The 144,179-nt window shown below is 38.4% G+C and overlaps 3 protein-coding genes across 27 annotated transcripts in view; 1 reads left to right on the plus strand and 2 right to left on the minus strand.

Annotated features, from left to right (window-relative positions):
• The window catches only part of CDC42SE2 (CDC42 small effector 2), a 103,615-nt gene extending 77,095 nt beyond the window's left edge, over positions 1-26,520 (minus strand). For 4 of the 20 annotated variants that reach the window (XM_070517480.1, XM_070517475.1, XM_014859505.3 and 1 more), the window contains exons 1-2: positions 24,601-24,737; positions 19,401-19,543 (exon numbers count right to left, since the gene is read on the minus strand). Coding sequence is in view for 7 of the 20 variants with exons in the window: in XM_070517468.1 (XP_070373569.1) it covers positions 7,159-7,164; positions 19,401-19,543; positions 24,601-25,177 (726 nt within the window). In the remaining 13 variants the exon portion in view is untranslated. Of the gene's footprint in view, positions 1-6,086; positions 7,165-19,400; positions 19,544-20,437; positions 20,527-24,270; positions 24,442-24,600 lie in introns of those variants that run through there. The other 16 variants (XM_070517482.1, XM_070517478.1, XM_070517479.1 and 13 more) reach the window with 10 other exon arrangements.
• Positions 26,521-52,536: 26,016 nt separating this feature from the next.
• LYRM7 (LYR motif containing 7) lies at positions 52,537-105,444 on the minus strand. Of its 6 annotated transcripts, none has more exons than XR_011505847.1 (7): positions 105,185-105,444; positions 99,216-99,288; positions 98,016-98,086; positions 93,274-93,355; positions 72,572-72,841; positions 67,235-67,391; positions 52,537-53,138 (listed from the first exon to the last, which is right to left on the minus strand). XR_011505847.1 is itself a non-coding variant. In XM_014859508.3 (5 exons), the coding sequence occupies exons 1-5, from the start codon at positions 105,200-105,202 to the stop codon at positions 72,771-72,773; spliced, it is 315 nt and encodes a 104-aa protein (XP_014714994.2). In that variant the 5' UTR covers positions 105,203-105,444; the 3' UTR covers positions 70,812-72,770. The 6 variants fall into 6 exon arrangements, 1 of the variants encoding a protein (XP_014714994.2); XR_011505848.1 differs by lacking the exon at positions 52,537-53,138 and adding an exon at positions 64,729-66,453; XR_011505846.1 differs by lacking the exon at positions 52,537-53,138 and having other exon boundaries at positions 66,899-67,391.
• A 3,420-nt stretch (positions 105,445-108,864) lies between these two features.
• Positions 108,865-113,719, plus strand: HINT1 (histidine triad nucleotide binding protein 1). Its single transcript, XM_014859509.3, has 3 exons — positions 108,865-109,996; positions 112,128-112,232; positions 113,395-113,719. Exons 1-3 carry the CDS (start codon positions 109,478-109,480, stop codon positions 113,557-113,559), a joined length of 789 nt encoding a protein of 262 aa, XP_014714995.2. The 5' UTR covers positions 108,865-109,477; the 3' UTR covers positions 113,560-113,719.
• Positions 113,720-144,179: the final 30,460 nt, after the last annotated feature.

Below are 144,179 nucleotides of genomic sequence, written 5' to 3' on the forward strand. Positions count from 1 at the left end.
TGATCCTTCTAAAACGAATGTCTGATAGCGTTTTTTTTCTAACTTAAACCTTCCTTTAATGACTCACTATAATCCTCAGGAACAGTTCAATTCCTTAACATGACTTCTAAGTGCCTTTATGATTTGGTCCCCACTTTTCTCCTCAACCTCATCTACCACCTCTTCCACTCAACATCCCATAACTGTGCCATCCAACCATTCTCAATTTCTTTCTGTTCCTCAAAAATAGCAGGTTTGAGGCCAGCCCCATGACTGAGTGGTTAAGTTCATGCACTCCGCTTCAGAGGCCCAGCGTTTCACTGGTTCAGATCCTGGGCACTGCTCATCAAGCCAGGCTGAGGTGGTGTCCCACATAGCAGAACTAGAAGGACCTGCAACTAGAATATACAACTATGTACTGGGGAGCTTTGAGGGGAAAAAAGGAAAAAAAAAAAACCATCAGGTTCACTCACTCTCTTGCCTACAGGACATCACACTTGCTGTTCACCACTGCCTGGTATATTGTTCAGAACTTAATATGGCCATCGCTTCCCTCAGGATGCCTTCCCCAACCCCCTAAACCTACGTTAGGCACTCTTCCAAAGTATCATGTGCCTTCCCTTCAGGGCACTTATATTGCAGAGGTTATCAATCCTGGCTGCACCTCCAAATCGTGGGGGGAAGTGAAGCCCAGAATTTCAGATTCAAAAGTTCAGGAATATGGCATCCTGTTTTGGGTGCCATATCTTAAGAGACATTAATAAACTAGAATGTATCCAGAGAAAACAGAATGGTGAGGAATCTGAAAATTATGTCACATAATCAAGACTTAAGGAAACTAGAGAGATTTAGCCTAGCAAAAAGCACAAGGGGAAGATATGACAGCCTTCAAATATGTGTAGGCCTTAGCATATGGCATGTGAAAGAAAGCAGACATTGTAGGTTGCCAAAGAGGGTGGAATCAAAGGCACTATGCAGAAGTTTCAGGAAGGTAATTTTTGGTTTAAAAAAAAGGAAGAACTACCTAAAAGTATAACTGTCCTCCAAAAGATACTGGGTTGTCTAGAAAAGTGGTGAATTCATAATCACTAGAATTTTTAAAGATCAGGGACACTAAAAAAATTCCAACGTTTGAGAGAATGTCAGCAGGCAATATCTACAGTCCCAATCAATTCTAAGAGTTTATGACACCTAAATTCATAAAATAGTTATGACTAGACAGCAGCTGATTAAAGCACACTACCCTGGCCTACCCTAAGAGGAAGCATACTTGCCCAAGATGTGAAATTTAACGGCCTGTTTCACAAAGAAATCAGAGAAATTACTCATTATAAAAATAGCTGAATACATTATATTTTCCTATATTAATGAAGTTTTTAAAGAAAAAAAGAGAAGCATTTTCAATAAGATTAAAAGTAGGCAGAGTCTATTTTTTTAAACTGACCCTGTGTGAAAACTTAGGAAAAAACCTAGATGCCAATTTTTCAATTTATTCAGATAGAATGCATATTTCTCAAAAGATAAAATGATATCAAAAAGGCTTCTTTAGGATGTTCTAACCTTTAAAAAGACTTTGTAGACTAACAAATGTTTGGCTTCTGATTTATATTAGAGGAAAGGGAAAGGCAAGGAAGAATTTTAAGAGGTTTCTTAATGTTTTACAGAATTATAATGGCCATGTGTACAGGAAGAAAAATTACTGAGAAGAATGAGACTCAATAAAGACTTTGTCCTCTCTGCTGTCCTATTTGATTTCATCTTGAGGTTAAATTGATCTGAAAAGAAGTCATTTTTGCATGAGTGAGAAATGCAGAATTAGAATACAGCCAGGCGTTGCTTAACGACAGATACGTTCTGAGAATTGCATCATTAGGCAATTTCGTCATTGTGTGAACATCATAGAGCGTACTTACACAAACCTAGGTGGCATAGCCTACTACACACCTAGGCTATAGGGTACTAATCTTATGGGACCACCGTCATATATGTGGTCTGCCATTGAAGGAAACATCATCATGCAGTGCGTGACTGTGTAAGGTATTTATCCTCATGGTTTGACTTTTTTAAAAAGCACATAAAAATGTCTAAATTAGTAACCCACTACCTTTAACTCACTACTACTTAGAACCTCTGTACTTCTATCTTACGACACATAAAGAAAAAAATTCTACTTTTATTAAAACATTAGCTTTAATAGATATGCTGTACTCTTAAGTTTGACTTTATTCAGGGAGATGGGATGGTCTTTCTTTTCCCTATAGGAAAAACTTTTATAATAGTCTTTAAAAATAAATTAAACTTGTAAAAGATTATGTACGCCATACAACTTTCCCAAAACACTTTTGCATATATGGAAGGCTATAATAGAGAAGCAACTTAACCAAACTGGAGCGTTTCCCTCTCCCACCTCCCAAAGAGATATGTTGAAGCCCTAACCCCCAGTACCACTGAATGTGACCTTTTCTGGAAACAGGGTCGTTGCAGATACAATCAGTTAAGATGAAGTCATACTGGAGTAGGGTGGGCCCCTAATCCAAGAAGATCAACATCCTTATAAGAGGCCGGCCATGTGAAGACAGACAAACGGGGAGAATGCCACGCAATGACAAGGCAGCAGCAAGCCTAGGAACACCAAAGATTGCCAGCAAGCCACCAGAAGCTAGGAAGAGGCAAGGAAGGATTCCCTTATAGGTTTCAGGTGGAGCATGGCCCTACTGACACCTTGCTTTTTGACTTCTAGCTTCTAGAACTGTGAGACAACAAATTTTTGTTTGTGGTACTCCACTGTGGCTGCCCTAGGAAATGAATACAGCTTCCATTTGACTAGAAGAGTGAAAAAAAAACATGTGAATCTAAATGTTAGGATCATGACCATTACAATCCATTACCCAATCAAAACAGGATTTTGGCCTTGCTTTGCAGCAGTCACTGTCAACAAGACCTCCAGCTCATCAGAAGTGAGTCCATGTTTCTATTAACTCTCCCATTTATTAACTATCTAGGCTAGACTGCTATCTAGGTCACCAGGTTTTAGAAATATCTGTGTTTTTCCATCATTTTCTTTTTTTTTTTTTTTTGAGGAAGATTAGCCCTGAGCTAACTGCTGCCCATCCTCCTCTTTTTGCTGAGGAAGACTGGCCCTGAACTAACATCATGCCCGTGTTCCTCCACTTTATATGTGGGATGCCTACCACAGCATGGCTTGCCACGTGGTGCCATGTCCGCACCTGGGATCTGAACCAGCGAACCCGGGCCGCCGAAGCGCACTTAACCACTGCACCACCGGTCCAGCCCCCCATCATTTTCTAATTGGGCAAACAGTCATCATGGTCTTACATTACATCTTACTTATTTACTTATTTTGACTCGGTAGTACATATACCTAGTAAAATGGGATATAAAGTATTTCACCCTCACTCTCCTGTCTACAAATCATCCTGTTCTCCACTCCAAGAACGACCGTTAACAAGTTTTTTATGTATCGTTCCACTGAGATTCCATGCATCTATAAAAACATATATTATATATATATATCATGTATGTGATAGACATAAACAGTAGGATAGTCTATCTACCATTCTGCACTTTGTTTTTATCACTTCACATATCTTGGCAGATCATTCTGCATATGTAAGATTTATGTTCTTATTTGCTGTATTCCATTATACAGATGCATCATTACACATTTAACCAATCCCCTATAGATGGGTATTTAAGTTGCTGCCAGTATTTATCTTTGTCACAAATGATGCTGTAATGACTATCTTTTTATTTTCTTTTCTTTGAGCCCTTTCTGTGCCATCCAATTTTAAACTGCAATCTCCTGTTCCCTACCCTGGCAGTCCCCCTTCTTGCTCCTATGCTTTATTTTTCCTCACAGCACTTTATCTGGAATTCTATGTATTTTACTCATTTACTCTTTGTCTTCACCAACTAGAATGTAGGCTCTAGGAAGACACGGATTTTTGTCTCTTTAGTTTGCAGATGAACCGCTAGGACCTGAGTGTCTGGCACATAGCTAGGGCTCAGTATTTACTGAATAACTGAGTACTTTTATTTAATCCCACAAAAGATAAACATACATGATAACTAAAACATACAACATATCTTCCATTCAAGGCAAAATAAATCACAGTTCCCAAAATGATCAGTAATTTGTCTTGCATTAATTTTCTACATTGTGTCAAATGAGACTGTTACATTTTAGTTCAATCAAGATTTGATATACTCTGTGAACCCAGGAGTGTCTCGATTTATTTATCAATTCAGTCTATTTGACCAAAGATAATGTGTCCTGGCCTTTCTAAATCTTCACCCAAACAGTGGCTTCTTTATTAAGTCTCTGCATCATTGTATGGAGTGGCCCTGCTGCACTGACAATATTACTAACACGCAATTTCTTCTACCAGCTGTGCATGTTCAATCACCAGAAAAGTGACTCAGTGTGGTATTATTTCTGGTAAATGCAAAGGGTCCTGAAATCTCAACTTATCTTGAGAAAGTCAATACATGTTTAATTTGTTCCAACTGCCTTCATAAGGAGTTAGGACATGGCAAGTTGCGTCATTCTCTTGCATACGGATCAGCCTGCATTTCAATCAGGCCTGGCACACTAGAGCTGAAAAGTAAAGTGGTCACTGACAAATTGCTGGGGGTGGGGGGGTACAACAGGGATGGGGCATGATACAACTTCATAGAAAAATAAAGAACAAGAGAAATAACTTCTTACTCATTTTTAGATTAAAATCTGACAAATATGCAAATTGTACTATAAAAATATCTCTGTTCAACCGCTCAAAATTCAAATTAACAAGTGTGTGTTTGTGTGTGCATATATTTATTCAGTATGAAGATCTCCATTTTAAATAAGCTTAGTAACCAATAGTTTATTCCAAAAGAGTACATAACAGACCGGTCCCCTAACAATTTTAATTCCACCCACTTCTGCATATGTACAATCACGTGTGTTACCAAGAGCTAAGTAATGCCTAAACTTAGCAAAGGAATCATTAGGAAGGCTCATGGGTACTGGGTCATGTTTGTTACAACAGCACTTTGAAGGATTCTTTGAGCTTAAGGCCTGCAGGGAAAAGATAATCGAGGAAATCTGCAAGATAACTTAGATGTAAATGACAATTGATCTTACATGTATTTTGAAAATTGTATTTCTGAAAAAGATAATTTGTATTAAAAAACAGTTATGGTCATAAAACAATAATTTGCAGATTTACTCTTTTAATGAGAAAAAGGAGTACACTGAAGTGCTTGTGAAGGCTTTCCCCACACCTAAGAGTTTTTATATTGATCCATGTTTCCTTCTAGTATTTTTTAGGTTTTCTTTTTTATAAACTCTGGAAAATCAAGAACTTATCTTGGTATAGAGTGTAAAGATCCAGTTGGGTTTTTTTTCTTATTTTTGTACTTTGGCAATCAATGCCATGAGGTTCTGATTACTATCTCCACTGGTCTGTAAAGTACTGTAAAAACCACACTGGTTTCATCATAAAGGTCAGTTATACGGATTGTCAAAACAAAGCTTTCAAGGCAAAATTAAAAAAGTAAGTGAGATAATTTACTTAAAAGGCTAAACACACATCACCAATTAAAGTAGAAGATAAGCTACCCTTAACATCAAGGGTCTTCAACCCAGTGTAAGGTTTGATACTTTCCAGGGGGTATACAAGTCTGGACAGTTTTAAGTAAATCAATTTCCAGATCTCCAACTTCCTTCTGTACTCTTTCCTAAAACTGATGTGCCCAGGCATCATTCATTCTTTTTCTACCTTCCCTTTCAAAATAGCTCTTCTATGTTATAGAAGAAAGTCATACTTACTCATCTCAAACCTTATTTTATCTGGTACTTTGCTTTGAGAAATTTCCAGTGCACCAAAGAGATAACTGGGAGAGACTGAGGAAGAGTCTCATGTGAGCAAAGCAAGAAATACTGAAAGAAACTCATGGCAAGACTTCTTGCCTAATCAATCAATCTATGTTAGAATTCGGAAGTGAAAGTAGGTGTCCAGTGGTTGTTCAGTGCAGGTGTTCCCATGTTTATAAGAATTGAAAAAGAAATCAGACCACTTCTGACAAGAAAACATACCAAATTTGGCTAGTTTGACAAGTTTTATAGCAACAGTTTCCATTAAAGTGAATAAGCAAAACCCACAGAGTCAAGGTTTTTGGCAATACATTCTTTAAAAACATATACAACATACAATACTTCAGAAATTACATCTTTTGCAACTTTTAAAACTTAAGATGAAAAATTTTTGATGTCAGTTCTAAAATGCATAAGAAAGTATAAAGTTTTTCAAAAAAATTTCAGAGGGTACATGTACAAAAAATATAAAGATTACATTAACTTGCTGACACAGAATAACAGCACTCCAGAATTAACTAGAATAGCAAGAGAATATTATCAGCTCTTTAAAAGGAATCAATTTGGAAAGTAGCGGGGGGGGGGGGGTGTCAAATTGGGAAACAACTATTCCATTTCAGTGCCGAAAAAATGCTTATACCAAAACCTAATTCCTTGCTCTTTGCAAGTAGTCAACAGGCATCTCTAAAGCAGAGTTACATTTCCAGGTCAATCTAACACTTTTTCTTGCAAATAACAGATGTCAACTGAAGCTATATCCCCAAAATGCTCTCAAATACTTAATAGTGAAGAACCCAGGCTATAGTATTTGGAAGTTATTTAGCATAAGCCTTTTGAAAAGAGATGTTCACCATACTGAAACTACTCAACAGTTTGATATCTCACAAAATATGTGAAGTATAAATATTTTCTGATAGAAAAACACATGAACTTGTAGTACTGTCAAAATTTTATAAGGAAATAAAATTTTTTTAGAAAGCGCAATATCAAAAAAAGCATACATCTTTTCAGTCTAGATTTTAAGGGGAAAAGCTACATTTACTAGCTCATACATTCTTTTTAAAGATTACCACAGATTCTCCTATGTTGACAAAATAATAAACTAAGGTAGCATAATTGAACTAAAAAAAAAGGAGACACTTAAATTACGCATTAGGGGCCAGCCCCGTGGCAGAGTGGTTAGGTTCGAGGGCTCCGCTCTGGTGGCCCAGGGTTTCGCCAGTTCCAATCTTGGGCATGCACATGGCACCACTCATCAGGCCATGCTGAGGCGGCATCCCACATGCCACAACTAGAAGGACCTACAACTAAAGAAAAAAAATACACAACTATGTACTGGGGGGCTTTGGGAGAAAAAGGAAAAGTAAAATCTTAAAAAAAAAAATTACCTACTAATTCTGTAGAAACTTCGAAATTAGGGAAAAAAGTAAGGAGATTTTACAGTTACAGCCTTTTGTAATATTTCACCTATTCCACCCAGAGAGAAACACACTGTAAAAGAGGTTTCTACAAACATGAGTTTGAGCTTATTCCCAATTGGAAATATTAGAATTGACATGCTGCTTTATGAAAATAACAGGAAAGCAATGGCTCACATTAAAGGAAAAGAAAAACTTCTAAACAAATCAAGTCTAAGTTGGATTTTTTAATTTCAACCACCCTCAAAATATTCTACACATAAAGCCTTATCACCTAATAAACAGAAGGCTTCTGCTGAATGTTAGATATGTTAGATATGTCAAGTAGCACTTGGCATTCTTCTTTCCCACCACTCCCTATACATGCCTTCTTGTACCTCAGGGGCAAGAAAACTAAAACAAAACAAAAAAACTACATTTCCCAGACTTTCCCTTATAGGTAGCATTCAGAACGTAAATCAGGTTCTGCCAGTAAGAAGGCCTCCTACAAGAATTGGAAAGCGAAAGTGACATGGAAGCTATCTTTCTACTGTTGATTTACCTGGTAAGCAATGACGCAAAGAAATGAATGATTAGAAGCAGTTATAGTAGCCAAATGCTAGCCACCAGATTTAAGGTATCTAGCAGCAGCCACGGCACCAGAGCCAGTATTCCTATGACTGGTTCCCAGTTTCAGCTTCCTGCCCTCTCGGTTATGGTCTGATACTCTTAAATACATTAATTAGGTGATAGTCCTCTGATCTGGCTCTTCCAGACCACCCAATGATTTTATAAGCACTGAATTCCCAGTATAAAATATCTTTCTGTCTAACAATCCTAGAGCAGTTTTTGCTTCTTGCAATGACTTGATATAGTATTGTTCAGTAAGTTTAAAATATGCATTGTCTATATTTATCTTCCCCTCCCCATTTTAGAATTCAAATACACAAGAATTAGTGTCATTCTATATTACAATTACAAATTAAAAATTTGAGGTCAATATGAAGAATTAAAAGTTCACTTACCAGTAGTCTGAAATGATTTTATTTATAATATTGGATAATTATTTGATCAACATCAAATAGTAACATTCCTAACACTGAATGATCTTGCTTTGCCTGGCTGAATAAATTTATATCAGCAACATACAAAGTTATAGCTATGGTCATTTTTAAAAATGTTTTACTCTGATTATAAAAGAAATATATGCTTGCTGTGAAAACTATGGAAAATATAGAAATGTTTCAAAAATTTGACAATCAGTGTCCCCCAAAACACACAGACACTGAATAACAGTTGTACACGTACAACTTTGTATCCTACTTTAGCACTCTGACAATCATTTCCCCTTGAAACTCTCCATAATAAATTACTAATGGATGGTACACACAGATGCACCTAATATAGTCACTCCTCTTTACTGAAAATTTAAGTAATTTTCAATTGTTCTGTAATAGAAAAAATGCTTCACTGAACATTTTTGGATAGAAAGCTTTTTTAAGGATAAACAAGGGGCTGGCCCTGTGGCTGAGTGGTTGAGTTTGCGCACTCCGCTTCAGCGGCCTAGGGTTTCACTGGTTCGGATCCTGGACGAGGACATGGCACCACTCATCAGGCCATGCTGAGGTGGCGTCCCACATGCCACAACTAGAAGGACCTACAACTAAAATATACAACCATGTACTGGGGGGTTTCAGGGAGGGAAAAAAAGATTGGCAACAGTTGTTAGCTCAGGTGCCAATCTTTCAAAAAAAAAAAAAGCATAAACAAAACATAGTAGTATATCCATACAACCAAACACGATTCAGTTATAAAAAGAAATGAGTATGGATACATGCTGCAACACGGATGAACCTTGAAAAACATGCTAAGTGAAAGAAGCCAGGTACAAAAGGCCATGTATTTCCTATACTGTTAGCGGAAATGTTAAATGATGCAGCCACTTTGGAAAACAGTCCAGCAGTTTCTCAAAGCGTTAAACAGAGAGTTACCAGATGACGCAGCAATACCATTCCTAGGTATATAAGCAAGAAAAATTAAAATATACATCCGCACAAAAAATTGTGCATGAATGTTCATTGCAGCATTATTCATAATAGACAAAATGTGAAAAATATACATTAACCAATGAATGAATAAAATGTGGTATATCCATACAATGGAATAATCTTCAACCATAACAAAGAATGAAGTGCAGATACATGCTACAACAAAGATGAACCTTGAAATATTATGCTAAGTGAAAAAAGCCACTCTCAAAAGGCCATATACTCTATCATTCCATTTATATAAAACGTCCAAAAGAGGCAAATCCAGAGACATAGAAAACAAAGTAGTGGTTGCCAGGGGCTGGGGGTAAGGGACAAATGGGGAATGACTGCTAATTTCTTTTTGGGGTGATGAAAATCTTCTAAAATTAGATAGTGCTGATGGTTGCACAATACTGACTTACGTACTTTAAAATGTGGCTTAAAAAGATGAATTACAAGGCTGGTCCCCATGGCCAAGTGGTTAAGTCACACATTCTGCTTTGGCGGCCAGGGATTTGCTGGTTTGGGTCCTGGGCATGGACATGGCACCACTCATATCAAGCCATGCTGAAGTAGCGTCCCACAGAGGAACTAGAAGAAGCTGCAACTAGGACATACAACAATGTACTGGAGGGCTTTGAGGAGAAAAACAAGAAGAGGAAGATTGGCAAGAGATGTTAGCTCAGGGCCAATCTTTCTCACACACACACACACACACACACACAAAAGATGAATTACAACTCTGACAGCAATTCCAATGTGCAGAACACACCAACACCAAGCAATTCTCTGACACCAACTGAGTGTCCTACAATTCAACTCATTTCTGACAGCATCAGGTCAAGGGCTCAGTCCAACAAGACTGCCCCTCCCCCTTCAGAGGCCAATCATAAGTCCAGGTTGTTACCTGTGCTTCTGAGGGCCCCATGATCCCCTCCTTGGGTTGACTAATTTGCCAGAGCAGCTCAGAGAACTCTGAGAAAGATTTTACTTACTAAATTATGGTTTCCTATAAAAGGAAACCATTCAGAACAGTCAGGTGGAAGACATGGGGAAAGAGGCGTAGAACTTCCAGGCTCTCTGAGCGCACTGCGCTTCCAGCATCTCCAAGTGTTCACTAAACCGGAAGCTCTCAGCACCCCATTCTTTTGGGTTTCTAGGGAGGCTTCATTACAGCCGTGATTGATTAAATCACTGGCAATTCAGCCTTCTGCCCCTAGCCCCTCCCCCCTCTTGAAGTCAGAGGGTGGGACTAAAAGTTCCAACCCTCCAATTGCAAGGTTGGTTCTCCTGGCAACCAGCCCCCATCCTTTAGTGCTTTCCAGAAGTCACCTCATTAACATAACAAAAGACATTTATGGCGCTCATCATTTAGGAAGTGCCACGGGTTTTAGGAGCTCTGTGCCAGAAACAGGGACAAAGACATAATATATATTTCTTATTACAAATCACATTATCACATGAATTATCTCAATAAAGCTGTCATAAAAAAGAAAATAACCTCCTCCCTCAAAAAAAGGGGAAAAAAAGGTTATTTCCTTCGGGTATACTCTCAAAGGCAGAAATACTACTCTTTGATATATGCCACGCTGTTTTTGAAAAGGGTTCGACAGATTTATACTCCCTCAAGCAATGTATTTATTACTTGTGTTACAGTATTCAAGTGAATTAGCACCATTTCTTAAATCTTAAATCTGATAAGAGAAACTTGTTATTGATTATTATAAAATTTCAACATTTTTCCATATTTTCATCATATTTTTCTCTTGCAGAGGGTCAGTTACCCTTTAAGACAGACATCTTTATGCATACAATTGTTCTACTACACACAAATACTTTGATTTCTCAGGAACCATAGAAATTAGTTACTTTCTTTCCATTTTGATGAGCAAAAATTAACTCACCCTAATTCAGTTCTACAAATCAGCTTTTAACTTTAAAACTTTCCTTGGAGTCAAAATATTTTTTTAAATAGCCCCAAGAAACACTCTCCTCCTTAGACAGGCAGATTAAAAGGACACGACAATATGAGTCCATCTGGGTTTCATATATTTCCAGTTTCCTGACTGCAATTCACTTTCTAGTGAAATGTCCAAGTGACCATGGACGTATTTTAAAACAATATGGAGTAGCAGAAAGGAAATGAAACATTTATTAACACTTTCTACAAGCCAAGTACTTAATGTGTACCTCACTTACTCCTAACAAACCTATTACCCGGACTTAATCAAAAAAGAAAATAAAAATCACCAAGGCTAAGAGTTTGCCATGGGGCAAAAATGTGGCAAAGTTAGGGATCAAACTGAGGTGTGCCTAATTCCAAAGTTCATATTCTTTCTGCCACTTTACAGCGCCCACTGAAAATCAGACAAGACTCTGAATACTAGTTTCTATCACTTATTATGTGACTAACTTCTAAGCTTCTTTAGTGTGTACGTACCATTTTTGCAAAAACAAGGTCATTATTCACTAAATAAATATAAAAAGGAGAGGCTAAAAATTTGCCATGAAATGAAACTTTTAAAAAACACCAAGTTTTTAAACAGCAAAATGTATGGAATAATTCTAAACACTTTTCTTGAATTTATATCAAGATTCACTTTATCTTCCAACAAGCAGTGGTACTTGCATATCCATTTACAAAAAAAAACATTTTTTTAGGGACTGACTGCCAGTCTCCACTTTTGACAACAAATGCATCATTTCTCAGTAGAAAAAGCCACATCAACTACACTGCTTTTTATTCTTTACCACATGAGAAGCATTTTCAGCATTATATGCACCATACAGGAAGCAGCAGTGAGGGTAAGAGAAATGTCTACTTTAGCTACTTACGAAGGGATAAAGACTGCAGGAGCTTCTGAGCAGGCAGTAACACAACACAGAAAAAGAGAAGGGCAAGAATAATAAAAATAAGGCAAGAAATCTGTGGTTACTCTACCCTAGGTAACGGACATCACACAGTAAAGGAAAAGTCATTTAAATACAACCCTTAAAAGACTTCTGATTAGCTTTAAAAACTGCTCCTGTAAGACCCAAACAACCACTTGACAAGACTGGGACTGACTTCCAAAGGATGCAGACACCAGTATATATCTCTGGTTCTTCACAAGGATCTTCACATTCAGAAAACAAAAATCAACTCAAATACTAATACAAGAATTCTTGTACTAAAATTTTCTTTTTCCAAGAACTCCCTCACTCCTCATTCTGACATATAAAAAGGGAAGCAATATCTAATAAAATTGTCCAACTTGGACAGACGAAGGCCTTCAATAAAACACATTTTCTTCTAAAATTATTTCAATATTAAGGCATCAATCAGACTTGGGGCAGACCAAAAAATATGAACTTATCTACAGCCCCATAATTTACCCTAGGGCTATTATTAAAATAATTCTACTGTACACAGAATCATGTACTGTTTTCCTTAGCTGGTATAATACAATCAGGCTATTGTGCAATGGTAAGAGGGCTCTTAAGAAAAAAATGACTGCTGAAGTAATTCTTGTCTTGAGGTGACTTACCACATTCTACTCACCATAAACATCATTGTTTTTAATCACAACCTTACTTAGAGCTTTACCTTATGTCAAAGACAATTTTCACTTCCCAATAAGATCCTTTCAAACTGAAGTAATGAGAAGTAGTGCCTTTATGATTGCTACATTTGCTAAAGCGAGAAGTTACAGAAGTTATAGAAGAGTACGTGCACTAAGATCTTACTTTGTGAAAAACATTTATTCATTGACTTGTCTGGAAGGACATTCATCACATCACCAGTGGTTATCCTTGGGTGGTAGGGTTACGAATGTGCTTTTCCTTTAGCTTATTATGTATATTCTGATTGTCTGCATTGAAAGCAAGTTATTTTTTAGTGCCTGTGCATACTCTTATGCACAGAACAACTGGAGTTAAAGGATAAGAAATCCAGGCGCCATATTTTAATTCAATATCACCAATTCAAATCCACTTATTCAGAGTTAATACAATACAAATGTCGCTCAAGAACTATTAGTGAAATCCCTGAGCCAACAAAGGTCAATTTTTAAACAATAAATTTCCTCAGATAGGAAAATGCTGCCTATAAGAAATCATATCTCTTTATAGAACTGTGGGGGGTAAGGGTGAGAAATGGCTTGGAATGTCCAGGTGTTCATCGCAAAGACAATAGCAAAAAACTATGAAAACTTGAGAAACAAGATAAAATCATTTCATTGATTTAGAGACACTGATTCATAGAAGAAACCACAGAGTAGCAGAAAGTAAATGATCAGAGACAGTAGGAAAGCACTTAGAGAGGATGATAATGGGCAAAAGAAAAAAGCCAGAAATAAAACCCAAAACTGAACTCAGGTGTATTTATGTAAGTCATTCTGAAAAGCAAGTGAAAAAAAATGTCATCTAATAATACATAACTCAAACCGAATCAGCTCTACCTCCTTCACCAGAAAAAGACACCTTTCAATAGGCTTAGCACTCAGTAGTCAAACCAAGAACATCCTCGGAGGCATCTCAAGATATTCTGTGCCTGCTTTGGAATGGACTAGCTAAACAATTAGGTATACAGTTAAGCAACTAACATACAAACACATAAATGGCCAACTTTTACACATTATATGAATCTAGAAGCAATCATCAGATGCGAAGGGAATGCAGCTTTGAAAAACAAAACAAGGTAAAGCACTGAGGTAATTTCACTGAATCCCATAAAGAAATTAATTTTAAAACCAAAATAAGAAGTCTACCTAGGTTAAACCATAAGAAATTTGCAATATTGATGCTTTTTTTTTTAATCTATAAAATAGCAATTTCAAGGTATTGTTCTGGGCATTGTGGACAACAAGGAACAAGACAAAGGAGGTCTCTGCTCCCATAAAGCTTATAATCTATTTGGGGACACAATAAAAAAAAATTAAAATATCTAATTCCAAGGACTGACAAATGTTATGAAGAAAGCAAAATTAGTGATGAGGGAGTTATTTTAAACTGAGTGGTGAGGAAATGAGGAGGTGATATTTAAGCTGAGATCTTAACGATAAGGGGTCAACCTTGCAAAGATCTAGGGAAGACCACTTCAGGTAGAGGAAACTAGTGTAAAAGCCCTAACGAAAGAACAAGCATGGTGTGTGTGAGAAACTGGACAGCTAACGTGGCTAGAAGGTAGTGAGCAAAGGTGAGATACTCCGCGAGGCTGTCAGCGCCATATCATATAGACACTGTGAGTGAGTGTGTATGTTCTAAGTGAGCAGTGTGTATTTTATTCTGAGTAGACTGGGAAGCAATTTCACATAGTAGTTTAATAAATGTGTTGAATGAATGAATACTTTAATCCATCAGTTTAATGACCCTTTTTGAGACTTAGGTCACAGCCAATTAACTGTATTCACTTTTCTGAAAACAATCATTTTGGTTACTACACAATCTACCTACAACATTATGAAGTTAAAGCAGTATGGTATGGTAGGCCTCAAACTACAAACATTGCTGAAATAAACTTAATGGTAGGACTACACGTCAGTTCAGAAATAAGGATCTTATCAATCCAAGATGGTTATTTCACATGTGAAATGCTAGCATATGAATTCAGGTAGGTCAATGTCAAATTCCAACGAAGATGACCTAATTAGTCTACAAAATAGAAAGATTAATTCAAAACTGTAGGCAAACACTTGCTAGTATATCATCCAAAATGACTTTACATGGCATGTAAATAAACTTTTAAAGAATTATATGGGGCCGGCCCGGTGGCACAGTGGTTAAGTGTGCACATTCCACTTCGGCGGCCTGGGGTTCGCTGGTTCAGATCCTGGGTGCGGACATGGCACCGCTTGGCAAAAGCCATGCTGTGGTAGGTGTCCCACATATAAAGTAGAGGAAGCTGGGCATGGATATTAGCTCAGGGCCAGCCGTCCTCAGCAAAAAAAAGAGGAGGACTGGTAGCAGATGTTAGCTCAGGGCTAATCTTCCTCAAAAAGAAAAAATTATAATGATCATATGTTTGTTTTTTGCTGAGGAAGATTCACCCTGAGCTAACATCTGTTGCCAATCTTCCTCTTTTTGCTTGAGGAAGATTTGCCCTGAGCTAACATCTGTGCCAATCTTCCTCTATTTCATATGTGGGTTGCTACCACAGCATGGCGAATGACAAATGGTATAAGTCTGCACCTAGGAACGAAATCTGGGCCACTGAAGTGGAGCATGCCAAATTTAACCATTAGGCCACGGGTCGGCCCCTGATCCTATGTTTTAATATGAAAATTTTTATATTTAATTTCATATTTTAATGTGAAATAAAAATATAATACCAAGTCTGGTTTACAGATAATATTGCTTAGAAGTTAAAGTAAAATATCAAACACATACAAGTTTAAATTATATTTGCATATTACAAAAAACTGTAAATATACAAACATACACACGTCCACAACTCTATAGCCATGAAAATTAAGTCCACATTATGTCCACATAAAAGACTACCAAACAAGTCAATTGAGACATAAATTATTGCATATTACACAAAAATACAGAAAGGTTTAGACTGGTTTATGGAGAATAATTTATGGTTATACATAAAAAATAATTTATCCAGGAGCTTCTAAGTGACCTATTTCAACAATTTATTTAAAGGATTTTTTTAAATCAACCAACAGGAAATGAGACCTGTAACTCAGAAAATAGAGTTAAAAAAAAAAATCTTGTCTCGGCAGAATGAAATACTGAAAGTTTGCATACCATCAACTTTGTTGCACTCTCATTTCCTACCTAAATATCAGTTAAACTGCAGTTTAAAAACTGATTTAACTATATTCAAGTACTTTTCACTTAAGAGCACAAATATGCATATGGTAAATATTACTTATAGAGCTGTGTACATTGATGTAACTAGCTGCTAACTTACCACAGAAATACAATTAAGTGTACTTACAAGCCCTCTCTTCTTTGAGGCAGTAGTAAACAGGCAGTGCAGTATTGAGAGGACAGGCATACTAATAAATTTTTGCATACTGAAAATCCTTCCCTAAAACTATGAGACTTCTGTTTGAGCTTTCTACAAAAAAATAAGAGGGGCTGGCCCCATGGCCTAGTGGTGAGTTCAGCATGCACTGCTTCAGCAGTCTGGGTTCAGTTCCTGGGCACAGACCTATACCACTCATTGGGAGCCATGCTGTGGCAGCAATCCACATACAAAACAGAGGAAGATTGGCACAGATGTTAGTTCATGGGGAATCTTCCTCAGCAAAAAAAAAAAAAAAAAGTAATGATAAGAATATTATCAGGTAAACTGCTTAGTAATAGTAACTGCTTTCCTTAATAAAAAGTTTGGCAACAGAAAAGCAACTAAGTTTTGGCTCCCAATCTCATTTGAGCCCATATCCTTGATAAAAGAAAGGTATAATATAGTCCAACTTGAAGTGTCTAAGTCCATGTAAGTCATCAACACTTGGAATTCAAGAAACAGAGCTTAAAAAAAACATGGGGCAAGCCAAAAATAGTTTTTTAAAAGTGTCACTCTACTTCCAAATCTTGCCTTTTCCTTTTCTTTATTCCATTTACCTTACCTTTCTTATTCCTTTCTTACCTCCTCTGCCCCTTTCCTGTGTATTTTCACTTTCCTAGACAAAAACTGATTTGAAACTTACCTTTTCCTCTTTTTTTCTATATTTTCATTTAATTCCCATGAGACTAAATGGTTTTAGATGAAACAGTTTCAGTCACAGAAACATACGTAAAAACTGTTACCAAAGACACGAATAAGAAGCAGCCATTCATTTAGCAGATGTGGGTGCTCACCATCTATCAGCCACTATTCTGAATATTGGGGACTCTGCAGTGAATAAAACAAATCTCTTTCCCTAAAGACACTAAAGCAAGACTGTGCCTGGCAGGTTCACAAAACTTCAAGGAGACCCATGTGCCTGGTGTGGAGTAAGCCACGGAGAACCTAGTAGGACACATAAGCAGAGAGGCTGGAGGGGCCCTGTAGGCACTGCTGTATTCTGGCTTTCACTCTAAACGACAGAAAGCCACCCAAGGGTTTCGAACGTAGGAGTAAAATAATCGGGCTTTCATTTCAAAAAGATTGCCCTGGTTGCTGTGTTGAGAATAGAAAAGAGCAGAAGCAGCAGGGAGATGAGAAAGGAGACTACTAAAATAACACAGGCAAGAGATGACGGTTGCTTAGAGAGGGCGGCAGCAGTGGAACGTAGCTAGTTATGGTTACATTTATTCTTAAGGTAGATTTTAAAGTAAATAAAGGACAATTCCATGATACATTATTTTGAATTAGATATGGGAGTGTGAGAAAAAGGAGTCAAGAATGTCTACAAAGTTACAGCCAGAGAAACTGAAAGATGGAGCTGACATTTAATAAGATGAGGAAGACTGGAATGGGATCATTGGGGTGGGGGAGGGAAGGAGGAGGAGGAGTTCAGTTTTGACACGTTAAATTTGGGACGTCTAATTGAAAATGTTGACTAGGCAGCTGGGTGTACAAGTCTGGAGGTTGGGAAAGAGATTCAGACTAAAGACAATATTTTTAGTTTGAAATATATGATAATTCTAGCTACAGGGTAGGGTGAGATCACAAGAGACTACGTATAAATATAGAAGAGGTCTAAACATAGAGCTCTGGGATGCTGTCTTATTTTTCATAAGTTGGGGCAACAAAAAGGAATAAGCAAAAGAAACTGAAAATAAGCAGCAGTGTCCCAGAAGCAAAGGGAAGAAAAGCTTCAATGAAGAGAAAATTATCAACCATGTCAAATGTTGCTGCTGCTACATCCAGTGAGATTAGAACTGAGAATTCACTAGGGAATTTATCACCAAGGAGGTCACTAGCAATCTCAATAGGAGCGGTTATGGTAGAGTGAAAGAGAAAAAACCCGGACTGTAGTGGATCCAAAAAAGATAGGGACTACTGATGACCACAAATAACAACTCTTTTGGAGAGCAGTACCTGAAGAAAGATGCGGTGTTGGGGGAGGTTTTGTTTTTTTAAAATATGGGAGATATTTCATCATATCTATATGCTGATAGGAATAATCCAGAAGAAATGGGAAACGCTGATGATGCAACTCACTGGTAGGCAGGAGAACAGGATGAACATGGCAGCAACGCGATGTCCTTGACAGGAGAATGGGGACAGAATCAAGGGCAAGGGTGGAGGTGACAGTCACAGCACAAGAGGAAATGCGCATCTATGGGTATAGATGCAGCGAGACATGCAAAAGTTTTCTTCTGATTGCTTTCATTTTTAACATACAGGAAACAAGATCATCAGCTGAAAATGAAGAAGAGAAAAGAGGAGCTAGAGGTTTGAGAGAGATGTAAAACAGTCACGTAGGGGAGTGGGAGAGCGATTCAACCAGGGAAATCACTAAAATAATAGGACTGTGGGCAGCAGAGGCCTCCTGAGGTCACCGGTCATAAATTTAAAAGGACACCAGGTCAGCGTGGATATGTTTTCCTTAAGATATGCTCAACTGCCAGGTACACGCTGGACTAGATGGAGAACTGGATAACGAGAGGGGCAGGGGGCAGAGGTCGCCAGGTGAGTACACTAAAGGAAGAAGTGCTACAAAGGAACTGAGGGTATACAAAAGGGAGAAATTACAATAGTGGACTATGGATTCAAAGTAGGGTAAATAGTCAAGTGAGGACGTGACGGAAGGGGGCTTGGAACAGAAAAAAGGTGGTAGCAGCAATGGATTGTAAGTCCCACACACAGAAGTATTGTTCAAGCAGGGGTACTTGACAGAAGGAGCCAGCAAGATAGGACACTCAGGCCCTGGTGGAATGCTTGAAATTGCGTCTTATGAAATAACTTTAATGAAGTACAGGCAGGCCTGGTTAAAATGTTATAGAACTACCTTAAAGACTAAAGCAACACCTTTCCCTGGACAGAGTGAGTCTGGAGATGAGGGAAACTGGAAGGCTAAGGGACTGGAACAGAAGAATTCTATCACAGGAATTGTAGCTGGAGGTTCCCAGCATGGAATCCCCAAGAAAACCATTTCCAGCACTCCAGGACAAAGACTCGGATTTGAACAACCTGCCCAACTCAGAGGGCACGAATGCCAGATCATGATAGCATGAGTCACAGTAAAACCATACCTTTCCCCCGAGTCCTCTTCCCCACTGGGCTGGACCCTGGACAGGTGAGGACAGCACACTGAAGAGAAGCTGGTCAAGTAAAAAGAGATGCCTACTAGGACTCTTCCTCCAAAGCAGGCTTCTAGGTCTGAAGCAGTTCTGAGCTAAGGAAGAAAAGTTTTAAACTGTGTTAAGTTTGAACACTGATTGTTATACTGAACTGTACCTTCTAATGACTAAAATAAGACTCTCATTGACAAGTGAACAGATGACTTTTTATTATCTAGAAGTAACTAGAGGGGCCAGCCCAGTGACGCAGCGGTTAAGCTCGCGCACTCCACTTTGGCAGCCCAGGGTTCGCCGGTTCAGATGCCAGGTGCGGACTTACACAGTGCTTGTCAAGCCATGCTGTGGCAGGCATCCCACATATAAAGTAGAGGAAAATGGGCACAGATGTTAGCTCAGGGCCAATCTTCCTCAGCAACAAAAAACAAAAAAGGGAAGATTGGCAGTGGATGTTAGCTCAGAGCTAATCTTCCTCAAAAAGAAAAAAAGTCTCACTGAGAGGCAGAGAAGCAATCTACAGGGAGGGCTTGAAGGTACAGCGAGAGAAAGAAAGTTGTTTTCTGCTTAGACCTTATCAAGTCCCAGCCATTAAAAATACCAGTTCCACAAATATCCATGGATTCCCACTATGTACAGGGTGCAAAATATACACAATGCTGAATATATGAAAAATTCATTTTTGTTTTATTAAGCAAAAAGTGAAAGTAGATTAAGTCAAATAAAACAAAATCATTTTATGTTTTAGTACAAGATGCTCACAAAAATTCAATATAATGATTTAATAAGAAAAATCTTAGCATGAATTTCTAAGTGGGTAAGCTACAAAACGAAATATCAGTGCTCATCGTTTAATCATTTTCAGACACCTAAATTTAACATGAAGTTATCTAATGCTTTCTAAGAAAAATAGGGAGTTTGTTTCACTAGAACCCATTCTGACTAAAATAAATTTACAGGTATTTTATAGTGTCATGATAAAGACAACTTATTACCAAGTCTTTGGGCTTCCAGTTCAGAAACTTCCTTTGCATGGGGTCCCAGAGCAGTTCCAGCTAAATCTTGCTTTGTTCACTTGTTGGTACTACAGAAAGGTTCAAGTATACTTAAGCTTTGAAGTGAGGTAGTAGGATGCATAAAGTTAATTATTAATAAGCTAAATGTCAAGTTTTTCCAGGTAGTATGAAAAAGATCAGAATAAATGCTCTCACCTTGTGAGTAAGTATTAAGGATAAGACATGTTTCACTCAGTTCCTCTCAAGAATGCAGAGGGAACCCATAATGGCCCCCTCAGAGACAGACCAAAACATTACTAACATTTAACATTCAATAAAATGTTAAAACATTTCTTTTATGAGAACTGAGATTAAGAATACTGTAACAGATCAAAACCAACATGCATTTGCAATTGTGAGAAAAATCTTAGAAAGCCTTAACAAAATATTCCAGACTCATCCTAAAGCAGATGAGAAACCTGAACACTTTCAATGATAAAAGATCAAAAGAAATAAATTAAAAAAAAAAAAAACAGGGACATAAAAACTTAACAGCAATCTATCCTAGAAAATAAATGTGACAAATTAGTTATAAAGCACTTTGGAAATGTTTCACACAAATGCTAACTGGTACTTTCTCACAATTTGTATAGGTAAATATGGGCACGGCTACAATATGCCATATCAGCATCATTCTTAATCACTTTATTAATTACATGTGATAAAGGAAACACTTTCTTTTTTTTTTTTTAAGATTTTATTTTTCCTTTTTCTCCCAAAGCCCCCCAGCACATGGTTATGCATTCTTAGTTGTGGGTCCTTCCAGCTGTGGCATGTGGGACGCCGCCTCAGCATGGCCTGACAAGCAGTGCCACATCTACACCCAGGACTCGAACCGGCGAAACCCCGGGCCGCCAAAGCAGAGCGCACGAACTTAACCACTCAGCCACACGCCGGCCCCAGGAAACACTTTCTGCATCATTCTAAAGGGTATAACAAAAAATGACACACACCCCTCAACACAGAAACATACCCAGATGAAAAGAATGATATTTCAAATATTCCAAAAATTACAAAATAGGATGATCCTGGAATTTACTTAGCCTCAAAACATTATGAACTACTCTAACACAGGAATAATAGTTTGACAACACACAGTCTTTTTTTTAAAGTACAAAAAAATAGGGGCTGGCCCCGTGGCCGAGTGGTTAGGGTCGCCCGCTCCGCTGCAGGCGGCCCAGTGCTTCGTTGGTTCGAGTCCTGGGCGCGGACATGGCACTGCTCATCGGACCACACTGGGGCAGCGCCCCACATGCCACAACTAGAATAACCCACAATGAAGAATACACAACTATGTACTGGGGGGCTTTGGGGAGAAAAAGGAAAAAATAAAAATAAATAAAAATAAAATAAAATAAAAAAAGTACAAAAAAATAGTCATTAGGCCCTGGGGCCTAATGGTTAAGTTTGGCACACTCCACTTTGGTGGCCCAGGTTCAGTTCCCAGGCATGGACCTACACCATTCATCGGCAGCCATGCTTTGGCAGTGACCCACATACAAAATACAGGAAGACTGGCAATAGGTGTTAGCTGGGCAAATCTTCCTTAGCAAAAAAAAAAAGTCATTACAGGTTCTTATTTCTTGGAAAAATTACTTTAACATCTCTCAATGCTGTTGACTGTCAAGAACTTTGATGAAACTCTTATCCAAATAAAATATGTGGAGAATTTTTTATTCAACATATCACAGCTTGCTTACATTGTTCTTTATCATCGCTATTATTATTTACTATTAGGTCTCTCATCAACACCAGGCTCTCAGGAGTATACTGTCAAATAACTCTCCCTACGAGAAATATACGTTTTAAGAAAAACTATCACAACTGTCTACCACCAAAATTTAAGGGATTACTTTTCTTCTTATTCCTAGGAAGAACCATAAAAAGCTAATAGCCAGTGAGTCTAAAAATATGAAAGTTCTATTTAAATATTCACATTATCTTCAACAATGTATGTTATAAACATCAGTAAGTCAAAAGGGTCCACCTAAATTCAAAAGCTATCTGTAAAAAGATTATTAATCTACATTATTTTGTAATGATCATCCAGACTTTGGAGCACATTAATTTGGACTTTTGAAGAAGCCAAACAAAATAACCAAGTACTGGGATTTTTTTAAATCAGATGTAAAGAAGATAAAAAGAGCCAATGAAACCTTATGTTCAGAATTAATAAACACAGTACTACAAGTACAGAACCACAAATTATTATTAAGTCCTTCCCTTTTCAGGACTGTCAAGTCAGCACTGTATTATTTGTAAACGGTGAACAAAAGGTAAAAATAAAATTTCTGAAAGGTGCTCTATTTAAAAACATTTCTTATAGAAAAGAAATCCACTGTTTCTCCTTGGAGATTTTTAAAAATAGAAAATCATGCACAGCAAAGACTATTTACAGAAAACAGAACCAGAAGTACATTACTCTTCAATAAATACACTATACCAAAATCATCTAATATGGAAGAGGGAGAGAACGAAAATACTGGTTTGTTAAACCTCTTCTTCCTTTCATTTTAAAACACAGATTTTATTAAACTGACAATATGAAAATGTAACCCAATAATCTTAGCCTTAAAAAGTTACTTATTAACCTTTATATAGACTGTTATGAAGCTACACTTCCTGCAGTTTCACCTGCCATCTTTCCCAACTGTAAGTAGACCCCGCCTACAACCACCATAACGAGGAAAGAACTTCACGCTCGTTTAAGAAAAGGATAATTGTGGGGGGTTTTCCCCCCTAGAAACTCGCATCCAACACAGGAGCCAACACACAATAGGCGCTTAATGAATATCTGTGGCGTAAATGGTGAGGTTTAACTATATTAGTGCAACATTAGTCTTCTTTTCTCTCTAAATTTAGAGCTCTCCTTGCTCAAAAGGCAACTCAAGTTCAGGCTACCCTCCCTCAAAAGCAGCTAAACTTCTTTATTCATAATGAAATAGAAACCTGCGTCTCAAAAGAACAAAACACAATCCAAGCGCCTCTTCTTCATCTTCTCCAGTCTTCGGAAAGAAAATTAGAATTAAGGCTTATTTTTAAGAGACAGAAGATGCCTACCAACTTTCCTCAAAATGAAAGCTTCCACATTTCAAGTATATTTTCTACGCTTGCAAAACTGATAACTGATTATTCATCAAGAGTAAGTATACGTTGGGTAAAAACAAACATATAAACAAAAACTACACGTTGTTCGCCAATTTTTTTCTTTAATTTGGGTCAAGAGGGTACGTGGCTAAATTTGACTAGATGTGAGATCGGCTTTGTCTGATGTTTCAGGATGCATTCATTCAACTATTTTATTGAGTATCTACTATATGCCAGGTCCTTTAACAAAACGTGTACATTTTGTAAACTGAACATCAGCACCCAATTCCCCTACAGAAGCTTATCATTTAAGATAACAGCAGCTCAAGAGGAATCCCGATGTTGATTCACAGATACACGAAGTCAGCCCATCGGGGTTCCTTTTCAGCTATTGATGCGGCAACAGGGAGCCGCTACCCACCACACCCGTTACCAGAAATCACAACTCAAGCAGCAAGCGCGGGGTGAACAACCTGTAAGAGTACATGAGCTCCTCCTCCGAGGTGTCCAGGGCTTTCTCTCCGGGGCCCAAAAGAACCGCGGCGACACCCGCGGGCGGAACGTGCCGGGCGCCTCAGGCTGGAGTCCGGGCTCCGGAGCCGGGGTCCCCGCCCCTCCGAACCCCTCACCTGGTCCACCCGGGCCCTCTCCGCCCGCCCCTCGCGCCACCCTCCCGACTTCCAGACCTGCAAACTTGGGGGGAAGGGGTCTTCATTTCCATCTTACACCAGGCGGCGGGCGGGTTGGCTCACTCAGCCGCCCCCCCGCCGTGAATTCTGAACTGAGCATGGAACCATTTCTCAGAGGCAGTGGAAGAAAAGCCAAAGGCAGGGTCCGCAGGAGGACCTCGCCCAGACCTGAAAATGGAGCCGCAGGCTCAGCCCACAGCCCGCAGCGCGCGGCGGGCAGGGCCGGGCCGCCCTCGCCCCGGAGCCCTCGGCAGCGGGGGTTCGGGGCTTCGGGTCCCCGCCCAGGGGGCAGCGAGGGCGAGGGGTGGGGGCCGGCGCTGCACTCACCGTCGCCTTTGTCTCGGCCGCCCGCTCCGGCCGCTGCCGCCCTCGGCGCCGGCTCCGCGGCTCCTGCCGCCCCCACTCCCGCAGCTGCGCTCCCCGGCGCGCTCGCCGCTTCCTGGCCCCGCCCTCCCCGCCCAGTCTCGCGCGCGGGCGGGGCGAGGGGCGGCGCGCTCTCCGGGAGCTGCGGGAGGGCAGCGCCGCCGCGCCGCCGCGCCGGCCCCGCCTCCGGGTGGGCTCTGCCCGGGAACCCCGCGCCGCGCCGCGCGCTAGAGCGGTGACGGCCGGGAAGCCCCTCCGAGGCGAGCGGAGAGCCTAGAGCCGGGGCAGGAGCCCGCGCGGGAAAGGACGCACCGGAAGATGGCGACCGGGGCTGAGGGGGAGCGCGCAGGAGCCCCTCCCCGCCTCCGCCGGGCAGCAGGCGGCGGCGGCTCGCGCCCCCTTCCCGGACCAAGCGGTGGGGTGGTGCCTGCGCTCGCAGTGGGGCCGCGGACCCTCCCGGGCGAGCGAGGGTGAGTGCCGAGCCGTCGGACCAGGCATCGCTCAGTTGGCTGCAGCTGAGAGACAGATGCGCTGAAATCATCGGACCACCGCTTTTTTTAAATGTGAACGTCAGAGTAGTTGAACCCTCATTAACTGGCTTACGGCCGAGAACATCCACCTGGCATTTGAAACGTGTGAAATGACTCGTCTACTGGATCTCTGAGACTCCTTTAGGTGTATGTTTTATATATCCCAGAAATCAGAAACATGTGAGTGCCCCTATCTAGCAGCCAGCACTCCACCAAAATCCCTACAATAAGTTTTCAAGCCTACAATACTTGGGATATACTAATATACGTCTTATATTAGTGCAACGTTATTAGTGCAACATTAGTTTTCTTTTTTCCCTAAGTTTAGAGTTCTCCCTTGCTTAAAAAGCAACTCAACACCATAACACAGTCTTTCTAATGAGTTGCTCAGGCCAAAAACTTTGGAGTCGTCCTTGCCTCCTCCCATTCTCTCATCTTCACCTCCAACCTGTCAAGCAAGCCTGTTGGTTGTACCTTCAAAATAAATCAGAATCAGACCACTTCTCACCTGCATTACTTCCATCTTCTCTGGGCTGGATTATACTTCAGTGGCCTACTAAATGGTCTCCGTGCTCACCGTTAACTCAGCCTACTGTCAAAACAACAGCAAGAATATCCTCTTACAAGAAAAGTCAGCTCCTGTCTCATCTGGTCAAAATCCTCCAGTGGGTTCCTATTTCATTCTTTATAAAAGCTAAGGTCTTCACAGTGACCTACGAAGCCCTGGAATTGCCCTGTCCCTTTACCTCTCTGACTTCAACTCCAACTGCCCGTTGTCGCTTCAATATTGCAGACTAGACTACTACTTAGGACATTTTCAAGAGCCATTCCTTCTGCCAGGAACATTCTTTCCCAGTGTTCACCTTCACCTCTTTTAACTCCTTGCTCAAATCTTACCTTAACAGTGATGCTTGGCCTGACCAATTGCCCCAATCCCAACTCTCAATTCTTCCTAATTCACTCTTTTTCTATTCTTCCCATGACGCTTCAAACTTTGCAACAATCTTTACAATTTGTTATTTGGTATGTTTATCTTTTTGTGTCTGTCTTCCCCAACAGAAGATGGATTTTTTGTCTGTTTTGTTCAACTGATCTATCCCAAGTACCTAGAATAACTGAAAAATTTTTTAAATCCCTGAGATAATAAAAAGTGTAAAGTTTTCTGACCAATGATATCCTGATATCCTATTTCACTGAATAGGAATAAGGTGATAACTAGAGGAAACTTTCTGGTGTGAAACTCAAAAGCATATTAATTCTAAAAATTTCCTAGAACAAAAAAACAGAAAATTCCTGAACTTGATATGTGTTTGTAATCCTTCCTTTGAAGTACAAATATAGTCATCTTGTGTGAATGCCTTAAATAGTAACATTTCCTATCATTTATTCAAATGTTACTATTCATTATGTAAACATTTATTTTCAGATTTTTCCTATTTTGTTCATAACACAACATGATATGTGATTGAATACCTTGGTAATATCTAATTTCAGTTGCTGTAGCTATTCATACACCCCTCTTGTTGGTAGAAAAAAGTCAATTAAGAAGACAATTCCAGGAGCCACCCCAGTGGCATAGTGGTTAAATTCGCACACTCCGCTTCTGGGCCTGGAGTTTGCAGGTTCACAGACCTACACACTGTTCATCAAGTCATGCTGTGGCAGCATCCCACATACAAAAAACAGAGGAAGATTGACACAGATGTTAGCTCAGGCACAATCTTCCTCAAGCAAAAAGAGGAGGATTGGCAACAGATGTTTGCTCAGGGATAATCCTCCTCACCAAAAAAAAAAAAAAAAAAGACAATTCCATTGAATCAAAGGATACTTTTTGTATGAAAGTCTGTGTATATAATTATTTGCCTAGTTTTGTGTTTATAGCATAGTCTCTTTACATATTTAATTTATTCTTTATGATTTAAAACAATTTAAGGCTACAGATTATCCCTTACAATTTTGATTATTTTTTATAAAATTAAATGGACTGCATTTGTTTAAAAAACCATTGACGATGTGGTTCATCAATGTCAAAATATGGTTTGTAATTACAATAATACCAAGCAATAATTTTTCTGGAGTCCAATATTATGATGTGTCTGTACCCACCTTAACATTGTTATCAAGTAAAATCTTCTTCCAAAAGGACAGGGTGAAAAATAGACACTGTTCATAATTTATTCACATAACGTACATTGAAAACACTGCTAAAAGTAAATGCAACTGTTACAGTACAAAAGAAACTCTTTTTCACACTTAATACTCCATAAACAAGAAATGATCTCAACAAGACTAACATGGTATATTTGTGCCAGGACAAATGGAAATGTAACAGCAAGCAATGTGTTCATCTAACCAACCACTGTCACTACCCGTGTGCTCACGTAGCTGCCACACCGGCCTGATTCTGCAATCTTTTACTTAGTTAAATAAATTTTCCTTTAAAGCAAATGAATTTTTTCTAAAAGTATGCTATTAACATTTTTTTAAACTGCTTTCCAAAATTTGATACCAGCTACTTCTCACATATAGGGGAGATGGTGTTAGAATCAGAGTCTGAAGTTCCAACTCTGCTGCATGATTAGCTGGTTGACCCTGAGCAAGGTTCTTAATCTTTCTAAACCTGTCTTTTCTTCTAATTTAATGGGACTGTAGTAATACTTACCTCCAAGAATTGTTGTGAGAAATCAAACAATTGTTGAGAGAACAGGCAAAGTTCTTAGCCCTGGGCCTGGTACATGCTAAGTGCTGGTAAATGCTAGCTATTACCATCGCACAAGCATATAATTAAGCTCATTGCACTATATTTGTAATACTGAGAAAATGGCTCATAATAGGCCCCAAATGGGATGGTTCGAGTTTTATGGTAAGATATGCAATGAAATGAACATTTTTAAAGCGGCACTAACATTTCTTCTACCACCACCATCTGCCAGGTACAGTTCTAGGCAACAAAGGAAGCTAAGAGAAATAAGGCCCAGACTTAGAATAGCTTTACAGTTGAATGACAAGAGACATGTAGTTAGTAAATAACTACTTTCAAAGTAGTATGACTATACCTCCTGGTTTGTCAGGGATGCCTCTTGTCCTGGCTTAATAGTTATGTGTGCCCCCTTTCATTCTCAATGTGTCCAGTTTTGGATGATAAATTACGTGGTCACTGCTAAGAAGAAGTATGCATAAATTGCTTGGGGTACAGAGAAGGAACCATCAGTTCTATGTAAATCTATAGAGACCTAAATTGCTTCTTGAAAGGAACAACTAAATTGACCAAGTGGACCAAAAAAGGAAGAAAGACAGAAGGAAGATTTCATTTTTATTATTCTGAGTCAAAACTACAAAAATTCTCTATACTTGTTAACAAGCTGAGTAAATCCCTTTGGCTGATGTTAGATGAATTCGTTTGGGGATTTCGTATTTTTTCCTGAAGATAAAATGGACACTCCAATACACAAACAATACGATATGTATTCATTTCTTTATACAACAAATATCTGTTGAGCATCCATTGTGTATACATGGTCTGTCTTTGGTGTGATAGAAGAGACACAAAAACTTTTACGAAACACAGTCAAGCAGAGTAAAATCTAGTGACAAACACCAGATATCTTAGCTAATTAGTCAGCAAGATAATGAGACACGTAGCATGTGAAGCGTGATTTGGGGAGATTGAGAAAAATCAAGAAACACATGGAACTTATTGAGAAAGGAGAAAACAACCAACTCAGAGGAGAATCATAGTCCACGGGCCGTTCTGTGACTGAAGCAGCCCAAGGCAGGAGGGGAACCTAAGTCAAACTTTGCTTTACACTTTTACCCAGAACTGACCCTTGCTGCTCATCAAACCACAAACATTCATTGAATGCCTGCTATTTGCCAGGTAACATACCAAGTACTCTGGGGAAACTTAAGATAAAGCATGGTCTTTGTCCTTAATGAAATGTCACACAGCAACATTTGAATAATTAGACACAGTAGCCTTATGAATGCAGTCGAGGGGATCGCTGAGGTCTGTGTTGGTCAGAAAAGTTTTCTTAGAGGGAGAGGAATTTGAGGTGGGTCTCTGGGAAGAAAGGAGTCAGACCAGTGTTTTCTAAACTATGCATTGCACACCTCTGATGTTGTAGGAGGTGATTTTAGGTGATGCATTTAAGAGGGGCAGTGGGGAGGGGCAAGGATGGGGAAAGGTAGTTTGGGGTACACGCAGTTTGCCTCGCCTCAACGCATAGCCTGTGATATAATTGCATTGTAGCCCCTCAGCTCAAAAAATCAACCCCAAAACAAAAAAAACACAAAAAGAGTTAGAAATTGTAATAAAAACTCCTCTGGGGACAACCAGAGAAGAAGAAAGGAGCCTTTTGAGAATCACTCCGCTATGTCAGGTTAGAAACCACCAGTGACTAAGAATTTTTTTTTACAGTTAGCACCTGTATATGGCAAGTAATTCAGATTTTTCCACATATGATAGTGATAAAAGTTTCCTTTATACATTTGTTAAAGTTAAAAATATGAGTCAGCTAAAAGAAACATCTCAAGTAAACAATAGTGCAATAAAGAGAAAGGGGATGTGGCACTCCAGGGGGCACAAAGCTTGGCGAGGAAAGGTTCAGTCACTGGCACCTTAAAGGTGTGTTCCCAGGGAGAGCAGGAGCCACAGTGGGTTTTGAGCAGAGTATTGGCAGATTGGTATACAAGAGTGGAGAAAGAAAGAGTCCAAAAGGCAGGTAACCAAAAGGGGCAGGGTGCTCCTCCCTGGCCCCAGTGGCTGTTAGGAAACCATGCAGCAGACACCAGCAGGACTCCCATCTCCGTGGTTTACCAAGGCCCCAGCAAGAGAGGGCATGGAGGCTCCAACATACCTCGAAGTGCCTGGACGTTGCTGCCCTTAAAACAGGTGGGACAGAACTGTTACACTCCCTCCTAGTACAGAGATCTACATATTGCTTTCACAAGGAAAGTTTATGATGAGTAAAATTTTAGGGTAAAGTTGGAAGAAAGGGAAGGTGGCAAACCTGGAACCTTCACATCCCATCCTCCACTCTTCTCCTAGTAAGTGCTACTACCTGCTAGTGATTCAGTGCCTGCTTTTGTCCTGACGCCTACCTAAGCTAAGTAGCTAGGAGGATTCTAATACCTTGCTCCCTGCGGCTGCCACTGTGGTCGTGTCCACGCCCTATATAATCCCCAGAATTGTAGCGGGTAGATTGCAGAAAATGCACCCCCCGCTCTTCCCAATATCCCACACCCTGATCCCTGGAACCTGTGACTAGGATGAGATATCATTCCCACGATTATGTTATGTTATGTATTATAGTTGACCTTAAAATAAGGCTGTCTGGGTGAGCCTGATCTCAGTACATGAGCCCTTAAAAGCAGGGAGTTTTCTGTGGCTGGTGGCAGAAGGAGAAGTCAGAGAGATTCAAAGCATGAAAATGATATGATGTGCCATTGCTGGCTCGAAGATGGGGGATGGGCACATGACAAGGAATACAATGACCTTTAGAAGCAAAGAGTGGCCCTTGGCTGATGGCCAGCAAGCAAACAGGGACCTAAGTCCTATTACCCACAAGGAACTGAATTCTGCCAACACCAAGAATGTGCTGGGAGGCAGATTCTTCCCTCTCAGACTTACAGGCACCTTGATTTCAGCCATGTGATACTGTGAGCAGAGAGTTCGGCAGCACCATGCTGGACTCTTGACCTATAGATAATATGAGCTAATAAAAGGGTGTTGTGTTTAAGCCACTAATGGTAATTTGTTACACAGCAATAGAAAACGAACACAGCCACAGTCACTGAATTAACCCTTCACTAGACAGGCTGTGAAGTGCCCCTCCAACTTAAGAGTGTATCTGAGTTTCTGCTCCATTGTCAATCCACAAAGACAAATGGCTCAATTCTTAGACATTAGTAAACAAGGCTGGGTCATTTACGATTATATGGGGAAGGGAACTATGGGAAAAGATTAGAACTCTTAATAATTTGGCATGTGAAGGGCGTATATGTTATTTTCATTTGAGTAAAAAAGGAAATAGGACCTTATTTTGAAGTAACAGGCTGGTGATACCTCACAGTTGTGGGTGGTATTAGAATTTCTGGTAGCATATAGCGCCAGTCTCTGAAAAGCAAAGACAAAGGAAAGGCAATGTTCTCTAGTAGAAAGAGGATGATCTCTAGGGTCAGATGGATATAGGTGTGTTTTGCAGATTGCTAGCTCTCTGATCATGAGCCTGTGGGAAATTTTCTTAACCTCTCTGAGCCCCAGTCTACTTATCTTAAAATACCTGTCTAATAAGATGTGGAGAGAATTAAATGAAATAGTTCACATAAAATCTCAGTGCCTGCAGCACAGTAGACTATAAATAGTTTGTCGCCATTATTAGAGTGGAATTTTTTCCACAACTTCTTTGCACTGTTTCTATAGTAAAAATAACTAAATTATAGCATATACTAGACCAATGCTATCTTACAGAAATATTATGCATGTCACATATGTAATTTTAAATTTTCTAGTAGCTGCATAAAAAAATAAAAGTAAACATATGAAATTAATTTTAATAATATATTTTATTTAACCCAATATATAAAAATATAATTTCAACATTCAGTCAACATAAAAATATATTAATGTTATATTTTACTTTTGTTTTAATAAGCCCTCAAAGTTCAGTTTATATTTTTTACATTTATAATACATCTCAATATAGCCATGTTTCAAGTACTTAATAGCAACATGTAGCTAGTGGGTATGGTATTGGACAGCTAAATAAATAGACCTCTAAGTAAATATTTCAATAAATTTTCCTTTACTCTTTATTAATTCTAAAATATACATAAATAGGTGATAAATAGATAATTATAGATCTATGAGAACACACATGCACACACGTCACACTCTGGCACATACCAAACCCAGATGGCTTTGTTTTGTTTTGGTTTTTTACCATCAGTTCTTAGTTACAATGAGTCACACTTCAATCAGAGGATCATGGCATAAGTGGTACACGGGTTTCTAATTTCAAATTCCAAAACATCCCACAAATCAGAGCTACATAGCCAGAGTAAAGGAATACTGAGCAACCATGATGGCCAGGTTAAAACAAAAACCTATCTTGCACAAAAGAAGACTCCGTCGGCTTTTAAAGTAACTTTAGCAGATGATTGAATATTTATTTCCTTTGTTTTTCCTTTGAAGATATTGGACTAGACTTTAGAATTCTACATAAGCTTGTTTTTTCTTTCTAAGTCAGTGTCTCCATTATTGAGAAAGAGGACTAAAGCCCATTGGAAATGGTGGGAAATAGGAGCACTGCACAGCAGCCACCTAAAGACTCACACAAAATCTGGGACACTTCTACTGGGATCTTCAAAGATGATTCAGACAGTGATCTTGCCCCTACAGTGGATACACTCAGAAAAAACATGACACAGCCAAACATATATAATACAAGATGGAATATTGAAAGAGACTGAAAGATAACAAAACATACCCTGAGTATGTGCAAGAACAGAAGCCTTTTCAGTGGAGATGAGGGAAGGTTTCCTAGGAAAATATCCTTTGTGAAAGATTTTAAAGGATGGTTAATAGGGCTCAATTCAATTTAACAGATATTTGCATCCTCCCTACTGTAGGGCAGGACGGTAACAGACAGTGGGGATATAGTGATGGAAGTCTGTGCTACAGCTGTTGGGATGGGGATGGAGAAGGGTGAAAGACAAGTAAAACCAGCAATACAGCACTGTTCTGGATTCCAACAGCTCTCTGCACCTTACAACACCTCTAGCATCCCTCTGCCTCTGATGTCTTCCCAGGCTCTGCCTCTTGTACCCACAAACAACTTCTTTCCTCTTCTTTGTTTCTGACCGTCCATTTAGAATATGACTCTTGGTCTTACCTCATTCTCAGCCCATCCTGGGAGTGTTTCATTCTCTGACTCCTGCCTTGCGGTCACATGCAGACTCTGCCCACCCCCTGCTCTGGCTCTAGCTCTAGTCAGGAAGCTGCTGAATCAAGAAGCTACCACCACAGCTTCCGGTCCAGCATTACTCTAGTGTGAAGAGGAAGTTGGGCACAGTTTGCTAAGTATTATCATAGAGATAGTTCTAGTGAAGGACATTTGACTCAGTCTGTGGGGATCCAGAAAGGATTGCTAAAAGAGCAGATGCTAGAGAGAAATTATCCAAAAATGAAAGGCATGATAAGATTTTTTTTTTTTTGAGGAAGATTAGCCCTGAGCTAACTGCTGCCCATCCTCCTCTTTTTGCTGAGGAAGACTGGCCCTGAGCTAACATGCATGCCCATCTTCCTGTACTTTATACGTGGGACGCCTACCACAGCATGGCTTTTGCCAAGCAGTGCCATGTCTGCACCTGGGATCTGAACCAGCGAACCCTGGGCTGCCGAGAAGCGGAAGGTGGGAACTTAACCGCTGTGCCGCCGGTCCGGCCCCAAGATTATTTTGACAGAAGAGCAATACGTGTGAAGTCAGGGAGAGATGAGAGTGTGATACCCTTAGGGAACTAGAGAATGAGTGCAGGGTCAGGGAAGGGTACCTATAGGCACAGAAAGGCAATGATGCTGGGCCTGCAGAAAGAGACTACATGCTAAGGAGTTTGGCTTTATTTAGAAGATGATAAGTAGGGCAGAAAGACAAAACGCACTAATGTTGTTTTAGGAATAAAGTTTATATATATGGACGTATCATTAATGTATCATACATAACCTTTGAACTTCAAAATATTCTTGCTTCAATTACTTCCTTGATAAGCTCCATGTAGGATCCATTCATAAAGGGTAGTATGTTGAAATGGAAATATATTACCTACGTGATTATTTCATGCTCATCTGTTTGCTTTTAATAAATCATCAGTATTGCGGAGGTTGATTTCTTCCTGGTTTATTTTCCATTAATCTGAACAGGTTTTTATTAACTAGGGTTATCTCCTTATGCACACACACATTCAATGGGCAATGTCAATTCCATGAGTTATTCTGCTGTTCACATACTGTCTCCCAGACAATTTTTTCCTTCTCTCATAATAGAGAATTGCATATTCTACTCTACTAAAAAGTAGGTTAAATACAAAGATAAAAATTATGAGAAGCTATTAGAAGAGGCTGATGCCTTAAAAGAGAAGGAAAATTAACTTATTTCTAGAGGGGGATGTTAACGTTTTGACCATTTGACAGGTTCATGGGAATTTCTTAAATGGGGAAAAGATGAAAGTCTTTTTGAAAATAGTTACCTTTAGTAAAAAGAATGATCTCCAAAGCAATTTCTTGATTTAGAAAAGTGAAAAGGACTAAAGGGGTTTATTACAGCTTCCTGCTCCTGGCAAGACCTACCCAACATAGTCTGTTGCCCACCAAGAAATAATTTTAGGGGCCAGGCCAGTGGTGTAGCAGTTAAGTTCTTGTGCTCCACTTTGGTGGCCTGGGCTTCGCTAGTGGGGATCCTGCGTGCAGACCTACGCACTGCTTATCAAGACATGCTGTGGCAGGCGTCCCACATATAAAGGAGAGGAAGATGGGCATGGATGTCGGCTCAGGGCCCGTATTCCTCAGCAAAAAGGAGGAGGCTCCGTGGTGGATCTTAGCTCAGGGCTAATCTTCCTCAAAAAAATAAAAAAGAAAAAGAAAATTTCAGTTCTCCTTTCATATTCCATTAACTGATAAATTGTAGATCAATAAGATATACAAAATACTAAAGTAAGTCATCTGTTTGTTAAGAATTCTAAGTAGCTTTAGTGTTATTCATTCTTTCTTCACTTTGTTTTTATACAGTTTTATTGCACCTATATATATTCTTTAAAAGTTCATTTTTTTAATTAATGGACTTTTTTTTCTGTAGCTTTAGGTTTACAGAAGATTTGAAGGGAAAGTACAGAGAGTTCCCTTATAGCCCACATCTCCCCACCCCGTGGCTTCCTCTATTATTAACATCTTGCATTAGTGTGGCATATTTGTTATGATTCATATTTTTTTAACAAAGTTTTGAACTTTCCTCTAAAGAGGTCTTGGATATCTTCTGTTAGATTTATTCCTTAGAGACTTGATATTCTCTAATATGACTATAGTTTCTGCTTTTTAGTTATGTTTTCTAGTTGTTTGGTGCTAGTATATAGGAATGCAACTGGCTTTTGTCTTACATAGAACATATTGTTAATTTGTAAATTATTTGGGGTTTTCTATGTAAACAACATCAGCTGCAAATATTGGCCATTTTATTTCCTCCTTGCCAAAACTTACGTCTCTACACAGGTTAGGACCTCGAACGTAAGATTTAATAGAAAAGATGGTGGAGGAATCTTTGTCTCGTTCCTGTTTTTAAAGGGAATGCGTCTAGTATTTTCCCACTTAGAATGGTGTTTGCTTTAGGTTATTTATAGATACCCAGTCACAGTAAGGAAGATGAGAAAGTGGATCCTACATATATATGCTTGGTCTCCTCCAAAATATGAACCCTTCCCCCGCAAAAAGAGTGTCTTAAGTATTTAAAGACACAAATCAAGGAAACTTTTTCTCCAGATAAAAGGTAACTTGACTGTACTATGAATCAACCAACATGAGACATATCCTAGCAAAAAAGTCACTGAGGAAAGAAAACTTTGGTTTGCCAAGCAAAAGTCTAAGTCACAATAATTGTGTTTCGTGTAGCCCTGATTAGAAGTCAGTAAAGTAATGTCCTCAAAGTCCTCAAGGAAGGGAAGTGTGACTCAAGAATTTTAGGCCCAGCAAATTGCTTTTCAGGTATAAAAGAAATGGAAGTACAATCCTGAATATGGAAGAATTCAGGAATATAATACCCACGGGTTCTTCTTGAACAACCTACTTGAGGATTCACTTGCAGTCACCTGAGATAAATGGAGAAACTATGGCAAAAGGACGAAGCATGTAATATTGAATTCATTTAACTGTGACACTAGAACAAAATAAAAGTCAAGTTTACGGCTAAAGAACAAATGTAAATGTTCTAAGTTATGATGTTAAAGGAATGTTACTTTCAACGGAAGTTGGAACAGGAAGGAAAAAAGGTAAAGGCTCAAGTAATACATGTAAGAAAATTCATCTGGTATGGGGATTTTTAGAAACCCCTCCAGGTGATGCCAATATGTAGCAAAATTTAGGAACCACTGCATTATGGGAATAAAGAAAGTTACTCTCCTGTGTAAGCCTCAGTTGTTCATGGTAAGTACACCAAACACTGTTGACTTCTCCCAGTCTTAGGACTGTTGAACAAGGAGATAGCAGTGTGTAACCATCCATGTATTAAATCTTTTAGGAGAAAACCAAGTAATATTTTTTCTTCTTAGCATGACACATTGTTTTAATGTACAATCCCAGCAAGAAGAGGCTGTTTCTGGCTGTGAATCTGGCCAATTGTTATAGAAGTCACCAAGAGGGGTTACATTGAATAAATCTAATCGGTATGTCCTGTACCCAGAACATCCATATCAAGCATGGGGAGTGATAAAAGAACAGTAACCACAGTACAGACAAAAAAAAAAAAATTAGAAAAAAAACATAAATAACCACCTATAAGCTCCAGCAAATTCAAGAATGTTTGGTGCTCCTCCTTGAGAGAAGAGCAGTTGGGGACTGACATAATCCTTGTCCTTTCTTTCCTGTTCCCATAATTTTCTTACTCCATTCTGGGGTTTCCCATCAGCCTATTTGCTTGTCTGTAGTTTTGCTCCAAAGAAGCAGTGAAATGCATTCCAGGTATTTATATCCACCCATCAGGCTGGCTGCAATTCTGAGCCATTGGTAGCCAATACTTGGCTTTTCTTTTACATTTTCTCTGTATACTATAGAAACAGCTCCTGCTGTCTCTTATCGTGGTTCCCATCCTGTAATTCTGAGTTCCCAGCTTTAGCCATAAAGAATACACATTCATATGTCTGTTTGTTTTTCAGGTAGGAAAACTACCCAGAGTTTCCTTTTTGCAGTGAATCCACCTCTCTTTGGAGTAATCTGCATATTTTCAGGTTTTGAGGACTAGTAGATCTTGCTGCTATGACCTAACCCCTCAGGGGCTGGAGCAGATTCCTCAGCAGCACCTGAGATCATGGAAATCTGTGGCCACCTCACTCACTCCTGGGTTAGCAGACACCTTGGCCTTCTCTCCCCTCAGAGTCTTCAGACACCTTTTCGATTTTTGAAAATGTTCTTTGTGTACTTGAAATGAATATGTTTTCTGTAGTTGTAAGTACCAGTGTTCTCCATATGACCATTAAGTCAAGCTTGCTCATCATATTGTTTAAATCTTCTTTATTTTTTCTGGGTTTTTTGGAGTCTGTTTGTTCTATCAATATTGAAAGGGGTGGATTCATATCACCCATTAGGATGATCATTTTGTCTAATTCTACTAGCAGTTATGCTGATTTTTGGCTTTTAAATGTGGGGATCATGTTAAGTCCATACAAATTTGGAATTTTGTATCTTCCTGGTGAATTGGACCTGGTCTTTATCACTATGAAATGTTTCTCTATCTCTAGTGGTACTTTTGGTTTTAAAGCCTGATACAATTAAAGCTGCATCAGCTTTCTTTTGGTTAGTATTTGTATGGTCTAACTTTTTCTGTTCTCTTGCTTTCAACTTCAAGATCTCCACTCAAAACAATTGAAGTTTATTGAATTGTAATTTGACAGCCGTTCAGTAAGCACATTGAAGCTATCACTTCATTGTTTTCTGGCTTCCACTGTTGGGATCTAACTGTGGCTCCTTTAAAGGTATACACTGCAGCTATGACCCTGGGCAGCAGGTTCTCCAGCTCAGATAATTCAGAACAATTGTTCCTAGATCAAAGTCCTCTTTCTCACAGACTGAGATTATGAGCCTCCTGGGCTAACCCAGGAACATGACCTCAATTTATAAGGAATTTTAACTTTTCATTGACATCAGAACCTCTCTATTTTCACTGAGAATCTTTGCTTTAGAAATGACTAAGTTCTAAGATCAGAATTGTCTACATAATTTCTGCTGCCTTGTGCAAAATGAAAATGTGGGGTTCTTGTTAAAAATTACTAAGAATATCAAGACAGTTATAGCAGAATATTAAACCAAGTTCAGGGTTTTTCTGAGCACGGGACTCTGTGTGACTGCACAGGTTATACACCCATGAAACTGGCCCTGTGTGAAACAGACTCTTCTTGCTGATCTGATCTATTATTTTTCTGCACAAATGGAGCCATTTGTTTCATAGGAATTCAGTGAAATTCAAAGGAAAAGACAGCTGATTGCAAGAAATGAGTCATAAAACTTTAGAAATTGATAACCTTCTTGCAAATGTAAAGAGACTTATTCTAGAAAGAATATATAAGCCAAGGAATTCTTACAATTCTCAGCTATTGATTTCAGAAGACAACTTACCCTAATTATAATAAGCAAGTAGCAGTGTCAAAAAGGTGAAGATACTCATTTTTACTCATTTACCACAATGATTACCACTTAGAAGAAGATAGCACTGAAGCAGAAGGAAAAAAGAATCCAGAGTTCAATTCTGTTTTCTGAACATTTTCCCATAGCTACCACCCACCTTTAGATTTCACCGTGGAAATAATAACTTAGATGAAATAAATACATAGCAGCAAGTAAATAACAGTTGTGTGATGTACGAACGGAAGGGTCTCAAGCCAAAGTATAATTCAGATGCCTAATAAGGTATCACACTTTCATTAGGTTGGACAGAAGAAAAGCAGTATATTATTAATTAATTCAACAAATGTTTATTGAGCGCCTACTATAGGTCCAGTAGAGAGAGAGCAAAAAAATAAGATTGTATATATATGTATGTATGTACATGTATGTAGCAGAGATTAGTGCTTAAAGAGGAAAAGAGCAGGTGAAAGGTGTGGGAAGTGGAGAGAGGTTGAAATTTTAAAGGGGTGGTGGTCAGGGTAGATTTCACTGAGAATATGACATGTGAGGAAATGCTTGAAGAAGATGCAGGTATTATCAGAGTTTTGAGCGTGTTTGTGAATATGAAGAGATTGAAGATAAAGGAGAAGAGAAAAATGATAGGAGGTGGTCTGAGAAGTGATAAGAGGGTGGATCAAGGGACTTAGCAAAGGGGTTGACTCTGTAAACGGAAAAGACGATTCATTTTCTGAGATCTGAGGAAATGACTTAAAAGTGAATTCAGAGTAAAAGGGCATTGTAAATTGTTGGCTTTTATACAAAGTTAAGATGATATTAGCAACTTTAAATCCCGTGTGGCATATGAAATATAGTGATGATTTTAGTAGAAAAAAGAAAGTGCATAGGATAGAAAGGCAAAAATATATAATTGGAGAGCTGAAGTATAGAATAAGGAAAAACAAGTTCTTTTTAGAATAACACATGAGAAGAGAGTGTTAAATGAATTATTAATATTACAGCTTATAAAGGAAGCACCATGGAAAACAAGACCATAGTTTTATAATGCTGAGAAAAACATAAAATATATGAAGGAAATTCAGGGGGTCCAAATTATCTAGCATGTACTAGAAATTTATTTATTGTCAATAAACACTGGTTTGGATTCCATGTTTCCTGGCATTGAAGGCAAAAATGAATTACGTTATGGCATATATTATTCATTTTCTGACATCAGAGGGCATACAAAATCATTGATATTGGCACATATTTTTCCAGAACTAACTTTAGGACAAATTTACCATAAGCCATTTGATGTTTAAGGGGAAGTGGATAACATAACAGATAATATTTTCACCATGATTTTATTAAAACCAGAGAACAGCTATTCCAAATTTTATAAACCAGAGGACACAACATCAGATCATAGGTAAACAAGGATCTAGGTCACTTGTTTTGTGATACTCTCACAACACAGGGATGTTTACTCTTAGAGAATCTTGCTTAAGCTCTGAACAAGATTTGCCTGGAGTTCACAGCAGAAGGCTAAGAGTCATGCTTGGTTGCACCTCAATATGTAAATGCACTTTCCTGATAACTTCTACAAAGTCCTAAAATAAATGGTCAGTAGAAATTAGATGTAGAATTTAAGAGGTAACCAGGCAAAAATAAACATACAAAGGAATGTTAGGAGTAGAGAAACTCGATACTGCTTTCTTGATGAATGAAAGAATAGAATGCAAAAGCAGTTTGGATTCTGAGCGAAGAGAGAACATAATAAAAATCTACAACATGAATTTGGAAATTCAGAAAAATATCGCATAAAACATAGAGAAAAGTTTAAAATCTGTACTGAGCTTATAAGAAAGAGAGAGAAATTTCCAGGTGCCAGAAATGAAAGATAACTCATTTCTAAAATAGGAAGTGTATTACCTGATACCCAGGCAGATTACTGGGTAGAAATGTTGACCCTAATAGCCAGAGCCTGGGGTTTAATAATCCTAGGAGAACAGAACATACAGCCTTGGCCCTTTCAAAGCAAGGATAGGGAACTGAAACTTCCTATAAAAAGCAATGACCTGTGGAAGGATTTCCCCTCTGGGTAGAAAAACTGTCAAATCAGAAAAGAGTTAAGGAAATTTGCTTTGAGCAGGAGTCTGAGACAGAGATCCCCACTCCCCCACTGAGAAACAAAATGTAAAGTTAAGCCTCTCTCAGATGTGGAATCTGAATTTATTCTACCCCTATGGTGGGAAACTCCCAGCTGAGACATTAATATTAAAACTGGCACTGGATCCCAATGAAAAACACCCAGGATGCCTGGAAGTAGCAAATCCAAAACTTCTCCACAAGGACGCTTCTTCAACAATGGTCACAGGAATTTTGCAGTCAACGTTCACGATGAAAAATGACAAACAAACAAATGAAAATGACAAACTCACTCAAGATACACAATAAAAAATGACAAAACATATGAGATTAGATTCAGTCTACAAAACCCAATAAAAAAGAGGATAAGCAACCTCAAGAACTTAGCTATAGGAAAATATTTCTACAAAATAATCTTCCAAATGATTAAAAAGATTAAAGAAAATTAATTTTTGAAGAACTGATAATAATAATAAAGAATTTATAAAGAAAAAAAATCAAAGAAGAAACAGGAACCAAAATTACAGGATAATACATATGAAAGAGAACAGGCAATTTTGATTTAAAAAAATATGTAATTGCTAGAAATAAAAAACCAGTCGTTTGAATTGAAAAAAATCAATGAACTTGTTATTATTGTTATTGAAGTACAGATTATACCAGCTGAAGAAAAGACTAGTAAAATGGATGATGGAGCAGAGAAAATTATTGAGAATATGTTATGAAGTGATAAAGGGATGGAAAATAAGATGGAGAGGTTAAGAGTCATGCAGGATAGACTGAAAAGCCCAATATAGTCTGAAAGGAGATTTAGAGAGAATAGAGAGAATACAGGAGAGGCTATATATGAAAAAATAATGGCTGAGAATATTCTAGAAATGATGAATGAAATAAATTTTCAAATCAGAGGACAATGGAGGAGAATAAATAAAAATAAATCCACATCCAGATGCACCAGGGTAATACTACAAAATACATAAATTAAAAGGAAATTCATGGCAACCTTGAGAAAAGAAGGATACTGTAAACTACCTCAGATAAAAAGAAAAATCTAAAAGGCTACTCGGAAGAACAATTTCATTAACAACAGATATATCAGTAGCATCTATAGAAAGCAAAGAATAATACTTTCAAAGTGCTGAAGGAAAACAACTATCAGAATAAAATTCCATATGAAGTGAAACTAATTCACAGGTGAAAGAGAAACAAAGACATTTCAGAAAAGCTGATTACAGGAGTCCGTCTCTCACAGACCCGCAAGGAAAGAACTTTCTTACCGAAAAGAAAACTGAACTAAGCAAGAGTAAGCAAGAAACAAGGGTGATCAAAGGGCTGGAAAACATTGACTTAGTGAAACAACAACAAAAATGACTAATTCGGGTGTTGAGTCCATAACAGAACGTTTTAATGGGGCAGCTATAGGAAGACAGTGAAATGCATTTGGAGAAGAATTTATTGAAATTAAAACATACATGCCCTCTGAGGAATTTATACTACAGATATATACATGTATGTGCAAAATGAGGTCTATACAAACATGCTCACTACAATACTGTCATAGCAAAAAACATTAAACAACCTAAATAGCCATAGGACACAGGTGATTCGTTAAATATATTATACTACATGCATATAATAGCTGTTATAAGAATTATAAAGCCATAATATTATTATATATTTATGTGTATAATATAAAATATAATTTATATTATTGTAAATAATCATATCAATTATTATGAGGAATGAGGAAGCTCTATATGTACTGATATGAAATAATCTTGAAGAAGTATTTTTTGATAAAAAACCATATGTAGAACAGTGTGGGTCATATGTTCCATTTACATCAGAAAGGAAAAAATATGTATACACCTTATATGCTTATATATGCACACACTAGCTATGGGTGGATATACAAGAAACTGGTACTAATGCGTGCCTCTGGGGAGGAGGCCTTGAGACAAAGGACTGAGATAGGCAGAAACCTTTCACTGTATAGCTTTTTGTAGCTTTCAAAAAACGTACAATTTTTTTTACTATGTACAGCCTAGTCAACATATAGAATATTTAAAAATAAACCAAAATATGAGAGAATGATAATATGGAAGTTAATGAGAGTTAGGCAGAAAGAGAGTGATGAGAATTAGTCAGGAAGAGGGTAGACATAGTTTTAAACTTGAGATGTTTTAAAGACATGTATGCAGGATAAAATTCCCAGTAACCGCTAAAAGAATAGATGTAAAATGTATAATTTTAAAATAAAGTAAGAGTAAAGAAAAGTTAATTACTACAGCAGAAGGCAAAAAGGAAGACAAATAAAAAGCACAAAATAGGACATAGTAATAAATTCAAATATGTCAGAAATCACAGAGAGTGTGAGCTGACTAAACTCACAAGTAAAAGAAAAGACAACTGCAGATAGTCCTTTCTAGATTGATCAGCCTGCCAACCACCAGAGAAAGATCATATTAAATCAGACCATTCAGTCGCAGCCAAACTGGCCAAGAACAGAAGAAACCGTTCAGCCAACCCCCACGGAATTCTAACAATAATAAATGTGAAGCCACTATGTTTTGCAGCAAAAGCTAATTAACAGAGTTGGGATTTAAAAAATTATAGTAAAATACTGTTAACAGTTTAATGCTACTAAATTTGAAAGGCTTTAAAGAAGATAATTTTCTAGAAAAACATTAATTCCAGAAACAGATTCAAAAAGAAAGAGAAAATATGAATGAACATAAACCATTAATCTAAAACACCATTATTTAAAGCACTAGGTTTAGGTTTAGGAGATTTTTTTAAAAACTAAACTTCAAATAACAGTTAATTTCCAGAGAATGTAAAAGTAGGGAAAAGACACAAACTGATATAACTTTGATACAAAATTACATAAGAACAGAATGGAGCAAGGAAAATTAAAAGTCAATCCTGCTGGTAAACCTAGATGAAAAGCCCAAACAAAATGTTAGCAAATAAAATCTAGCATATGTATACCTATACGGAAAACATATATTTGTTTATAAATACATCATGACCAAGGAGGTTTTACAGCAGAAATGCAAAGCAGATTCAACAATGAGAAAGTTTTCAACATAATTCATTATTGTCCTTATTAAATGATTAAAAAAAGAAAAGCCATTTTATCATCTCATTAGGTACAGAAAAAGCAAACATGAACAAACTCTTAGAAGACTATGAATGGGCAGAAGCTTTCCTAATCTGAAGAAGGATATTGTATAGCTTTTTTGACTTTTAGCTGTCAGCTTCATTTCAGCACTTGGGCGTTTTCTCATCTCTATCGCAGTGGGCTGGAAACCTGACAACTATATTTCCCATGCTTACTTGCTACAGTTTGGTTAGGTTCTGCCTATGAAAGACGATGGTGAAGATTTAAAAAGTAGCAAAGGGAGAGAAGCCATTTGTTTCCTTCTGCTTCTGGCTCTAGCAGCAGCAGCAGCAGCTGCACCAGCTGTACCCCGGCTGCCCAGAAGCACAGCATTCCCGAGCTCTGTGTGACCACTTTCACCTCTTTGCTCCTTTGTCTTTTCAACAATTTTGTAATTAATCCCCTGTGTTAACTTCTCTCTGTTTGACATACCTAAAGTGACTGATATTTTTCAAATTGGCTGATAGCTGATACAGGGATCTACCAGACTCTGCAACAAATGTCATTATTAGTAGTGAAACGTTAGAAGACTTTCCTGTGAAGACAAGAATAGGACAAAGATGACTACCTTTACTGCTCTCCAGGGAATATTGTAGTAGAAGCCTTAGTCTGGGCAACAGAATAAGCAAAGGAAATGAATTATAAGAAATTAAAAGAAGGCAACAGAATTGCTGTTAGAACAAGTAGGATGTTTGGCCACACTTCTGGATACTAAGTCATTAGACAAAAATCAATTGCAAGCTATCTGAAAGGTTTTATTTCTGAAAAGAAGAAAAGGAATATTCAAAGGAAATATGGTAAAATGAAAATGTATTCAATCTGGGTGTTGTGTATAGTTTTCTCTCTTTCCTTTAAAAAAGAAAACTACTTTAGGTCAGAGCTCAAAGTTTTCTTACATTAGTAAAAAACAACTACATAGTAAATTAAATTACAGGATACAGGGGGAAATTGTATAGGGTATTAATGCTTAGTAAATATTAAATGAAAGAAAAAATTTTTGAGATCAATCACAATAATTTGACAGTATTACATGTACCACCTTCTCTCCTTTACAACGCTATTTAATGAGCTTGTTTCACAGTCCGATTTAGCAAAGGTCATTATGCGTCTATGCAATCTTTGCTAATTCTAGGGATGACAGATTGGATCCATATAGCTGATTTTGCTCCACATAGACTTTAGCATCCTGGAACATCGAGAACTTCAGGATTGTACTGGTCTGTGTGGGCTGCCGTAACAAAATACTACAGACTGCGTGGTCTAAACAACAGAAATTTATCTTCTCACAGTTCTGGAGACCACAAGTCCAAGATCAAGGCAATAACTTAATATCAGTGTAATAATGGCTGCCATTGTTAATCCTAAAATTTCCTTTTCCAAACTTCTTTGTACCACCTTCAATTCTAGAATTCTGGAAACTGGTGAACTATACCACATTTGAAAGCCACCAGATTTCAATAACCCAAAGAAATAGAACTTCTCACTTTTATACTTGGTAAGAAAAGTTGCAATGAAGACTGAAATATAAAAGTCGAAAATAAAATTAAATTCTATAAATTAATGTTCAATTTTAGTTTTATAAAACAAATGTACTCAACCTGACATTGAGTCAGGAGCTACCAAATGCGGAAGTTAGATTTCATAATTATAAAGTCCTACCTCTTTATAAGACCACATCTTATAAAGGGATCTTCTTTAAAATTATCATGAATATTACTGATGGTGATGGTGTCCCCTCTTGACTGGTCAGCTGCTGCACTGACCAAGTCATCAGTCTTCTTTATTTCGTATTTCTCTCTAACAATATGTAGCCAGAATCATGTTAGTACCCCCAAGAAAGCTTTAAAATGGTCTGAGTATTTGTATCAGTCAGGGTTTGGTCAGAGAAGCAAACCAGAATGAGTATCTATTTGGTAAGTAGAGGCAAGTTTGTGGTGACTTCCATTTGGCCTTTCCTACTGTAATAACCTTTATTTCAAGAGTCAGGAAACCAATGTGGGGCTATTGCCCAGCTACTGAGTATGTCTGTTCCAACTATGCATGGCAGAACTAGAGAAATAACCATGGGGTGAATTCAAGAACCTACAGAGCTTGCTATGAAGTGGCCCAGAGCCAAAACTCCAGTAAACAACTGACCTTCATAAGCCCCTGCTCTGACTGGTGGACCAAGGTGGTGCTTTGGTCCTCTAGGAATTAGTGCCAGTTCAGAGCCAGTGTCCTATAATCTCCACAAAGTTTGGTTATTCCACCTTCCCCAGTGTACCTCACCCCAGTAAATGACTGCAGCTTCCTTTGGGGAAGGTTAGGAGAAAGATTCACAGTATCTACTTTTGGCTGTGTATCAGGATTGTTCCTCAGGGGAACTTGGTCTTCCATTTATTCAAGGGGCTCTGGGGTTGTGAATGAGCTTAAGCCTGGAAATTTGTTCAGGGGACAAGACACTGTATTGTGTGATTCAAGTTAGACTTCTGCTCATTAGGCCTAGAGTTTCCTGCTTATTCAAATCACAGTAAATACAAATGGCACTAAATTACTATACTAAAGTAAGACTTCAGTAGACTGTCTAATTCAGAACTGGGGACACCACAAGCAATTGGTCAACACCAAAGATCTCTATGGGTCAACTCGTTCTGATTACTGTTTCAGCTTAGCTGTCCATTACGTTAACCACACCCATCTTGTCTTTGGCAATTAAGCATTGCTGCTTAGTCCTTGCCACGCCAGGAGTTTATCCTCCTTTGGTTCCAGGGTTCAGTGAACAACAAAGCAAACTGTTAAAGCCACTCTCAGTTTCTTGACCTAACATATCGGGTCTAGAATTTTTAGAAGCAATTTTAGAATTGCTTCATGTCCCCATATCAAGAAAGTTGATCTGATCTACCTTTACATTCTTTCTACCCTGATCTAATACTCTTAAGATCCCAAACATATTCCACATGTTTTTATCAATCAAAATTGGCAAAATCTTGCTATTCTTTTGGCGTATTTGATTCCTTCTCATAGGTCATTTTGTAACTGACCTCCTGAGGCCCGTCAGGATATAAGTCTGTTATAGGTCGAGAAACAATGAGAGGTGATGGGGATAGGTCTTGAGGAGGCTCTGTCTTCTGCAAAGCCACTCTGTCAGGTTCTTCAGGCAAGGGGAGACTGACCCATACAGGCAGGGGAGAAGGGCTGCTTCTACTGGCAAAGAAAGCTTGGCAGAATTTAAAGCTCAAGGACCAAGCTTCATTCAGATTTGCCCAGAGAGTCCTCATACCAATTTTTAAAGTCTCTCTTCTTCTTAATGCCCTAACTTGACCAAAAGAGATCCTGTAGAGTTGTGAATTCAATTTGCCTTGTAATTCAATCACCTACAGGATTAGTCTTTTGCTTGTTTTTCAGAAATTTTGCTGCTGCATGAGATAGTTTCTTTCAGTCACAAACGAGTTTGTAATTCCGAATGTTCCTAAAACTCCCTGACTTGTGGATACAAATGAAGTCGCCTTAATAGTGAGGACCAAATTCCATTGGTTTGAAAGCTCTCACACACATAACTGTAAAACCTGAGACCTCTGTTCTCTCTTACAGACATCTCTCTGAGGCTTTTGGAGGTTGTCTCATAGTGTCACAAATGACGTGAGGCCACTGTATATGGCATTGCTTTCACTTTGCTCTCGGCTCTACTGGGCTCTGGGCCAACACTGCAGACTCCCAGGAGGCTGCTGCCTGAGCTGGCACCACAGCTCTACTCTCAACTGCCACTCCGTGCTCCACCTGAGTCACTGTTCACACAGGGGCCGCGGCTTTACACTCTGCACCCACTGTGCCTATCAGAGCTGCCTCACCTGGACCCCCATTCCCCCTCCCTCAGACTGCTGCTTATGCTGCTGCTGCTGCCCAAGGTGCTCTCTTGGCCCTTCCACATGGGCTCTGCTGGCCCAGATGCAGTCATTCTACTGGATACTACTTTTGTGTGCCCTGATCTTCTGTCCTACTCCACTGTCGAACGTCCTGCTGTGGCTCCTGCTTCTGCTTCAGTCACCCTATCTTCTGCAGCCATCAGCTCGCTTCACTGTCACCACTCTGCCCTAGGCTGCTAGTGCTCACCTTTCTTTTCTGAAATGAGTATGGAAACAATTTCCTTTTCCTTGTGTTCTGTCCTCTTGCAGAATCTCACGTTGGGGCTGCTTGAGGCCTGAGGTGTTACACAGTTTAAGGAGCCTTAGTAAGAAGTCTTTGGTATTATCCACACACTTTCCTGTCCTTATACAGCCATGCTGGTGATGAGGACGGCGATAGAGCCTGTGGGGAGGTCGGGTCAGAGGCATTGCACACACCCAGAAATCCTCTTAAAATCTCAGGCCTTGTCATTGAGTTTGGTTTATCATGCCATGCTTCTTTCCTTGAGATCATGCCAGACTTCTTCTCGGGGCTGCATAATCCACTTTTCTTTTACCCAGTTAGAATTCCTATCATGAACATAGTTCAAAATTCTTGTCCTAGAAGATGCCTTAACTTGTAGCTCAATAAGGCAAACAGATCCAGTGGTGGGTGTGGGCTTCACTCCACATTAGAATATGGAGGATAGTCACTCCACGACAGGACTTCATTTTATGATATATATCAACTATTTATCAAATACATATATTGTGACAGATACTTCAATATATGTATACTGATGTACATCTGGGAACAAAACAAAGATCTCTACACTCAAGGAGCTTACATTTTAGTGAAGAGACTGACAATAAATAGTAACTATAGTAAATGTTACATATTAGCAGGTGATGGACTGCAGCAAAAAGGGAACAATGGAGCAGGGTACGGATAATCAGAAGTGCCGGTGGTATATGTGTGCACCTGCGTGAGTGTTGCATGCACACATGGGCACAGTTGTAGTAGTAAACAAGTAGGTAGAGAAAGTCCCTTTGAGAAGGTCCCCTCACTGAGGGAAGATGTGAAGGACTCTAGTCCTTCTAGGGAAGTTAGCTAAGGAAAAGAACGTTTCAGGCAGAGGGCATCGCCAGAACCAAGTCCTGACGTGAGAACGTGCCTGGAATAATTGAGTAACAACAAGGAAGCCAGCGAGTGAAAGGCACCATAGAAAGAGATCAGGTCAGAGACATAATGGGATGCCAGGTCAGATAGGACTTTGAGCCTTTGTAAGAGTTTTGGCTTTTACTCTGAGTAAAGCAGGAAATGATTGGAGGATTTTGAACAGGCAAATGACATGATCTGTCTTACATTTTTAAAGCTCATTCTGGCTACTGACTATGGGGTTTAGGTTAGAGGAGAGAGATAGTGAGGAGGTTATTGGGTTAGTCCAGGTGAAAGTGGTAGTAACTTATGTTAAAAAGGAGACAGCAGGCACAAAATGGAGTCACTTATGTTAAGGTCCCACATCAGAAACCAAGACTTAATACCCAACCTAACTGCAGTTTCAAGCCCCCAGGAATGTGACTTTTAACGAGCCAACCTGGAATTTCTTGGTCAGCAGTTAGGAGGTAATCTGCTGATAGACTCCTTTTGTTCCCTTTACGAGGGCGACCTTGCCTGAAACAATGACTTCTTTGCTAATAATTTCTTTTTTCTCCTACTCCCTCTCTGTCTTTAAAAACCTTTCCTCTTTTGCAGCTCGCTGGAGCTCCTTTTTATTGACAGATGGGATTCTGCCCAATTCATGAATCATCAAATAAAGCTAATTTGACATTTAAATTTACTCAGTTGAATTTTTTTTTTTGTTATTTAACACCAAAGAGGTGGTGAGTAGTCAGATTCTGGTAATATTTGAAGGCACAGCCAAACAGGATTTCCCAACAAATTGGATGTGAGAGATAGAGAGGAGTCAAGTCTCTTCTAAGATTTTTGACCTGAGCAGATGGAACGGCGGGATGGTCATGAACTTCCAAGATACCAAGATGGAGAACGCTGCAGTTGGGCCAGGTTTGAAGAGTAAGACCTGAAGCTCTGTTTGAGACCTGTAAAGTTTGAGTTTCCTATTAGATATATAAGTGGAGATGTTGAATAGGCAGTTGGATATGTAAGTCAGGAATTCAAGAGGGAGGTCTGAGCTGGAGAGATACATTTGGGAGTTAGATTAGAGGTGACATTTATAGCCCAGAGAAGAGATGAGATTGTTGAGGGAGTGAATGTGGATAGGGAAGAGAGGGCCCAGGACTGAGCCTTGAACGATCTAACATTAAAAGGTTAGAGAGAGAAGAGACCAAGTCAGCCAGAGACTGAGAAGCAATGGCTAGGGAGGTAAAAGGAAAACCAAGACAGTGTCATATCCTGGAAGCCAAGTGAAGAAAGTACATCAAGCAGGAGGGAGCGATCAATGTCATAAAATGCTCCTGGTCAGGTAAGATGAGGACTGATAATTGACCATTGGAATGATCAATATGTGGTCACTTGATGGTCTTGACAAGAACAGTTTTGATGGAATGGTGTAGGCAAAAGCCTTATTGGAGTAGTTTCAAAAGAGAGTGGGAACAGAAAAAATGGAGACAGAATTTACAGATGGCTGTTAAGGAGTTTAACTGTAAAGAAATTGGGCAGTAGATGGATGTGGAGAGTAGGTCAAAAAGAGATTTTTGTTCATTTTATTAAAGACAGTAGAAATAATATCATGCTTGTAGGCTGACAGAAATGATTTAGTGGAGAGTAAAAATTGATTCCATGGGCTAGGGAGCAGGAACTGCTGGAGCAATGTCTCTTATCGGGTGAGAGGGGACAGGATCTATTGTATAAGTTGAGGGAGTGGTTTTAACAGAACACGAATAGTTCATCTATGGTAACAAGGCATTTTGGGGCAGTTTTTGTTTTATGTGGAAAATTTCATTTTTTGATCTGGTTTATAATATTGATCATAAGAAAGGCTGCATTTGTCAGATCAATGGAAAGTCAGCTTTCCAAGTTGGCAGCTGTGACCTCATACATCCTCCCCTAGTACTCATCCTGCAGACACATGCCCAATCCCAAAATTCGAGGTCCATGCCCCAGGCGTAATTAGGAAAGGCCAAAGAAGGGGGTCTTTCTGATGACATTCAATTCTGGTTTGAAGATTAGATTAAAATGTCAGGTGGGAATAGAGGAAAGAAAGAAACAATTGTGTTTTACTGTCAATTGAGTTCCATTAGGACTAGAAAGGAAGAAGAAAGAAACAATTTTCTATTTTAAGTAAATGGGTAAGGTGATGATGAGTCAATTAAATTAGCTAAGAAACAGTGCCAGAAAGGAGAGAAAGTAATCTGCTATTTTAAGAAAATGGATGGAGCGACAATGATTTAATTACATTAGCTAAGAACCCAGTCAGCACTTATTGTACCTTTCATGGGGAGAGGGCTGAAGACTTGAATCTAGGACAAATCTGGAAGGTTGGTAGCAAGCAGAGTAATAAGCAAAGACTGGATAAGTGGTAGGATGAAGGTAGAAAATGACATTGTCTGTGTCTGTCTTTCTGAGGGAATTGCAGGGAATAGTATTGAGGAATTAAGGGTGTGGTGTCCCACACTCGTGTCTTCTTCTGTCTCCATAACAGTGCACATGTCACTCTGCTAAAGAAGCCTGCTGAGATAAAACAACTGGACAAGAATCAGATAGTGTGTCATCTGAGGCCAAAACAGGATTGTGGGGTACTTGTCTGCAATAGACATGCAGTAGAAATGCAAAGGCAAGGGCAGTGATGTGTGAGAGTCTTCATCTCCATTCATTTTCTGTTTTAAATTTCATTCAGCAATAGCTCTGGTTTCTTTGATTCAGCGTCATTATCAAGTAATGCAAATAATAGCTAACATCTTAAGAACTTACCAAGTAGCAGGCACTGTTCTAAATAGTTAACATGTATTAATTAATACAAGTAGGGACTATTGTTCTCTCTATACAGATGAGGAAACTGAGGCACAGAGAGGTTAGATAGCCTGACCCTGCACACAAAGCTAGTGGGAAAGCTGGGAGTCAGCCCAGGCAGTCTAGTGGCAAAAGCCTATGTTCTTACCTACTCTGGAATACTCTATCTTAGGACTTAGGGACTTTTGGATTGCTGAAAACTCCTGACTTTATTTGTGTGTGTTTGTGAAAAATCCATTTTATCTTTGCATTATGAGATTCTATTCCAATATTGAAATTTGAGTAGACGTTAAAGTAGAAAAACTTAGCTATGCTTTCTTATGAATTCAAACAATTTCCAGGAGCACTCATCCATGTGAGCATTATGTAATGATGAGTCAGAGCTGTTTGAAAGGTTTAGGGAGTGATATATTATTCATATTGCTAATTGTCTTATCACACTAAAATAACTTTATACAATGTTTATTATGAATATTCTTCAGGTAGATTGTTGGTTTTTAAATGATTTCTGACTTTATGAATACATATGAATCAAAGGTAACTTGCCATGTTCTTTTCAATACCAATATTTAACAATTAATAAAGTATTAAACTTACATAATTCACCTATGGAAAAGAGCTGATTGGAAGTAGGAAAAAAGAGGGCTGCAAATAGAGGGAAAAAATGAGAAATAAGAATTCATTTTTGTAAGTAAGTAGAAATATTTTCCTCTTTACTTTAGAAATTGTTTGTAGAGAAGAAAAAATGAAACAAAGAAGTCAGAGGATATTCTGTTAGGCGTGAAGCTTCTTCATCCTGTAATAGAAGTAGTCCATGAAAGCTTCATCCTCCAGAAAAAGAGATCGGGTATTCTGGGGTAGCTCTTTTTTCTTTTCCCACTGATAGTGTGCTCACACAAGAGAATATTACATTGTACACTCTGAAGGCAGGGTTACATTTCTCATTTCTTTTGTATTTTGCACAGTATCTAGTGCTGTGCTTTGCGTAATGGAGGCTGTTAATAAATATTGATTTGACTGGGCGTGATGGTTAATTTCACGTGTCAACTTTACTAGGCTAAAGGATGCCCAGATAGCCTATAAAACATTATTTCTGGGTGTGTCTCTGACACACGCCAGAGAGATTAGCATTTGAATCAGTAGACTGAGTGAAGAAGATCTCCCTTACTAATGTGGGTGGGCATCATCCAATCCATTGAGGGCCTGAACAGAACAAAAAGGTGGAGGAAGGGTGAATTTGCTCTCTCTGTTTGAGGTGAGACATCTATCTTTTCCTGCCCTAGGACATTGGTGCCTCTGGTCCTCCTTGGGTTTTCAGACTCTGACCAGGACTGACACCATGGGGCTCCCTCACCTCCACCCCATTCTCAGGCCTTCAGACTGGGTCTGAGTTACATCAGCAGCTTTCCTGGTTCTCCAGCTTGGGGATGGCAGACCATGGGACTTCTTGGCCTCCATAACTGGCGTGAGCCAATTCCTGTAATAAACATAAATATTTTTATATATTGGTTCTGTTTCTCTGGAGAACTCTAATACACTCAGTGACAGAAGAAATGAGCGGAACATTCAGTCTCAGGTGAGGTACTCCTGGAAACATTTCAGCCTAGGAGACACACAAACAAGCATGTATAACTTGGAGAATAGAGGCAAATATACGCAGGTACCAATAACGTAGAACTGTGCTCTAGTAATCAGGCCACAGCACACGTTTCATGAAAATACCACTTAGCGAATGGCTCATCCTGAGCAAAATTCCAGTAATAGTTCTGCCCTGATTTGCTTTGTGATCTTAAACGATTTATTATCTCCTGTCCTTCTACTTCATTTTCTACACCTATAGTAGGAATTCTATCAAGGTGCCATAAGGTCTTATCAGGTAAATGTGATGTTGCAGATGGAAGTAAGTGTTATATGCTGCTTGTTTGGAAATATTTTCTGAGAAAAAAGTCAAAAGTATTTTTAAAACAGGGTTATTCCTAAAACAAATGACCTAAGTAAATGCAAGTGTATAACCAGAGCGTTATGTGCTGACAGCTTACATTTATAGAAATTCAATACTTCTAAGTAACTCCTGTATCAACCACTACTCAGTCATATTGAAATAAAATATAGAGGAATTAGAGTGATCATAAGCAGAAATAATCAAATCTTATTCCAATAGATACCTACATTACAGTTGCTGTGGCAACCCACAACTTTTCTTTTCCTGAATTCTGTGTGCCACAACATGATGTTTTGCAAATGACATTACAGCAGCCCAAGTTCTGAGTACAATAGTTAATGACCCATCTCACTGAGTCGTATTTTTCAGGCTTACTTGTTCATTATTGTGGAGGGAAGTAATAAAGAGCTACAGTTCCTGGAAAAAATCACCAGACTTTATTTTTAGTGTAAATGGTCAGAATTTTATTACTCTGAAAAGGATATTGAGGTACATTCAGAATAAGCAACAAATGTGGGCTTATACATAAGCTGCTATCAGGGAGTTTCCTTGCGCCAGATTTAGTTAAACAGTAATTGATGATTTTTAAATCTTGAAATAGAACAGGACTGTGGGCTTACAACTTACTGGGAGAATCTACACTCTTATCAATAACAAAAGTGTTTTTTTGTTTTCCAAATATGTGTTGTGTTCAAATCACTATGCCAAGATCACAGGCGCTAACAATCTAACGTAAGTTGCACTTTCTCTTTAAATAAAAATTTTTATTGTAGCATAACATACATATATATGGAAAGGCACACATTGCAAGTGTGTAAGCTCAATGAATTTTCACAAAGTGAACAGTGTGCAATCCCCACTTAGATCAATACATAGAACATTACTAATAACCTCATACTTATTTTCAGTTTGGGCTAATACAAACAGTAATGCTGTGACCATTTTTTGTATATGTCTTTTGGTTGACACAGTTCGATACCTCAGAGTGCAAATGTTGGGTCATAGGACATGCATATGTCCAGCTTCAGTAGATACTGACAGTTTCCAAAGTTGTACCAATTCTCATTCCTATCAGCAATGTATGAAAGTTCTAGATGCTCTACATCCCTGACAACTCTTGGTATTATCTGTCATTTACATTTTAGTCATTCTGGTGGGCATGGAGTGATAATAGTGCCTTGCACTATTTTCCATTTCTATGATGAGTAATCTACTAGTGGAACACCTTTTTCACAGGTTTATTGGCTAATTAGGTATCTGCCTTTGGAGATATCTATTCAAGTCTTATGCCCATTTTTCTATTACATGTCTTTTGTATAATGACTTGGAGGAATTCTTTACGTATTCTGGATACGAATCAGATATATGTATTGCAGATATCTTCTTCTACTCTGTAGCTTGTCTATTCACTTTCTTAATGTGTCTTTGGCAAACAGAGGTTCTTAAGTTTAACGTAGTCCAATTAATTAATTTTTTCCTTTATAGTTAATGCTTTTTTGTGTCCTACTTAAGAAATGTTGCCTACCCCAAAGTCATGAAGATATTCTCCTATGTTTTCCTTTAAAAGGTTTGTTGTTTTCTATGTTTAGATCTACACACTTGGAGTATATTTTTTAGTATGGTGGGAGATATGGCCCAAGATTTTTTTTCGTATTGATATCCTATTTATCCACTACCATTTATTGAAAAGAACATCTTTTCTAAATCATGCTTTTGAGACAAGTTGATATGAGAAGGCACATTTAGAAAACATAAGTCCTTAAAAGCAGAATTGTATATAATTATGTGGCAAATTGGAATGCTCTTGATTGCCAACACAGATAGTATGAGGAAATTAACTTGTTTCTAGATGATGGGTTGGCAAACATTTTAGGTAAAGAATGAGACAGTTAATATTTTAGTCTTTATGGGTCATATCGTTTCTGTCACAACTACTCACTGTTGCTCCAGTGTGCTGCTGTAGCAAGAAAGTAGTCACAGACAACACGTAAACGAACAGGTATGGTTGTATTCCGATTAGACTTTATTTACGAAAACAGCTGAGGGGCTGAATTTGGCCTGATGACCATAGTTTGCCAACTACTGCTCTAGCTTGTCACGAAATTGCCAAATAATTATGCATTTCTCTATTTCTTTCCATCAGTGACTATCCGATAAAGGAACAGAACTTAGAGAGCTCCCTGGCGTGCTCTTGCTCAGGGATTGCTCAAAGGAGCTGATACTGATTCATCTTTAAGCGACCTTAGCTCTTTCCTGAGTATCTATGGCAAGACCGAGTGAAACAATATCAACTTCTCCAGTGCATCATCCCCAGTCAGTCATGTAGTGAGAGTCTCCAGAACAGTCCGGAAGGATTAATGTGGTATAAAGTTCCCTGAGATGACAAGGACTGGTCTTGAAGGAACTGATTGGATCATCCTCCCAGTCAGGTCATTTCATTGGCACCTTTGAAGTTTGCACCTAGGACTGGAAACACTGCTGGGTCTCCTGCTCTAGTGCAGATGAGCTGTGCCCTCTACTTAAAAAAGGAGACTGAATCCTCACCCTAGGTCAGTGGGCTGTTTCTGTCAATCACTTCACAAATTCTTATGACACTCCTTATAACTCCTGGTTATAGAATATGACCTTCATCATAAGTGAATATCAGAAATTAGTCTAGGGGGCTGGCCCCGTGGCTGAGTGGTTAAGTTAGCGTGCTCTGCTGCAGCAGCCCAGGGTTCGGATCCCGGGCGCGGACATGGCACTGTTTGTCAGGTCACGTTGAGGTGGCGTCCCATATGCCACAACTAGAAGGACCTGCAACTAAGATATACAACTATGTACCAGGGGGGATTTGGGGAGATGAAGCAGAAAAAAAAAAAAAAAAAAGAAATTGGTCTAAGCCATACGCCAATCACAAATTGGGAAAAACCATCTGTAGTCCAAGTGGTTTAAATACTCAACATTTCTGGGGCCAGCCTGGTGGCATAATGGTTAGGTTTGTATGCTCCACTGTAGCAGCCTGGGGTTCACAGGTTTGGATCCTGGACGCAGACTTACACTGCTCGTCAAGCCATGCTGTGGCAGCGTCCCACATACAAAATAGAGCAAGATTGGCTCAGGGACAATCTTCCTCAAGCAAAAAGAGGAGGACTGGCAGCAGACGTTAGCTCAGGGCCACTCTTCCTTACATACACACACACATGCACAATGAAAAAACCACTCAACATTTTCGCCCTCTAAAAATGTTCCTTGCATACTTCCTTTTTTAAAAAATGCTTTTTGGTGAAGGAGATTGGCCCTGAGCTAACATCTATTGCCAATTGTCCTTTTTTTTCCTCCCCAAAGCTCCAGTGCATGGTTGTATATCCTAGTTGTAAGTCCTTCTAGTTCTTCCAAGTGGGATGCCACCGCAGCATGGCTTGATGAGTGGTGTGTTGGTCCACGCCCAGGATCAGAACTGGTGAAACCCGGGCTGCCAAAGCGGAATGGCGAACTTAACCACTATGCCACTGGGCTAGCCCCTGAATACTTCTTGATATGTTATTACTAACACTGTCAGTTTTGTCTGGGTCTAAATAGAAAAATGAAGTTGTCAATGCATTTTCCTGAGAGTTTTAGGCTTCAGCCTCCCTCATTTAATTGTCAAATTTCCATTCACAATTATGTATTTTAACTAACCATTATAATTCCTAAATGACAGTTTAAAGCATCATACACAGATCAGTGAGAAGTGAATCAAATTTTACTTAGGTAGTTGTTTAATCAAATCATGGGATTTTAGAGATAACAGCATCTTGGTTGGACATCTTGGCTGCTGACAAGCATGCTCCTAAATCTTTTCTGGAAACTTCTCCTCCTCCCCCTACTGAGTCCCTCACCTACACACAGTTGTTTGAATCAGAGGTTGCTCCCTTCACAAAATACTGCCAATAAATTCTGTTCTCAGACAGTCTGAAATTGGGACCAAGGATATTTTAGCCTGCATGTGGCTGCTCTCTTGAAAAGAGGAGATGAAACTCAGGAGCTACTGTTTGTAGTTATTTTCCTCATGTGAACTGAAAAACAGTGAGCTGAACTGCAGCAATAGTGAAGAATGAAGCAAGTGCAGAGGTAGGGGTGGCGGGCGCCCCTGGATTGCCTATAGCACTGCAGTCTGTTCCTGAAGCCCAGCTCCAACCCAGTCCGAGTCTGGGAGACACAGATTTACTCCTTAAACCAATTTCCTTTTCTCTCTCTCTCACAACCTAGCTAAAGGTGGTTTCTGTTTCTCACAGCTAAAATATTTCTAACTAATATATCATTTAGTCCACATTTCTCATTGTACAGGAAAAGAAACACAAGTCCAGGGATGATAAATGATTTGCTCAAATACCCCATTTTCAGTGACAGAGCTGTGACTAGAACCCAGTCTCTAGCTCCCTCTTTGGTGAGCTTTTTTCCAGGTGATGCTACGTAGACATTTACTAAATGAATGAATAACCCCGTGCATTAACTCACCTTGAGTCTCAACTTGTAATTAGCTCTTTTCCAATGGGCTTGCTCTCTTCTGTTGGTCTGAATAGGTCACAAACTGTCCTTGGGGAACTTGCTTCCCAGAAGAGAAATACCCAGCTTTAAAGTTCTTCTTTTGCAGCTCAAGCAGTTTGAGCTAATTATGGAAAAACCTTATTTGGTGTAATGTATTCTGCGCACTGCCCAGATGTCCCCTTCAAAAGGAGGCATTCATTTCCCTGGCTCCCGGGAGTGCCTGCTGCTGAAGGTTGACAGCTACTGCTCTTTCTGGGAGCTGGCCCACTGAAGGGAATTGCCTCACCAAAGTTATGCCTCTTCCCTGGGGTCGGCCTGCCCTCAACGACTGTTGGTGCCAGGGAAAAAAGCCTGGTCCCCTTGCCTCAGTTCAGCACAATTCTGAAGGTCATTTCAGCTCCAGGCCTCCAGTGCAGCTGCATCGCACGCAGTCCCACGACTCCCTCTGCCCGATCTTGCTTCCCTCACTCCCTCACAGGGGTTCTTCCTGAGCACACTCCCTCATTCAAACCTCCTGCATGCAAATCTCTATTTCAAAGTCTGTTTCTTGGGGAATCTTATCGAAGACAGTAGCTCTCTCACTCTGTTGCCAGAGTAAAAGATAAGAGGAGGAAAAAAGCTACATAAAGCAGTTTGTGGCAGAAACCTTAAGATCCCCAAAGTTCTCCTGCCTCGCAAACAAAATCTTGTTTTTTCATTCCAGCTTATATTTTTAATGGTGTTAGGTGTAAGTTATTTTATGTTTACTTCTTTAAGAGATTGAAAGCACATCATCTTGTATATTTATCATACTGTACAAACCATGTTCTAATAAATTACTTTTATATTCTTAAAACTCTGTTTAATCTCTATATGGCACTAAATACACTATAATTGCCTACTTCCTTGCTGGTCTTCCCTGCTAGATTGTCTTGTCTTTGAATCTCTAGCACCTATCTTTGAGATTGACCCTGGGCGATTCAGTTAATATTGGCTGAATAAATGGAGAGATTGCATTCAGCTGAAATTAGGAAAAAAAGGTTATAGTAGGAAAAAAAAATCCTAAATTGAAGACCTGAATCACACTTCATTGAATAAGATTTCTTATACTCAGAAGCCTTGAGATATTAACAACGGATTGCCAGAAAGACATTTTAAAAACTTGTTTGTTTCCTAAAAGAATCAGTATCTGGAATTCTGAGTTTGGCGACATGTGGACTAAGCTAATGTAGAACCATTTCCCCCCAAAAATGCTGAGTGAGATTCAATTTTAATTTCCTCTTTTATTTTGAAAAATGTCAAAGCTAAAGAAAAGTCGAAAGTCCGTAAAAAAACAAAAAAACTCTTTCCTTTTTTCCCCCTTTCTCTGAGTATCTTTACAAACTCATGGGTCATTTTATTTTTTATTTAATGTGTTAGTCCATTGTAGTCATTATTATTTTTGATGCACAAGTTGTCCCCAAACTGACCAGCAAGAGTGCCTTCAATCAGGCTCCTGTGTCCTGTTGACATGATCCCATTAGTCTTTCAGCACTTTGCATTCTGGCTCGTATTACATGCCTGGGCTCAGAAGAAAAGAAAGGAAATTCCCATATACAAGAAAGAAAAGAGATCTGGAAGCCAAAGCAGAGTGTAATTGTAGGCGGACACTGAGGTAGCCCTAGAGGCTGTGAGGGGACCCGGAAATAGACCCTAACAGCTAGGAGTTTAGATTTTTCTTACATATCAACAGATGATGAGTCCCTGGACTTGGGTGTAGCAGGGAGTAGAACTGAGATCCATGTTTAAAGCCAGGACCCTTCAAAGGATTCTAAGTACCATGAAAGGGGGCTGAAAAACTATCCACAAGCCAGAAAGAGAGCAAGGTCCAGGGACTCTGTCTAGTTGAGGGAAAAAAAAAAATCACTGGTGAGAGAAGAAAATCACCAAACCATGTGGTGATTCAGGATCAATTTTAAATTATCTGAATGGGGGCCAGCCCGGTGGCGCAGCAGGTGGGTTTGCACGTTCTGCTGCTCAGCGGCCCAGGGTTTGCTGGTTCGGATCCCGGGTGTGGACATGGCAGGGCTTGGCAAAAGCCATGCTGTGGTAGGCGTCCCACATATAAAGAAGAGGAAAATGGGCATGGATGTTAGCTCGGGGCCAGTCTTCCTCAGCAAAAAGAGGAGGATGGGCAGCAGTTAGCTCAGGGCTAATCTTCCTCAAAAAAAAGAAAATATCTGAATGGTATGAAAATTTCCAAGGTACCCTTGGGGTATCTGGCAGAGGCATGCACAAAGTCTCTTTGGAGGCACATTCCTGCAATCCACAACTTCACATGGGATCCTCAGAGAATTAACAATTGTCATTCAAGATCTACACACAATCAAAAATTACAAAACACATGAGAAAAGACTGTGTCATGAACAAAGAAGAGTACTGACAAATTTAGGACACTTGATAAAATAGAATATTCTGAAAGAGATTATAAAACTAGTATCTTTAAATGATGAGAGATACAAAGAACTACAACTAGAGAAAAAAATCACTGTGAAAAAGGAATAGTGTATCTGATATAAAAAACAAATATAAGGCCTAGAAATGAAAAATAAAGTCACTGAAATTAAAAGAGAAATACATGTGGTGAATAAAAAGCAGATTAGACACAGGTGAAGAAAATAGTAGTGAATTAGAGCAGGTACTAAACCAGTGAAATTGAGCAGAGTAACCTGAATGAAGCACAATGAGAGATGCCTGACAGGAAATCCAGGAGGAAAAAAATGGAGAGAATGTTTCTAAGGCAATATTTGAAAATATAACAGATGAGAAATTTCCAGAATTGGTGTATGCCATGAATCCTTAGAAAGAGGAAGTACACCAAGTGTTGAGTAGGATAAATAAAAATAAAATCTCTACCTCGAATTCCAAAGAAAAGACAAAAATCTTAATCATCAAGAAAAGATAGAATAGCCAAAAGGAAGTGCAACTAGCCTGCTAATAGACTTCTCAGCAGTAAAATGAGAGGTTAAAAGACAATGTAACAGTATCTGCGGAGCTAAGGGACATAATGCCGAAGTAGAATTCTGTACCTAACTAAACTAATATTCAGGAGAAAGGATGCAAACAAATATTTTCAGGCAAAGAGATTTACTGAAAGAACTATTAAGAATGTATATGGGGCTGGCCCGGTGGTGCAGTGGTTAAGTGCACATGTTCCTCTTCGGTGGCCTGGGGTTTGCTTGGATCCCAGGTGCGGACATGGCACTGCTTGGCAAGCCATGCTGTGGTAGGCGTCCCACGTATAAAGTAGAGGAAGATGGGCACGGATGTTAGCTCAGGGTTAATCTTCCTCAAAAAAACAAAACAAAACAGAATGTATAGGATATAAATTGTGTATATAGAGAGAGCATATGGGTCTATCTCTGAGCTCTCTCTTCTGGTCAACTGCTAACCATTTTTCAATTCCTTCACCAATACTACACTTAAAACATTACTATGGCTTTGTAATATTTTTTAAGAGCTTTATTGAGTTATAATTGGCATACAGTAAACTATACATATTTAAAATGTACACATGCATTTTGTACATTTTTTTGACATGTGCATACACCACCCATGAAACCATCACCACAATCAAGATAATGACTATATCCATCACCCTCCAAAATTTCCTCATCTACCTTTTTAATCCCTCCCTCCACCTGTCCCCCTGCCCTCATCCCCTGGCAAGCACTGATCTGCTTTCTGTCACTAGGAATTAGTTTGCAGTTTCTAGAATTTTATATAAATGGAATCATAAAATATGTATCTGTTTTCATTTGGTTTCTTTCACTCAGGATAAGTATTTTGAGATTCATCTGTGTTGTTGCATGTAGCAACAGTCCATTTCTTTTTATTCCTGAGAAGTATTCCATTGTATGGATATAACACAATTTGTTTATCCATTCTTCTGTTGATGGGTGTTTGGGTTGTTTCCAGTTTGGGGCCATTACAAATAAAGCTGCTATAAATAAGGCTTTTTTATTAATTGAGATATAATTGATATATAACATTATATTAGTTTCAAGTATACAACATAATGATTCCATATTTGTATATATTGTGAAATGATCATCACAATAAGTCAGGTTAACATCTGTCACCACATACAGTGGTGAATTTTTTTCTTGTGATGAGAACTTTTAAGATTTACTCTCTTAGCAGCTTTCAAATTTATAATACAGAATTATCAACTATAGTTGCCATGCTGTATATTACATCCCCTTGACTTACTTATTTTACAACAGGAAGTTTGTACCTTTTGACCCCCTTCGGCTATTTTGCCCACCCCTCACATCCTTCCTCTGGCAACCACTAATCTGTTCTCTTTTACCATGAGTTCTGGTTTTTTGTTTTCTTTTTAGATTCCGTGTATAAGCAAGATCATATATTATTTTTCTTTCTTTGTCTGACTCATTTCACTAGCATACTGCCCTCAAGGTCCATCTAAGTTGTCACAAATTGCAAGACTCCATTCTTTTTTATGCTGAATAATATTCCTGAATTTTATGCTGAATACTATTTATGCTGAACATAATTTTTTATGCTGAATAATAATATAATATACACACATATATTATACATATACACACACACACCACATTTTCTTTATCTATTCATCCATCAATGGACACTTAGATTGCTTCCATGTCTTGGCTATTGTAAATAATGTTGCAGTGAACATGGGGGTGCATATTATCTTTTCCAGTTAGTGTTTTCATTTCCTTTGGATAAATACCCACAAGTGGAATTGTTGGATCATATGGTAGTTCTATTTTTAATTTTTTGAGGAGCCTCCATACTGTTTTCTTTAGTAGCTGTGCCAATTTACATTCCCACCAACAGTGAACAAGGATTCCCTTTTCTCCATATCCTCACCAACACTTATTTCTTGTGTTTTTGATAATAACCATTCCAACAGGTGTGAGGTGATATCTCGTGGTTTTGATTTGCATTCCCCTGATGATTAGTGATGCTGAAGTCTTTTCATGTACCTATTGGCCATCTGTATGTCTTCTTTGGAAAACGCTCTCTGCTCATTTTTTAAATTGGATTGTTTGGTTTTTTGCTATTGAGTTGTATAAGTTCTTTATATATTTTGGATATTAATCCCTTATCAAACACATGATTTGCAAATATTTCCTCCCATTTTGTAGGTTGCATTTTCATTTTGTTGATGCTTTGCTTTGCTTTGCAATATAAATAGGTCTTTGTATGGATAAACGCTTTCATCTCTCTTAGGTAAATACCTAGGAGTGGAAAGTCTGGATTATACAGGGAGTATGTATAACTTTTTAAAGAATTGCTAAACAGTTTTCCAATGTTGTTCTGCCAGTTTACATTCCTACCAGTAGTGTATGAGTTTCAGTTCTTCCAAATCCTTGCTCACACTTGGTATGATCATTCTAATTTTAGCTATTCTAATAGGTATGTAGAGAATTTCATTGCGATTTTAATTTCCAATGGCTAATAGTGTTGAGCATCTTTTCATGTGTTTTTCACTTGTATATCTTTTTTGATAAAGTGTCCACTCAAATCTTTAAAAATTGAGTTGTTTTCTTCTTATTAAAAGTTCTTTATATATTCTGGATAAAAGTTCTTTATCAGTTTATGATTTGTACCGTAAATATTTTCCCCTGGTCTGTGGCTTGTCTTTTCATTCTCTTGTTACTTTTTGCAGAGCAAGATTTTTTAATTTTGATAAAGTCCAGTTTATTAATTTTTTCTTCTATGTATTGTGCTTCTGGTGTCATAGCTAAGAAATCTTTGCCTAATACAAATTCACAAAGATCTTCTCCTGTTACTTCAAGAAGTTTTATAGTTTTAGGTTTTACATTTAGGTCTATGATCAATTTTGGCTGAATTTTTGTATATAGTGTGAAGTATGGATCAAAGCTCCACTTTTTTGCATATAGATATCCAATTTTACTCTCTTTTGTCATATCTGATTTAGCTATTTATGGATCTTTATTATTCATCATAAATTTTTGAGTAAGTTTTACCAGTTCCTCAAAAAAAATCCCACTGCAATTTTAATAGTGATTACAATGAATTTAGAGATCAGTTTGGGGAGAATCAACATGAGCATACATTTCTTCAATTATTTCACTGAAACTCTTTTGCCAGAAACACTAAAGTCACCTCCGTGTTGCTAAAGCCTCCTGGAATTTTAATTGTAATTTCAATGCAATCATTCCCTCTTTAATGAAACTCTTTTTTGATTGGCTTCCAGGACCTATACATTAGGTGGCAACAAACTTCTATAAGGGGTAGAGAGCAATTTTAGGCTTTGCAGATCATATAGTTTCTGTTGCAATTACTCAAATATGCCATTGTAGTGTGAAAGCAGCCATAGATAATATGTAAATGAGTAGGTGTGATAAGTGTTCCAATAAAATTTCATTTACAAAAAAAGGCAGTGCCTCAGATTTGGCTCCTGTGAGTCATACTTGGCCAACCTTTGCTCTACATTCCCCTTGTTTCCATCCTACCTTACTGGAAACTTCTCTGTCTCTTGTGCTTTTTGTTCTTTATCTCCTTAACCTCTTAACACCAGAGTGCCCTAGGACTCAATCATTGACTTTTCTTCTTCTTTCTACATAATCAATTTTTGTTCTTTATCTCCTTAACCTCTTAACCTTGGAGTCTCCTAGGACTCAGTCATTGACTTTTCTTCTTCTATATAACGAATTTCTTGGTGATTTCATCCAATGTCATGATTTTAAGTACTTAATGGCTCCCAAATTTGTAACACCAACCCAGCCCACTTCCTGAATTACATACGCTATAATCAGTGTCCTATTAACATCTTCACTTGGATATCTAATAGGCATTTTAATCAATACATGCCCAAAATGCAACTCCTGATCTTTCTTCACAAATCTAGTCTGTTTCCACCATCACAGTTCATGGCAACAATATCCTTCTAGTTGCTCAGGCCAAAATCCTTGGGAATCATCCCCGATTCCTTTCTTTTTTGTCTCACCTCACATTCAATCCATCAGGAAACCCATGAGCTCTATCAAAATATATCTAGAATCTTGCCACTTCTCACCACCATCACTGCTGCCACTCTGGTCTAAGCCACTATCGTCTCTTACTAGAATAATGTGAGAGATTTCTAATTAGTATCCGTACCTTCACTCTTGCCCCCATAGTCTGTTCTCAGCACAACAGCCAGAGTGATCTCTTTAAAACTTAAGATCAGATCATACCACTCCTCTTCTCAAAACCATCTAATGGCTCTGCATTTTATTGAGTTAAAACCACAGTCCTTGTAATACCCTAGATAACCTGGCATTCACTCCCTGCCTTCCTCTACCATTTTTGTGACTTCATCTCCTACTACTCTCCCCATAAAACACTTTGCTCCTTTCATTGGTTCTCCTCAAACATAGCAGGCATGAACCTGTCTCAGGAACATTGCACTAGCAGTTTGCTCTGCTTGGAGAGCTGTTCTCTTTGATATTTGCATGGCTAGATCCCTCACATCCTTCATCTTTGCTCAACTATCACTTTTTTAATGAGACCTTCTCTGATCACAGTGTTTAAAATCGCAATACCCTGTTCTTCCTAGCTCCTGTATCTCCTTTTCCTGCCTTATCTTTCTCCACATTACTTATCCCTTTCTAATTTACTTTTTAATTTTGTTTATTGTCTGTCTCTCATCTCCAAAAAGTAAGTTCCCCTAGGTCAGTGAATTATTGAGGGTCTCAACAAGAAATAGGTGATATATTTAAATTACAGTAGTTCAAGTAAGATTTATTTATAAAGGGACTAGTTACAAAACTGTGGGTGTAGGGGAACTGACATGGATAGTAGCAGATAAATTGTTGCTACCCGACTTGAGAAGGGGAGGGAAGCTCTTACCTAAACTAGAAGGAAAGAATCACCTTGAGAGAAACTCTGATTGAGGGATATACTGCCAGCCTGAGGTAACTTTTTAGGAATAGAGCCAGGAAAATAAACACCTGCCTTCACCCTCCTCCCTCCTTCTGAAAATCAGAGGTACAGGAGCTACTTGGGCTGCTTCATACAGATCAGTCTCGCCAGAGAAGGCTGAGAGCAGGGTTAAGAACAGGTGGCGTGGATCTAAAATCACACACAGAAGGTGAAGCAGGTATTTTTGTTACTTTGGTTCATATGGCTGTATCCTACATGCAGTAAATGAGTGTCTAGATCTCCATTCAAAAAAGAGGGAAGGATCAATTATGCCAACTGTTACTGAGAGGATGAATACAATGAGAACTAAGAATTGACCTTTGGACTCATCAAGTAGAGGTCAGTAGTAACTGGAACAAGAAGGGCTTCAGTGGAGCGGCTGGGATTAGATCTTGATTGGGGTCTGTACAAGAGAGAATGGGGAGAGAAGTGAAGGCAGTAAGTACAGAAACCTCTTAGAACAAAGAGGAGCAGAAAAAGGGTACTGAACCTGGAAGGCTGGGGGGGTTCAAGAAGGTTTTTTTTAATATGCGAAATATTTCAGAATGGTGAATGCTGTTGAGAATAATCTAGTGGAGAGAGGGAAAAGAAGATTTAGCAGGAGAGGGATAATTGCAGGAGCAAAGTCCTTGAATAGCTAACAGGGTTAGACTGATTCCAATATATAGTAACCTGGGATATGAGCAAAGGTGCTTTATATGTAATCAGAAAAAGGACGGGCTATTCAATAAATGTTGCTGAGGCAAATTGTTTTCCCATTAAAAAAAAGATAAAATGAGACCCCTTCCTCACATCATAATAAAAATAAATTCTAGGTGGTTTAAAGGCCTGAAAATAAAAAGCAAAACTTCAACGTTCAGAGGAAAATGTATTAGAACATTTTTATGACTTTGGAGTAGAAAAGAATTTCTTAAAAATTAACAAAATTAACAAAGGCAAAATTAACAACAAAAAAGATTTTTAAACATGGATACACTAAAATAAACTCCCGTATTACAGGTTTATCATAAAAGACAAGTCACGTATTAGAAGAAGACATCTGCATCACAGACAACCAACACAGGATTAGTATCCAGAATATGTAAAGGATTAGTAAGAAAAAGCCAGACAGCCCAATAGAGAAAAGTGGACAAAGGCTATGAACACACATTCATAAGAGAAACTGTGATGACAAGATGACCTACCTCCCAGCAATCCAGAAATGCAAATTAAAGCAACGTGATACCATTTCATATCCATCAGCTTGATAAAGATGAGAAAAGTCATACATAAAAATAACTGTGAGGATATGGAGAAATGGGACCTCTCACACAGTGTTGATTGGAGTGTAAACTGGTACAACTGCGTTAAAGAACAATTAAAAAATTTTCATGTGGGGCCGGCCCGCCAGCTTGGTAGCACAGTGATTACGTTTGCATGTTCCGCTTCAGCGGCCCAGGGTTCACAGGTTCTGATCCTGGGCACAGAGCTAGCACCACTTGTCAAGCCACACTGTGGCGGCATCCCATGTAAAAAATAGTGGCAGATTGCCATAGATGTTAGCTCAGCAACAATCTTCCTCAAGGAAAAAGAGGGAGATTGGCAGTAGATGTTAGCTCAGGGCCAATCTTCCACACATTAAAAAAAAACTCCTAAGAGAGTTGAATATGTACATACCCTATGACTTAACAGTTCTGCTTCTTGGTATCTATCCAAATAAACTTTTATATGGGTGCAAGAATCCACGTACTGGGATTTTTAGTAAATCTGTTTGTAATGTCAAAAAATGAAACAATATTGTTCATCAAGAGACATGGATAAACAAGTTTTTTCTTACAGTGGAATAAGATGTAAAATGGAAAGATCTAGACATTTATGCAACAATATAAATAAGTCTCTAAAACCTAATGTATGATGAAGTGTAAGTTGCAATACCTGAAACTAATAGGATAGTATATGTCAATTACACTTCAATTAAAAAAAAAAATAAGTTGCAGAATGCATGGAGCATAACACCATTCATTTGCATTTTAAAACCACAAAACAATACTATACAGTTGCCTCTCCATATCTGGGTATCTGCAGGGGATTGGTTCCAGGACCCCTCATGGATACCAAAATCCACAGATGCTCAAATCCCTTACATAAAATGGTGTAGAATTTGCATATAACCTATGCATATCCTCCCATACTTTAAATCACCTCTAGTTTACTTATAATACCCAATACACTGTACATGCTATGTAAATACTTGTTATACTGTATTGTTTAGGGAATAATGACAAGGAAAAAAGTCTGTACATGTTCAGTACAGACACGATCACTGTAGGCCTTTCGATCCGAGGTTGGCTGAATCCACAGAAGCAGAACCTGAGGATATGGAGGGCTGACTGTATATTGTTTTGAATACATATACATTTGGTAAAAGTACAAAAACAAGTATGGGAATGATATCCACCAACTATAAAACAGCCATCATCCTTGGATTTTAGCTTCATAAGATTTTATAACTTGAAAGAGATCTTTAAACAAATAACAGGAAAATATAACATCTGTCAAATGTGAGAATTAGGTTCATGAGTGTCTTATATACTATTTATAATATTAGAAATATTGCATAATTAAAAATTTTAAATAAAAAATCACTAGTAGCTTAGGTACTGTCCTTTAAAAATTATATGTTGAGGGGCCAGCCCTGTGGCCAAGTGATTGGGTTCATGCACTCTGCTTTGGTGGCCCAGCGTTTTGCTGGTTTGGATCCTGGGCATGGTCATGGCACTGCTCATCAGGCTGTTCTGAGGTGGCATTCCACATGGCACAGCCACAAGGACCTACAACTGGAATACACAACTATGTACTGGGGAGCTTTGGGGAGAAGGAGTAAAAAAAAAAAAAAGAATGCTTCAGCATTAAAAAAAATATATATATACACATATGTTGAAGGGCTGCCTGGTGGCATACTGGTTAGGTTCATGTGCTCCTTTGGAGGCCCAGGGTTCATGGGTTCGGATCCTGGGCGTGGACCTACATACTGCTCACCAAACCATGCTGTGGCAGCATCCTACATACAAAATAGAGGAAGATTGGCACAGATTTTAGTTCAGGGACAATCTTCCTTAAGCAAAAAGAAGATCAGCAACAGATGTTAGCTCACTGCCAATCTTCCTCACCAAAAAAAAAATCCCTTATATGTTGACATACTCACTGTAAACAATATTTAAATACGCAGGTGTTATCAGAATAAAAGTCCTCAATCTACTGGTCCCCTTGCCAATCTTATTTTCCTCCCTAACTACTAACATTTATCATGTATTATTTCTATGCATTTCTATGTACATATGCATATATGTGTGCAAAAATAGTTCTTTTGTATGAAGTAGATTCATAGAGAACATATATTCTGTGACTTGCTTCTTTCACTTGACAATATATATATTTTGTATCATTCTTTTCAACTCCTGCATAATATCCCAGAATATGAATGAACCACATTTTAATTGTTCCCCTAAATTTGTAAATTTAGGCTGTTTTCAATTTTTTAAAATTACAAAAATGCTATAGAAATTTCTGTACATATATCTGAGCGTACATTTATTTGTATTCTTGTGAGCCTTTAAGATATAGACTGAATAGTATGTTTATTTTAAACTTTGATACTGTCAACTTTTCTTTCAAAAAGGCTGTATAACTTAGATTCCTTTCTGAAGTAGAGTGAGTGCCCATTTCCTCACACCCTTATCACCATTACATATATTGGATATGATCAGTTTCTTTAACTTTTGTAAATTTGATGAACAAAAATGTTTCATTTTGTTTTAATTTACATTTCTCTGATCAATAGACAGGCTTAGTATTTCTTCTTCTGTGAACTTCTTATTTATATCATTTTTCCATTGAGTTTTATCTTTTGCTAACTGAGTCATAGGAATACCTTAACTGTTTTAATCATTATGCAGGCAGCAAATATTTTCTCTAAACTGTATTTATGGTAGTTTTCACAGAATACAGAAGTTTTATATCTTTATGTAGACATATCCATCAATCTGTTGGGATTTTGATAGATTACATTTTAAAAGAACTGTCACCTCCACAGTTGTCAATTGTCCCATCTAGGGACATAGCATGTCTTTCATTTTTAAGTTTTACAGTTTTTAAAAAAGTTTATTCCTATTTTATAGTTTTGTTTGTTATTATAAACAAGATCTTTTTTCCATGTCATTCTGATTGGTTATAGCTGATAAGTAGTAAAGTTATATTAATTTTGTATTCATCTACGTTTGCTTTAGAAAACTCTGCTTAAGAACTGGAATTTTCAGGGGCCAGCCCAGTGGCCGAGTGGTTAAGTTTGTGTGCTCCACTGCAGCAGCCCAGGGTTTCGCTGGTTCAGATCCTGGGCATGGACATGGCACCGCTTGTCAGGCCATGCTGAGGCAGTGTCCCACGTGCCATAAGTAGAAGGACCCACAACTAAAAAATACACAACTATGTACTGGGGGGATTTGGGGAGAAAAAGCAGAAAGAAAAAAATAAAAAGACTGGCAACAGCTGTTAACTCAGATGCCAATCTTTAAAACACACACACACACACACACACACACACACACAAGAACTGGAATTTTCATTTCTTTGTTGACCTATGCCTTTGTGTTTGCAGTTAAATGATTTGTTTTGTCAATGAGCATAGAAATTCCACCTATTCTAGTTATCAGGTGCTTTTGGACACTGTACTGATGTTAAGAAATACAACTGCAGGCAAAATAAGAACCAACTTAAATACAATTTGACTGAAATCTTAATTTTAATGTTCTGAATTAGATGTTATGCAAACTCTGTCATATTCCCCTTAGCTTCAAATCTTCAGTGAAGGATTCTTCCCTACACATGCTTGCCAAATCTGATTCTCCTGCCATATGCCTTTTCCAACTTCTGCCAAAAGATAGTTTTACAAAGTCCTGCTGAGCCTGAGCCTAGATATCTGCAATTAGAATTCATACCACCCACTTTTACGAGATTTCAATAGTCAAAGTGAAATGTTAGATGTGGGCAACTTTCTGTGGGAACATGGGGAAGCCTTTTTTCTTTTTTTTACATAACTAGATAAAAAAGGTTTAATTAAATTTGACATTATACCTGAGAGAAGTTAGGTACTCAAATAATCATTCTCAAAATTTTATAAATAGTTTATAAAATAAACCCTACACAGATGTAGTAGTTTACTCTCTAGAATACTGACTCTCAACCTTTGTTTAGCAACAAGTCAAGCACTCATAAATTATTTTAAATGACTGAATGAAACTATTAAATAATTAGTTAAAATTCATTTGAAATACAAATATATGCTATATAAGGATAGGGTGCCAAATCTTTCAAAATTTTGTGATAGTGAAGCCTATTGTTGATATGTTGATATATCATCTTTTATTTTTATGTAGGTATAATTTCATATACATAATAAGAAATATATATGGGAGATGAAAAATTATGCAGCAAATCTTTGACATGTGTAATCCATTTCACAGACTACTAAACAATCTCCTCAAAAATATTAGAAGGCATGGAGGGTAGTCTTTGGTTTAATGTTAAGTGTACTACATCTAAATAATTTTGATAATTTTTGATCTCCTAAAATTATTTTTAAATATGACATTTTATATCCAGTATGGATATACCAATATGTTTTTCCAACAAATAAAGTTTTCATTGAGAATCTTGTAAAAATTAAAAACTCTGTCTCATCAAATGGGAGAACTGATCAGTGAATAGAGAGACGAGAGAGAACACACCATTCACTGAAAAAAACACAATGGTAAAGATGCACCGATAAAAGAAAAACAAGAAGAATATTAAATATAATTCTATAATTCCTATCATTAGAGGGTAGAAAATCAAGCTATTTTGCAATACTGCCAATCTCATCAGGATGGGACACATGGAAGAAGAAAAGCCCTTTAAGTTTTATTGATTAAAACAAAGAGAATGCAGCCATATATTGTATTTTCACAATAAAATCTAGCTGTGGTCTAAGTATAGCTAATTCTACTAAGGCTATATTATATAGTTTGGTCAAGGGCCAATATTTCCTAAAAAAATTAGGATTTCTTTATTCCACAGTGATCCTAGGTGACTGTGATATTTTATTCAACTAGCTTCAGAAAATTGGTTAAAAAATGTCTTTAAAGGAACACAGAAATACCATCTCTCTTTAAAAGGAAACTGTATAATCATTTGTTAGTACACAAATAATTTCAGTGTTTTAGGAAACAAAGGCCACCTTCTGTGAAGAGTTGGCACATATTGCAATTTTTAACCAATTTAATATTCTGGTAGCTAACCATCAATTTAATCTGATAATTTTAATCTAATAGTTTCATTTCACATGGGAGGAAAACCTACCAACTTGTCAAAACACTGCATTCTCAAATAGTTATGGTAAGACCAAAAAACTCACCAAGGTCAAAGAGAAGTAAATATGATACACCTCCCTAAACATTTATTTCACTTTATAAAGTTTGATTTTCAACGAAAATGAAATATCTTCTTACCTAATGTTCTTAAGAAATATTTAACTATGTTCTGCAGTTTTTGGCAATGTCCTTTTAACTTGAAATTTAATTATGAAACTGTAATTCACTCATTTTCAATATGCCAGTTCAGAGAAAAATATCCATACTTCCAGGACTTTTGCCAGAGTTATATATTTTAAAATTAAAAATTACAAAGACTTGATTTTATCCAAAAAATTCACTGCTTCTGAGTTGGTGCATCGCAATATGGCACATTTTCTATAAGAAGGTCTTTCCTAGGGACCAATTCTGAAAGAAAAACAAAAAGAGAATAATTAACTTCATTATTATTAAAATACAACGCAAATACATTCACTTCCTCTTAAAATTTATAACAGTAAAATATTGAGTTTTAAGGTAAATCTTCCAGGGATATTTTTTCAGTTAACTTCTAATGTGAAATCCTTGATTTTAAATGGAGACAGTTAATAGGATTCTCATTTCAGATCACATAAAAATATTCATGACCAACTTACTACTTATTTATTTATTAAATATAAATAAATAACTGAACAGAATTCAGCTAAAGCACATTATCAGCCATCTGATTACAGATTACTGATAATTAAAACCGACAAGTGGAAAATTTGTTTGTACTACCTACTATATAAAAAGCAAGACCACTTTCCTAATTAAAGATTCCAAATTTCACAGAACAGTGGTCCTCAATGAGGGTGGTTTGGGTGGTCACACCAGTTGAAGGATGCTACTGGAACTCAGTGGGCAGGAGCCAGGGATGTGTGGGACAGTCTGGTGCAGTGAAGAACTAACCCGTCCAAAATGCCAATAGTGCACCATTGAGAAACAATGTTAAACAGCAACAACAACAAATGTTGAGTACTAGGTAAGATATCTTATTGGAGTCAACTGAGATAAAGCTCTTACATACAAAATTTTGAGAAGATACATGATTTCTCCTTTTTTCTCCAGAAGAGCTGAATCCTGGTGAACTGTCACGATCAAAAAATACTTATGGAGTGATGTTAGCATCATGGCGGAGTGAGTTGTCCCAGTAATCTTTCCCCTCCAATATACAATGAAAAGGACATTCATACTCCAACAGAGGACATCCAAACACAACACAAAAAACGTCAAAGAGACCCACACAGCCATATGATGGAGGGCAGAGAGACTGGAGGCCTCCTTGGAGGAAGTGGAATGGGGTAAGAGAAAACTTCACTCCCTCCCCTAAAGACTGCGATCTGGGACCACGTGAGGCCTCCAAAAGGGAAGGAATAGGGGAGAGGACGTTCATTCGTGGTAACATCAAGGACTCCTGAGGCCCCTTGTAGCCTAGAGGGAAGCCCTCTACTGGGGTGAAAGCCTTCATGGGGGCTGACTTTATCAAGCCAACACCCCAGGAAAGAGGATAGTGAAAGCAGAGGGAAAAAACCCCAAGAGCATGCAGGACAAAGTGACCCTACCCCAACCCACTCAGCGTGGCTCCAGCCCCTGGGGTTTCGGCTGAAGGCAGAGGGCTCAGAATATGTGGCTCTTGACACCCACCACTGGCGATAGGTGGTAACTGCGACCAAATCACACTAGGATGTGAAAAAACAGAGCAACTCCTTCTAGCAATATCAAACATTATATTAGATCTCCAGACCAGAGAGAAAATGACAAGTACCTAGAAATCAGTCCTGAGGACACAGAATATGTAATCTAAATGACAAAGAATTCAAAAAAGCTATCATCAAAAAACTCAATGAGATAAAAGAGAATGCAGAGAAACAATTCAATGAGTTCAGGAACTACTTCACAAAAGAGACTGAAACTATAAAGAAGAATCAATCAGAAATATTAGAGATGAAAGACAGAATGGAAGAAATAAAACAAAATATGGATTGCCTGAACACTCAAGTGGACACCATAGAGAAGTATATCAGCATAATCAAAGATAGACATGTTTAAATGCTCCAGATAGAGAAGAGAGAACTAAGACTAAAAAGAAATGAAAAAAGTCTCCAAGAAATATCTGACTCAATTAGGAAATGCAACCTAAGAATTATAGGTATTAAAGAAGGAGAAGAGAAGGAGAATGGAGTAGAAAGCTTGTTCAAAGAAATAATAACAGAGAACTTCCTAAACCTAGGGAAGGAAATCCATGTGGAAGAGGCTGCTAGACCTCCTAAATATGTCAATGTAAAAACACCTACTGCAAGGCATATAGTAGTGAAACAGGCAAAACTGAATGATAAAGAAGATACACTAAGGGCAGCAAGGGAGAAGAAAATAACATACAAAGGAACCTCTATCAGGCTTTCAGCTGATTTCTCTGCAGAAACTTTACAAGCTAGGAGAGACTGGAATGACATATTCAAATCTTTGAAGGACAAAAACTTTCAGCCAAGAACACTCTATCCAGCAAAAGTATCCATCAGATATTATAGAGAAATAAAAACTTTCCCAGACAAACATAAGCTAAAGGAGTTCATAGCTATGAGACCCCCTTCCCCCTAAGAAATCCTCAAGAAGGCCCTCATACCTGAAAAAAAAAAAGGGAGAAAGGAGTTAAAACGCACAAAGTAAGAAGATAAACAGGTAGACAGAATCAGAGCAGGACAGCAAATACTTAAGCATAGCATTAAAGACAAAGGGAAGGAAAACACCAAAAACAAAGATAATCTTGTCATTTTAACCACAAACTCACAATACAAGATGCCATAAGATGTGAGAAAAACAAGTTAGGAGGAGAAGAGGAAAGGGACTGAATTGGTTTAGTCTAAGGAAATTAGAGGCCATCAGAAAAGGGACTTTCTTATCCATGAGATCTTGAATACAAACCTCAGGGTAATCACTAAACAAAATGCAGAACAGAGACACAAATAATAAATAAGGAGAAAACAAAGTAACACAACATAAAAAACTATATAGCTTGATTGGTAGACCAAAATACACAGGACGAGAAACAAAGGAAATGCAGGAGAATCAGAAAAAGAGTGATAAAATGGCAGTATTAAGCCCTCATATTGATAATCACCCTAAACGTAAATGGATTGGATTCTCCAATAAAAAGAGACAGAGTGGTGAGATGGATTAAAGAACAAGACCCAACAATATGTTGCCTCCAGGAAACATGTCTCTGCTCTAATGACAAACACAGGCTCAGAGTGGTGAAGGGATAGAAGACAATAATCCAAGCTAATGGCAAACAAAAGAAAGCAGGTGTCACAATACTTCTATCAGACAAAGTAGACTTCAAGATAAGACAGGTAAAGAGAGATAAAGAGGGGCAGTATATAATGATCAAAGGGACATTCCATCAAGAAGAAAGAACACATAAATATCTATGCACCCAACACAAGAGAATGAAAGTACCTAAAGCAACTATTAACAAACCTAAAAGATATTAATAATAACACAATAATAGTAGGGGACCTCAACATTCCACTCACATCAATGGATAGATCACCCAGACAGAAAATCAATAAGGAAACAGTGGAATTAAATGAAAAGCTAGACCAGTTGGACTTAATAGACATATATAGAACACTCCATCCCAAAACAGCAGAATACACATTATTCTCAAGTGTGCATGGAACATTCTCAAGAATAGACCATATGTTGGGAAACAAAGCAAGTCTCAATAAACTTAAGAAGATTGAAATAATAACAAGCATCTTTTCTGATCACAGTGCTATAAAACTAGAAATTAATTACAAGAAAAAAGCTGAGAAAAGGACAAAGATGTAGAGATTAAACAACATGGTATTGAACAAGCAATGGATCATTGAAAAAATTAAAGGAGAAATAAAAAAATATCTGGAGACAAACGAAAATGAAAACATACCATACCAACTCATATGGGATGAAGCAAAAGCCGTATTAGGAGGGAAATTCATTGCAATACAAGCTCACCTTAGCAAATAAGAAAAAGCCCAAATAAGCAATCTCAACTACACCTAATTGAATTAGAAAAAGAAGAACAAACAATGCCCAAAGTCAGCAGAAGGAGAGAAATAATAAAAATCACAGCAGAAATAAATGCTATTGAAACAAAAAAGGCAGTAGAAAGGATCAATGAAACAAAGAGCCAGTTCTTTGAGAAGATAAATAAAATTGACAATCCCCTAACCAGACTTACAAAGAAAAAAAGAGAGAAAGCTCAGATAAATAAAATTAGAAATGAAAGAGGAGAAATAACAATGGATACCACAGAAATATAACGATTATAAGAGAATAATATGAAAAACTATATGCCAACAAAATGGACAACCAAGAGGAAATGGATAAATTCTAAGACTCTTACAACCTCCTAAAGCTCAATCAAGAAGAAATACAGAATCTGAATAGACCAATCACAAGTAAAGAGATTGAAACAGTAATCAAAAGCATCCCAAAGATGAAAAGCCCAGGACCAGACAGCTTCGCTGGAGAATTCTACCAAACTCTCAGAGAGGATTTGACACCCATCCTTCTCAAGCTATTCCAAAAAATTAGGGAAGATGGAACGCCTCCTAACACATTCTATGAGGCCAACATCACTCTGATATCAAAGCCTGACAAGAACCACACAAAAAAGGAAAACTACAGGCCAATATCCCTGATGAAAATACAAGCAAAAACCCTTAACAAAATATTAGCAAACCAAATTCAATAATACACGAAAAGGATCATACATTATGATCAATTGAGATTTATTCCAGGGATGCAAGGATGGTTCAACATCCACAAATCAATCAATGCAATACACCACATTAATGAAATGAAGGATAAAAACCATAGGATCAACTCAATAGATGCAGTAAAACCATTTGACAAAATTCAACATCCATTCATGACAAAAGCTCTCAACAAAGTGGGTATAGAGGGAACATACCTCAACATAATAAAGGCCATATATGACAAGCCCACAGCTAACATCATACTCAATGGTGAAAATCTGAAAACTTTTCCTTTAAGATGAGGAACAAGATAAGGATGCCAATTCTTACCTCTTCTATTCAACACAGTACTAGAATTCCTAGCCAGAGCAATTAGGCAAGAAAAAGAAATAAAAGGCATCCAAGTCAGAACAGAAGAAGTAAAACTGTCTCTATTTGCAGACATGACCTTATATATAGAAAATCCTAAAGACTCCACCAAAAACTGCTAGAACTAATAAACAGATTCAGGAATGCTGCTGAATATAGAATCAATATACAAAATCAGTTGTTTCTGTACATTAGTAACAAACTATTAGAAAGAGAAATTAAGGAAAAAATTCCATTTACAATTGTATCAAACAGAATAAAATACCTAGCAATAAATTTAATCACAGAAGCAAAAGAGCTATACACTGAAAACTATAAGACATTGATGAAAGAAACTGAAGACGACACAAATAAATGCAAAGATATCCTATGCTCATAGATTGGGTGAATTTATATTGTTGAAATGTCCCTACGACCAAAAGCAATCTACAGATTCAATATAATCTGTATCAAAATTCCAGGGGCCGGCCCAGTGGTGCAGCGGTGAAGTTTGCACGTTCCACTTCGGTGGCCCAGGGTTCACCAGTTTGGATCCCGGGTGTGAACACGGCACCGCTTGGTGAGCCATGTTGTGGCAGGCATCCCATATATAAAAAGTAGAGGAAGATAGGCACACATGTTAGCTCAGAGCCAGTCTTCCTCAGCAAAAAGAGGAGGATTGGAGGCAGATGTTAGCCCAGGGCTAATCTTCCTAAAAAAAAAAAAATTCCAAAGACATTTTTCACAGAAACAGAATAAATAATCCTAAAAGTTGTAGGGAACCACAAAAGACCCTGAGAAACCAAAGCAATCTTGAGAAAGAAGAAAAAAGCTGGAGGCATCACACTTCTTGATTTCAAACTACAGTACAAAGCTACAGTAATCAAAACATTATGGTATTAGCATAAAAACAGACACATAGATCAATGGAACAGAAAAGAGGGCCCGGCAATAAACCCACACATATATGGTCAATTAATTTACGATAAATTAGCCAAGAATTAAATGGGGGAAAGGACAGTCTATTCAATAAAAAGTTCTGGGAAAACTAGACAGCCTGGAGCAGAAGAATGAAAGTGGACCCCTACCTTACACCATACACAAAAATTAACTCAAATGGATTAAAGATTTGAACATAAGATCTGAAACCATAAAACTCCTAGAAGAAAACATAAGGGAGTAAGCTCCTTGAATTTGGTCTTGCCAATGGCTTTTTGGATTTGTCCCCAAAAGCAAAGGCAACAAAAGGAAACATAAACAAGTGAGACTAAATCAAACTAAAAAGCTTCTGCACAGCAAAGGAAATCATCAACAAAACGAAAAAGCAACCCATGGAATGGGAGAAAATATTTGCAAATCATGTATCTGATAAGGGGCTAATATCCAAAATATATAAAGAACTCATACAACTCAATAGAAAAAAACCAAACATTCTCATTACAAAATGGGCAGAGGATCTGAATAGACATTTTTCCAAAGAAGACATACAAATGGCCAACAGGTACACAAAAAAGTGCTCACATCATTAATTATGAGGGAAATGCAAATCAAAACCAGGGGGCCATCATTTCACATCTGTTAGAGTGACTATTATCAAAAAGACAAGAAATAAACGTTGCCAAGGATGTGGAGGAAACAGAATCCTTGTGCATTGTTGGTGAGAATGTAAATTGCTAAGGCCACTATGGCCAGTATGGAGGCTCCTAAAAAAATTAAAAATAGAATTACCATATTATTCAGCAACTCCACTTCTAAGTATTTATCTGAAGAAAATGAAATCACTATCTCAAAAAGACACCTGTACTCTCATGTTCACTGCAGCATTACTTACAATAGGCAACACATTGAAACAACCTAAGTGTCCACTGACAGATGCATGGATAAAGAAAATTTGGTGTATACACACACACACACACACACAGACACACACACAATGTATATAAAAGAAAGAAATGAAGGAAATATAAAAGAAAGAAACCCTGTCATTTGTGACAAAATGATGGACCTTGAGAGCATTATGCTAAGTGAAATAAGTCAGACAGAGAAAGACATATATATGTGGAAACTAAAAAAAAAGGAAAACAAATAAAAAAACTGAACTCATAGATACAGAGAACAGACTGGTGGTTGCCCATGGGGGGTTGGAGAGTGGATGAAATGGGTGAAGGTGGTCAAAAGGTACACACTTCCAGTTTTAAGATAAAGAAGCCCTGGAGACGCAATGTACAGTATGGTGACTATAATTAAGAATATTGTATATTTGAAAGATGCTAAGACAATAAATCTTAAAACTTCTCATTATAAGAAAAAAAATCAGAACTATGCATGGTCATGGATGTTAACTAAAAACTGTGGTAATCGTTTCACCATATGCACATATATAAAATCATTATCTTATACTAAAACTAATACAGTGTTATATGCCAATTAAAAAAAACCTACTGGTGGCATAGTTTATAATAGTGTGGCAATCATAGAGGCATCTGGGACATAATTTATATGATATTAAAATATTTAAGTCCACAGTTACAGAAATGTCTCTAAATATACCAAGCACACAAATATAAATAAGTTCAAATTAGAGAACTTGAACGCAAAATTGTTTTCTTCTAAGAACCTGTCCCTGACCCACCGAGTTTTGGATTTGCAGTTCCGCCTATGTGCCTCAACAACACCTCTGCCCCTCTTATTATGGCACCCAAAGGACTATGACTGAACACTTAATTGTCTATCTTATATACAGCACTCTAAGTTCCACAAGGACAGGAACCAGATCTGTCTTGTCCATTGTTCTATTCTGAGTGTGTAGCACAACAGGCATCCCATAAATGTCTGTTGAATTACATTACCCTACTTTAGAATACAAACCATAAGATAGTTTTAGGCAAAGACAAATATAAAAAAACCAAACAACAGAAGTTAAAAACACATTTGAAATAAAGAATAGCTTCCTAGAGTTTTTTAAAAATGTATTACACATGGTCAGAAGCACATCCCTATTTTGTTTGTCTCACATATCTGCCAGATAAGAAGTTAAAAAATATGGATAATGCTATTCAAAAACTAGGAACCACTAATATACAGCCACCTGAAGTCCTGCGTTTTCTTGGTACCATTTTTATTTATAAATTTGGTTACTGTCTATAGAATGTATGTTTTTGTTTTTGTATTTTTTTGCTGAGGAAGATTCACCTGAACTAACATCTGTTGCCAATCTTCCTTTTCTTCTATGTGAGCCACTGCCACATCATGGCCACTGACAGATGAGCGGTGTAGGTCCACACCCAGGAATTGAACCCAGGCCAGCGAAGTGGAGCGTGCTGAAATTAACCACTAGGCCACTGGGGCTGGCCCAGAATATATGTTTGATAAAGGCCAAAACTGAAACTAGCTGACCAATGTCCATAGGATAAAGAGGGCTTTGACAAATGTCAATAATCAATGAGAAAGTAAGTGTAGAATAACGAGTTAATTTCAGTATTTTTCTAAATAATAGTTATTATTTTTCTATAGAATATCTAGGAAGGCTAGACGGACAAATGATGGGAATGGTATGAATAAAAAATGACTAATCCAAGTTCATGCACCTGAGATCATACCTCAAAAAATACAAAAAAGTAGGGAATATTTGGAAAGAAAAATACAGGCATACCTCAGAGACATTGCAGGTTTGGTTCCAGACCACTGCAATAAAGTATCTCAATAAAGCAAATCACACGTTTTGGTTTCCTAGTGCACATAAAAGTTATGTTTACACTATACTGTAGTCTACTAATGTGCAATAGCATTATGTCTAAAATAAAATGCATATACCTTAATCAAAAAATACTTTATTGCTAAAAAATGTTAACCATCATCTGAGGCTTCAGTGAATCATAATCTTTTTGCTGGTGGAGGGTCTTGCCTCGATGCTGATGGCTACTGACTGATCAGAGCGGTGGCTGCTGGAGGTTGGAGTAGCTGTGGCAATTTCTTAAAATGAGACAACACTGAAGTTTGCTACATCGAGTGACTCTTCTTTTCAAGAATGATTTTTCTGCAGCAGTATGCAACACTGTTTGATAGCATTTTACCCATAGTAGAACTTCTTTCAAAATTGGAGTCAATCTTCTCAAACCCTGCTGCTGCTTTATCAACTAGGTTTGTGTCATATTCTAAATCCTTTATGGTCATTTCAACAATCTTCATAACATCTTCACCAGGAGCAGATTCCATCTCAAGAAACCACTTTCTTTACTCATCCAGAAGAAGCAATTTCTCCTTTGTTAATGAGATTGCAGCATTCAGTCACATCTTCAGACTCCATTTCTAATTCTAATTCTCTTGCTATTTCTACCGCGTCTAGTTACTTCTTCCACTGAAGTCTTGAACCCCTCAAAGTCATCCATGAGGGTTGGAATCAACTTCTTTCAAACTCCTGTAATGCTGATATTTTGACCTCTTCCCATGAATCATAAATATTCTTAATGGCATCTAGAATGGTGAATCCTTTCCAGAAGGTTTTCAATGGACTTTGCCCAGATCTATAAGACAAATCACTATCTATGGAAGCTATAGCCTTATGAAATGTATTTCTTAAAATAATAAGACTTGAAAGTCAAAATTTCTGCTTGATCCATGGCTGCAGATTGGATGCTGTGTTAGCAGACACAAAAACAACATTCATTTTGTACATCTCCACAGAGCCCTCGGGTGACCAGGTGCATTGCCAATGAGCAGTAACATTTTGAAAGCAATCTTTTTTTCTATGCAACAGGTATCAAACAGCGGACTTAAATATTCAGTAAACCATGTTGTAGACAGATGTGCTGTCAGCCAGGCTTTGCTTTCCATTTGTACAGCACAGGCAGCATAAATGTAGCATAATTCTTAAGGGTTCTAGGATTTTCAGAATGGTAAATGAGTGCTGGCTTCAACTTAAAGTCACCAGCTGCATCAGCCACTAACAAAACAGTCAGCCGGTCCTCCGAAGCTTTGAAGCCAGGCATCGACTTCTCCTCTCTAGCTATGAAAGTCCTAGATGGTATCCTCTTCCAATAGAAAGCTGTTTTGTCTACAGTGAAAATCTGTTGTTTACTGTAGCTGCCTTCATTAATTATCTTAGCTAGATCTTCTGAGTAACTTGCTGCAGCTTCTACACCAGCGCTTGCTGTTTCACCTTGCACTTTTATGTTATGGAAATAGCTTCTTTCCTTAAACCTCATGAATGAACCTCTGCTAGCTTCAAACTTTTCTTCTCTAGCTTCCTCACCTCTCTCAGCCTTCATAGAATTGAAGGGAGTTAGGGCCTTGCTCTGGATTACACTTTGGCTTAAGGGAATGTGGTAGTTGGTTTGAGCTTCTATCAGACCAATAAAACTTTCTTCACATTAGCAATAAGGCTGTTTTGCTTTCTTATCATTCATATGTTCACTGGAGTAGTCCTTTTAATTTCCTTCAAGAACTTTCCCTTTGTATTTACAACTTGGCTAACTGTTTGGTGTAAGAGGCCTAGCTTGGGGCCCATCTTGGCTTTCGACATGCCTTCCTCTCTAAGCTTAATCATTTGTAGCTTTTGATTTGAAGTGGGCACGTGTGACTCTTCCTTTCACTTGAACACTTAAAGGCCATTAAAGGTTTATTAGCTGGATTTCAATATTGTTGTGTCTCAGGGAATAGGGAGGCCCGAGGAGAGGGAGAGAGACAGTGGAATGGCCAGTTGGTGGAGCAGGCAGAACACACAGAGTATTTATTGATCAAGTTTGTCATCTTATATGGGCATGGTTTGTGGCACCTCAAAACAGTTACAATAGTAACATCAAAGATCACTAATTACAGATCACCATAACAAATATAACAGTAATGAAAAAGTTTGAAGTATCGTGAGAATTAGCAAAATGTACAAGTGAGACATGAACTGAGCAAATGCCTTTGGAAAACTGCTGCCGAGGTACTTGCTTGATGCAGGGTTGCCACAAACCTTTAATCTGCAAGAAAACGTAATATTTGCGAAGCACAATAAAACGAGGTATGCCTGCAGTTTACCCAATATTTTTTAAAGATTTTAAAAATAAGGAGTTTTTCTCAAATGATGAAATTATTATGTCTGTAATAAAGAACGTTGAAATTATCTGTAAGCATAAGGGAAGTGATTTTTTTAAAAAGGAAAAAATGAGAAATTATTTACAATAAAGAGTTCTTACTGGGAGTCAATATTTACTTTCTACCGTAGCTATTATTTGGAGGGGAAGGAAAAATAAAGATGGATTTAGAATTCATGCATACAAGGTGATTACTCTTGCAGATGAAGTTTCATTATATTATTTTCAATTTCTATTATTTTTCATGTTGGGACATTATCTGATATTTTTTAGAAACACACAATCACAACTCTCTATTTTCTAGCCAAGAAGCAGAATTTCTTTTTTTTAAAGATTGGCACCTGAGCTAACAACTGTGGCCAATCTTTTTTTTTTTTTCTGCTTTATCTCCCCAAATCCCTCATGTTACATAGTTGTATATCTTAGTTGCAGGTCCTTCTAGTTGTGGCATATGGGACGCCGCCTCAACGTGGCCTGATGAGTGGGGCCATGTCTGCGCCCAGGATCTGAACCCTGGGCTGCCACAGCAGAGCACACGAACTTAAACACTCAGCCACGGGGCTGGCCCCAAGAAGCAGAATTTTAATTCCTCTCATTTCTATGTGCCCGTACAGACTGCTAAAATATGTGGAGGAATTCTGCTCAAAGCAACTTTTTTAAAACAGAGATTAAAGAATCAAATTTGTTATATCTTGGACCTATAAGCATAAAGTAGGAAAAAGAGATCCATACATATCTTGCTGGAAAGAATAAGGCCATTATTAAGGCAATATAGTATTATATACTAATATATATAATATAATATACTAATATATAATATCTACTAATAATCATTAAAAAGTCAAAATGTTCAATCCTGTGAGAAAATTAAATTATACAGAAAACCAAAAGATAAAAAGAAATTTAAATATTATCATATCTAAAACCAGGCATTTGAAATATAGATATCAAATTTAGTCACTTGAAATAAACCAAATTTTTATTAATATAATGAAAATAATACTTAGCTGTGATTACCTGTGTAAAATCTCAGCTATACTACACAGAAGCTCTAAAGATCATTATTAAGATTAAAGCTAATGACTACAAATTTTCAATCTAGGATTAACCACGTTTATTGTCCTTATAAAGCTAACTCAGATGAAATAATTTCTGATAAATCCTCATGAACTAAAAATAACTTAAAAAGTCCTACAGGATTTATGCTACTGGATATCAAAATTTATTATAAGGCTATAGTAATTAAGACATTATGGTATATGATGCAAAGATAGAAAAACAAACTAACTGAAGAGGTTACAAAGTCTAGAAACAGAAGCACACATATATAGTTATTTGATTTTATGACAAAGGTGATCCTGCAGTGCAGGGGGAAAGAGTGGTTGTCTCAATAAATGATGCTGGATCACCTGAATATTCACATGTAAAAAAAAAAAAAAAGAAATCTTGAAGAGGGATCCAAGATGGCGCCGTGAGTAGTCCTCTTTGTCTCTCCCCCTTCGAGTCTACAATTATTTGGACACTTATCGCTTGACAAAGGATATCCAGACAGCATCTCAGGACATCTGAGATACCCACGCGACTATACATCGGAAGGCGGACGGACTTTCCTCTGGGAGGATGTGGAAATAGGTGAAAACTCTCCGACCCCGACCGAGCAGCCTAGTACCCGCAAGCCGCTTTCTTCCAACGGACGTCCCCAGAGGATCTACACACATCTAGGGCAGGAGCGAGCACACAACAGAGGAGCGACGGTGGAAACAGGTGACCAGAACCCTACCTAAACCCCTAGCAATTACTCCTAAACGCAGAGGGAAACTTTGGAGTTGCACACCTGAGCCCGCGGGGAGAGTCTCTCCCCGCCATTGGCGGGGAGACCCCTCCGGGTGTTCGCGGCGCCCGGAGGGTCCCAGAGAGAGTCGCTGAGGGTACGGAGGTCTCCCAGCAGCCGTTGCCCGCCCTGTGGGACTAGGGATTGCCGGAGATCTCGGAGAGGACTCGGGGCTGGGGGAAGTTTCAAAGGCTGGCTCTGCGACCCGGAGGGGAAGCGCCGGAGTTCCGCCCGGGCAGCAGACAAAACTCTCTGTCTGCCATTAGCAGAGGGGCCACGCCCAGCATTCATGGCTCTGGGAGAGGCCCGGAGAGAATCCCAGAGGGCGGGGCGACCCCCAGCTGCTGTTGCCCGCCCCGTGGGACTAGGGATAGCGGGAGATCTCGGAGAGGACTGGGGCTGGGGGGAGTTCCAGAGACCCAGCTTCGTAGCCTAGGGGGAAACCCTACAGGCTCACAGCAGCCTTAGGGAAAGCCTCTGCACAGCACCAGTAGAAGGCACCCAGCCGCCAGCCACAAGGCTGGAAGACCCCAGGGCAAAAGCAGCATAGCTAGGTGAACTAACCACAGACTGTAGAAGATGCCAATAGCTCTCCTGCGACCCATAGAGGACAAGTGAGATTTTGTGGGTGCCGACAGCAACGGAGCGACAAATATAAGTGATCCCACCCCTGGCCGCTGGAAAAGCCCATAACACCATTGCAGACCCCAAGGAGAGAGCACATCTAGGTGGGCTGCAACAGTAGGCACCAGCAGCCTGAAGCCCCCCTGTGACGGCCCCCACGGCAGAGGAGGGAATACAAAGGGCCACTGTGGCTACGAGGAGGGGCCCAGGCCCAGTTAGCAACTGCGGACAGGGTTACTGGTTGGTGCAGTATAAACAGCTGCTCCCCCACCGCAGCAGCTGAAACAAGTGAAAGGAGCAACTAAACTCTATCTCCATGCGGAGGCACAAATCAACAACATCAAGCAATATGAAAAAAATACATTAAATCTCCAGAACAGAAAGAAAGTAACAAATACACAGAAAACAATCCCAAAGAAAATGAGATATATAACCTAAATGATGATGACTTCAAAACAGCCATCATTAAAATTCTCAATGAGTTAAGAGAGAATTCTGACCGACAACTCAACGAGTTCAGGAGCTATGTCACAAAAGAGTTTGATACGATAAAGAAGAACCAAACAGAAATATTGGAAATGAAGAACACAATAGAGGAGATTAAGAAAAATCTAGATGCTCTGAACAGTAGGGCCGATAATATGGAGGAAAGAATTAGCAATTTGGAAGATGGCAATATAGAATTGCTGCAGGCAGAGGAGGAGAGAGAAGCAAGACTAAAAAGAAATGAAGAAACTCTCCGAGAATTATCAGACACAATTAGGAGATGCAACGTAAGGATTATAGGTATACCAGAGGGAGAAGAGAAGGAGAAAGGGGCAGAAAGCCTATTCAAAGAAATAATGGCTGAGAACTTCCCAAATCTGGTGAGGGAGATGGATCTTCAGGTGACAGAAGCCAATAGATCTCCAAACTTTATCAATGCAAGAAGACCAACTCCACGGCATATAGTAGTGAAGCTAGCAAAAGCCAACGACAAGGAGAAAATACTAAGGACAGCCAGGCAAAAGAAACTAACCTACAAAGGAACCCCCATCAGGCTATCAGCAGATTTCTCAGCAGAAACTTTACAAGCTAGAAGAGAGTGGAATGATATATTCAAAAATCTGAAGGACAAAAATCTACAGCCGAGAATTCTCTACCCAGCGAAAATATCCTTCAAATACGATGGAGAAATAAAAACTTTCCCAGATAAACAAAAATTAAGGGAGTTCATTGCCACAAAACCTCCTCTTCAGGAAATCCTCAGGAAAACCCTCATTCCTGAAAAATCCAAAAAAGGAAAGGGGCTACGAAACCAAGAGCAGAGGAGATAAGTAGAAGGACAACAACAGAGAGTAGCAGCTCTACATCAGAACAGATTAAACCATGGGACGAGAAACAAAGGAAACTGAAGAAAACCGGAAAACAAGACACAAAATGGTAGTGGTAGGCCCCCACATCTCAATAATCACTCTAAATGTAAATGGATTGAACTCCCCAATCAAAAGACACAGAGTGGCAGGATGGATCAAAGAACAAGATCCAACAATATGCTGCCTCCAGGAAACACACCTCAGCCCCAAAGACAAACACAGACTCAGAGTGAAGGGATGGAGAACAATACTCCAAGCTAATAATGTACAAAAGAAAGCAGGTGTCGCTATACTAATATCAGACAAGGTAGATTTCAAAGCAAAACAGATAAAGAAAGATAAAGAGGGACAGTATATAATGATAAAAGGGACTCTCCACCAAGAAGACATAACACTTATAAATATATACGCACCCAACACAGGAGCACCAAAATTTGTAAAGCAACTCTTAATAGAACTAAAAGAAGACATCAACAACAATAAAATAATAGTAGGGGACCTCAACACACCATTAACACCAATGGACAGAACATCCAGACAGAAAATCAACAAGGAAATAATAGAATTAAATGAAAAATTAGACCAGATGGACTTAATAGATATATATAGAACTCTTCATCCAAAAACAGCAGGATACACATTCTTCTCAAGTGCACACGGAACATTCTCAAGGATTGACCATATTTTGGGAACCAAAGCAAACATCAATAAATACAAGAGAGTTGAAATAATATCAAGCATCTTTTCTGATCATAATGCTATTAAACTAGAAATCAACTACAAGAAAAAAGCAGAGAAAGGTGCAAAAATGTGGAGACTAAACAACACGCTTCTCAACAAACAATGGATCACTGAAGAAATTAAAGAAGAAATCAAATTTTATCTGGAGACTAATGAAAATGAGAACACGACATACCAAATCATTTGGGATGCAGCAAAAGCAGTCCTAAGAGGGAAATTCATCGCAATACAGGCTCACCTCACTAAACAAGAAAAAGCTCACACAAGCAACCTCAAACAACACCTAACAGAACTAGAAAAAGAAGAACAAACAAAGCCCAGAGTCAGTAGAAGGAAGGAAATAATAAAAATAAGAGCAGAAATAAACGATATTGAAACAAAAAAGACAATAGAAAGGATCAATGAAACAAAGAGTTGGTTCTTCGAAAGAATTAACAAAATTGACAAACCCCTAGCCAGACTCACCAAGAAAAGAAGAGAGAAATTGCAAATTAATAAAATTAGGAATGACAGAGGAGAAATCACAACAGATACCAATGAAATACAAGAGATCATAAGAGAATACTATGAAAAACTATATGCCAACAAATTGAACAACCTGGAAGAAATGGACAAATTCCTAGACTCCTACAATCTCCCCAAACTGAATCAGGAAGAAATGGAGAATCTGAATAGGCCAATCACAAGTAAGGAAATAGAAACGGTAATCAAAAACCTCCCCAAAAATAAGAGTCCAGGACCAGACGGCTTCTCTGGAGAATTCTACCAAACATTCAAAGAAGACTTAATACCTATTCTCCTCAAACTGTTCCAGAAAATTGAGAAAGATGGAGAACTCCCTAACACATTCTATGAAGCCAACATCACTCTGATCCCCAAACCTGACAAGGACAACACAAAGAAGGAGAACTACAGGCCGATATCACTGATGAACATAGATGCAAAAATCCTCAACAAAATTTTGGCAAACCGATTACAGCAATACATCAAAAAGATTATACACCATGATCAAGTGGGATTTATACCAGGGACACAGGGATGGTTCAACATCCGCAAGTCAATCAACGTGATACACTACATTAACAAAATGAAAAACAAAAACCACATGATCATCTCAATAGATGCAGAGAAAGCATTCGACAAGATCCAACACCCATTTATGATAAAAACCCTCAGTAAAACAGGTATAGAAGGAAAGTACCTCAACATAATAAAGGCCATATATGATAGACCCACAGCCAACATCATACTCAATGGACAAAAACTGAAAGCCATCCCTCTGAGGACAGGAACAAGACAAGGGTGCCCACTTTCACCACTCCTATTCAACATAGTACTGGAGGTGCTGGCCAGAGCAATTCGGCAGGAAAAAGAAATAAAAGGAATCCAAATAGGTAACAAAGAAGTAAAACTCTCGTTGTTTGCAGAGGACATGATCTTATATATAGAAAACCCCAAAGAATCCACAGAAAAACTATTAGAAATAATCAACAACTACAGCAAAGTAGCAGGGTATAAAATTAACGTGCATAAATCAGTAGCATTTCTATACACTAACAATGAACTAACAGAAAAAGAACTCAAGAACTCAATCCTATTCACAATCGCAACGAAAAGAATAAAATACCTTGGGATAAACTTAACCAAGGAAGTGAAGGATCTATACAATGAAAACTACAAGACTTTCTTGAAAGAAATTGACAATGACATAAAGAGATGGAAAGACATTCCTTGCACATGGATTGGAAGAATAAACATAGTTAAAATGTCCATACTACCTAAAGCAATCTACAGATTCAATGCTATCCCAATCAGAATCCCAAGAACATTCTTCACAGAAATTGAACAAACAATCCTAAAATTCATATGGGGCAACAAAAGACCGCGAATTGCTAACGCAATCCTGAGCAAGAAAAACAAAGCCGGCGGAATCACAATCCCCGATTTCAAAACATACTACAAAGCTACAGTGATCAAAACAGCATGGTACTGGTACAAAAACAGGTCCACAGATCAATGGAACAGAATTGAAAGCCCAGAGATAAAACCACACATCTATGGACAGCTAATCTTCGACAAAGGAGCAGAGGGCCTACAATGGAGAAAAGAAAGTCTCTTCAACAAATGGTGCTGGGAAAACTGGACAGCCACATGCAAAAGATTGAAAATCGACCATTCTTTTTCACCACACACCAAAATAAACTCAAAATGGATCAAAGACCTAAAGATTAGGCCTGAGACAATAAGTCTTTTGGAAGAGAATATAGGCAGTACACTCTTTGACATCAGTTTCAAAAGAATCTTTTCGGACACTGTAACTCCTCAGTTGAGGGAAACAATAGAAAGAATAAACAAATGGGACTTCATCAGACTAAAGAGCTTCTTCAAGGCAAGGGAAAACAGGATTGAAACAAAAAAACAGCTCACTAATTGGGAAAAAATATTTACAAGCCACTTATCTGACAAAGGGTTAATCTCCATAATATACAAAGAACTCACACGGCTTAACAACAAAAAAACAAGCAACCCGATCAAAAAATGGGCAGAGGACATGAACAGACATTTCTCAAAAGAAGATATGAATATGGCCAATAGACACATGAAAAGATGTTCATCATCGCTAATCATCAGGGAAATGCAAATCAAAACTACACTAAGATATCACCTTACACCCGTTAGATTGGCAAAAACATCCAAAACCAAGAGCGACAAATGTTGGAGAGGTTGTGGAGAAAAAGGAACCCTCATACACTGTTGGTGGGAATGCAAACTGGTACAGCCACTATGGAAAACAGTATGGAGATTTCTCAAAAAGTTAAAAATAGAAATACCCTATGACCCAGCCATCCCATTACTGGGTATCTATCCTAGGAACCTGATATCAGAAATCTCAAGAGTCCGTTGCACCCCTATGTTCATCGCAGCATTATTTACAATAGCCAAGATATGGAACCAGCCTACATGCCCAGAAACTGATGATTGGATAAAGAAGATGTGGTATATATACACAATGGAATACTACTCAGCCATAAAAAAAAGACAAAATTGGCCCATTCACAACAACGTGGATGGACCTCGAGGGTATTATGTTAAGCGAAATAAGCCAGTCAGAGAAAGACGAACTCTATATGACTCCACTCATAGGTGGAAATTAGTATATTGATAAGGAGATCTGATCAGTGGTTACCAGGGAAAAGGGGGGGTGGGGGGAGGGCACAGAGGGGGAAGTGGTGTACCCACAACATGACTAACAAAAATGTACAACTGAAATCTCACAAGGTTGTAATCTATCATAACATTAATAATAAAAAAAAAAAAAGAAATCTTGACCTCTATCTCACATCATATACAAAAATCAACTCTAGTTGATATAAACAACCAAAGGAAAAGATCAAACAATAAGGCTATTGGAAGAAAGCGTAGGAGATCTCGTCATGATTTTGCTTGAGACAGGCAAAGATTTCTTACACAGAATTCAAAAGTACTAACCATAAAGGAAAAAATGGGTAAACTGGTCTACATTAAAATTAAAAACTTCTCATCAAAAGATAACATTACCAGAACAAAAAAGAAAGCCACAAAGCAGAAGGTTGTTGTAATGCAAATATTCAGCAAAGGATCTGTATTCAGAACATAAAAAAAATTAGTTCAAATCAATAATAAAAAGGCAGATAACCTCTTAGAAAATGGTCAAAGACTTGAACAGCGACTTCATAAAAGAGAATATCCAAGTGGCCATTAAACAACTGAAAAAGTGCTAATACTTCACTAGTTACCAGAGAAATGCAAATTAAAATCACAACGTGATACCATTACACAACCATCAGAAAGCCTAAGAGATGCACAGTACCAAGCGTTGGTGAGGATGTAAAGCAACTGGAGCTCTCAGACGCCACTGCTGGAAGTGTAAAATTAGTCTCACCACTTTGGAAAACTGGTTAGCAGCATCTACTAAATCTGAATAAACACAAACTCTATGACCCAGAAATTTCACTGCTAGATATACATACACCTAAGAAAATGCATTTTATATGTATATTTATTTGTGTGTGTATACATGTATATCTATTTTAAACCAAAAGGTACATACAAGAATGTTCATAGAATCATTATTCATTATCATCCAAAATTAGGAACAATACAAATGAATAATAGTAGAATGGATAAACTGTGGTATAGTAAAATAATATTCATAGAAATATTGCTATACACAACAATATAGATAAATCTCACAAATAAAATGTTGAAAGAAGCCAGACAAAATAGTAATCCTATATAATTCAATTTATATAAAGTTCAAACACTTTATTATACTAAGTTAAAAATCTATAATGTTAAAAGTCAGGATAGTGGTTACGTTTGTGGGAAGGGGGTGACTGAGAGGAATATGAAGGGGCTTTGGGATACTAGTCATATGATATAACTTGATATGGATGTTGGCTACATGGATATTTCACTTTGTGAAAATTCACTGGACTGTAGTTACAAATTGTGCACTTTTCTGTTTGTGCACTTCACTAGTTTACCTTAAAGATAAAGATACCTTTCAAAAGTTTTGAATACCATCTTTTTTTCGTTGTTGTTACCTCCAAATATACTTCAGGAAATTAAAACAAAATATAATGTGAAATGCGATTCTGCTGAAGCCTCACCAGGAGTCTGGAGGTATTATGGAGGATGCTCAACTACATTTCTATTTCCTATAATCCCAAGTCTTCTGAATTAAAATAACTCTAATCATAGAATAAAAGGAAAGGAAACAGACTGAGTCTAGGCAGGTTATAAATGAACTAGAATAATTAGGAATGCCAAATAAATACAACAAAAATACTCATACTGTCTTTGTACCTGTATTTTGGTAATATAACCAGTGGTTAAGATTAAAAAGAAAAAATAAATTAAAAAAGAAAAAACAATCTGGTAAAACGAAGTTTCATAATTCAGCATTTTTAAATGGTAGCCTTGCAAATGTATGCAAGATATACCACATTGTCTGGCAAAATCAAGCTGTTTTACCACTCAGCATTAAAAGCACTGTAATTGTTCAATTTTTAAAACACACTGCAGTCAGAAAACATTTTTCTTTAATTTTACTTACTCAGTGTATTGTGGTCTGTGTGGATACCTTGTATAACAGATGTTCTAAGCAACAATTCAACATCGGAACCTATTTTTATTAGCTGTTAAGAAAACCAAACAAACAGAATAAATCCTTTGGGTGTTTTTTCAATGGTTCATACAAATGTACTGTTTTTGAAAACTATAGGTTTGCTACAATTTCTTTTTAGATAATACTGTCTTTAACTTTTTGTAACCATCCCAAGTATACAGAAAGCTCAAGACACCCATATACTTTTAACTTTATCCATCCACTCCATATTTTGTTCCAAAACAGATTTAGATTTTTTTGTAATATATATTTTACAATGTGTTTAAAATCCACAGTTTTGTTTATTTTTTGGTGAGGAAGATTGGCCCAAGCTAACATCTGTGCCAATCTTCCTCTAATTTGTATGTGGGTGGCCACCACAGCATGGCTTGATGAGTGGTAGGTCCGTGCCTGGGATCTGAACCCGGGCTGCAGAAGCAGATCGTGTTGAACTTAACTATTACACCCATGGGGACAGCCCCCAATTGTCCTCTTTTCTTGAGGAAGAATTGTCCTGAGCTAACATCTGTGCCCATCCTCCCCTATTTTGTATGTGGGTCACCGCCACAGCATGGCTTGATGAGCAGTGCAGGTCCACACCCAGGATCTGAACCTGCAAACTCTGGGCCACTGAAGTGGAGCACGCCGAACTTAACCACTACGCTACCAAGCCAGCCCTCAAATCTACAGTTTTTTTGGCAGAGGAGGGTTGAATCTTTCTTTTATATTATTGGATGTTCTGAACACTAGAAAGAGTAATGGATTAGGAACCAGAGTACTTGGATTCCAACTCTGTCTCTGTCATTAAGAGCATGGCCTTGGGGTTAATAACTTAGTCTCTCTAAGTTTCAGAACTCATCATATGCAAGATGAAAACTGGACTAGAAGAGCGATTCTCAAACCTGTGGATTCCTGAGGGACCTTGAGACCTCTTCACAGCACCCATGAAGTCAAAATTATTTTCATAATACTAGAGCCTATTGTTTGAGTTGTGAGCAGAAGTAGATCTTTCTCCATGGAATACCATTTTTACTTGAATGAATCACTGACAGATAAACTATGACTATTCAGTCTTGGGTATGTGGCAGACATTTTCTTGGAAATGAGTGAAGTGAGTCTGTCACTTCAAGAAAACAACTGACAGCATCTGCTGACAATGATAAAACTCAAGTTTTCAAGCAAAAACTGAAATTCTGCAGAAATTGTATCTGCTGCTGTAAGCCTGACAGCTTCCCAATACTTAAAGATTTTTCTGATGAGATGATATTGATATTAATATATATAACTTTAAAATATTACATATTGAACTATATCAACATTTGTAAGATCTGCATTACTTGATGAACCTGTATTTTCCAAATCATCAGTGCACGATGTTATAAAATCATGCATGGGTAAAAGATCCATTCAAAGGGAAGGATAAATTACAATGTATTGGCTGAATAAATGAAGACTTGAGGGCATGTGGAAGAATATCCTACGAAGAAGCAACAGCACAACGGCCCTGAGACAGGAAAGTTCTTGGTAAATTCAAGCACCCTCAAAGAAGGCAAAGATTGGAAGAGTGAGAGGGATGTGGTGAGTTGAGGTGGGAAGTTAACAGGAGTCAGACAATAGAGTCTCATAGGTCATGGCAAGGACTTTCGATTTTACTTTGAATGGGATGATAAGCCATGGGAGTTGTGAATAGAGCAGTGATGGGATATGCCTTTTTTAAAAGGCTCACTCTGCCTTTAAAATTATTGAGAATAGGCTGCAGTCAGGTAGGAAGCAGGGAGACCCAGTGGGAGGCAGTTGTAACAATCCATTGAGATATGATGGCTTGAACCAGGAGATAACAATGGGGAGGATGAGAAGTGGTCAAATTCTGGATATATTTTGAAGGTGAAGCCAATATGATTTACTGGCAGACTGGATGTAAGTGTGAGAAAAGGAAAGCAATCAAGAAAGAGAGCATCAAGGTTTTTGGTCTGAGCATTCAAAAGGAGGAAGCTGCTATTAATTGATATGGAAAAGACTGTGGAAGAGCAAAGCCTCAGTTCCTGACAGACCTGAGAAGGGTAGAGACAGCCTTAGCAGGGTAGAGAAAGGAAAAAAAATGAGCCTCCTCACTCATTAGAGGTGTATAAACTGAGTCAAGTCCCAGATTTAAGGCTGAAAACAAGGCTAGATGAGGAACAAAGAATAGGGGAGATCAGAAGGGATGAGCAGACGGGGTCTGTATGAACCTCGGAACCAAAAAAAAATATATATGTAGATACATACATACATACATACATACATATATATATATACACACACACATTATATTCATGGTCTAACAGATAACTGAATTACACATTACAACTAAACTTTAAGGAAATCTACCACTTGTTGAGGTGTAGTATCAAAGAATATTCACAATTATTTGAAAAGGCGATACCCCTATCTGTGTGAGGCTGAATTTTCTTCATATACTTCAACCTAGAAAACATTGCGCCAGATTGAATGAGGAAGCAGATTATGAGAATTTAGCTGACTTCTATTAAGCCAGACATTAAAAAGATTTGCAAAAATGTAAAACAATGCCACTCTTCTCACTAAATTCTTTCGAAAATACATTTCTCATAAATGTTGTGTTTGTTAACACATAATGGGCTTATTATTATTTTAAAATGATTTAATCAATATATATTTAAAAAATTTGTTTTAATTTCTAATATGGTAAATATTTATAGACATTAAAACATAAACAGCACTTTTCGGGGTCCTCAATTTTTAAGAAGGTAAAAGGGTCTTGAGACCAAAAAGTTTGAAAATTGCTGGTCTAGAGGATGCTTAAGATTCCTTTTGGTGCCAAGATTTCATAAACCCTCTAATACGTGACAATGCAATTATCTAAAAACTCCTGAATATTTAATATACACAGAGTTACAGAAAGTACAAAATATACATTTGTATATAATAAACATCTAATTTCTAGATTGCTTAATGTTAAATCAGTGCTCTACAAGTACAATGAATTTGGGAGATTATAGTTTATTTTCCCAGTTTAGTTGATATAAACAGACCTCAATTTAAAAGTTTTTAAAGCATGATTTCAAAATTTAAAAGTAATTACCATATTGTTATTAACCAGTCTACTGAATAGCAAATAGTACCAACTTCCGAATATAACTTTTAACTTCTCTTCAAGTCATGACTTGATCATAATGTCATCTTCACTTCTCCCATGAATAAAAATTCAGTTCCTATTTGCCCTATCATATGCTTTCCTTATATTGTAGGGACATAAATACTTAGGCTATGTCATTTTGTCTCATCAGCTTTATTCATTACAGATATTTACTATTTCAAAAATAGCATTTTTCTTTACTAAATATAAATGCATCTTTATCAATTTTTTTAACATGTGGAAATTTTATTAACCATTGAAGAATTTCTCTAATCTGTACTTTCCTCTTTACCAAACCAATTCTTAGAACCATAACTACCCTTTCAAATAATTTTCCATTTTTCATTTTCTTCCTAAGGATCCTTTGTCTACGTTTATACAAAGCCAGATATAGGAACACTTAGGAAGCTCAAGACAGAGACAATGTGTATATGTGGTATGATTTTATACAGCAAAAGAATCATTGTGCATTTTTTTTAATGAACATTAAAAGTATATTAATGGGGACTGGCCTGGTGGCGCAGTGGTTAAGTGCACACGTTCTAATTTGGCAGCCCAGGGTTCGCCAGTTCAGATCCCGGGTGCGGACATGGCACTGCTTGGCAAGCCATACTGTGGGAGGCGTCCCACATATAAAAAAGTAGAGGAAGATGGGCAGGGATGTTAGCTGAGGGCCACTCTTCTGCAGCAGAAAGAGGAGGATTGGGGGGGCTGGCCCCGTGGCCGAGTGGTTAAGTTCGCGCGCTCCGCTGCAGGTGGCCCAGTGTTTTGTTGCTTCGAATCCTGGGCGCAGACATGGCACTGCTCACCAAACCACGCTGAGGCAGCGTCCCACATACCACAACTAGAAGGACCCACAACGAAGAATATACAACTATGTACCAGGGGGCTTTGGGGAGAAAAAGGAAAAAAATAAAATCTTTAAAAAAAAAAAAAAGGAGGAGGATTGGCAGCAGATGTTAGCTCAGGGCTGATCTTCCTCAAAAAAAAAAAAAAAGTACATTAATGAACATTAAGAACACTAGGGAGCTCACAGACTAGTGTCAGTAGACTGTCTTCACCTAGAGCAAGTGACTAAAATGCAAATACAGAAGGCAAAGCAATCATAGTTCCTAAACTCTGGCTGGTTAACTTCCACTGCCAAGATAGAAATTTAAAAAAAAACTATCTATCTAGTTAAGCTAAATGAGTAGGAGTTCCCTCTGTAGTTCTGAGTTACTATAACACTCATTCTCCTTAGTTTCAGTCGCTTGCCTTAGGTGAAGTTAGAATTTCTGTGGGTTTTTGGGTTGCTCTTGCTTTGACCATGGCTACATCCATGTTCTTTCTACCAGGCAACCTGCTGTTTTATGGGTGTAGGCAGATGACCCTGAGGAGGTAAGCCATACCAAACAAGTGATGGTTATCTACAGTTGTGATGGTTTTAACTATCAAGTATTGGTTTTTATTTCATATAACCGCTCTATTTTCATCATTTCCTCTAGTTGCTGAGAAAATTTATAAGTTTTATGATAACTGAAAAACTCAATTACTGTACCTCTTCTATTTTCTTAGGAGAAGTTTCACTTTTATTGCTTTTGAATTCTTCATTTATCTTTATTCTGGCTGCTAGAAAGAGAAAAATACACATACAGTTATTTGCTTTTCTAATTTATAATTCCTGTCCCAACAATTTACATGTTCTTCATTTTGAATGACAATTTCTCTAGTAGAGGAAACAGTTTTGCTCCATGTAAGACAAAGTATAAAAATAAAAGTATAGTATAAAAAAATAGTATAAAAAATATATATAAATAAAGTATAAAAAATAAATTTAATAAAAAAGTCTCTTGGAAAGTTTTTGACAGGCAAATTTGTAGTTACACCTAATATAAATCTTCAGTGCTCTAATATTTTTGCTCCTGCTTTTTACTTCCAATTTCATTTGCGTACTTCTAGCTATTGGATTCTAATCAATCTAATTTAATATTGTTTCTATAAATCTCAGGATTTAAATTAAAATTCTCTTTTTAAAAATGGCAAAACTCAATACATATAAACATGTTAAACCATACACACACACAATTAAAATAAAGATATGGTAGCAAAGAGGAGATATAAGTATAATTTTGAGTGCCTTGGTTGATATGTAGAGTGAGTGAAAAATAAAACTTTTGTTCACTACACCATTGAGACTTTGGCATCATCACAGCACCATAATTTAGTCTAAACTAACTGACAAACTGCCTTACTGTGTTGCTGTGAGCATTTAACGTAACAATCCATGTAAAGTACCTAGTAAATATGCAATGTTAGCTGTTCTTATAATTATTTCACTTAAAAACATTTAAAGCAAGCAGAAAGGTGTGAGATTTCACCACGCTACTCAGAATGGCAGGCAATTTAAATATTACGGACAAGAGGGAACTACTGTATCTGGCCACTGAGACTGTGAAAATTTGATCATATAATAGAGAAATGAGTTTAATGGCTTGAACATAAGGCAAGCAATGCAGCACACTGAAATTCTGATCCTTTTTTTCTTCTGATTCTTTATGAAGACTTGATCTAAAATTTTTCTTTAAGCAGATACACCTCAAAAAAGTGTAATATAAACTCACCTTTACATTATGACATTAAGGGGAGAGATAATGAAGGTCATTCCTCAAGATGGGTCTTGACCATACAGGGTCTCTTGGATATACCAGCACTCATCTCAAGAATGGACTTGCTCCACAGGGGAAAAAAATAACCTTACCTTCTAATGCTCTGGCATCATTTTTAAAAACTTGTTGTCCGGTCCTGTGCAATGTTTTAAAGAGCTGTAAAACCTGTAGAGAAACTCAGAATTCAGACCTCAAAAGAAAAAATTTCACATTTTACATAATTACAAAGATTAAACAGTATTTCCTTTCTGTTACTTAGACTATTTTTCAAAATAGCTGGTGAAAACTAGGGTTTGCCAAAATAACTTTCCCTTGATTATTTAAGTTTAAAAAAATTAGCTTTATTTACAAGAATAATACAAAGTTCTTTGAAACAAAACAATACAAAGATGGTTAAAAAGTTAATAATCCCCCTGCCAAAAACCACTCTGCTAAGGTAATCAACTTTACCAATCTGGTATGTATTTGTTCTCACTTTTCTTAACATATTGAGGCCTTCATCTGCTCTTAAAGTCATATACACATATTCATAAGCTCATGAACTTACATCTCTTACATCTTAAGAGAGAACTGAAGGAAGATGTTTCAGATAATTTAGGCAAGTTTAATTGTGATTTCTCAAAAGAGAAGTGGAACGCTGAGACTTATGAATATTCTATGACTGTGTTAAAAAAACAGAAAAGAGCCTGCTATTTTGGTAGAAGACAGATTGTGAACATGCTTTAGTGACAGGCCAAGGCCACCTCACATTGCTCAAGTCCAAAATGGTACTCAATGCTGTTCCCTCAATAATGCTCTTTCTCCTGTCTTCTCAATTTCAGTTATAGAAGATGCCAAATATCTCAAGCCAGAAACCTCTAGGTCATTCTTTATATCTACCTTACTTCTCATGTAGAAACTTTAGGAATGTCTCTCTAATCTTCTATACATTCACCATTCCCTGAAACTATTTAAGTTCAGACCCTCCCCATCTCTTGTTCAGACCACTTACAAAGATTTGTCACTCTGCCACCATTCCCTCCTTTCTTCCAGTCCATCCATCAGATAACAATATTTAACATACTGAGTATATCCTGTGTGCTAAGCACTGTTTCAAGTATTTTACATATGTTAAAAAAAACTATAACATCAAAGGCAGGCACCAAATCAGAAACAGGAAACAGGTAGCAGAAAATGTAAAAACAAAACAAAAACCGAATGACCACAAAGAGCTCCTTCAGAAACATAAGTTATTGCAAACATGGAATAACAACAAAAGGAAGTTATAATAAATTAAAAAAGGAACATTCAGAAAACTCCTAAAAGCTCTTGGATATCAAATGAGCAATAGCAAAGATTAAGTTGCAAAAAGTTGCCTGGAAAGTAGAATAAAAATTCAGAGATAGAAATTGAGGGGAGAAAAGAGAAGAAAATTAAGAGAATAGTCTAAATGGCCCAACAGTTACATTAATATGATCTTCAACAAAGAGAGAATAGAGAAAACAGATGGAAGAAATTAAAAGGGGGAAAAAAAAAAAGAAAATTTCCACAAGTAAGGCACATGAGTTACTAGATTGAAAGGGCTCCACCAAGTACCCAACACAAAACCCATACCACTGCACATTATGATGTAAGTTCAGCACAATGCTAATGAAAAGAAAAATCTCAGAGGGAAAAAACAGTTCACATATACAGGACAGAAAATCAGAATGGCACCTCACTTCTAAGGAGCATTGCTGTGAGAAGACAATGGTATAATATCTTGAAGTTTTGAAAAAAATGTCTAGCTTAGAATACCATTCCTAGTCAGGCTATCACCTAACTATAAAGGCAAATAGATATTTTCAGAGATACAGTCTCTCATCTGCCATACACCCTTTAGTGGAAAGCTGTAGAAGAATGTGCTCCACCAAAACAAGATGAGCCACAAAAGAAAAAAACATGGGAATCAGGGAGACAAGTAATCCAACACAGGAGAGGCAGAGATGAGGGTGAAGGGCAAATACAGGTCAGCATTTGTGCAGCCAGCCTGGAAAACTAGTCTGGACTAAAGCAAAAGGTTCAACTGCTCCAGAAAAGATGTTGCTAGGAAAAAAACGAAATTGGTAGACTTCAGTTTTGCTCTGAGTTTGGAAACAGATATGTAGGAAACTAGCCAATGATAATGAAAATAAGACAGTTACTAATTTCAAGAAAAACTAAGAAAGAAAGGCAATGTAATCATATAGTATTATATTAGAAGGCTCAGCTGTGGACAAGTTTTATATAGTTATAATAATATCAAAGGTGAAAACCTGATTCACCAAAATTCTGAGAGGAATAGTGTGTAAGGGGAGCTTAGTTCTCAACTTCCCTAGTAAAAAGTCAATAAATAATATCTCCAAAGAGAAAAAAAAAATAAATAGCAGTTTAAACTTGTTATTTAGAAACATAGAGGTAAATTTCAGAACAAATAGCTAAAATGATTAAAGGTGCTTATCTCTGGGGAACAGGAATCGGGGATATGTAGAAGGAAGTAGACACTCACTGGTTTCTGTGTAACAATATTTCACTTCTTAAATTTTACATATTCATCACTTTTATAAAAACTAAAAAATTATTTTAAAGAGAGAAAAGGAAAAGACACTATCAAAAAAAAAAGACAACCCACAGAATTGGAGAAAATATTTGCAAATCATATATCTGATAAGGGGCTAGTATCTAGAACATATAAAGAACTTTCATAACTCAACAATGAAAAAAAACTAATTTAAAAATAGGCTAAGGATTTGAATAGACATTTCTCCAAAGAAGACAGATAAATGGCCATTAAGGCCCTGGCAAGATGCTCAACATAATTTGCCATCTGGGAAATACAAACCTAAATCTCAGTGAGATACTATTTCACCTCAGTAGGATGGCTAGAGTCAAAAAAGACAGTCAATAACAAGTGTTGACAAGGATGTCGAAAAATTGTAACTCTTATACGTTGTTGGTGGGAATTTAAAACATCGGAAAACAGTCTGGCAGTTGCTCAAAAAGTTGAACATAGAGTTATCATATGACCTAGCAATTCCACGCATAGGTCTATACCCAAGAGAAAGGAAACATACGTTCACAAACAAACTTATACTTGAATGTTCACAGCAGTATTATTCATGATAGTCAAAAAGTAGAAACAACCCAAATAAATGTCTGTCAACTCATGAATGGGTACATAAAATGTGGTATATCCATATTGTTATGCCTTGATTTGTGTCCACCCCAAAAGACATGTTGAAGTCCTAATCGCCAGTACCTGTAAATGGGACCTTATTTGGAAATAGGGTCTTTGTAGATGTAATCAAATTAAGATGAGGTCATTAGAGTAGGCCCTAATCCAACATGACTGTTACCCTTAAGAGAAGAGGAAAAGGCCATGTGAAGACAGGGACACATGGGGGAAGACTGACATGTGAAGATGGACGTGAGCAATGCAACAGCACACCAAGGATTGACAGCCACCACCAGAAGCAAGGAAGAAGTAAAGATTCTACCAAGAGTCTCAGAGGAAGCATGGTCTGCTGGCACCTTGAATTCAGACTTCTATCCTCCAGAACCGTAAGACAATAAATTTGCTGTTTTAAGCGACCTACTTTGTGGTACTTTGTTAGAGTGGCCAGAGGAAGCTAACACAGATTTTAGTACTGGGAATTGGGGTTCTACTATAACAAGCAACAAAAAGGTGGAAGTGGCTTTGGAATTGAGTAATGTGTAGAGGCTGAAAGAATTTGAGGGTTTTGTTTCATAGCAAAACCCAAGATTGCAAGGCTGGCCCTGTGGCGTAGTGGTTAAGTTCAGCATGCTCTGCTTCGGAGGCCTGGGTCACGGGTTCACATCCCCTGTGCAGACCTACACCACTTGTCAGCCATGGTGTGGCAGCAACCCACATAAAAAGTGGAGAAAGACTGGCACAGACATTAGCTCAGGGTTAATCTTCCTCAAGCAAAAAAAGAGGACAACTGGCAACAGCTGGTTAGCTCAGGGCTAATCTTCCTTAGCAGAAAAACCCACAAAAGGCCAAGATTGCCTTGAAAAGACTGTTGGTAGAAACACAGACTTTAAAGGTGACAGAACAATACAGAAATCCACGTAGTTCAATATTACAAGAGCAGTGGAGGACAGATTGCATGAGATTAAGAAGAAAATGAAAGGTAAGTAAACCTAATTGTTTTACATGCTATTCAGAGGAGGAAAAAAACGAAAGTGATTCCATTAGTTTAACAACCAGCATCCCCAATTTAAGAACCACTTTAAGAAAAAGCAAATGTCATCATTACTTCCTTGGAGCTATTGCAGCTAGTATCACTTTGGAGTCAATAAACTTTTATTAAAAAGCAGAGAGCCAGGTCGCAGATTGTCTTCTCTTCCTCATTTACTTACATTAATTGGACAAACTGAGGCAGTATATATAGGAAGTGGATTCTTTACAGTCAGATCAGTTTGAACCTGACATTGCCACTTCTTGTAAGCTTGGACAAGTTACTTAGCCTTTTGTCTCAACTTTCTTGAACAATGGGCTAATTTCAAGGGTACATGGTATAATTTCTGTACCAAGTTTCACTTTAGATAGTCACTACTTACCTATCTCTTCTAAGTCTGGGTTATATGCTCCTCCTGAGTACACCCACAGCACTAGGCACTTTCTACATTGTATGTTCACTAAATGCTAACTTGCTGTTGTCCCATACTTCCTCAAAGGCTTCTTGGTCACCACCCCCTCCACACATACCACACATGGTAGGCCTTGCCAAAGTGTTTTTGAAATGAATTCTATTTAATTTCATTTGTATTCAAGTTTTCCCAGCAACTTCTCACTTTAAGGATGTTCCATACGCTACTCCCTCTTTCTGAACTACTCTTTTCTCTCTTCTCCTTGCTAATTTCTAATCATTCAGGTCTCAATTTACACTTCTATGAGAGATTTTTTTTTGTATCCCTCCAGATAGGTCAAATCCCAGTCCTATGCTCACAAAATACACTGCATTTTCCATCCGAAGCACTTACTATAATTGTAATTAAGTAATTGTTTAAAATCTCCCCACTTGCCAGCCTTAAGTATGAAGGCAAAGGTGTTCTATTTATCATTGCATCCATTATGCCTAGACAGTATAGACTAAATGCTGCCTGATAGGTATTACTAATAGCTATTATGGACACTCAATACATTTTTTGAATGAACAACCCTTTACATTTCTGTTTCTACTGGTGGTGTGACATACATTAAAATACACTGAGAACACCAAGTTCAGTTAGTACTGCCTGGTGTACATGAGGAACCGCTTGGTGGCTCCCTATTATCGACCAACCATAAGCATTGATTTTCCTCACTATACTGTAGCAGGCCATTTTCCCCTTCCCATGTCTCTGTTTCAGCCAACCACAGGAACAAGTCCTAGCCGGCCATGCTGATGATATCTAAGGTTACGGACAACCGGTCCCTGAGAACTGTGCGCCAGCCAGGAATGTGCATCAGTTTGACGAGAAATGAATCTGAGAACAGGTCCGCAGGGATGTGACGGGGGCGGGGCCATCACTACCCAGCTCTTTTGGAGCATCAGGTCTCACGGTCCTCTGCTCTGTGCCGCTAAATGTTACTTTTGGTAAGTGATTTTGCCGCGACTCGATTTCCTTGGTTCCTAGACTTCTGTGTACCTTCGGGTTATTGGACTAAACCTTTCCCCTCATGGGAGGGTTGCAGCGCAGGACCGCCTTAAGCGTCTCGTACACATCCCACGGATGTGAAATGCGTCCCTCAGACAAATACTCCGTGGGGAGATGGAACGGGGGCAGAACTCAAGTGGCGGGCTTACATCTTGGATAAACGCTCGGTACACTGGTTGACTAAGAAGTAGGAGCCACTGGTGCCTCCCTCCCTCCTCCGCACCTGCACAAACCATCGACCGCCCTTCGGGGTTGGTCGCCGGGCTCCTCAGGGGGAACGGCTACATCCTTCGTGGACGGTCCTGAACCTCAGCTACAAAGACTTTAGACAACCTTGCTAAGGCCACACCCTTACCCTCCCCACCCGCATCGGAACCAACCCGTCCGTGGGCCCTGTCACCTTGGCCGCCTGACCCATCGCTCTCCTCGCCACTGCGTCTACCTCTCCGGCGGTCAAGCTGCCCCGCCTCTCGGCAACCAATCACCACCTGGCTTGGACCGTCTAACTCCCTAGAGCCATGATCGTAACGCGCCACAACCAATCACCAAGCAGGTATCCGTCGTAGCCCCGCCTTTCGAGGAGGGACACCGGTGAGGAGTTTGCTAAGACGGAGCCATCTAGTAAACCCGCGAGAAGCCGCCGCGCCCAATTACCGGAGAGGAGAACGGAAATCTCCTGGACGCCATGTTAGTTAGGGGCAGAGTCACTTCCGGTGTTTTCTGACGCAAGCTGTGGTGGCGGATAGTGGATTGATATTTAATGGATGGCTTCGGCAGCTATATGTCGTTACCTTCTGTTTGGTGTTGAGGTTGTCTATTAAAGAACCCTTATTTTAACGTTTCCAAGTTGCGACTGTCTCCTTGCAAAACTGCATAAATATGAGCCAAGCCTAACAACCACAGCGGGCGCTGACTGGAACACTGACTCCGAAAAGTGCTATTCATACATTCTCTCATTTAATTCCCCCGGAAGGTGAGGTTGAGTTACTTTCTTGAGACTACACGTCTAGTAAATGGAGGTCTGGGATACAAATCCCTATGCCTAACCAAAAAGCCTACTCTTACCCTCCACATCTTGCCTACTCAACTTATCCTACTCCTTGGCTTTGCTGGTCAAGAGGTGGGAAATGGATAGTTTGTTAGCAGCATCACGATCATAGACAATCATAAACCATTTATTTAAGTACATTTTAACTTACGACCTTGCAAGTATTAACGAAAAATTTCGACCTTGTTCCCATTACATAATCATTGTTTGTCTTCCCTACCCGCACAGCCTTTCAGGTTAACTTTTAGGTGAAAAAAAAATTGACTTTTTATTAGGAATGAAAGTCAATGAATCTCCAAGACCTTTTTCATTGTCTGTGATTTATGTCATTTTAAAGAATATTGCACGTCATCATGAGATTAGCAAGATAATAGTTGACTTTATTTTTTAAATTAAAATGTATTAGATTTGCAAAAGAGTGTTTAACATAAACAGTTAAACTAAATATACTAGGTACTTGTATCCAGGAAACAATAAATTAGATTATCTTGTGACATTGCATTGTACTGCCTTCTGATTGCTAATGAAAGAGTAAAGGATGCTTATTTTCATTTCCAGTTTAGAATCATATCCCAATTTCCTGAAAATTTGTAATTTATTGTAATAATTTCTAGCTAAGTAGGGTCCTGTATTCAGTTAGTCAAAACCCCTCACTTGCCAGTATTGAAAATACAGTTCTCATAGTGTCAAAATCAGTTTAGTCCTGAAGCTTCTCTTCTCTTAGATAAATCTGTACGGTTCCTTTGGCTGTTCCATAAATGGGTGATTATTCTGGAAATATGTCCTGATTTATTGGCATCTCAAAGTGTGGAACTCAGAAATGAACAGGAAATTCCAGCATGTTCATCATGTGAGTTCATGGAGTTTTGTGGTAGGCAGAATGATAGCCTCCAAAAGATGTTCCTGTTTAACCCTAGGAACTTCGGAATATGTTACCTTATTTGACAAAAAGGACTTTGCAGATGTGATTAAACTAAGGATTTTGAGATGGGAAGGTTATCCTGGATTGTCTAGTGGGCCCAATGTAATCACAAGGATCCTTGTACGTAGAAGAGGGAAGCAGAGTCAGGGAGAGGTTTGAAGATGCTCTGCGGTTGGCTTTGAAGATGGAGGAATGGACCACAAGCCAAGGAATGCAGGTAGCCTCTAGAAGCTGGAGAAGGCAAGGGAACCGTTTCCTCCTAGAGCCTCTGGAAGGAATGCAGCCCTGCTGACACCTTGATTTTGGCCCAGTGAAACTCATTTTAGACTTCTGAGATCGAGAATGTCATCTGCTTGTGGGCCCTTCCATCATCAAAGCCAACAGTAGAGCATCTTGAATCTTTGCCTCTCACTCCTACTTCCATCATCATGTCTCCTTTTCTGACTCTCATGCCCCTGTCTGCTTTCAATTATAAGGGCCCCTGTGATTATAATGGGCCTTCCCGGATAATCCAGGACTCTCTCTGCCTCAACATCCTTAATCACATCTGCAAATCCTCTTCACCATGTAAAGTAACATATTCACGGGTTCCAGGGATTAGGACGTGGGCATCTTCTGTCTACCACACCCAGCTTGGGTGAAGCTTGTCAAGAAGGTTGAAATGAAAGGAAATGAAGTAGAAGCAGCATCCATGGGCCTGATCACATAAGAGCCCTAAAACCAAGGTAAGGATTTTGGATTTAATTCTGTGATGAAATGCCTTACCAGCAGGAGAGTAACATCATTATTTATATTTTATAAAAATCATTTCGGGTGCTATATGGCAAACTGACTATAGTGGAAGCAGAGAGGCCAACTGTGAGGCTCTTGAAGTACTCCAGGCAAGATATGACAGTGACTTGGATTAAAGGATGTGAGAAGTGATTAGATTCATGATATGTGTTGAAAGTACACAGAGAAGAGTTAAGGATGATTTCAAGGCTTTTGGCTTGAGCAATTGGGTCAATGGTATTATAGTAGAATTAGGATGCTGCAGGAGGAAGTTTTTTGTTTGTTGTGGAGGGAGTAAAAATAAATTTGAAGTACCTGGTAGACATCCAAATGGAGATGGTGAGTATGCAGTGATATGTACCATAGATCAATCTGGAATTAAGGTGAGACGTAGGTCAGGAGATAAATACTGGAGAGTCATTGCTCTGTACATAATAAAGCATCAGACTTACTGAAAGGTGACTGTATTATTTATTATCCAAGCCAATACATATTTTTTCTTTTTTAATTTTTATTTTGACAATTTCAATCTTACAGAAAAGTTGCAAGAATAATAGAGTTTGCATATGCCTTTCACTCAGATTCCCCAAATGTTAACACTTTACTACAATTGCTTTAATCTTTTCTATCACTTTACTTATCTATATGTGGACATATTTTTTTGTATCTTTTCACTGTTTGAGAATGAGTTGCAGACATGATACCTCCATACTCCTAAATACTTCGGTGAGTTTTTTTTTTTTCCCTACAAAAGACATTCTTTTACATGAGTGGTTCTCAAAGTATTGTTCCAGGGCCAGCAGCAACTGCCATAGAAACCTAAATTATAGGGCCCCACCCAGGATCAACTAATTTTGATAATTGTGCTGTGGTTATGTGAGGAAGTTAACATGATTTTCAAAACTATTATCTACTCTAAAGCCTTTACTTAGATTTCACCAATTGTCCCAGTAAAATCTTTGACAGCAGAAGTACCAAATGGGACACTTTTGAGATTAAAGAGGACCACTATCAATAATTTCACCACGGCAAATTGGTGAAGTATGATCACATAGGGGAGTCTGGGAGATATAATTAATTTTTTTTAATAAAGACATTTGGAGAATAACTGTTACCTAGAGAAGAGGGCCAGGAACGGAACCCATTGAGAGGTCTGGAGCAGGAGGCTCACTAGGAAGGAGAAATAGCATCCAGAGAAGTAGGAGAGCGAAGACCACTGCTGAAAAGAGGCAACGGTCAACAGTGGCAAATGATGCCAAGAGGTCTAGAATGATGAGAACTGGAACTGCCTAGAGGATTTTTTTTTTTTTAAAGATTTTTTTTTTTCCTTTTTCTCCCCAAAGCCCCCCAGTACATAGTTGTATATTCTTCGTTGTGGGTCCTTCTAGTTGTAGCATGTGGGATGCTGCCTCAGCGTGGTTTGATGAGCAGTGCCATGTCTGTGCCCAGGATTCGAACGAACGAAACACTGGGCCGCCTGCAGCGGAGCGCACAGACTTAACCACTCGGCCACGGGGCCAGCCCCTGCCTAGAGGATTTTTTAAGTGGAGGTCCTTAGTGACTTTGACAAGAGGAAAATGGTTTGAAAAAAGAAACCTGAGAAAGTGGACACAATAGATAGAAAATTCTCTTAAAAAGGAGCAAAGACATGGAGGGATATGTGTGGTTAAGGAAGGTTTTGTGCCTTTGAGGCATCCTACATTATGTTGATTACTGCTAGGAAAAATTCTTTGCAGATACGTCTAGGCTGATTTACAAACTACTGATCCCTGGGTCTCACTCACAGAGTCTGATTTAATTGATCTGGCATGTGGCCAGGTTCAAAGGGATTTTTTTAAAGCTCCCAAAGTGATTTTAACGTGCAGTCAAGGGTGAGAACCACTGCTAGAGGGAGAAAAAAATGGATGCAAGGAGCGCTTATTTGGTGGGCCAAGACCTTATGTGGCTGAAAAATGAAGCGTTACGGTGTTTCAGTCAGCAAACATGGCCAGCACTGCTTGGATTATCAAATCTTTTCAGTTACAGTATCCAATTTTCCTACAAGCGTCCATAAGGCAAGTGAAGAAGGTCTTATACCACTAACTCCACTCCCTGAGACACAAGAAAGGAAGAAAGAAAAACCACCTCCGTACGGCCTTCCGGGGCCCAGGCTCAGGAACCTTTATTCCACCACGTTTTGCCTGGCCATTTGCCCAGGGCCCTGGCACGCCCGCCGCACCGCGCCACGTCAGTGCGCACGCGCTGGACCAGCGCGGCGAGAGCCGGGGTCCCAAGCCTGCGCTGCCGCCCTTCGCCTGCTCCCGCGGCTCCTCCCTCCTCTCGAGCTTCTCCCCGTGCGGCCGCGCGGGAGGGAGGCCGAGATGGCAGATGAGATCGCCAAGGCTCAGGCCGCTCGGCCTGGTGGGGACACGATCTTCGGGAAGATCATTCGCAAGGAAATCCCAGCCAAAATCATTTTTGAGGATGACCAGGTAGGCACCAGGCGCCCGTGGGCTGAGGCACGGCGGCCGCCCGTGGACACGGGGGTCTCCCACGAGGGCATGGAAGGGCAGGGCGGCGCTGCGGGGAAGGGAACTGACCGGACCGCCCCACGCGGCCTCTGCCGCGGGCCCCCAGCCAGCGGGCAGGGCCGCGGCCGCTCCGAGGCGGCCTGCCGGCGCGTGCCGGCGCTCCGGTTACGCGTTATCAGCCCCGGGCGCGGGCCAGGCCACCGGGCACACGCGGGGCCCGCACTGCGGGGTTTGACCCGCGTGGGGGGCGCGCCGGGTTCTCGGCGTGGGCGCCCGCCGGCTTCCCCGCTGCCTCGGACCTCGCCTGTGTCAGGAATCCCACAATCTCGCCAGCGCTTTGCCTGACAGGGAGAAACCCGATCGCGCCTTGACTCGGGCCCAATCTCCGCGATCTCCCGCGCACGGCCGGCCTGGCCCGGCGCCTCTCCGCGCGGCGCGGCGCTGGGGGTCGGGGCGCACGGGCTGCGGGGGGCGCGCAGACGCGCTGGCCCGCCGGGTTCACACCTCGCCCCGCATCTTCTCCCAGACCACGTCCTCCCCGACCTCCCCCCCACCCCCGCCTCCGCTCTCGGGCTGGATACTCGCGAGGTAGAAGTGGGCCTCTCCGAGGAAAAGTGATTCTATTTATATTTGACAGGAAGCCATTTTATGACTAAGAATGTAATTTTTGTTGATGTTATTGTAGGTGCGAGTCTGTTCTAGAAAGGCCGAGTTGAAGTGACTTAGTGTAAAGCCTTTAGCGGGCAGTTGTATATACGTGTGTGGATTTCAAGCAAAGCTGGGCAGGAGGTTGGTTGAATTAGAAAAAGTTTTGTAAACTTGTTAAATTAACGTTAAGAAATATGGAATAAAAGAGAAACATTTAGCGCTACTAGTAGCGTTCTTCGATTCAAAACGTTATCTAAGATTTGATTATAGATTCCTTGAAGTGAATTTTATTTAAATATCTTTATCACTAGTTAGGGAAATTGTTCTGTTTTAGAAAATGTGCATTTCTCTTTAAATACTTTCAGTTGCTTTTTGTAAATGATTGTTGAAACACTGACTTTTGAACAACTTAAGTCTGACAGTGTAACAGCATAAATCATCTGAATGATACAGCGTTTTGCATGGGGAACCGAATAGAATTACTCCTGAGCTAGATAAGCAGAGAGAGGTTCTATTAAGCAGCTTCCCTCAGGGGTCCTTGTTCCAAGAGTGGTTGTCACTTTGCTGTGTCCCCGGGAGGAGGTGAGTTCAGAGGCCGCACACACCGCCATCTTGACACCAGCGTCTGTTAAGCAGCCTCCACCCCCAGGAGAGAGCAAGAGACACAAAAACATTCATGTAATTTGTCTAAATGCTACTTAGCCTCTTCGTTTCTACAAAGGAGAGTAGGTATATTTCTTAAATAGTTGAGTAAAGTGGGAAGAAAAAGGAATTAGTCAAATATCAGACAAATTGCATGATTACAAAACCAATCACTGCAGTAAAAGAAAAACCCAGGAAATGGTGCAGCCTGGGCTCCTGACCCAGGAACGGTGGCCAGGGGAATCAGAGATTTCCTCTGGAAATGATACCTATGCTGAGAGCTGAGGAATGAATAGCAGTTTAAGTTAGACAAAAGTTGGAGGGGAGACGATCTTTGTGGTAGAGGGAACAGCAATTGAAAAAGCCCTGAGGGTGGAGAGAGATGAAGGGCAGTGTGACTTGAGCGTGAAGAGTTGCATGAGATCCGACTGGAAAGGTAGACAAGGATTAGCATGCCTTATTTCTACTTATCCTTTGGATCTCAGTGTAAATGCCACTCCCTTAGAGTGGGTTTTTCCTGACCGTGCAATCTAAATCATGTTTTTCTGTGATAATCATTTCTTTCACCTTTTTCTTTTCTAACATAGGATCTTTGGTTAATTATACCTTTATTTGTTTAAAGTCAGTCTTCCCATTAGACTGTAAATTTTATGAAAGGGATCAGGGGATCGCATGTATTGTGTGCACTTCTGATTTCCTAGCATCTACTGCAGTGTCTCCCATAGGGTTAGTACAAAAGAATGGTAAGCCCACAAGATGATGTAGTACTAAAACTTTGATTTTTTTTCCCCCTTTTCCCTAGTGCCTTGCTTTCCATGACATTTCCCCTCAAGCGCCAACACATTTTCTGGTGATACCCAAGAAACATATATCCCAGATTTCTGTAGCAGAAGATGATGATGAAAGTGTAAGTAAATGTACTAACATAATTTATTTTCTTTCTTTTTAAATTGGGAGACTAAATTTTGACCTTAAAGAGATGTCACATTTTCATTTTGCTAAGGGCATTCACTACTGAGGAAAACCAGAAAATCCTTAATGCTTCAATGCAATATATAAATGGTTGGATTTTTTAAATTGGACACAATTGATATATAACATATTAGTTTTAGCTGTACAACATAGTGATTTGATACATGTATATATTACAAAATCATCACCACAATAAGTCTAGTTAATCACCACAAATTCTTAAGCAAAAAGTGTTCCAAGCAAGGATTAGTTGGTGAGACTCATTATCCTCAACAAAGAAATAGTATGTCATACAAAAGAGGGTTCAATGACTCTTCTTCTATTAATGCTGTTAAAGGAAAGAAGAATAAGTATTTGGTTTTGCCAGGAGGTATAGACCTCAATTAAAGTTTTTCCTAATGCTCTTTGTAGTAGATTGTATAATTGTTCATAAATACTATTCTTCTTTAGGGGTGCATTATACTTCCGGCCTCATTGATGTCAGGCCTGGTCGTATGACTTGATTTGGCCAAGGAATGCAAACAGAAGTGGTATATGTCTTTTGAGTAGGAACTTCAAGAGCTAGCAACTGTTTTAGCGTGTTCTCTCTTCCCTCTGCCACTGTGATCATATAGAAACTGCTCCATCAGCCTGGGTTTCAAAGTGAAAAAGATTTAGAATATAGAGCCTGGTCAACTTATGATGAATGTGTAGTAAGCACAAGAAATGTATTTTTGTTGTAAACCAGATTTTGGGATGGTTTTTACCACAGTGTAACCAAACCTATCCTAATTGATATCCTCTCTTCTAACAAGAAAGCAAGATATTTTGCTTTATTAAGAAAATTTAAATCTCTTGGAGTATGATTTTAAAATTGTTTTAATTGAGCAGTAGATATATATCTCTAATTTGTTTATTGAAATTAATAAGGAATAAATACCTAATCTTAATGAGTTTTTAATTGTAAATTATGTTGTATTAGGATTAAAAGGGTTTCCAGATAATTGCCCAAAGGAGTATGTTTCAACTTGGCAGTTTTTTAATTTAGTATTTCAGCTTGGTGGTTTGCAAGAAGCTGTAAATTGCCTGTTCTTAAGAAACGTTTTTTTCTCTTCTAGCTTCTTGGACATTTAATGATTGTTGGCAAGAAATGTGCTGCTGATCTGGGCCTGAAGAAAGGTTACCGAATGGTGGTGAATGAAGGTTCAGATGGGGGACAGTCTGTCTATCATGTTCATCTCCATGTTCTTGGAGGTCGGCAGATGAATTGGCCTCCTGGTTAAGCATGTTTTAGGGATAATTTTCCCTTGTCTAGTCAGTGATCAAATTTGCAAGTTCCAATATGTTAAACGGTATCCTTATTTTTGCCTGTGTATGGAGAGATTGAGAAATAATTTAAAAAACCCATACACAATAAAAGATGCTGTTGCATGGTTTACAGTCTCTCTGAATTCTGTATGTGATTTATTATTTTAATAAATATATTTGTTGGAATGGATAAAGATAGAGTTCTTAATTTGGGGGGTTTCTTGTTTTTTCTCCTGAAGGAGGACTCAACATATCTACGTTGTTATAATGGTGGGACTGGTCTTTGAAGACAAATTGTAAGATTTCATAAATTTAGCTTTAGCTTTGAAATATCCTTTTAGGGTAAAATATTAGTGCAGGAGAAGATTTTCTAATCTAATTCTCTCATTTTCTAGCATAAAAGAGTATGTGATATGATTGATCCAGAAAATGACAGTTTTGAGTATAGAAACAATGCCTTTTGTCCAGCCCACATGTTTCCCCTGGACTGTTGGGGTAGTTGGAAGGGATGAAAATAGGTTTGTCACAGAATCACTGTTTACCCTGTGAAGCTATACATTGGTATTTCCTTGTGATGTAAACTTTGTCTGAATATTTATTATGAAGACTTGAAAACATTACTTAGAATTAACTTTCCAAATTGAAAACTCACTGTTTTGAATGTGTATGTGCACATTAGCAAAATATTTAAGTTGTGAATGAGTCTGGCCATGTGGAGTTGGGGAGGGAAGCTCAGAGTCTTTGTTCTTCTATAGACTGACAACCAAACTCTCTGTTTTTAGTCTTGCCATGTACCCTAGCCTTTCTAGGTTTGTGAAGGGCAACTAGTTTTGCCTCTTTGCTTTCCTTCGTGTAAGCATTTTCCAGCTTCCAAAATTTATTTGATACTTCTTGTCTGCTTTTGTCTCCTCTCATTCTCTTTGTGCTTATGGGTTCCTTCTATTTGGTGGTGGTGGTGGGGGGTTAATATAAATTTTATTTAATTGAGGTATAATTGACATATAACATTGTGTTAGTTTCAGGTATACGACATAATGATTTGATATTTGTACATATTGCAAAATGATCACCACAAGTCTAGTTAACATCTATCACCATACATAGTTAGAAAAATTTTTTTGTCATAAGGCCTTTTAAGATTTGCTCTCTGAGAGGCCAGCCTGGTGGCATAAAGGTTAATTTCGCACACTTTGCTTTGGCAGCCTGGGGTTTGTGGGTTTGGATCCCAGGTGTGGACCTGCACTCTGCTCATCAAGCCATGCTGTAGTGGCATCCCACATAACAAAATAGAGGAAGATCGGCCCAGATGTTAGCTCAGGGCCATTCTTCCTCACTGAAAACAAAACAAAACAAAAAAAGATTTACTCTCTTAGCAACTTTCAAATATGCAAAAGTATTACTGTGTTACCATGCTGTATATTACATCCCCAAGGGGTCCTTCCATTTTTAATCTCTAAAAAGATCATTTTAGTAGGATTTGACACATTCAATTAAAAATTGTTATTCTTCTAAATTTTTTATTTTGTTACTGATTTTTAAATATTTTTGGAGGGGACTAGGGAAATTGGCTGTTTATGTCTTAGAAATAATTTTTTTCCAATTGTCATTTTTTTTACTTTGTTTATGGCATTTAAAATATTTGTATAGTTAATGTATTAATTTTTTATTTCAAATTTTAAAAGCCTTTCCCATGCCAAGAGGGTTTTTAAAAATTATTCTTTTTCTCCTTGCACTTTTTTTTTTTAAAGATTTTATTTTTTTCCTTTTTCTCCCCAAAGCCCCCCGGTGCACAGTTGTATATTCTTAGTTGTGGGTCCTTCTAGTTGTGGCATGTGGGACGCCGCCTCAGCATGGTTCGATGAACAGTGCCATGTCCGTGCCCAGGATTTGAACCGACGAAACACTGGGCAGCCTGCAGCGGAGCTCGTGAACCTAACCACTCGGCCATGGGGCCAGCCCCTCCTTGCACTTTTATGACTTTTTTTTTTAAATGTGGGAAGGTCTTGGGAGGAGTTTTGGAGGAATTTGTGTCACTTATAAAGAATATAAAATGAGAGAAGCGTTTGTATTATGTATAAGAGGGTTGTGTCTGTTTTCTTTGGGCATATTGTCTTTCCCACTGATTTTGTCAAACCAGTGCTAATAAATCAGGTAGACAACCACTAAGTTGACTTGCTAGTTGCTGGTTGTGTCTGTGAACTTTGTTTTTGTTTCATACTGAAGATTATTTTGCACTTGTCTTAGAAAAAGTGCAGTTGGTTTGACGTGGATTCATTGTACTTTGTTTGAAAATGACCTGAAAGCTTGGACAGCTTCATATTAGTTTTTTAAAAGTCAAGATTATTGAGTTAAAATTTAAATACAGAATTTAAAAAGTGTACAGCTTGATGAGTTTTGACAAATGTATATAGTCATGTGTCCATCACCACAATCAAGTATAGAATATCTTAGTCACTCCAAAAAGACCTGTTAGGAGACCATTTTATAATCCATGCAAGAGATGGTGGTATCTTGGACCAGTATGATAGTGATGGAGCTGAGGAGAAGTGATCAGATTCATCATGTATTCTGAAGGTAAAGTTGGCAGGATTTGCCAATTTGTAAAATATGGGGGTAAGACAAAGAGAGGAGTCAGGGATTTATTATTTGTCAAGATTCCGGGGACTGACTGGCTGGTTTTTCTGCTGCTTTTGCCTGAGCTTAGTTGTGTTGCTGTGTTCTGTTGAAGGTTGGAAGGGCCAAGATGATTGCACTCAGATGTCTCACAGTTGGTACTGGCAGTCACCTGGGGTCTTTTGATTCTCCTCTGTATGGCTGGCCCCTTATTCTTCTGTAGGCTAGATCAGCTTACGTGGCAGTCACATGGTAATAAACAATTATTTAAAATAATTAGAATTTATTATTTCTCATCATTTTGTGTGTTGGTCGGGCAGTTTTGCTTATCTCACCTGGGCTCCCTCATGTAGGGTAGTTGGAATGGATTCAGCTGAGACAACTGGGATGGCTTGGCCTCTTTCCATGTTGTCTTTCACCCCAAGCTGCTTCACAGCATAATGTTCTCAAGGCAGAATTTCAAGAGGGCAAAACAGAAGCTGCAAATCCCCTTGAGGCCTAGGCTTCAGAGCTCAAATAACGTCACTTCCACTATATCCTGTTGGTAGAATCAAGTTAAAAGTCCAGCTTGATTTAAGGATTTGGAAAAACAGAGTTCACTTATGCATGGGAGATCCAGAAAAGTCACCTTGCAAAGGGACGTGCATACTAGGATGGGAGGAAGATATAGCCATTAAACAATCTACCCCACCAACATGATGTTGACTTAGCTACTTTCTTTCTCTCCTCCTGCCATTAAGACTAATTGCTTCTGTATCTCTGTGTGACTTGAGTTCATACTTTCTAAGAGAAGACGACTCCTAAGGTGCAAACCTGGGGTCAGATGACCTCGTAGGCTGCAGTATAGCCTATTAATGGCTGATCAGCTTTCACTGTGGTGAGGCAATCTGGTATCCAGGGTAGCCAGTGGGTAAAGAACTCATAGACTCATATAGAAAGGGATAGTGGGTGTGGCAGGTCCTCTGAGGCTTTCCTGAAGCGGTCACTACAGGTACTTTGCTTGACCAGTACAGTGTACCTGAAAAAAGGTATAGCGGGTACAAATATCCACCTATAACTCAAGTATGCAAGAAATACACCTCTTTTTGATTTTCTGTAACAACTTATTTTCTGTTTTGAGTCTCTGATCCATCATGGTGGAAGATTCTTAATATTAGTCAATTTAAAGTTTCCCCCTTCCATTGCTGGTGTTATACCTAGTTTCTAGGGGGTCTTACATAGTGTCATGGCATTAGGAGGGGCCAGCTAGGCCTCTTTGTCATTAGTCTCTACAGTGTACCTGAGACTTTTATTTCATTTAATCCTTATTCATCAATCCCTGTTGGTTGACATTTTGTAATAATTATGACCATGGTTATGATAGTAATTATGATAGTTTTATGATAGTATTAATAGCAATTGCTATTTATTTAGTGCCTGCTATGAGACAGGCACTGTGCTGTACGTATTAAATATAGTATTGCTAAAAAATGAACAACCTTGTTTACATCTATTACATCCTGTGGCATTTTCTCAGAGAATTATGTGTATAATGGACACTTACAATTATTGATGTCCAGCATTTGAGCCTCCTTCCTATTTGAGAGATTCCTTGCCTTCCAAAAGAGAAGTGAAAATGAACAGACATCTAGTACTCTGGCTCCTCTGCCAGCTGGGATGTAGGCCCTTGACTTAGGCTCTGCCAATCAGATGCACTTATCTGGGATTTTGAATTTGAAACTAATGACACAAAGAAACAAGGGCAGTGGAGACTTCTTTCTGGTGTCAGTGGCAGTAGCATCCAGTTGACAGGCACAACAGTACCTGTGTTGCCAACCCTTGGGTCCAGTACTGAATACCAGGGATGACAACGGTGCAAACTAGTTTCTGTGTTCAGTGCCAGCAGTAGCAGTGCCTCAACAGACTAGCTCTCCAGTTCTGTTTTTGACTGTGGTATTGTCTGCATAGCTTCTTTTTCTTCTTACCTATTTTCCCCGTTATTCTGTGAGCTTTACATTAAATATTGTTTCAAGAAATTAACTGCTGGAGAAATTTTTACCAGGAATGGTGGTAGGCAATAGATCCTCAGGGAAAGGTGGAGTGGGGTGGTGGAGAGCTGAGATAGTTATTTGGCCTCGTTTGGGGTGAAGGCAAGGGGAATCCAGCTAACATTAAGGAATTGGATTTTTTACAGCCTGTGGTAAATAGTAGCAAAATAGCTAATTAAATCATTTCATGAATCACTTGTACTGATATGCCAATTGAAGGCAAGGCTTTGGGCTTCCAAGTGCTACTGCCATAGAAAGTATGAAGGATAGGCAGAATTCAAGGTCTGTGGAGGTGGTGTGATTGCTTCTAACATTATTGAACACCTTAAAGAACGACAAGCTAAGATTTCTAGATTATTAGCTCGTTATCAATTGCAACTCAAGGACTTTCCATGACTCTACTATAAAAATCTATGAGAGATTTTCAAGACATAAGCTCTTGCAGCTGAAGAACTGAAACGGTTGTAAGCCAGAAAAAAAATTGATCCTCAAGGTGGCCAAATTTTATTAGTTTAATTTATAGCCTGTATCTTATGAGGAAGTTAGGATATTGATCAGGAAAGAGTAGGATCTGAATACTTGGAATAAGCTATATTGGAGAATTTGGCTGACTCAGACCACCTCAAATTCCGAACATACTGAACCCCCTTTGTTACTGAAGCAGCCTTTCCTCTAGTGTGGAAGCTGCTCTTGACTGCTTGAAGACCTTTGCTCAATTACTTCTCTTACATACTGCAGCTATTCCTGTGCCTGACTCTTTAAAGAGAAAAGGGAACTCTCTCGTGCCTAATCCTCTCCCTTCCATGAACCTCTTATATTTCTTTCTCTGCAATTATTTATCAGAAGATCCCAAGAGATCCTAAATGGCACCTTGGGACCATCCTCAGAACTGCAGAAAGAGACGTTAACAGGCAAAGCTAGCACTTTCTACTATCGACAGGGATAGAGAAAGCCTGGAAACACACCAGAGTTAATAAACTGAAAGTAAATAAAAAAGATAAAAAGTAGAGCCTAATGTCGAATGCAAAGAGAACCAAATGAAATCAGCTATGTATAAATATTAAAAACATAAACACATAAAAAATCATTCAAGTTACTTTTGAACACAGCACACTGACTATATTCTTAGTAGGATAAATTCTAAGGACAAAGACAACTGCAAAGAAATCTTGAACATTGCCTCATGGGCTTGCTGTTGGTGTTATAATTATGTAACTTTTTGTGTGTATTATAGGATAGAGCAAATGAGTAAAGATATTGGTGTGAATGGGAATTAGAGTTTTCATTGTGGGAAAAGGGAGGTAAAGACATGCAACATGGAAAGGTGAGAAAGAACCCAGTGAAGTTGAGAAGTATCAATATACACTGATGATTAAAAAAAAGTCCTAGCTTGTCCACTCTAAAGGCCTAGTGACAATAAACACCACATAATACCCAGCTTTTGGTTTTTAAATACCATTCTCAACTAAAAGGTTCCTTGAAGAAATGGTTGATTCCAGGTATGGGGCGGGGAATGTACAAGGTGAGCATGGGATGTCTTGTTGTGTCTGTAAGCCAGGTAGTGGGAAGTGCTCAAAAGACTGATGAGGTCATGTCAAAAGGACACAGGAATTGGATTGAGGGGCCTCCTGGTGGCCAAATTGGGGATAATTTGAGTATAAAAATAAATAATAAGGATCATAATACATGGGCAAATAAATCTGTGAATACATATTGATAGAGAGAGGGGGCGAGTGGAGAGATAGAAAGGCTTTTTTCCCCCCCAAACAAAAGTACCAACTAGTAGAAGAAATGATCAGATGAAAAATATCACCATTTTGCAACTCATAATAGAATAATTGATTGAGGCAAGGATCATCAATGCATGATAACATCATTGGACGAAAAGTTTTGTGGGACGTGGTCTCAAAGTATTGTTTCCAAATTAGTTACTAATTACAAAAGGGGAAAGTGTGTATTTACAATGATGAGATCTGATGGTCAGCATATTAAATATGTGAACAAAAATATCATCGCCAATAATAATGCAATAAGAAGTATACAATACCATCTAGGTATTATTCTTGGCCGAAATGTTTAATCTGAATCTGATAGTGAGGAAATCAGATAAATCCTCAAATCCAAGATGTGGGACATTTTATAAGAAAATAGGGCTGAACTCTTTAAAAAAGTCAATGTTATGAAAAACATCAATATCACCACCACTACCGACATTATAAATAACCACTACCACAAAAAGTTATGAGAACTATTCTAGATTAAAAGATGCAAAAGAGACAATGCAATGTATTTATAACGATTGGATCTTGGATTTAAAAACAGCTATAAAAGACATTTCTGGGGCAGTTGGGAAAATTTGAATATAAACTATATATTAGATGACATTATTGAATTGTTAATTTCCCTAGGTGGGTAATTATGTTGTACTTTTAAAGGAGAATATCCTTATTCTTAGCGGATACATGCTGGATTATTTAGGGATAAAGTGAAGTGTAAGGTTGTCTGCAATTTACCCATTAGTAGTCACTTCCCATTTCCCCCCAAACTCACTGACCCCTCAGCCCCGGGCAACCACTGATCTATTTTCTGTCTTCATGAATTTGCCTATTCAGGACATTTCATATAAGTGGAGTCATACAGCATGTGGTCTTTAGTGACTGGCTTCTTTAATTTAGCATCCATGTTGTAGCTTCTATCAGTACTTCATTCCTTTTTATTGATTTATAATATTTCATTGTTGGGATATGCCACATTTTGTTTATCCATTCATCAGTTGATGGACATTTGGGTTGTTTCCATATTTGGCTATTATCAATAATGTTGCTATGAACATTCATGGACAAGTTTTTTGTGTAGATATGTATTTGCATTTCTCTTAGGTATATACCTAGGAGTGGAATTGCTTATATGGTTACTTAATTGGTCATGTGGTTAGTCTATGTGTAACCTTTTGAGAAACTGCCAAACAGTTTTCCAAAGTGGCTGGACCATTTTCCAATCCCACCACTGTGTGTGAGGGTTCCAGTTTCTCTATATCCTGGCCGATACTGCCTTTTAAAAACTTACAGTTGTCTTAGTGGGTGTAAAGTGGTATCTTGTGGTTTTAATTTGCATTTCCCTGATGGCTAATGATGTTGAGCATTTTTTGTGTGCTTAGTTACCATTTATATATATTTTTTGGAGAAATGTCTATTCAGATCATTTGCCCATTTGAAAAATGAGATTGTCATTTTATTATTGAGTTGTGAGTTCTTTATATATTCTGGATGCTAGACCCTTATTAGAAATAAAAATTGCACACATTTTCTATCATTCCCTGAGTCATCTTTCCCTTTCTTCATGGTGTCCTTTGAAATACAAAAATTTTTAATTTTGATGATGTCCAATTTACTTTTCCTTTGTTGCTTGTAATTTTGGTGTTGTATCTAAGAAATCATTGCCTAATCACGGTCACAACATTTTACACCTATGTTTTCTTCTGAATTTTATAGTTTTAGCTCTTACATGTAGGTCTTTGATCCATTTTAAGTTTTGTATATCATGTAAAGTCATTGTTTTGCATATGGCTGTCCAGTTGTCTCAGTACCATTTGCTGAAAAGACTGTTCTTTCCCCCATTTAATTATCTTGGTACCCTCCTCAAAAATCAACTTACTGTTGGGACCAGCCCCATGGCCTATTAAGTTTGGTGTGCTCTGCTTTGGCAGCCTGGGTTTGGTTCCCAGGTGTGGACCTACACCACTTCTTGGCCATGCTGTGGCAGCAACCCACATACAAAATAGAGGAAGCTGGGCACAGATGTTAGCTCAGGGCAAATCTTCCTCAGCAAAAAAAGAAAAAGAAAAAAAAATCACTGTAAATGTGATGATTTATTTTTGGACTGTCAATTCTATGCCATTGCTCTATAAGTTTATTCTTATGCCAGTACCACACTGTCTTGATTACTGTAGCTTTGTAGTAAGTTTTGAAACTGGGAAGTGTGAGTCCTCCAATGTTCTTTTTCAACATTTTTCTGGCTATTCTGGGTCCTTTGCATTTCTATATGATTTTTAAAAAATTTTTTATTGAGTTAATGATAGGTTACAATCTTGTGAAATTTCAGTTGTACATTAATGTTTGTCATTCATGTTGTAGGTGCACCACTTCACCCTTTGTGCCCACCCCCCGCCCCACCTTTCCCCTGGTATCCACTAAACTGTTCTCTTAGTCCACATTTTTAAATTCCTCATATGAGTGGAGTCATACACAGATTATCCTTCTCTAGCTGGCTTATTTCACTTAACATAATTCCCTCAAGGTCCATCCATGTTATTGCAAATGGAATGATTTTGTTCTGTTTTGCAGCTGAGTAGTATTCCATTGTATATATGTACCACATCTTCTTTATCCATTCATCTGTTCATGGGCACTTAGGTTGCTTCCATGTCTTGGCTATTGTAAATAATGCTGCAGTGAGCATTGGGGTACATAGGGCTTTTGGGATCGCTGACTTCAAGCTCTTTGGATAGATACCCAGTAGTGGAATGGCTGGATCGTATGGTAGTTCTATTTTTAATTTTTTGAGGAATCTCCATACTGTTTTCCATAGTGGCTGCACCAGTTTGCATTCCCACCAGCAGTGTATGAGGGTTCCTTTTTCTCCACAACCTCTCCAACATTTGTTACTATTAGTTTTAGATATTTTTGTCATTCTAATGGGTGTAAGGTGATATCTTAGTGTAGTTTTGATTTGCATTTCCCTGATGATCAGCGATGATGAGCATCTTTTCATGTGCCTATTGGCCATCCGTATATGTTCTTTGGAGAAATGTCTGTTCATGTCTCCAGCCCATTTTTTGATCGGGTTGTTTGATTTTTTGTTGTTGAGTTGTGAGAGTTCTTTATATATTATGGATATTAAGCCTTTGTCAGATATATGACTTGCAAATATTTTTTCCCAGTTAGTGGGTTGTTTTTTTGTTTCAATCCTGTTTTCCCTTGCCTTGAAGAAGCTCTTTAGTCTGAGGAAGTCCCATTTGTTTATTCTTTCTATTGTTTCCCTTCTCTGAGAAGACATGGTGTCCGAAAAGAACCTTTTAATACTGATGTCAAAGAGTGTACTGCCTATGTTTTCCTCTAGAAGCCTTATGGTTTCAGGTCTCACCTTTAGGTCTTTGATCCATTTTGAGTTTATTTTGGTGAATGGTGAAAAAGAATGGTCAATATTCATTCTTTTACATATGGCTTTCCAGTTTTCCCAGCACCATTTGTTGAAAAGGCTTTCTTTTCTCCATTGTCCTTTGCATTTCTATATGATTTTTTAAAAAATAGGTTTTATTTTTTAGAGCAGTTTTAGGTTCACAGCATAACTGAACAGAAAGTGCAAGAGTTCCTATATACCTCCTGCCCCTACTATCCACATCTTGCACTAGAGCAGTACATTTGTTACAATCAATGACCCTACAGTGATACATCGTTATTACCCAAAGTCCATAGCTTACATTAGGGTTCACTGTTGGCATTGTACATGAGATTGGACAAAATCTATAATGACATATATCTACCATTATAGTATCATACAGAATAGTTTCACTACCCTAAAAATCCTCTCCACCTTTTCATCCCTCCCTCTGCACTAACCCCTGGCAACCATTGATCTTATTACTGTCTCCATAGTTTTGCCTTTTCCAGAATGTCCTATAGTTGGGGTCATATAGTATGTAGCCTTTTTAGATTGGCTTCTTTCGCTTAGTAATATGCATTTAAGTTTCCTTCATGTCTTTTCATGGCTTGATAACTCATTTCTTTTAGTGGTGAATAACATTCCATTGTTTGGATGTACCACAGTTTATTTATCTATTCACCTGCTGAAGGACATCTTGGTAGCCTTCCAAGTTTGGGCAATTATGAATAAAGCTGCTTTAAACATCTGTGCGCATGTTTTTGTGTGCACATAAGTCTTCAGCTCCTTTGAGTAAATACCAAGGAGCATGGTTGCTGTATTGTATGGTAAGAGTATGTTTAGCTTTGCAAGAAAGCACCACTGTCTTCCAAAATGGCAGTACCATTTTACATTCTCACCAGCAATGAATGAGAATTCTGTTGCTCCACATCCTCACCAGCATTTGGTATTGTCAGGGTTTTGGATTTGGGGCATTCAAATAGGTGCGTAGTTGTATCTCATTGTTATTTTAGTTTGCAATTTCCTAATGGCGTATGATGTTGAGGATGTTTTCTTATGCTTGTTTAGCAACTGTCTGTCTTCTTTGGTGAGATGTCTTTTCAGGTCTCTTGCCCATTTTTTAATCAGGTTGGACGTTTCTTATTTTTGACTTTTAAGAGGTCTTTGTATATTTTTGATAACAGTCCTTTATCAGATACATTGTTTGCAAATACTTTTTGTAAATTCAGAATACTTGTTGGGATTTTGATTGAGATTGCAACTGAATCTCTAGATCAAGTTGGGAAGAACTGACATCTTGATGATATTGAATCTTCCTATCTATGAAGATGGAATCTCTCTCCATTTATTTAGCTGTTCTTTGATTCCTTTCATCAGAGTTTTGTAGCTTTCCTCATATAGATATTATAGATATTTTCTTAGATTTGTACCTAAGTATTTCATTTTTGGTCTGATGTAAGTGATATTGTGTTTTTGATTTCAAATTCTACTTGTTCATTGCTGGTATATGGGAAAGTGATTGACTTTTGTGTATTAATCTTGTATCCTGCAACCTTGCTATATTTCCTTATTAGTTTCAAGAGGGGTTTTTTTGGTGAATTCTTTCCAATTTTCTATGTAGACAATCATGTCATCTGCAAACAGAGACAGTTTTATTTCTTCCTTCCCAATATGTATACATTTCACTTCCTTTTCTTGTCTTCCAGTATGATGTTGGAAAGGAGTGGTGAGAATGGGCATTCTTGCCTTCTTCTTGATCTTAGCAGGAAAACATCTAGTTTCTCAACCATTAAGTATAATGTTAGCTGTGGGTTTTTTGTAGATGTTCTTTATCAAGTTGAGGAAGTTCTCCTCTATTCCTAGTTTGCTCAGAGTTTTTATTATGAATGGGTGTTGGATTTTGTCAAATGCTTTTTCTGCATCTACTGATATGTTATGTGATTTTTCTTTAGCCTTTTGATTATACTATTTGATTCTCGAATGTTGAACCAGGCTTACATACCTGGGATAAATCCCACTTGGTTATGGTATAGAATTCTTTTATGCCTTGTTGGATTTGATTTGTCAATGTTTTGTTGAGAATTTTTGCATTTATGTTCATGAGAGATATTGGTCTGTAGTTTTCTTTTCTGGTAATGTCTTGTCTGGCGTAGGTATTAGGGTAATACTGACTTCATAGCGTGAGTTAGGAAGCATTCTCTCTGCTTCTATTTTCTGAAAGAGATTGCAGAGAATAGTATAATTTCTTCTTTAAATGTTTGGTAGAATTCACCAGTGAACCCACCTGGGCCTGGTGCTTTCTGTTTTGGCAGGTTATTTTTGATTCATTTTCTTTAAAATAATTCATTTTCTTTAAAATAGGCCTATTCAGGTTGTCTATTTCTTCTTGTGTGGGTTTTGGCAGATTGCTTCTTTCAAGGAATTGGTCCATTCCATCTAGGTTATCAAAATTTTTGGTTTTTAAAAGATTGGCACCTGAGCTAACAAGTGTTGCCAATCTTTTTTTTTTTTTCTGCTGTATCTCCCCAAACCCTGCCATACATAGTTGTATATCTTAGTTGCAGGTCCTTCTAGTTGTGGCATGTGGGACACTGCCTCAATGTGGCCTGATGAGCAGTGCCATGTCCGCGCCCAGGATCCGAACTGGCGAAACCCTGGGCTGCCACAGCAGAGCGCGCGAACTTAACCACTTGGCCATGGGGCCTGCCCCAAGGTTATCAAATTTTGAGCAAAGAGTTGTTCATAGTATTCCTTTATTATCTTTTTGATATACCATTGGGTCTGTAGTGATATCTTCTCTTTCATTTCTGATATTAGTAATTTGTACCTTCTCTCTTTTTTCCTTAGCTTGGCTAGAAACTTTTGGTTTTATTAATTTTTTCAAAGAAACAGCTTTTCATTTCATTGATTTTTTTTCTATTGATTTCCAGTTTTCAATGTCATTGATTTCTTTTCTAATTTTTATTATTTCTTTACTTCTCTTTCTCTGGATTTAATCTGCTCTTCTTTTTCTAGTTTCCTAAGGTGAAAGCTTAGATTACTGATTTTAGATCTTTCTTTTCTAATATATGCACTCAATGCTGCACTGCTTTTGCCACATCCCACAAATTTTGATGTTATACTTTCATTTTCATTTAGTTCAAAATATTTAAAAATTTCTCTTGAGATTTCTTCTTTGACCCATATATCCATATGAATTTTTGAATTAGCTTGTCAATTTCTGCAAAGAAGCCAGTCAGAATTCTCATTCTTCCACAAGAATAAATGACTTCAAATGACTAAAAGTACTTTGGAACCAATGTAATGGCAGTTGAGGTCTACAATATTTTCCTCCTTTATCTTCATTCTTGCTCTCGATAAGACACTTTAAAACAATAATAATTGCTAAATGATTTGCAATTCCTCCCGGTATTTTTGATGACATATTGCAAAATACATTGTATCACTATTCTTTCTCCTATTTCCTCTTTATATGGTGTATCTGTTCTGTTGGGAATAGCATTAACAGTTCCTGAAAATAAAAGAGCTCAAAGGCTATCACTAGCTGTGAGATTGATAAGAATCTTACTGTTGAGAGCAACAGTTTATCCTTTTTAAATTGTATTATTGTCACATCACGTTAGACACTTATATTTGGCTATATAGTACAGGTTCCATTCAGGAGAGGATTAGGTTTTTGCTAGATTGCATTTTGTCATTCAATAAAACTTTTTTATGGAACACATTTTTGTTATTAAAGAAAATAAATTAGATTCTACTTCAAGAAGTCTTTCTTTGGGTTTTTGTTAATGCTGTGAATTAAAAAAAATCTGCTATAATAAAAAGGAATTGCATTCATTTTCCTTTCTGAAGTTCAGGAAATGCCTCATTCAATTATTTGTTTGCTATTAACTACTGTTAGGCAGAAGACAGAAGATAAGGGAATGAATTCTCTTCCTGTTGGAAATAATTAAGCAAGTTCTGCATGTAGTATATATTTTGCAGCTTATATTACTTTTACTCCATTGAATGTGGCTATAAATGAATTCAGAGAAGGAAGATGGATATAAGAGAATGCTCATGTTTGCTCAATGGAGGATATAATTCTTCTTAAGACTGAGATATTGTGTTTGTATCTTTAAGATTCAACTCTTCAGTGTGTTTAGGATTCTATAATAACTTTTGTTATTTGCTCTTTTGAAATCCTAATGAATAGCATTTCTCTTTGGAAAATATGAATTACTTTGTATTGAGGTCTCCAAAAGCACCCCCAATAAGTGGCACCCCTCTTTCTTAACTGAGTTTTGGGAAAATTGAGAAAATAAAACAAAGATTAAAGATGGGACCAACATTTTGATTACATCTTTATTCTTGGTAGAGATGAGGCGGGAGGATGTGGTTCTAGGTCTGTAGCCATGTGCTCTTGCTAATACTCAACCCAGAATTAAACACATTTAACCCAAGAGGGGTAAAAGCACGGGGGGAGGAGCAGGGGATGTGAGCCTCTGGAGGGCACCTGGGTTGTAAAAGAAAGCATAGCAGAGCTGAGAATTTGTATTAGTGGTTAGTCTTCACAGATAAATTACTCCCCATGCCTTGGGATGGAGTGAGAAAAGAAGAGTGTGCTTAGGAAAAAGCCCTCCTCGTGGAAGCCAGGAGTAGAAGAAAGGAATTCTATTCCTATATTCCCCAGCTTTTCGTTCTTTTAATTCACTGATTAGTTACTAAGTCCATGGTCAATCACAGGCTGTTCCCAGTTTTATTGCCTCTTTGTAAAACTGCTCCTCCCAAACCACCACTTCTCTTCTGGGCTTCATTCTGGGATTGTTGGTGGGAGTTTAGATTTTGGCCCCGAAAGGCTAGGAAATGCACAATACATTTTTTTTTTTATTGAGGTCATAGTAGTAACATTGTGAAATTTCAGTTGTACATTATTATTTGTCAGTCACCATATCAGTGTACAATACATGTTTAAATCAACACCAAAGATACTCCATATCAAAGGCTGAAAATCCCCTATTTTCCATCCCAAACTATGTCCAGTGACATTGACCAATATAGCCTATCAGAGGTTCTGCATGAGACTGAATGAAAATATTAAGATATTCTAATAATAAAAACTCAAAATATGAAACTGCTTCAAATGTGAATATAAATCCTTCATTGTCAAATTCCCAGGGAGAAATTAAAGCCTAAAGATGAAATCTTTTTGTTAATTTAAGCCCAGAGACAATTAGGTACAAAGGAATTAAAATCTAACCCCCAAATTTCTTGCTCTTGTGAGTTAAAAGTCCAAAGTCTAAAATTCTTCAAGTTCAAAACCCATTCTCTCATGTTTCTTTTCCTCCTTGGTTTTAGCCAGGGACTAGATGCTTGAGTGGGACTGGGGTTCCTTTTGTAGCCATGGTTTCAGCTGGCTCTTGTGGAAGGAGTATGCTTTCTTCAGAATTTCAGAGATAATACCCGTTCAGAGCCAAGTTTCTCCCAGGTCTCCCATTTTAAAAACTTCAAAGTGTTCACAGGCCACATCATAGTCACAAATTTAGAAAAGGAGAAGTCCCCACCCAAAAGCAGGAAATCAGGGGAAGGCCAGATCCCAGTCTGCTCCAAAGATCTCAGGAGATGGGGAAGTGGATGAGTCACAGGGTGAGAGCTTCAAGCAGGAGAAAATCCATGGTCAAGAAAACCCACACTCAATCACCCCTCACCTCTCAAAACAATCCTGCAGGTCAGGTCTTTCCCTTTTGCCTCTGTATTAGAGTTCTCCAGAGAAACAGAACTGAAATATGAGAGGAGATTTATTACAGGCATTGACTCACCGTGATTATGGAGGCCAGGAAGTACTGTGATCTGCCATCTGCAAGCTGGAGAACCAGGAAAGCCAGTTGCATAATTCAGTCTGTGTCTGAAGGACTGAGAACCAGGGGGCTGGCTAGTTTAAGTCTCAGAGTCTGAAGACCAGAGAACCAGGAGCTCTAATGTCCAGTATCCAAAGGCAGGAGAGGATGCCATCCTGGCCCCAGGAGAGAGAGAGAGAACTCTGCTTTCTTCTGCCTTTTTGCTCAATTAGGGACCTCACCAGATTGGATGATACCCACCCACATGGTGAGGGCAGATCTTCTTTGCTCTGTTCTACTGATTCAAATGTAATTTCTTCTGGAAACACCCTCACATGTACCCCCAGATATAATGTTTTACCAGCTATCTGAGCATCCTTTAGCTCAGTCAAGTTGACACAAACAATTAAATATCACAGCCTTGTGGGGAGAAACAGTATAGGAGGGCACTCCTTGCTTATAATTCCCCAACTGCTGAAGTTTCTAAGCCATTAACAAGGATTTCTCAGTTTTCCTTTTCTACGTAATTGGGGTTGATCTTGGGAGAGGGAGCCAGCATTCCTGACAGTTCAGCATCTTGTCCTTTTATGTTATCTCCACCTTTTTGCAATGATGTTTTTAGTAGTGAAGTGGGACAATAGAATGCTTATCTCCTTTTTAGGAATATGACTTGCTGATCCTGTGCTCCATGCTTACTGGGGCCCTTGTCTTGGAGGCAAGGGTGTTTCTGTGTCCTGTGAGGACATTTTTCTAGTTATGTCAATGGCATTTCCAGGGGATAGGCATCCTTTCACTTGTCAACAGTGATTTCCCCCTTCTTGATGATTGCTAATTCCTGGAGGGAGGGACTCATCCTACAGGGTTTGTGGACTACTTTAGTTTCTCGGAATGGCTGATGAGAACAGAGAATTGCTGCTTCCATAGCAGATTGGGAGAATGGGCCTTAGGAAGTAATAAAGATGCAACTTAAGTAGAGCAAAGAAGGCCTTATTTTATTCATGTTTTGTAGGTAGAGTGTTAATTTTCCAGAAGTGTATTTTTTTTCAAGTGCAGCATATAATTAGAAGTTCTAGTAGGCCACTTATATAGTACAATTGTACTTTTGGTGAGTACTATTCATAAACATCGGTCATGTACTTTGGGGAATCGTTAAGTTTCATTTATGCAGGCCATTTAAAAGTTCATAAATCTGATAGGAAGCTGTAATTAATCTCTATTTTTATGCAGGAAAGAAGCTGAGAATTGTAGCATCTTATGAGGTATAAATGAGAAATGAAATAGAGGGGAAAACCTCAGGAAGGCAGGTGTGCAGGACCAGCTGGTGAGCCTGTGTGACCCAGGACCCTGGGGAGATCAGCAGCATGACCCAGGTTGCAGAGGCTCACTGGAGGCTGCACACCCAGCCAGCAGGGCACAATGACATTCTTCCTCTTCTTTAAGGGCATGTGGCAGTTTTGGGACAAGAGAACTTCTTTCTCCCCCTAGGCATGGCTTATGACTTGGTACTTTTGCCAGTCACTTTAGTAGGATTTACAAGTGTGTGTGTGTTCCTGTGCTTCTATTGCTGATTACACAGCGATCCCCACCCAATGACATCTGACCATTTATTTAATGAATAAATTAATCTTAAATTCCCACCACTTAAGTCTACCAATGTGTTATTTCTCTTTAAGGAGTAGATATTGCTTCCTGTTCAATAAGCATTAATTAGGTCTTGGGCAAGAAGTCCTACATGCAAGAATATTATTTAGGTGTATTAGAAAAGAACCTCAGAGATGAATTTTAGCCATAAGTAAAGGTTTTTTTGTCTTTCTCTTGCATTGTTTGCAAGGGAGTCTAGCTTTCAGAAGCATTGACTCACTAAATTGAGAGAAAACACTGTGTTCATATCTTAATATATGGCAGTCAACAATTCTAATTAGATGGCATTTAGGTCAGTTTTGATTAAAAAAAAAATCTGTTCCTTTTTATGGCTGAATAATATTCCATTAACGGATATACCACATTTTTTTTATCTATTCAACAGTTGGTGGACATTTGGGTTGTTTCCACTTTTTGGCTATTATGAATATAATGCTGCTATGAACATTTGTGGACAAGTTTTTTAGAGGACATAACATTTTTGTTTTCCCTGGGTATATGCCTAGGAGTGGAATTGCTGGGTCATACGGTAACTATATGTTTAATGCCAAACTGCTTTCCAAAGTGGCTGCATCATTTTACATTCCCATAAGCGATGTATGAAGGTTCCAATTTTTCCACATCCTCACCAACACTTGTTATTTTCCTAATGGGTATCCTGATGGGTATAAAGTAGTATTTCCTTGTGATTTTGATTTACATTTCCCTAATAAGTAATGATGTTGAGCATCTTTTCACTATGTGCTTTTAGGCCATTTGCATATCTTCTTTGGAGAAATGTCTGCTTAAATCCTTTACTCATTTTTAATTGGGTGGTCTGTTACTGTTGAGTTGTAAGAGTTCTTTATAAATCCTGGATACAAGTCCCTTATCAGATATATGGTTTGCAAATATTCTTCCCATTCTGTATGTGGTGTTTTCACTTCAACATTACATTTTATCAATCTTTTAATTTTTGTCAGTCTGAGAGGCAGAAAAGATGTCTCACTGATGGATTTGTATTGCATTCTCCACAGGTTGAACACATTTTTATATACTTCTTAGCTATTTTTAGTGCTTCTAATTATATGTTCCCAGGTTCTATATTCTGCCAAGTTTTGTTTGTTTGCTCCTTTTGTTTAAAAATATCTAGCTAATAAAAATTTGAATAAAATATTCTGTTCTGGCCTCCTTTCTTGCTGATATATCTTTGTAAGGACCTGGAAGGTGAGATTTGAATTTTTTAGACTCTTATGGGATTTCCCTAGAATGTGGCACTGCAGAGAGTGCTGGCCTCCAACCCAGCTCCAGGTTCACAGGCCACCCCCTTGTTTCTGTTTTTTCCCTGAGACAGTGCACAGGGTGCCCACACCCTGGCTGTCACAACCACGTTCCTTCCATCTTCCCACAAAGACCCCTTCACCCTCCTCCCCGGTGAACTGGGGAGCCCAGGTACCAGTAGAAGGGGGCAGAGTCTGGGTGGGCCTGTCCCTGTGGCCCTGCGGACTCCTTGCTCCATGTCCCATGCAGAGGGGTGAGCCAAGTGAAGGTTCAGAGTTGGCGCAGGGGCCCTTGTTGCAGGGGTCTTGCAAAGGTCTAATGATTGATGGTTTTGTAGCAAAAAACACTATATTAAAAATAAGTGCTATTGGGATTAACTTTTAAATGGGAAAACTCATCACAATTTCCATACTATTAACTTGCAAATAAACTTTTGTAACCCACTTATAAGTTTGGAACCCGTGTTAATTTGATTCTAGTCCTTCATTTGTTAATTCCTGGTTGTAGTTATAAACTGTCATATGAGCACAGTCAGTCTGAAGTTGGGAAATCTATTTTTGAAAATATAAAATATATACATACAATATCTTGATCTTGAGGAGCTTGCTGGGGAAATCGAGCTAAATTTAGAAGGCAGTTTTCAAATATGATTCACCACAAGCTTGAAGGTTACAAATCTAAATGATGGTCATTGTTAGCACTGAAGCAACCAAAAATCAAACCACACCAAAACAACAAAACAAAAACATAAACAAACAATCAAAACTCAGGAAAGTGGATAGCTTGTCAAGATCAAGACATATTAACCTCTTAGGAAGTGTCATATGGATGTCTAGATTTTAGAAACAGGATTTAATTAAGTAGGTCAGAGCAATGGGGGGGAAATTCTTTGCGAAAGTTCAACCTCATTTTGGGCCTTCAGATGGGACGTAATGGTAATTAACTTCCTTTAAACCAAGCCTGCTTAATGTATAATGGAATAAATGATTGTGCCTTATTGTTTTCCTATTTTGGTCAGTATCCTTTTTCTTCCAATGTTAAAAATGGTAGAGAGAAAACATGTCATTATCAGATGCATCATAATACTTTCTGCTTACTCAGTTTTGATATTCATTTCTTCATCAAGATTCGTCTGATAAACGAGTCTGTAAACCAAACATCTTTGTGTAAGTGACATAAATGCTGCCCTGGGGATTAGGATACTTGGACACAGATTCTGACTCCCACTTAGGAGTGGTCTTGGTCCTACCTATTCACCTCAAGGTCTTTGAGGTGTCTTGTGTACCATGTGGTTCCCTGTCTCCCTCAGAGCATTGTTTAAGGAGCAGCAGAAAACACATGAAAGCACTGTGAAAAATATAAGGAGCTAGTTCTCATCTCACGAGTTTGTTGTGAAGGTTAAAAGAATTAATATTTGCCTAGTATCTGACATACAGTAATTGCTCATTAAGTTAATCATTAATATTGTTATCCCTGCTGTTCACATTTAAACCCATACCATGTTATATACACCATCAAACAACATTCCACCTTGGAAAAACTAGAAGGTAAGGTTATAGGAACACTAAATTCAACTTTACAAGTGGATAATTGAAAACCACATGACATTTGCAAATCACCTTCCCTCTTAGTCATTTGTATCTTATCCTTTGCATCCAGTAATCAAGTAAAGTGTATATTCAGAAAATGTGAATATTTAGTGTGGATATCTTATTAAGAGAGAAGCCTCTGTTCTTTATTTGTGCTTTGCCGGTTTCTCTGACTACAGGCATTTATTTTAGCTGATTCTGAGTTCTGAGCACTGTCTTCTCATGCACTTCTCAGTGTTCCCACAGCAGGGCAGAGCAGCACCATAAAATGAGCACTAATCAAGCTGAACTATTGGGATGCCACGTCTGCTGGCCTTCGCCTTACTGGATTCTGCAGTCTAACGAAACCCTGTGAATGCTTTGTTCGAAGTTGCGCTTATTAAATTTATGGGTCCTTCCTGAGGAACTTTCATGCCCTCTGAGCATTTTGTGTGTATGTATGTTCCATATAATCAGAAGGACAACAACTTAATGTTTATTCTGTAAAACTGCCTGTCATTTTGTCTGATGCATCCTCCGTGGAAGGTAAGAGAAACCTAGCCTTGTGCTTGAGACAACCACTGGTTTTGCTGTTGTGACAGAGCATCGCGTTGAGAAACCATCAGCTTGATGCTGCTGCTGGTCTTTTCCCTCCTTACGTGTAGAGCTGAAATTACAAAAGGATGCATCCAAGTATTACCTGTTGTTTTCACAGCCCCTGTTTGACACTTACATGGGGATCTAGACATTTTTTTGAGGCTTTCCCTACAGCCTGACTTCTAAAGTAATCTGTAGGTAGGTCTCTGTGTAGACATTGGTAAATTAAAACATAAAAAATAGAGTAAGTGAGCATATATGGGCAAAATGTTCCAATGACTGTTTAGCTGTAAACCTAATCACTTATCATTAACTTTTCTTTCCCCTCTTGGCAGTGCTTTCAGAAAAGTTCCTTGAAAGATAGCATTTACTTTGCTACCTTGCTCTCCATAAAGCCTAGGACCCTCACTGACATCAGTATTTTTCTATGATTTAGTTAATGCAGAAAGAAAAAGATTTTCTAACCCTTATTTTGAGCAATTATAGTGTGTGCTTTATGTGTGTTTGTAAGTTTAGGGCTTGTTTGGTAGACTAACACACAAGTCAAAAAGTATTTGCTAAATACCATCTATTGAACAGTCTGCTAACATGGGGGATTTCAAACAAGCAAGGGATTTAGACTTTATAAATCTATGGTTTTGGAGTTGAGAGATAAGACATAGGAGATAAGACCTGTAGATGTTAAACAACTGCTAGCATTCTAAATTTTTACCATTGAAAATGAATAAGCACTAAGGTTTTTCCAATTCTAAAATTTTGGTTCTCTGATTCAGAGGACAAAGAAAAAGAATGTATAACCACATGCTAAATTTTATGGCATAGCTCTAAGTACTGCCTTAGAAGATTAACAATGACAATAATGATTCAAGGTTAATGTTTTGGTTCCCAAAACTGTTGCTAATGATAATTAAGGCACAAAATGAAGAATTTTTATCTTTTTCATTCCTTTAAAAAAAAACAAAACATAACCAGAGTTTTCCAAACTTCTTTGGGCTTTTTACTATATTCTTAACAAAAGTACTTGGAATGAAAATCGAGCACTGTAAACCCTTCCCAATGCATTTTTAAGGCACATTAATTATCTTACGAGCTAGCTTTCATTTTAATTTAATGACCAAGTGTTGTGGAGGCCACCTACTGTGTGAAAGGGACAGGGAATGCAAAGACAAATAAGAATAGGCCATATTGTTCCACATGATACATATCGACTTCATTGTATTTATTGTGATTTCTAAGGAAAAGTACTAACTGTGGAATGTACTCTGCCTACTCTTCTTTCTCTTGGGATAACAAAAACATAGGGAATGATTTTCTTGTGTGTCCACATAAAAGGGCCACAGTATCTGTGGCTTCTCAGAAGTCAGTGGCTATTCTCAGACCATAATTTCAATATTGGCAGAAACCTCTACACAAATGACTTCCAAATCCACATCCCCAGCTTTTGAACAGTTCTGAGTTCCAGTCATAAAACTCCAGCCACTTAGTGGGAATGTATTTGGATATCTTGCTCACCTCATCTGAACTCAACTATAAGTGTCATCATCATCCACCCTTCCCCTAATAGACTTCTCTAATGGCGAGTACCAACACTGTTGTGTTTACATAGGCTTGAAACTTCGGCATCATCTTAGACTCCTTCTTCTTCGTTATATCTCATGATCAGTTACTAAATAAAGCCTGTCAGTTCTTACTTCTCTCATATTAGACTCTTTAGACTTCTAAAGTCATCACTCTAAGTCTAAGCCCTTATCACCTGTTGTCTCTTACCTCCTCACCTCCAGGCTCTCTGTCCTCTAATCTAGCCAGCCACCATTTTCATATTAGTCTTCTGAGACCAATACTTAGATCTCTAAAGGCATTTCCACTTCAAAGATATTATAATTCCATTACTCAAGAACATTTACAACTTTACTGTTATTTAGAAGATATGCCCAAATTGGCATTCAAGGATTTCCAGTCTGGTTCCAACACACATTTCCAGTGACATCCTCCATTATGCCCATATCAGTACCCTCTGCAGCAGGTTTGGCAGTGCGTTCATGTCTTTGTACTCTTCCACTCTTGTTTATCTGCTGTTTTTTCTCTGTATTCACATGTTAATCACCTGTCAAAGCTGAACCCTGGTATCATTGTTTTTTTCAACTGAGTCTTCCTTGATTTCTCTATTTGTAGTTGTCTTTCCATTGGCTGAATCAACAGCAACGTCTGTGCTCATATATGGCCTTGTTATGTGTATGATGTTTATAATTCTCCCATTTAAATGGAGGCTGTCAATTACTCTCTATATCCTCTCTTGCAGATAAAGCAACTCTCAGTACATATTTGTTGATCAGCCAACTGAATGAATGATTTAGTCAATGGAGAATGAATGAAGAGTTAGGCCAAGCTGACTTGGACTAAAAGTCTTGAATATGATTTTAACTACTTAAAATTTCAAGAATGGCATTATATTCTTCCCAAATGCTTCGACTGGACTGTAATCAAGTCAGGAAGAAGATATCCTCTGTCTTTCTGCAGGAAATTATAGGCTTGGGAAGTCAGTCAGGAATTTTTTGCTGAAGAACACAAAGGGCATATGTAGTCCTACATCCTTCTGAGCAGCAAGTCTCTGCATATTCCACGAAGACTGTAGGACATTCACAGAGAAATGAGAGTTCAAGATTTGCCTTTGCCCAGTCCAGAATAAATTGAAAACCAGAAGTTAATATCCCTGATCTTCTTCCCAGACTTCTGGGAAAAGCCTCTACCATGAAGGCACCAAGCATTCCTCTGCATTGGGTTAAGAGGTTTTGACAAATATCCACTGACCTGTGTTGGATAGTTGTCATTAGAACTGTCAGCTTCAGTATGAGACACCCTATCCTTAAGATATCCAAGGACCTCGTATGATTAGAACTGCCTTAGGATTCAAGGCTAAGAGTTTATATGCCCAGATTAGCACACATACAAGTCCACAGAGTACTTAAGGGCCTACTGAATAACTTCCTATGGGTAATGGGACTGAGAGGGAAACTGATTAACTCTCTCTGTACCCTCTTTACTGACAATATTATGCACTATTTAGACTTGTGCATTTGTATGGAGTATGATAAAATATTAAAAAGTTACTTTATTTTGAGATTGTTTTATTGTGTTGTGGTTCAAAAAGTGAAATGAAGAATTTGACTGAAGACCTTCACTCTGTTACTAATCAGTTGTCTGTGTACATGGTTAAGACATTTCCCCTTGGCTCAGTTTCCATGATCATCGCTGCTTTGGATCTGTGAGGTTTTTGACCAAACGAGTTGACTTGCAGATCTAATTATGCCACCTCTCTATGATTGGTTTCCTATGCAGCAGCAGAAAGGGGACTTCCTCTCCCCTTTCCTGTGCTTGTTGTTTGGGAAGGAAAGGAGCTCTTTACTGACACTGTGATGATGATTTAGTAAGAAACTGGGCTTTCAAAGTAATCAAAGAGTACATACATGATTTCCATGTTCTCAATAGCAGGTTTTCTGAACCTGCAAATATTTCTCTATTTTTCCTTTTCTTAGGAGGTTCACTGAAAACTCACTGTATCTGAGCCTCTATTACTGCTGCTTCTTTAAAGCCCAAGCAAAAGTGTTGTGTTTGCTCAGTCAGTCTCCTCCTCCAAAAATACTCCCTATAGAACTGTACTACATTTCCTAATCTTTGAGGATTTCTAAGGTGCTGTGATTTCTAGTGAGTCTTGGCCAGTTTTAAACAGATGTCTACTTAATATCAGCACCACCATGGTGACACAAGCACATCCTTGAGAAATTAGTAAACTTAATAAGTGACTGACACATTATGGGATACTGAAGGCGACTTTTTTGATCAGGAACCATTCATTCATTCATTCAACAAATAATTCCTGAGAACCTACTCTGTGCCAACCACCATGCTAGTACCTGGGGATACAATGGTGAACAAGGTAAAAAAATTCCTCATCTTCATGGATCTTTTATGTTCTAGTAGGCAAGACAGACTGTAGGCAAGTAGACAAGTGAATAAATAACATACTTGCACATTGTATTATGGGTTATTTAGAAAATAACCAAGCATTGCAATTGGGTGGTCATGGAAGACTTCTTTGAGGAGGTGACATTTATGCTGATACCTGATGTCTATAAAGAAGCTTGACATGAAAAGTCAAGGAAGAGATTCCCCTCCAAATAAAACAGTAAATATAAAGAACTTAAGGGAAAAAGTGAGACTAGATGAATTGAAGAGATAGGTAGGATCCAAATTATGTTGAGAGAACTTTGAAGGACAAGGTATGGAGATTGTTCACTATGGAACTCTAGTGGAATGGGAAGACCCAAAGCATCTTAATCAGGGTGTGGCAGAATGTGAATTTTATTTTGAAAGATCATCCTGGCTGTTGTGGAGAGGTGGGGATGGGGGAAATGTTAGAAGTAGGCCAGTTAGGGCATATATATGCCGAATGTCTTCTGTTTGCTCCTACAGATCCACCTGATGCTTTGTCCTAGGTGGCTAATCTGTATGGATTACTTCAACAGGGTTCCCATACCCTCTGGCTTCAGAAGGGTTTGACTAACACTCAGTTGGGGATCAAAGAAAGAAAGTGAGGTTAGGCTAATTGTTCCCCTGGATTCTTTTCTGCAAAGGTTGTGTTCCTCAACTAAGATCCTTGCTTCTCTTGAGGTGGCCTACTCTTTATGGTTCTTTCTCCTTTTGGATTCTGCTAACCTTTCCCTCCCCTCATCCTTTAGAGGTTTTTTTTTGGAGAGGAGATTGGCCTGAGCTAAGGTCTGTTGCCAATCTTCTTCTTTTTTTTTTCCCTCCCCAAAGCCCCAGCATGTAGATGTATATCCTAGTTGTAGGTGATTCTAGTTCCCCCATGTTGGATGCCACCACAGCATGGCTTGATGAGCGGTGTGTAGGTCTGCATCCAGGATCCGAACCGGTGAGCCCTAGGCTACTGAATTGGAGTGCGTGAACTTAACCAGCTGGCCACTGGGCCAGCCCCTCTGTTGAGGTTTGATAACAGCCTGATGGTGCTGGGCTGGGTTCCTGCAATCCTTTGTTCTCTTAACCCTGTATACTTGTTTGAAGATAAACCTTGAAGCTCTAGGTCACCAGGGTTGGACAGATTCTTTCAGGCTAAATCACTCCCCAAGATTCTGTCTTTCACCTTGTTGGCTTCTGTAGATTCCTTACTTTCTTGCCATTTCAGCAACTCTTTTTACATGGTGGTTGTTATATATTATTTACCTCTTGTAGTCATTGAATTGGGAGAGTCTTTAGGATATCTAATCAACAAGCTTGCTCTCCATTATCCTTGTAACAGACCCAGAATATCCTGGTCATGGGATGGGCACGTGACACCAGCAGAGACAATTTTAGTCTCCAGTCTCGCTGGGTCCATGATTGGTTGAGACTAAGCATGTGCCCCAAGTGGAGATAATCACAGACCTTCCCCAGGGTTTTTCTAACTGGAGTCAATAGAGGAAGAGGATATTTTCCTCTCCTTGGTTTTGAGCTGTGAGGTTGTGATATCAGAATTTCTGGCACTCATGTTTTTTTTCCCCTGACATGGGACAAAAGCCTGTTTGCCATGAGAGAGATTGAAGCCAAGCGAGATGAGCAAAGATTAGAGATGGGTTGAAAAAGAGTGACAGAGAAAAAGAGAGAGTACTTTGGAGGTATCAGGTTTCCAGTTCCGATTGCTGAGATTCTTGGAGCTGCCTGAGTTCCTGCAGCCCTTCCTTTGATACTGTGACAAATTCTAATATCCTTACAATAAATTGCTTAAGTCAGTAAGGTTGGGCATTCTATGGAACCTCAGGGCCCCAGCACTCAGATCCTGGTATCTAAGAATACTCAGGAGTCAGCCGTAGAGCCACACTTTTACCAGTACAACCCTGTTGCAGACTGGCAGCTCATGAGAATAACCATGTGTTACCCTTTCCAGTTCCAGAGGAAGACTACCCAGCAGCATGGCTCTCCTGCTAACGACTTGCGATCAGGGAGACTAGTTATAAGCTCTGCCCGGGGCTCACAATTCAGAAGCTGAATCAAAGGTAGCTGAGATGAGGCAGTCTTTACTGTGTTGTCAAAGACAAAATTAAAGCTGCAGTCCCTAAATCTGTCAATCCAGAGCCTTCACCAGCACGCTATTCATTCAGATCAACATTTAAGAGAAATTAGCATTCTTATATTTTCTATTGTATTTCCAGTTGTTTTCAAAATTCTTGAAGCATGACTTAATATTTAACATATTTCAGAAAGTGAATCTGAAGAATTTCAAGATTAATTTAATTTTTTGCTTTTACTTAAAAAACCCCACTAATATCAGATTTTACAAAATCTTTTAAAATATTTTCTCAAAAAGAAATGGGAAGCGCATTACATTAGTATTCATGTTCCTTCCACTTTTAAAGCTTGTCAGATTTGAAGTTTTAAAGAGTTGATAAACAAAACTGAGTCACAGCACTATAATCAAGTTACTTACCTCTCTCGTAGTGTCAAGGGGTTTCTCTTGTGCAGTTAGCTTCACCTGAAGTGGAGTCAACAACTAGGGATGGAGGTGTGCTGCTCTTTGTTCTCTCTGATTAACAAGCTCCATTTCCTAACAGCTTCCTGAGAGACTCAGTAAACCCACAAGACCAGCCAAAATTCTAGTCCATTTACATCACCTTTAGTGGAGTTCCTGAGCTCTAGCTAGGCAAAACACATTAAATGATCTATGAGCATGTGAGGAAAGTGCTTCCACTCTCAATCACTCTTTCAAAGGCCAACAGGACTGTGCGAAATGACAAAGGCAGCTCTCAGTCTGGGACATCAGCAAAGGGGCTAGATATGCAACAGTACCTAATGGTGTGTGTGTGTGTCTCTTTCTCTTTTTCTCAGTCTCCCACATACCATCCTTCTCCATCTGTATTAGTTTCCTATTGCTGCTGTAACAAATTTCTGCGAATTTAGTAACTCAAAACAATACAAATGTATTATCTTACAGGTCAGAAGTCAGAAATGGGTCTCACTGAACTAAGATCAAAATGTCATCAAGGCTGCCTTCCTCCTGGAGGCTCTATGGGAGAATCTCTTTCCTTGCCTTTTCGAGCTTCTACATGTCACCTGTGTTCCTTGGCTCCTGGCCTCTCCAGTCATCTTCAAATCAGCAATTGCAACACTCTGACCTCTGCTTCCATCATCACATCCCCTTCTCTATGACAAAGACTATTCCGATTTCCTCTTTTACTTTTAAGGAACTTTGTGATTATTTTGGGCCTGCACAGATAATCTGGGATGATCTCCCCATCTCAGCATCAATTGATTAGCAACCTGAATTCCATCTGCAATCTTAATCTCTCCTTTCCATGTAATCTAACACGTTCAGAGGCTCTTGGGATTAGGATGTAGACATTGGGTGGGAGGGTGTATTATTCTGTCTACTACACTGTCTCCCTCTTAAACCATTAGAAAGCAAAAGCATTATGAAACTTTTTTTAAGGCCAAAAATGAGTCTATGATGATGAAAATGTTCTGGAATTAAATAGTGGTGATGGTTTCACAACCTTGTGACTATGCTAGAAAACTACTGAATTGTACACTTTAAAATGGTGGATTTAATGGCATATGGAATATATCACAATAAAAAATATACGTATACAAAAAGGTCTAAGTTGACTATAGGGGTTCTATCCACTTTGCTGTTTCATCTGTTGCTTTACTTATGCATATGCAGGGAATATAACTCATAGTCACTCCTCCCCTAGCTTCATCCAATTAAATTTTCTCCTGAATGAGAACAAGGCTAATGAATCTAGGCATATCAATTTCAAGAAAGATTAAAGAAGAGACAGATAAGCAATGAAATAGGGTGTATTGGAGCTTCCAGGATTTTTAGATAACTGAGCCTTTCAACCTCAAGACGAACCTTAGTTATATTCTGTTTCTTTTCTTTTTTTTTTGAGGAAGAGCAACCCTGAGTTAACTACTGCCAATCCTCCTCTTTTTGTGAGGGATGCTGGCCCTGAGCTAACGTCTATGCCCATCTTCCTCTACTTTATATGTGGGACGCCTACCACAGCATGGCTTGCTAAGCGGTGCCATGTCCACACCCGGGATCCGAACCGGCGAACCCTGGGCTGCCAAGAAGCGGAATGTGTGCACTTAACCGCTGCACCACTGGGGCCGACCCCAAACCTGAGTTATATTCTAGCAGATCTTATTAGGCTCTCGATAATTTGGAATAATCCTCAAGTAAATGAAGTATGCACTTGAAAATGTCCTAGGAAGGCATATGCAGAAGTTTGAACGGTACATGCTAGTAAATATTCTGAAGGAGGGAAGAGAGACAATTATGAATCAGCTGCAGCTGCATCCCAAAACAAGCAAGTAGAAGTCCCATGTAGCTGGGGAGAATCTCAGGTGGGTTTTAATGACACTAAATCATGAGGAAGGTAAAAGAACAAAAGAGCTCCAGGGGTCTTTTATTGGAGACCACAGGCTTAAATCACGTAGAATCAACTAGTAAGCCTTACTCTATCTGACAACGGAGCCTCAGCAGAGATGGGAATGTTGATGCAAGGATCCTAGGGTACAGAGATAACCATTAAGTGGACCAGAGGTTCAGAAAACTTCTCTATGCTACACACCTCAAAAATCTATGTATAAAATAGATGTGGATGTTTGCAGCAAGCTTTCACAGTTTCACTTCTCAAGCACCAACTTGGTTAGAAGGAAGAAGATATTAGAAATAGGGAGTGTGGAGATGGAGAAGGTATAATGTCACTTAATACTGAAATCTGAACCCTTGAACTGCCGTTCCTGTTGGGGTATACTATAAGAAAACAACTAACTAGTTACCCTGGCTGTCTCTATCTCTCTACTCACCTCAGGGGAAATTCAAAACTTATGTTGACGAAAATGGTGTTTGTATCTATTAAAACTACTTTTATTCACTCTGAAAAGTGCCTTTATTCTTCAGGAAATCTCATAACATTTATTAATCCTCCCACACTGCTGTCATAAAAGACAAACCTGAGATGAGCTTTTCCTTAGCTTTGAGTTTGCATTTAAAAGAATATGATGCTGGAAGAGAGGTTTTAAGAATTTACAATGAACTGACTGAACTATTTACTGCAGAACTTTTCCTTCACTCTCATCAAGGAAGCATATTTATTATATTTTCTCCCTCTGTGCACTTACATTGCTGAGAAGTCTCCAGAAATGGAAGGAAGTGGGGAATCGATATACTTACTCTGAAGCCAGAGAGACTCTTCATTTTTAATAGCTCATAATACCGATGGGATAGTTGAATCAAATATATTTCTTGGCTAGAGATTGTGTTGGTTTAGATTTTTCAAACTATGATCAATCCATTTCCATGTTGCTCCTACAGCTGGATATAGTTTATATTTCAAAGTCTCTGAAAACATAGGTTATAAATGTTCTGGTTTTAGATGGGGTGGGAAAACTCTTTGATGTTTTTGAGGTGAAAATTACCCATCAAAGAAGTGGAGTTAAGCATATGTGCCAGAAAAAAATTATATCCTAGTTTCATACTTGGAAAAAAGAAGAAAAATGGAAACCAAAGACCCTATAATTAAATGAATGCATTTTATTAATTTCGGGCTTCCATAGTAATTTTATCCCAATTTCTCATGGGCTCTAGGAAATGTTGAGACAATCAAACCAAAATTATCAGTAGGTTTATCATCCAAGCCATGACTTATCCACAACAAATTGTGAAACCTCAGATTGCTTCTGCATGCGATATTTTTGCATTATTCGCCACAGAACTCATGCACACACACATACGGTATCAACTGGTTAGTCATTAAGGATTGCAACAAAGCTTAGTACAGCAAAATCCTATTATGTGACACCTTGCTCTCTCATAGATTTGAAGGACAGCATGAAATATATAATTCATATCTTTCTC

The sequence above is a fragment of the Equus asinus genome, chromosome 9 (genome assembly GCF_041296235.1).
Source record: "Equus asinus isolate D_3611 breed Donkey chromosome 9, EquAss-T2T_v2, whole genome shotgun sequence".
NCBI classification, from domain to species: domain Eukaryota; kingdom Metazoa; phylum Chordata; class Mammalia; order Perissodactyla; family Equidae; genus Equus; species Equus asinus.

Coding starts and splice junctions, on each gene's coding strand:
- HINT1 (XM_014859509.3), top strand. CDS start 109,478: ATGAAGCGTTACGGTGTTTCAGTCAGCAAACATGGCCAGCACTGCTTG. Junction 109,997..112,127: donor TCATTTTTGAGGATGACCAG/GTAGGCACCAGG, acceptor CCTTTTCCCTAG/TGCCTTGCTTTCCATGACAT. Junction 112,233..113,394: donor CAGAAGATGATGATGAAAGT/GTAAGTAAATGT, acceptor TTTCTCTTCTAG/CTTCTTGGACATTTAATGAT.
- LYRM7 (XM_014859508.3), bottom strand. Junction 98,087..99,215: donor TGATGCCAGAGCATTAGAAG/GTAAGGTTATTT, acceptor TTCTCTTTCTAG/CAGCCAGAATAAAGATAAAT. Junction 93,356..98,015: donor CTCCTAAGAAAATAGAAGAG/GTACAGTAATTG, acceptor TTTTCTTAACAG/CTAATAAAAATAGGTTCCGA.